General features: G+C 39.9%; 6 protein-coding genes across 7 annotated transcripts; 4 read left to right on the forward strand and 2 right to left on the reverse strand.

Moving 5' to 3' along the window:
* Window positions 1-4,112: 4,112 nt before the first annotated feature.
* Window positions 4,113-60,900, reverse strand: LOC308388897 (VPS10 domain-containing receptor SorCS1-like). Its single transcript, XM_080869869.1, has 27 exons — window positions 60,107-60,900; window positions 41,815-41,882; window positions 39,602-39,701; window positions 39,250-39,408; window positions 37,175-37,248; window positions 30,984-31,048; window positions 30,329-30,447; window positions 29,911-30,000; window positions 28,911-29,090; window positions 21,228-21,374; window positions 19,420-19,522; window positions 19,036-19,112; window positions 18,302-18,393; window positions 18,030-18,137; window positions 17,584-17,701; window positions 17,286-17,419; window positions 16,154-16,267; window positions 15,235-15,406; window positions 14,760-14,946; window positions 13,683-13,816; window positions 13,457-13,580; window positions 11,724-11,836; window positions 10,685-10,819; window positions 7,349-7,448; window positions 6,945-7,053; window positions 5,762-5,916; window positions 4,113-4,479 (listed from the first exon to the last, which is right to left on the reverse strand). Exons 1-27 carry the CDS (start codon window positions 60,794-60,796, stop codon window positions 4,421-4,423), a joined length of 3,726 nt encoding a protein of 1,241 aa, XP_080725995.1. The 5' UTR covers window positions 60,797-60,900; the 3' UTR covers window positions 4,113-4,420.
* LOC308388759 (uncharacterized protein) lies at window positions 22,723-28,405 on the forward strand (the record flags this gene model as incomplete). Its single annotated transcript, XM_080869655.1, has 6 exons — window positions 22,723-22,865; window positions 22,953-25,058; window positions 25,741-25,967; window positions 26,552-26,845; window positions 26,935-27,300; window positions 28,391-28,405. The coding sequence occupies exons 2-6, from the start codon at window positions 23,369-23,371 to the stop codon at window positions 28,403-28,405; spliced, it is 2,592 nt and encodes an 863-aa protein (XP_080725781.1). The 5' UTR covers window positions 22,723-22,865; window positions 22,953-23,368.
* Window positions 53,473-54,912, forward strand: LOC308388760 (uncharacterized protein; the record flags this gene model as incomplete). The annotated part of the gene is made up of 3 exons (XM_080869656.1): window positions 53,473-53,850; window positions 54,551-54,715; window positions 54,793-54,912. Exons 1-3 carry the CDS (start codon window positions 53,794-53,796, stop codon window positions 54,910-54,912), a joined length of 342 nt encoding a protein of 113 aa, XP_080725782.1. The 5' UTR covers window positions 53,473-53,793.
* Window positions 60,901-91,657: 30,757 nt separating the features above from the next.
* LOC308388729 (gamma-adducin-like) lies at window positions 91,658-118,787 on the forward strand. Of its 2 annotated transcripts, none has more exons than XM_080869602.1 (15): window positions 91,658-91,846; window positions 101,987-102,217; window positions 103,369-103,513; window positions 104,173-104,324; window positions 105,576-105,656; window positions 107,589-107,738; window positions 108,075-108,218; window positions 109,405-109,503; window positions 110,127-110,300; window positions 111,934-112,194; window positions 112,406-112,522; window positions 112,681-112,770; window positions 114,568-114,691; window positions 116,823-116,918; window positions 117,040-118,787. In XM_080869602.1, the coding sequence occupies exons 2-15, from the start codon at window positions 102,017-102,019 to the stop codon at window positions 117,285-117,287; spliced, it is 2,082 nt and encodes a 693-aa protein (XP_080725728.1). In that variant the 5' UTR covers window positions 91,658-91,846; window positions 101,987-102,016; the 3' UTR covers window positions 117,288-118,787. The 2 variants fall into 2 exon arrangements, with proteins under 2 accessions (XP_080725728.1, XP_080725727.1); XM_080869601.1 differs by lacking the exon at window positions 91,658-91,846 and adding an exon at window positions 97,005-97,228.
* A 4,690-nt stretch (window positions 118,788-123,477) lies between these two features.
* Window positions 123,478-131,849, forward strand: LOC308387805 (max-interacting protein 1-like). Its single transcript, XM_080868095.1, has 6 exons — window positions 123,478-123,881; window positions 124,896-124,998; window positions 125,102-125,131; window positions 126,361-126,475; window positions 129,052-129,223; window positions 129,319-131,849. The coding sequence occupies exons 1-6, from the start codon at window positions 123,653-123,655 to the stop codon at window positions 129,480-129,482; spliced, it is 813 nt and encodes a 270-aa protein (XP_080724221.1). The 5' UTR covers window positions 123,478-123,652; the 3' UTR covers window positions 129,483-131,849.
* Window positions 130,336-137,609, reverse strand: smndc1 (survival motor neuron domain containing 1). Its single transcript, XM_080868096.1, has 6 exons — window positions 137,474-137,609; window positions 137,001-137,120; window positions 135,766-135,908; window positions 135,142-135,303; window positions 132,321-132,474; window positions 130,336-132,145 (listed from the first exon to the last, which is right to left on the reverse strand). Exons 2-6 carry the CDS (start codon window positions 137,118-137,120, stop codon window positions 132,008-132,010), a joined length of 717 nt encoding a protein of 238 aa, XP_080724222.1. The 5' UTR covers window positions 137,474-137,609; the 3' UTR covers window positions 130,336-132,007.
* Between the last annotated feature and the right edge of the window lie 6,570 nt (window positions 137,610-144,179).

A 144,179-nucleotide genomic window follows, 5' to 3' on the forward strand; every position in this document is an offset into this window, starting at 1 on the left:
GGAGACATGACTCAACTGGTTGCCAACAAGTTGTATTCTGGTTATATCTCTATATGAAAGCAAGGTTGCTGACCATCTCTGTCATTTTGCAGCAATGATGTCATTATTTGTGGAGGAAATTCTGTTTCAGATCTATGAGGTTCTGGCTGAACTCTGTAAATAGTTTGTGTGAATTTCCGTTTGATGTGAATTTCTGTGTATGTAGAGCCAGCTACATTCAAACTGAAAGCAGACTGACCGTTTTATTGCTGTCTTCATCCACCAAAGGCAACTGACTGCGAGTGGTTGCAAACCTGGTCCCTGTCTTTGAAACAATCATTTCAGGTGACAAGATCATCATTGTACACAGTCTCAGTAATTTTGGCTCACGTCACTGTTTTCCTGAGTGTGACTATAATATAAGACAAAAATATAATAGATTGTTTGATTTTTTTTTTTTAAATCATATAATTTATTCTATTAACCTCTTAAACTTTATGCTCAAGCTAAACGTTACCATCCTAAAACTAGAGGTCTTTGAGTTGTAGATATAATGCTTATGCATACATATGTGACTGTTGGTAAAGAGTATAAGACAGGGATGTATGTTTCTGCTCTGTTAGATAACATGGTGCTTTCAATGACTGTTTCTCAGAATATGGTATACAACATCATGAAAGTCTGGCCTTACAAGGGGAAATATCGACAACATGTACATAGAATAAGATGGAATTTAAATCTGTACACTAGCATCGTCATACATTGTCGTTAAGGCAGCCCACTGAGCAGGCAGTTGTGTCTTTCCTTGATTTTAAGTCTCACAGCAAGATGTATGTCCACTTTTTTAATTTCATTGGGGGGTTTTTTTTTCGTTTGTTTTTTTTTTTTTTTACAGTAGCATGCCCTAATTATCTGTGATAAGACTATAAAAGACTTTTATTGGGGTGAGCCAGTACTGTATATATAAATATATATATATAAATATATATCATTGTGATTTTAAACTTTACTTGACACATTAAACAAACTATTAAACACCTTGTCTTATAGTCTAGTTGTGCATTTGCCCAGAGTTGTGCATGAAACATGAAACTTCTATGATATTGTTCCTTTTTGTCGATTATATAAAATCGTCTTGTTTGGAATCACATTTCTTACTGTGAACAAATTGCCATTTTGAAATTGTTCAAAATAAATGTATTTTTATATGGAATTATGTTTTGTATTATGCATACACCCACAGTAAGCCTAACAGTGGAACATGTAAGATTAAGAAATGGCTCGCAGTGCTTACAAAAAATGTTGGGGTTGTCATGACACAAACCTAAAAACCAAAGGGTTCGAGAAGCTTCTCTTTAACAGCACTACCACAGCCTTATCTGAAACACAGGTGCCATGTAGCAGCCAGTGTATCAGGCTCACCACAGCACTTTTAATGATCCCACAGAGGCTCTGAAGTCAGATTTAATGGGCAGAAGTGTGATAACACCCATGTGAAGATTCCCATCTGACATTTAGACTGAGCTTCATTTTACCTCTAACACTCTATCATTCAAGTTGCCAGTTATAGCTGGTTTCTTTTTAATGGGAACAATTACTACGGCTGTGGTCAAGTGATGAAAAGCAGATGTTAGTACGGGGGTATTAGTATGATTTCTTCTCTGAGTTACAAAAGAAATGTGAAAGACAGTGAGATTGGAGCATAAAACACTGTGGTTGATTGGCTGAAATATGTCTTCACACACAAAGCTGCAGCAACCAGGACCTTGTTTCTGTGTTTTGCATTTTGTTTGCCACTTCAACGGCTTCATATCGCACACCAATCTTCATCACTCCAACAGCCATCAACGCCCCGAGAGTCTTATTCTCGCTCCTGCTCTCAGTCTGAATTAACACCAAGGCCTTTCTCTAACTGCCCTGGGATGTTCGGCAGTGCACAATCAAATTGAACGGTGACAATCACTAATGGATGATTCGCTGCAGCCAGACACTGTAATGTAGCACTCAATGAAAGGAAACATGCTCATCAATTTCACACTGTGGCTAACACAATATTGCTGTGGGTTATTGTTGTGGGACATTTTTCATTCAAGGTGCTACCCAGACTGGGAAAATCTTCCTTGTTGATTTTGTGTGTGTGTGTGTGTTGATTTCCTGGAGAGGGGATAATTAATTTGTTGCACAGTGGGAGAGCCAAGGAACTATCCCATTAGAATCACTCCAGGCTACTTGGTGCTTTTCATTGTCCTCTCGCTCTGCCCCATTGTATTATGCAAATGGCTGCACTGAAACTTCAGGCATGCTAAGCAACACTTGTTAAGAGACAAAGAAGAAGAAGCAACTAATTCTACAATGTGAGCGTGCCTATCAATCAAAAGTACCAATTTGTGATAGACTCACAGTCGGCTAGGGTAGAGCCTTACTTTTGCTCCTCATGAGCCTTGCTGATTGACTTTGCATAGCCTGCGAGTTAACTACGTGGTTTAAACAGCAGAAATATAGCAGCCACACTGCAATCCTTTTGTGTTTCTTCTTTATTATTTATGTAATTATGGTTACTTCTGCAAGATCAAATGAAAAACACAGTAACAACCCACTGAATAATCACATCACTTATAATGAATGATTAGTCTAGCCCGTTGAGAAACATAACATTTTCCAGTTCACATTGTTAACATTTCTTTTCTTTTTTTTTTACCTAAGACATATTTAGGTAGCTTGAAATAGAAAAAAAAGGTCATGCAAATATGTTCACAATCGTATTCACAGGTTAATTATTCGGACTTAACAAAAAATAGTTGTTAAATAAATAACAAGCACAAAGAAAAAAAAAATCTTCAGATGACCATGTGGAGAGATGAGAGTTTGTCTGAAGACGAGTTTATTTATGCTTCAGGCTCAATTGGAGGATTGGAGGGAAGAAGTATGGAGAAGCCTCTAGTCAATTTGTCTTACTGACATATGATGCTGACAACACTTAAAAAGAAAAGTTTGATGAAGAAGAACTTTAGTACTTATCCCAAAGAGACAGCAGCTGACCAAAGCAGTGTGCGTAGGCTGAGCCTTGTTGACAGGAGATATGTCTTCTCTATCTCTGTGTCCCTTGCAGCGAACGAGATGAACAAATCTGCAGGCTTTTGTCCGCCGAGTCCTTGGGGGTAAACCTTAAACAGACTGCAGGCTCCCGTGCATTGCAGTAAACCGAGGAAATGCTATGTGTAGATGTCGGTATCATCTTAATATCATAAACAGTCCAGAGTAAATAAAAAGTGAATTACAATAATCCAAAAATCCACAGTTTCACTCTTTTCCTATAAAAAGGCACCACATCCTTCACAGTACCAGCAGTTCAAAGAAAATATGAAAAGTAAGTAATAATTGTGTCAAGGAGGCGACAAACTGAAAATAAACCTTGATCTAATAACTAAAGTGTAAATTTAGCGCTTTTTTACTGCATTACAGTGAGTGTCTGCTGCAGTGTTATTATTCTGAAAATTTACATTTTGTTCTCTGTATAGAAACCCGAATACACCAGAAATGCTTCTGGCAATGAATAAATACAAAGTGTAAAAGTCACTGTTTTGTGCAACAGTTAAAGTTGACCATATGACAATCAAATATAAGACTACCGTTGCAATAATAGCCCAAAACAATGATTTAGAGCACTAATGTGTTGTTCGCGTTAAAGCAGGGTAACATTTATGATGTTAGCATTCATTCCGCTGCCTTCATTGTCACCAAAATGACTTATTTGAGTCTACTAGACAAGAGGGATTGCTCAGATGTTCATCTGCTGTGCATACCCATCTACTGTAATCTTCTGTTCTTATTTTTGTTATGACACATATTATAACATTTTGAGCGGCACAGAGGCAGGTTTGATGGAATACACAGATCTGGGACTAGGAGCTCTCCTTCATCTCCTGGATATTGCAAGCTTTCATTTGATGAGAATCTCCTGATAAGATTTACTGATTGTACAGAGCTTAATGAATCTGCTTCCCTCACTGTCTTACTCAGATAAGCTATTTCCACATAGTTAAATAAAGCAAACTCCACAAACACAAGTCCAAAAACAGAAACGGTAGAATATTTTGAGATATGATTACACATCACTCCCATTTGATATTTTCATATTTGGGCAGGCGCAGCTGTAACCAGCTGAGACTTCTTCCATTATGGATGTACATTATTTACATAAAAAGATCAGTGTCCTTGCAAAAATACAAGTATTTCAGTCAAAAAGTGTTCCTTTTCAAGAAGCAAGTATAAATCTGTACAGTCTCCTCAGAGGGATTAGGCAGCACAGTGTGAACTGGTCCATCCATGCATGGGTAGCAAAACACTCGAGACCATTCATTGTGACCGTGGTTTCATAGCTTGCTGGAAGTAACTGCCAAAGAAGATGTATTGCTTTCGAGTCGGTCATAGACTCTCAACATTAAAACACATGGGGTGCTTCATCAGAGAGCTTGATGTCTGTGTGAGATGGCAGGTAGCCTGGCGAGGGAGAAGAAAGGAAAGCGACACGGGAGGAATTTTATGTATGCTATTTGCATGAGGGTGTATTTTTGCAGGCAAACACATTTATCTTGGATGGGTCGATTGTTTAGCTATGCGTGGAGGTAAATCAACCGGAACTTCATATATATTTCTTGATGAAAATGCTTTCACCACTCTGCTTCTTTGCAGCTGTACTAATTATTTTATTGGGTCAAATAATTCACCGAGACATTCTCATCACTTTAGCTCACACTTGGTTGTGCTTCGCTTACCTGTGCGTGCTAATACCTCACTGTGCCAAAGTCAGGCTGGGAAATACATAAATACATAACACAAAATAATAACTCTGTCTTGGCAACTCGTCTGACAATACACGGGGAGGAAAAATAGAATTGGCACTTAATAGTAAGCGAATATCAAGTCAGCGAGCTTTAACTTGTGGCCAGTGCTCCTGACTGCGACAATTTTCTTTAATGTTTCAAATATTTATTATTTACAAATAAAGACACGATGCCTTTCAGTGAACACAGTTTTAGCATGTCGCGATTAAGATATAGCTTTCTGATTTCCTAGCACGTGGCTAGTCATTTTTTTTGCCAAACATTTGGTTCATCTTTACTGAAGACACTGCTACATACAGTATCAAACAAGACGTCTTCTGGGAATCATACAATAAAAATGTATCAGGTGTAGCATCATGCGTTTGTCAATGTACATGTTCAAAACTATGATTCTTAATGGAAGAGCGTACTAGTCAACAAGAAATACCAGATTTATGTTGCACAGTTTCATTATTTCAGTTTCTCTGTGAATTTCCACTTTAAGTAACTCTCACTTTCGCTCCTGCCATGATTGTCCAGAAGATTCCACCAGGATAATCCTCTTTGAACTCATTATCTACATTTGCTCCCTTCAATTATAGCCCGTAAAGTAAGTGTGCCCTTTTTGGCTTCTTCACAGACACTGCTGTAAACCGTGTTTTATAGTTCATTCTGAATAAAAAAAATTTAAACTGTTGACAGTGCTTTCTGTGGGATCTCCAAATTAATGGCGATAATGTCCCAGAAAAGAAACAAATCTTCTAAATGTCATTTTGTTATTGCTCTTAGCACTACAAATAAAATTCCAGTTACCTCAATTCTATCAGGTAAGTAATTATGCAGTTTTAGTGACAAGTACACCGCCGGCTTGGCTGCCTGGGAAGATGACACCTATTTTGTTGCTTAAAAAACTGATACAAGCTGAATAAAGCCTGTAGCTTTAACAAAGCGCTACACACCTCTGCTTTTTGAGTCCAGCTGTACATCCACGTGATCCAGTGCGGTCAGCTTGTCCCCCTCAGGGTTTGGGACGGCTATGGAGGTCACTGACGGGATGACCTCTTGTTCTTTGTCAGGCTGCTCTGCCGTGTATGTGTTCATGCCTGGGATCTTCCTGCAGGTCGTGCACAAGGTGGGGAAAGGGAAGCAAGTTAATGGAAACCTGCCATCAGGTCTGTTTCACTAATGCCTTCACTAGGCATAATGTGTCACGCACTATTTTTAACTGTTAAGGATGGGAGAGGATTGCTTGAAAGCTGGAAACTAGGGCATTTTGCATTCCACTGGGCATTGCTCTCTCACTTTTCGTATTGTTCACCTCACTTTTCAATCAATTTTTCATCCCCTCAGATGCATCCCCAATTCTGCTTAAAACTGACATCTTGCATTTCTAATTTCAGATTCACCCCCTTGTGTTTTTGTGCTGCAGCTGGTGCTGTGACATTTGGGGGAGCTTAAGAACTCCAAGTTGATTTCTTAATGTAGTAATTACTATCCATAAAGTTCAGCAGTGTTTGCTTTATAATGAGTAAAATTCCACAAACTACTGACGAACAAAACCATCCCCCTGTGATTGGCATGGGATTACCTCCAGCAGAGGATGCTATTTACTGTATGTCCCTCACTGTATAATGTGTGTTGTCTCAGGATTCATCTTCTCAACCTTTCCTGCCATTCTGCAGAGTATGCCTCACCTTGGATAGCTGTGTTTAGCATTTCCGAAAGGTCAACCCTCACATTGTCAGATAGATGAATATTGATAACTGCAGGACTCTGACACCCATTCAGCGCTCTGGGAGAATTGATTAGCCTGTCATTCCCTGTAATATTCTGCAGATTGAGACAGAGGGGAATTGTCTTATTTCTCAAGCTATTATTGTGTCGTGGATGTCCATAACTCAGAGATATATGGAGTCTGAATACTTCTGGAAAGTTTTAGGAGTTCGGCAGTTAGGTGCTTGCTTCTAGATAATGGGAGCAACCCTAAATAGGGCCGTGCGAATACACACAAACAAACAAAGCAATAACGTATTTTATCGCAGACAACTTCATGGATGCGTCTGCAAATCAGAGGGCTTATTTTTATGACTCCGCCTAACTTATCTTTCTCTGACTGTGCTCTGTCACCCAAGTATTTTGTACCTTTTAAATTTATATATAACAAAGGCAGCCAGGCCCATCAGGACAACTGACACCAGCATGATGACCGCCGTGCCGCTGTGGCCACTATCACTGCTGTCCACGAGAGGAGCTTTGAAGCAGAAAGATGGAGAAAATGAGCAATTCTGTTAAATATCAGTCAGCGCAGTATAAACAGAGAGAACATGGAAAACGAATACAACAATATGACAAATTACATAAGCATTTGAAAAGCTGAAAGCTCGTTCACATGTAGATCTCATTTTCAGCCTCAAACTAGAAGAACCGCACACAGTCTGGCCCCAACACGACCCCAGAAATGGGGTCTGGAACACATCTCTAACAAAAATGGATCAGACTGCCTGCCATTTGTTCAGGTAGGTGTGTGACAGACGCAGCAGGCTCACCTGGAGACAGCCGTGTGGCGTACACGTTTACCTGCACCCCCGGTTTGAGTGTGAACTGGATGAGGTCTTGGTTCAGAGCACTTAGCAGAACCTGAGAAAGCTATGACGAGAAGTGGCAGAGCGGAGAAGGCTCAGTTAGCGGCAGCTGTATAGGAATATTTCACAGTCATCAATATTTCAACCACAGCCATTCCATCCAACAGCTTGAATTATGGATCAGAGTTTTTGCTTCCTTCTAAAGAGGAGCAAATGGTGATGTGACACAGGGAAAACCAAACCTGCTGCACTGAAACCTAACAGGCTTTAATGGTGGGGGAAAAACCTTATCAGGTAACCAGGTGTTCTGCTTATGGTGTGGCAGCGACATTAAAAAATAATCTTCTGCCATTTCCATCACAGCGGGGAGTTTTTCAAACTATTTCCTTGTCATGCTTCCTTTTAAAGGGAATGTGATTTGCCCATTTATAGGTTCAGTGAGGCAACATTATTGGAAATCAAAGTGTGTTCTAATATCTTAAAATTGCTGTTTTAATTTTTCTCCCTGAAGAGACTCAAGTTCCCCTGCTTTTCACACCTTGATGAAGCAGTCATTTAGCAAGAGACCAAAATGCCTTCCCAGTGCCCATTTGAGTCCTTAGCCATGCCTCACTAATTCCATCTCGCTCTTTCTAAAATCTTTCCACTGGTTAAAATTAGACCGCTCTACACAGTATGAATAATTACTTTTTGTTCTAGTGGCATATCAGGGTCAGTAAATCTATTACACATTTTAATAAGCTCCTCCACACATGCACTCATCGATGCACATGTGTATGTGTTGGCGCTCACTCAGTGCCTCCACATTGCAAGTCATTCACTGGAGATGAGAACAGTGAACTGAAGATTTATTACCCTATTGTCTGTGAGGTTCTGCCAGGTAATCAGACAGGCTTTAGATAAATACATCTCTTTAATTCCCAATCCCAGCCGCCTGCCCCAGATTGTCTCCTTTCTCGATGGTGCCAATTATATGATGCATCAATGTAATTAAATACCTATTAACGTAGTTCAAGACTGACTGTGAGCCAGCAAAATTATGTTTACTTGTGATACATTGTAGTCTCTTCCGTTATGAATAAATGAGCTTGTCTAGCTTTAAAAAAACATCTCTGTTTTATTGCTTTGTTTACCTATTTGATAGCTTTTCCGAACATGATGCACGATACATTTCCAGGAATATTATTTCACAGCAAGAAAATAACAACCACGAAGCCCGGGCGGCTTAAAATAAAGTTGTTATCGTTACCCAAAGGTTTATGCAAGTCTCAAAACTTCACAGAGGTGACTGTCAGTCCAATTACACATTCTGAGATACTCTGAGTGTTATTTCAGTGCGCTGATGGATGCAGCAGTGCTTTTACACGGGAAGGCATTGCCCTCTAGTGTTGACATAAAGTATTACATTTTAGGAGTGCCTGAAATACAATATGCATCTGTGGAAACACTGAAATAATTAACAGTTTAGTGATACAGATTTAAAATCAGTTTGGAGGTTCTGTGAAATAATATGCGTGATAAGGAAGAGAAATACTGATTAAATAGGGGTATACTCAAAAAACAAGAAAGTACATGAGGACAGACTATTGAGACGCTACTGAAAGATTGGCTCGTGTAAGAAAAGAGCCTATGGGGTCTATATAATAATAACAATGAGCCTATATGGAACACATTCCTCTTATTCACTGAGTTCTCACTTGATGGACTACACCAGAGTTTGTGCATGCTTTAGCCCAATTACCACAAAAAATGTACAGTCCTCATTACGGCTGACCTTTTCCAAGGCATAACATCATATTTTTCCTCACCACCAAGCAGCCAGTGGCATCCATTCATTTCACAATGGTATGAAAATGCATTTTCAGAGACTTTAAACTTGGCTGACTTCGGTAATCCATCACAATGAGCATCACGTCTGCATTTATTTTTGTCAGAGTTAACCTTAATGTTAGGTGGTGATGGAGTGCAGACTTTCCAAGTCAAGCTGCACTTAAAACTGTGTTACTATGCAACTATAATGTAACTCTGACAAAAATAAGAGCAGACATTATGCTCATTTTGATGTATTGTCTTGCCAGAACAAGTTTCAAGTCTCCCCAAGTTGATGATTGGAATGGAAAAAAAAGGGAAACTGTGGCACCAAAGAAGGCAGAAGACATTTTAAGAAGTAATAAAGAAAAGCATAAAATAATTGGATAATAATTAGGTAGTCTCTCGCATAACAGACTCTGTCTGTCAAACACATAAAAGAAAAGAAAAACTGGAAACAGGAAATAATAGTCAGTAGTCAGAGATAAGAGAGGGGGAATTTGTGCAAATACAATTTCATTTCAGCGCACACATACTTCCAGTACTGTGGACAAACAGAGAGAAAGGGAAGTTAAGATGTAACTCTCCTTAAAACACTTCTCCAATACATATAACCAAAGACTCTAAAAACAGCTTGATGCTCCACATCAATCGGAAATTGGAGAAAGAATCTTAGATAATTAGGGATGATTGCAGCAATATATGAGAAACTGAAATTTATGCAAAGAGTTTCTCAGGGGGGGAAAAAATCAATGCAGGAGGCAGTGTGGTGAAAAAAAAAATTGCAGACCACTTTCATTTTTATCCTTTAGCTTAAGACTATGGTATGGTAAATACAATGTTCTGTGTATCTGCAAAGCAAGATGCAACCCTGTGGTGACAGAAACTGTTCTGAGTTTTCGTCTGGGTTTGTATTTTTTGAAAGCAGGAGATAATGATGTCTGGTTTCCGAATGTTATTTTCTAGTTTATCAAGAGTTTTGTGATTCAGCCTCAGTCTGTCTTGTCCCCGGTCCCGGTGTCAAGCCTGTGAGTCTTAGTTTTGTCTCTGTGGTTATCTTACTTCCTGTTTTACTTCAATAGTCTCCTAACACATTCAGTTTTGCTTCCCTTGTCTCATTTGTCTAGATTAGTGTCACCTGTGTTCACACCTGTGGCCTGTCCTCTTGTTACCTCATGTGTATTTATGTCCTCAGTCCAGTCAGTGAGTTTATGTGGTGTTTTTAGAGTGCTACTTTTGGGTCCTCTCCTGCCTGCTAGACAGCTGCAGTGATAGAAAGATATGTTTTTAATACTTAGCTTATACTGATAGCTCAACAATCCTGTATGACACTCTGAAGGAAAGGAGGCATTCTCCTGAGATGTTCTCTCCTGAGATGGTCTCTTAACTCCTCAACTTCTTGTATTTATTTATTTTCTTTTGTGGATTACAGAAAACCAAAGTGTACTGAGTATCTGTCAAGGACCGTTATAGTGATTTATGAGACAGTACCTGATCCAGGTGTGCCCACTTTTCATCCATGGCTCTGTCACTTGGCCTCTTCTCAGGTACAATGAAAATCTCTGCTGTAGTTGGTAGCCCTGGAAGCACTGTGACCAGGAGCTGATCCTCACTGATTCCAGTGACCTTTTATAATAACAACAAAACCTCATTAAAAAAGGTTTTTGAACTGACACACTTTGAGGTGATAGTGTGCACTACGGCCCTGAAATACGATCCTTGGGGGTCATCTGTATTAACGAGTAAATTCTTTCTGCTTTCTGCTTCATATATCATTTGCCTAAGCACCAGTCACTGTCGAGGTATAATGCATGAATCAAGTTAAACATGCAAGTTCAATATGACAGTCTTTGGTAAAGGCCAGAGCTTTTAGTGCATTTGTGCCGTAACCAGAGGTCTGCTGTCAGTTTCTTGGTGCAAACTGTGGTCATATCTGACAAGACAGAAGGTCAAAGTGAATGTTTCATACTGAGGGCTACTGTCGGATATATATAGAGCTCAGTATCCAGGTCTTTTACATAACCCGCTGCTTTGATGACATCCCCACAGTGTCTGAAAGAGAAAACCAGGCACATTTAACCACAGTGTGGCTCTTTTTTACTAGAGGTTGTGGTGTTCTCTCACCGTCATTCTCTTCTTCACAGAGGCAAAAGGCAAGTGTCATAGCAGCACTTTTACTGCCCTTTAGTGTTTTGACATGTTCAGTTGAAAGCTTGCGCTCGTAATAATGATTTCGAGTGATGCGCTATGTCAGCGTTCAGAGCGAAACGACTAATTACACAGCTACTGAGGTTAAAGACACTGCAGCTATTGGAGTGAAACACTTGACAAGATCACATGCATACATTACAAATGTAGCGTAACCAAAATCTTAAGTGTTATCAGCTCACTAGACAGTGACTAGAGTTTTTTTCCCTCCTCCACACTAGTGTAAAGCTGCTAATTGCCAGAATCTAAATGAGATTTCTGAAGTTTAGTTTATTCCTACTCATGTTACAGCCTTTATAACACCAGCAGCTGAAAAACTGACCTGAACCATGCAGTTTTTCACAACTCTGGCGATGTCCTCTCTCCACTCAGACACCCCGGGGTTCAGCTCATCCAAATTAGATGAAAATGCCAACACGTGTGAGCGGAAATAATCTGAAATATAGGCAGAAATCTTCTTACTTCATGAAAAAAAAAACTCTTTAAACAATTATCCACTTCACACACTTCAAATAACCCTTACACTGACTGGCAAAAGTGTCGTTTCTTGCATATATTTTTTGGTCTGGTGACCTTCTTATTTCATTTTAGAATACATTGTTTATTCCTGTGCATGCATCATTAGCTGCAGCTAAATCCTCAACTTTGTTTATTAGCTGCTACAAGAAAAGACAGTCGGAGTGCCAGTGATAAAATGTATTGATTGTACTACTGGCAGAATGTAAAATGAACTGCTTCACACTGGAGATCTGCTATAGCGCTAAGTGTTTCATTAGATTCAAAGAGCAGCCCCAGGACTCCTCAAAAATTGGTATTTTCATTAAAATTTACATCTTTTTAAATGTTAGTAAACAATTTATATCAAAAAAATAAATAGAAATTCTGTGCAGAGTTTCTGCTGTCTTTGTCTGTGTTACATGTATTTTTATTGTTTATGGTGAGGGTGGCACAGAGGTGCAGTGGTTAACACTGCTGTTTAGCAAGAAGGGCCTCGGTTTGAATCCACTGTGTGTCTGTGTGGTGTTTGCATGTTTGCCTTTTGCCTCCATAAGTACACTCCAGGTATAATTTCCCCCCACAGCTCATGACATGCATGTTGATTGGAAATTCTTTGTAAAATTGGCCACAGGTGTGAGTGTGAATGGTTGGTCCTCTCTGTGTTAGCTTTGCGATATTCTGGTGGCCTGTCCAGGTTACACCCTGCCTTTCACCCTGTGATGGCTGGGATAGGCTCGAAACTTTAATTGGATAAGCAGAAGAAAATGCATGCATTTAAAGTTGAGTGATGGGTCCTGTTCATGTGCCAGTTCCATATGTGGTACAATTAACTTTGCAAACTAGCATAAAAAGTGAACGAAATTTAAAGAAATGCTCTGTCATTATTTATAATTACCTTCATTTATACTAGAAAAAAATAGCAGTGTCCTGGCCAAGAAAGACAACAGTGCAATCATAAGTTGCATAATTTAGTAGCACATACACATTCAAAACTATACACACATTGTTAATTGCAAGCAATAAAAATAAAAATAAAACACAGAAACAACCAAAATTCATAAAGTTGATTGTCTGTAAAAAATGAATATCTTTGTAAAAGTAATTGTAATTCCAGAAACAACAGGCAAAACATCTGGAGCCTGAAGTAAATGCCCCCAAGTCATTAAAAATAGAATTAAGTTCATTAAGTAAGAACAGTTCTTACTTAATGAACTGGTCTCACTTGCTTACCCAGGCTTAAACTTGGATCATAGAAACACTGCAGCAATGCTTTTATGTTTTCTGGCACATCTCATAACCCCTACAGAGCTTTCACATGATCAAAACTGTAGTTACTAAACTAAACAATTTCTACTGCAACACAGCCAGCGTCCTTCACTCATGAATGGCACGAGATGTGGCTGAAAGAAGCATCACTGAACCCTTTTTTTTGTGCTGTCAGAAGCCATAAAGTTTTCAAGTTATTCACTCTCAATTTCTAGAGGCAAAACAATTATCGAATGGCTACTTAAGTGCATTAGGTGAAGAAAATGATGGTAACATAAAAAAGATACATACCATAAACTGATACCCTCTTTTGATCTTGATGGACAGTGTTGCCCACTGAAGCCTGAACAGTAACAGTGTGAGTTCCCTCCTTGGAGAAAGTGAAGGGCATTGCGCCACTGAGGGTCACAACAGGCTAAAAAGGCATAGAGGCATGAGATGAGATGAAACTGTCTACTATCTATCATGCTGCTCAGTAAACAGGCGGCATGGTTTAGTAGGAGAAAGTATGGCTTACCTCCGTTTTGTTATCAAACCACCAGTAATAAGTGACTGTTCCCACATCACTGGGCTGTAGCACTGTGGTAAGGTTTACTGCTTTGTTCTTGATGACCACTGACGGAGCAGAAAGCTGGACCTGCTCGAGTTGACCTTTAGAGGGAAAATACAGAAACTCCAAAGTCGTACCTTTTGTTAAAATGCGTAAACGTAAAGCTTTCATGGTGCTCCAAATTTCAAGAGAAACCACGTATTTGATCACACAGTATTCTGGCACAACAATGGCGGCCTGGAACACATTGACAGGCAGGATGGAGCTGAATGCGCTTCAGGAGTGGTTTGACAAGTGTCTGCAGATGTTTTGATGTTTTTGCACCCATGAAAGTGCCACTATTGGAATCTGTTATAATGAGGTAAATTCAAGCTGACCAGTGGCGCTCTTTTCTGTCAACAAGGAGACAACAAACAGCTGTCTTTCACACCCACGCTGGATGAATGACACTCAAAGCTTTTTTTCTTTTTTTTTCGGTGAAGTCTTACTTTAATGAGCCGATCTGAACCCGCAGAAGGAGCGTGAGTGCATTTTCAAACCACTTTTTCACTCTAAAGGTTCAAAAGTCCAAGTGTTTTGATCTATTTGAAGGCTGGTGCAAAGTTAGCTGTATTATATACGTGTATATTCCAGCTCCATATTTTTATTTTTGGACATGGCTTTGCATGATTCAGATTTCAAAATAATCCTCATTTATCTTACACTGGGCCATGGTGTAGACCCTCAAGCTGTTTTAGCTCCCTTTAAGCCAACTTTCGTCTGATGTAAACAATTAACAGAAGGTTTGAACAGCAGGTGGGTGGGGCATCTGTGAGCTAGAGCTGTATTGCCTGAGCTGATTGTATTAAAGATGTCACTGACATCATACAACACCAAGATCAGAAAAAAACTGTGTGAATCATGTGAACTTTTAAGGTTTAATATGAGCATTGCATTATGAATGATGCCTATAAATCTAGCATGGAAGTGGAAGTGTATGCATTATATGATTTTGTATGCTTTAGCAGGAGCTTATCCAGGACAAGTTACTTTTTTTCCACTCACAGGAGACATGGAGGTAGAGCACGATCCTTTCAAAGCCCAGAGCGTTGTTTGCTGTAGCAGAAACTTGGTAGATGCCAACTTTACTGTAGATATGCTTGACCCCGTCGTCGATGGAGCTTATATTCACATAGGATATAGCGGTTCCATCACCAAAGTCCACTGTTATACTTGTCATGGAGCCAAGACCCTTGCAAAAGAAAAGAAAATACTGTCACTCACGCTGTAACCTTGGTTGTTTGTCAGCATTCTCGCTGACACACAACCGTGTGCTTTTTCTCTAATATCTACTGGAATGAGATCATGCTGTAAATCATGTCACAGCATATTTATTTGATGTGCTGCTGCTCGGTCCTCTGTGATATGTTCATGACAGCATCTTGGTATACAGTACACCAATAAAAGAGCATGCACCCTAAAAGCTTCACCCTATAATGTAAAGTACATGGGTTTTTTTTTTCTTAAGTGAACTCAGCACCTCTTCCAGAAACACCAAGAAGGTGACATTCTTTCCCAAAGTTGCTACCAGCGTTCCCTCATTGGTGAAGAGCTGGAGGCCCTTGGGAGCCTGACTGGGACACTTTTGTCGTCTGGGGCTGTACTTTAACAGGTTTCCCTCGGTGCAGTTGTTAGACAAAGCTCTGTGATATCTAGAATTCGTAAAAGAAAAGAGAGGACTTCTAAAATAAAGGACTGTCAGACACGGCATGAGCATAAAAGCAGGCACAACCCATGTAGACAGTGGATACGACTGTTTGTCATATTTAACTGCTGTATTAGGTGAGTTTAATTAGCCTGTTATGAATAGATATTAATGCAAACAGATTTATTACTGGATATTTTTTTAATCATATTTCCCACATATGTTGGCTGGTTTAGTCTTGTTTAATGACTAGTTTTTAAGCAGCATGTGACGTGATGTTCAGTGTGGTGGGAAGCCTGTGCTATACAGCTGGCTTATTTTGGCTGACAGTTAAATAGTGGCAATAAATATAAGCAAGCCTCGCTCTTAATCTGAAGTAAGAAAATCAGAGGTTTGATCTTTTTAATTACCTAAACTCCACACACGTCTCTTTCAAGCATGTTTTCCATCTGTTTTTAACCTTGGAAATTACATTGTATGAAAACTACTATTTTAACACAACAACTGGTGATTCATGAAGGCTGATTTGAAACTAACTAAAAACATTTGTGCATCTGCTGCTTGTTTTTCTGGCATCATTTCAATCTGGTTCTACCAGAAATCTCATCCTGTGAAAACTGCCACCAAGTGCTAGCTCGGTGGGGGATATTTGATCTCTCTACTATTGATGGTCTTTACTGTGCAATGTAAACTGCATTGACAAATAAAACTTGAATTAAATCAAAAACATAATGAACAAGTGACTCAAGCATACCCTGTGGTGTTGAGAAAGCTGTCCCCTGCGATGCAGTCTCTAGATGTTGCTGAATGAACAAACCAGAAAGCTGGAGCACAGGTGCCATCGATCTGCCTCTCGAACCCATAGTCGCTGTTTCAGTAGGGAAAAAGACACTATTATCAAGATTACGGATCGTTTATTTATATATTAAAAAAATACCCAAACCCCACACCAAAAAATAAAAATAAAAAAATCAATAACTACATGCATCCTTCAAACAGAAATGTTCTGGGCTAGAGAAAAGTCCCCACAGCAAAGCAGTATTTGAAGTTTTGATGTTTTTGGGGGGGTTGCATCAAATTTCTGAGGCAGCAAAAGCATTGTCTGTGTTAACACAAACACACAATTATAATACCTCTGCAAAGTATTCATCAGTAAGACTGATCTGTCAGAAATCTTTCATCATGATCAGGGAAACACTCTCTCAGGAGCCAGAAGTCATCTAGTAATAAAGTGGTGTTAAGCTTGTGTTATATTAGTTTGTGCTGCTCAATCAGCACCGGTTAGATGAGAAAGATAAAAGAAAGGATGAGACAGTCTGAAGTGATAAACAAGTATCGAAGCAATACTTGTTAGACATACAGAAGTAGCTAATAATAGAGTCTAGAGTGAACCACTACTGCTATTCATTATGGAAATCTATTCAAGGGCACTTGAATCATGCAGCAATGAACCTGCTTTCATGTGATTGCGAAGGCTGGGCACCCACATTTTTCTTTATCTCGTGATCATGTGGTGTTTAAACTTTTTATAATTGAGATTTTTCATACTTTTGCGATGCATATTATCATAAATATAAGTTTGGGTAACACCGTGTGGTAAAAGTGACATGATAAATGAACTGCACAATATACTAGGAAGCAGAAAAACATCTGTGTTCGTGAAACTTTTTTTTATTATTATTATTACCAAGTTATGTCCTAAATTTACAAAAGAACATGACTGAAATAGGAATAACAAGTAGTGAATTATAAAATAGATCTTTTCAAATACTGTTCTTGTTGTGCCTTAGGTTTACTTCACAGACTCTGCCTCTGGAGATTGATAAAGTGTTGTGCATTGGATTTAATGAAGTGAAAAGAGTGTAGCTGCAGAGAAGAGAACTCACCACTCAAAATCCGCCTCTGTGCACAGGCAGGAATCTGACATCTGGGAAATATACTGATCTCTGGCCTTGACACATCGAACATTTGCTTTCAGTTTTTGGAAGATTCTCTTCATTCCCATGATGCACACTTCACCCTGTGATTAATAATGCATCATAAACATTTCAGAAATTCTTTTTTTTGTTTCTTTTTTACCATCTTGCTTTTATTGTGCAGCTAAATCAAAGTGATTCTCTTGGCTTTAATCAATGGATGAATCTTCGCGTTATCATTAGTCAAATAGCAGAAAGACCGCCTTACCTCATTGTGCAACTGCCACGTCAGATAGTCGTCAGATGTGCACCGCTGTTGGAAAATGGACCGGAAGTCGATCTTGACGAGTTGCCACTCAGATCGATGACTGAAGTGACCGAATATTCTACACAAAAAAGTCAGAAAAGCCAGAAAATTAATCAAATGCGGGGTAGATTTGAGAAGAAATATGTGAAAAACCTGTAACTCCACTGATAATAATAATAATAATAATAATAATAATAATAACAATACACTGACTCTAACCCATGTTCTGCAGGAGCAGAGAAACCCTTCTTCTACATCTTGGCTGACGAAACCCAAAATCCATATCAAATAAAATCAAGAATATTGTGAACTCTTCTAAGTCTTCATCTGGGTAAAATATAATTAGCAAGGACGGTAATTAACTAAAATGAAACACATTGAGTCTTCATGGTTCCTTCAAATCTTACGTCATTATAAGGGTGTCCTCTCCAGGCTCCCCCAGCACCCCATCAACATAGAGCGGAGAGGAGGTGAAGCTATATTTGTCCCAGTTTCTGCCCTCATCAAAACTCAGCCTGAGGGAGAGAACAATGGTTGGATCACAGACAGACCAGCCACAAATAGAGTTGAATTCTGTATGAAAAGCATCAGAGGGGAAGCAACCCCCCCCCAAACTCCCTTGTTTTGAAGATTGAATACAGTCTCTAAAAAGATGTGGTGCGTCCTTGGAGAGCCTTACCATATGTGTCTAATTGGCAGAGGTGTGTGTCGGATGGCCACCAGAGATCCTCCTTGATTCAGGAAAAACACACTGTACTCTTCCTGAAAAACCTGCAGACATAATCAGCGCCACTTCATAACTCCAGAGAAAAATTCAAGTCTGCACAAAGTACAAGAACATGCATGTTCACACCTATACAACGAACAAGCAGGAACACACAAGAGTCTCAGCTGTGTGAATAAAGGAAAGCATCAAGCGAGCGTTGCTCTTATTGTTGATATTTTTTTCAGACTTAAGCCAATGGCAAAAAGTCTAAATGCTCCTTTTGTTTTATTTGTTTTAAAGATCAGATATGCACAAGGCTGGCTGTCAAACTTCACGCCTTTGTTTTTTTTGTTTTGTAGGGGTTTTTTTTGAAAATGTGACTGCAGCAACAGCAGCTGAAAACTGAGGAATGAAAGTTGGCAATGAAAGCTCAGATTCCCTGTTTTGTTCTCTTCTTCTTTGTTCAGATAATAGCTCACTAAAGTCATATGTTTTAAAACTTTTGTTCCGTATTACACTCAGTGAATAGTCATGGGGAAGACATTACTGGTTTCTTGAATGGATAAAAAGACTCAAAAGGAAAACCTGATTATACTCAACAGAGTAATACATTCAGAAAGCACTACCTATCGAGATGAAGACATTGTACAGGTACTAATATCACAAAATGTACCCATAGCCCTAATCTAACAGTTAATGTAATGTACCTCTCTCCAGGTGTTCCCAGCATCAGATGTGATGAAGATGCTGACATTAGCGTTGGTCAGCTCAGGTCCAACCACGCCTGAATACAAAAGATTTTTAATCTCAATTATTTTAAGCATGTCACGTTTTCAGATCCGATCGTTAATTCAGAACCAACAAAAAAGTGCTTTTGTTAGTCGTTCCACTAAAGAACATGCAACAGATGTGCAGGACAAACAGATTTCCTTTTATATTCTAAATTGTTGTCAGCTAAGAAAGACAGAGCTGGAATTGCATCTAAAAAAAACCAGATGTGACTGTGTGCTGAAGGATGTGAGCAAAGACCAGCATTAAGGCAGAGCGTAAACAACAGTATGGATGTGCAAAATAATCAAATATCGTCTCACCTGATGCTATTATGATTCCTGGAGCTGAGTCTTTGCTGACAATGTTTCCCGAGGTGTAAGGATTCTCTGATACGTGAAGGTGCAGGTGCAACGAACAGTATGGCTGCGAAACGCGAAGGACATTAGTTTTCCAAATCAAAATGAAACGTTAATATAGATCAGATCTATGCGCAGGAGATGATGTGAAGATTTGATTGTTATATACATGAGTAACTCAAAGCCCATATTTGGGCTTTTGTCTGTTGTAAAAAGACACAACAAGCATCAAAAATAATTACAACAACTAAAAAAAAACATTTTAGTTGCAGCTGTAGCCCAGTGGAATCAAAGCTTATGAAGCAATATGAGTCCCAACTAATGCTATTTCACATAGTGAGTAATGCTTAGTAAATATTGTCTTATTACAGTTCCCAAAATTAGTGGAAAATGGCTAGAGATAGAGATGCAGCAGTAGAGATAAATCTCTTACGAGTGTACGCTTGGTAGATTAAAAGGCAGTTTGGACGACAGAAAGTGTTTGTGGGACCTTTTTGGATTAAGTGCCTCTTTAGATTTAATTTATGGGCCTAGAATCTCTCTAAATTAAAAAAAGTTTTAATTTTCCTTTAATTTGTCGTTGACTAAGTCTGCCACTTATGCTTGTGCTCCTTATCTTTTATGATTTGACTTTACCTACCCTGGTGGAATAAGAAACAATGTGAAGCTTTGTACTGATTTATTTTTTTTTAAAGAAAAGAAAGAAAAATAAAGCAAAAATGCAATAATGTGCTGCATTTTAGCACACAAACAAAAAGCTATCCAAAAATCTATGGTACAGAGCAATACAGTAAAGTCTGGTTTTCAAAGCATGCTGGGATGCTATGCAAAACGTGAATAAAAATAAAATCCAGTGATTTTTAAATCATTTAATCACCACATGTTTAAAGCTAGAACTTGATGATTAAATCATCTTCATAATATTATAATAACATGTGACTGACATGGAAAAGCAGGAAAATGTCAGGAAACACCAAAGGTTAGGCAGCAAGTAAAATGTCTATGTTGCACATTCAGTACTACAGAAATAATACTAAAACTTATATTGAATTTACAGAATTTACTCATGTCGTAGTTCCATCATCCAGTGTTTTACACCCTATTCGTTGCCACTGCTGCTAACATCTTGTTGCATGAATAATATAAGCCTCTACGGGACACAGACACACTCTAAAATTCAACATCTGAGTGCAAAACTGGAGTTTTTAAAGGGGATTAATGTAAAGAGTGGCCTGAAAGTGCATCACAATTTTTCGTTCGTGATTTACGATGATCAAGTGCTCATGCCTGCAGTCATTCCCCAGTCCCGTATAGATTTGTGCAAATGTTGCACCCCTACTGCGTACGCAGTGCTGTAGTAATACTGTCTAGAGAGAGTGCGTACATACATGTTTGACTTCATCTAAGTTCTGTGCCAGGAACTGAGCAACACATAAGACGAAAATATGAACCTAGTACTCAGAGCAGTCTGGAGCCTGAGCTTTGGCTCATAGGGATTACATTTACACGTTTGAGTATGACTTAAAATAAGGAAAGGTATGGTATGTTCCCTTTACTTGTAGTAATATGTATTGAATATAAATGAATACTGGAAGGTAAACCTAATCATAACAGGTCTCTTCACTTACTGCCACATTCAGAACTGCGTTGCTATGGCACATAGTTATCAGCAGACTTTGACCATGGTCTAGCATGATTCACTGCGGTATTTTTGCAAGCAGATAATGGAAATCCAAATAACCAAATGTACCTCTTGTCAGTGGCCCACTTACTTGTTCACAATAGACCTTGTTTCCTTGGAGATCGGTTGCTGGAGCCTGAAGAAGACGCCAGTCTCTCCCCTTGTTGTATGTGATATAAGTTTTCACTTGGTTCTCGACAACTTTATTTGACAGGAACACCCCTTTAATCCCGGCAACCTGAGAACATGAGAGAAGGAGAGCAGTGGGGGGAAAAGTAACAAAAAAGGGAGGAAAAAAATAACCGTAAATTATTCAAACTTAAGTAAAGCTGAAGACCTAGTTTGGAAAGGAAGAGATGTCTGAAAGTGATAGTTTTTCCTGACATGGAGCACTATTTTGGACCATCTGTAGGACTCTGCAAAATCAAAACAACATATGGCACAGCCCTGAGATATGTCTTCTTCTTTGTATTTATGTGCAGAGAGATGCAGACTCTCACCTGCAGCTATCACTTGAGCTCACATTTCTCTTTCATTTCCACAAATCTTTGTCAAAGTATGAATGACCATTTAATATCTTCTACTGGTCACTGCAGCTAAGTGTTTCTGGGCAGAGAGCAGCATAACTACTGCTGATGGCTATCTTAGCTTTCAACAACATGATGCTTTTACTGCTGGCTAAGGATGAGGATAATCTAGGCTGATGTATACATGTGCAGCTGCTGCAACCTCGTAGTAGATCTGTCAGCACAGATATAATATGTTCAGGGCACTAGTTAAAGCCAGTATTCTGCACTGTGCCAATGCACCATCACTGACTGTGTTTTCGAAATGTGTATATGAATGATACCTTATCTAATGACTAAACCTGTTAAATGATTTCTTGTGAAACTGTAATGTTGCATGAAAAAGATGATAAAGCAGCCATAAAGTAGATATGAGAGAAGCACCCAGATGCTGCAGAATGAATGCAGTGTAACATCTGTTTCATTATAGAAGGGGCATCTAAAACATCTCAGTGCACTTAAGGAAAACACAGCAGAAAATCCACAAGAACTCTTATGAAAGTTTTTGTCCATCTGTTGGTGCTTTACTTGTCAGAGTCTGTTATGTTGCTCAAGAAAGATCCCAAACCAGTGATTTGACTTTTGTATGGTACTCTTAGAGACACATAGTGTCTCCGTTAGCGCTCCCCATGTTGCCATCAGAGTCCTCTTATAGTCAACAGTTTCAGTATATGGGTAAAAAAAAATTCAAGTGTTTTTCTGATTATTCATCTAAAAAAAATTCATTCCTAAGCAGCATCAAGTTAATGTTATTTCATGTAATTTTTTATCATTTTTTAAGGACACAAATACAGTCCCAAATTAGAAAACAAATTAAAGAAATCTAACTCGGTGTCAGGGTCCTGGGACTGGGCGACCCAGGATCCCTGGGCAGTCATGGACCTGTGTATTATTATTATGTATTTTTGGTGTCGTTTCTCCTTCTCTGTGCTGTGTTAGTCTGTGTCCCACTCATATGTTTAGGCGAGGTATGGGTGTGTATGTCTGCGGGTGTGCCTGGAGGATGGAGCTCGACCACCTGCAGGCCTGAGGGGTGTGGCCCTGCGGAGGGACTGGCCACACCCGAAGCCACACACCTGCCGCTGATCAGGGCTCGTCGGGGGAGCTACTTAGGAGAGTCTTGGAGCTCCCACCGACGCGGGATCATTGAGTTATCTTACCAAGTCAGTGTGTGTTAGCGTAGGTCTGTGCTGTGCGTATATGCCCGCCGAGGGTTAGTGTTGACGGCTGCGTCTCTGGTTTCCCTACAGGAGGAGGAGTGGTCCGGAGAGGCAGCACGCACGGGGGTGCGGAAACACAACAGCGGGGAGCACGAGCACAGATATCGGAGGGAAGCACGCACACGGGGTTCGAGGGAGCAACGGGGAGTTATTGTTTTTACAGCCTTTTCACTGTAAATAAAGAGCACTGTTTGCATCGCAGAGTCTGCGTTTTGGGTCCTCCTTTCCCCACATCCCCACGGTCTGCCAGCCAGACCGTGACAGAATGATCCCGCCACTTATGGACCCAGCGGTCTCCGAGGAGAGGCTCAGGAGGGAAATTATGGACAAAGTGTACCGCATGTGTGACTTATGGTGGGAGAAGCCTGCGGAAGGTTTGCGTCACGCCGTGGAGAGGCGGCTGCAGGAGATGCTTTTTAAATTCCCCTGGCTGGTGGACTCCCTTAATGCGGTGGTCCTGGACTTCCTACTTTCCACCCTCCACCTCCACTCTCGGACAGCTGGTGGATTCACTGCCTGAGACGCCGGCCCCGACGCCGACACGGAAACGACATTCGCGCCGCCAGCGTTCCTCACCGCAGCTAAATCCACAGACATCTCAACAGCCGGCTGTGGTGAGTCATATGGACAATTCATCGTCACTCACCTCAACTGTTTACTCTGGGGCTATGTTTATACGGTCAGCTGCCCAGCCGGTAGCCAAAGCGCAGCCCGCGGCCCAGCTGGTCACGGTACCTCAGCCTATCGCCCGGCTAGTGATCCAGCCGTCACCTGCTGAATCATCCCCCGCGACATCTACCTCACCGCTTACCGTTTCATCCTGTTCACCATCCACATCACACGCTCAGCCATCTTCTCCACCAGCAGCAGCCTCCATTCCACTGCCCACTCCAGCGGCCTTGTCCGGAGAGAGCGACCTCACCCGCGTCCAACGCCTGATGGACTGGGTAACTCACACCACCAACACAAGGGCAAGAGTGGTGGGGTTAAACGCCATCGAGGCAATCCTGGAGGGAAACCCCTACCTCGGCCAGCTCAAGGGAGTTTCCGCCTGCCTTTGCACCCTGCGTAAAGCCCGGGGGGTAGTGCAAGCTCGGGAAACCTCAGACTTCGTCCAGCTGCAGCAGGAGCTCAGCATGCCCGAGCAGGAGCTCAGCGAGCCGGAGGAGCCCGCACCGTCAGCTGAGGCGCTCAGCGAGCCGGAGGAGCTCGGCATGCCCGAGCAGGAGCTCAGTGAGCCGGAGGAGCCCGCACCGCCAGCTGAGGAGCTCAGCGAGCAGGAGGAGCTCGGCATGCCCGAGCAGGAGCTCAGTGAGCCGGAGGAGCCCGCACCGCCAGCTGTGGAGCTCAGCATGCCCGAGCAGGAGCTCAGCGAGCCGGAGGAGCCCGCACCGCCAGCTGAGGAGCTCAGCGAGCCGGAGGAGCCCGCACCGCCAGCTGAGGAGCTCAGCGAGCCGGAGGAGCTCGGCATGCCCGAGCAGGAGCTCAGTGAGCCGGAGGAGCCCGCATCGCCAGCTGTGGAGCTCAGCATGCCCGAGCAGGAGCTCGGCGAGCCGGAGGAGCCCGCTCTGCCAGCTGAGGAGCTCAGCGAGCCGGAGGAGCTCGGCATGCCCGAGCAGGAGCTCGGCGAGCCGGAGGAGCCCGCTCTGCCAGCTGAGGAGCTCAGCGAGCCGGAGGAGGAGCTCTCGCTGCCGGCCGAGGAGGAGCTCTCGCTGCCGGCCGAGGAGGAGCTCTCGCTGCCGGCCGAGGAGGAGCTCTCGCTGCCGGCCGAGGAGGAGCTCTCGCTGCCGGCCGAGGAGGAGCTCTCGCTGCCGGCCGAGGAGATCAGCGGACCGGAGGGACCTCCACGTCTAGCGCGGCCTCCTCGCCATCTACGTCCGGTGCGTCCACGTCAGCGATCGGCGCGTCATGGACCTGGTGCCACGCCTCGCTGTTGCTCACCGGAGCAGCGCCGCCGCCACCGGACCCGTGGCAGGCCACCAGAACCGTTCCGCCGCCACCGGACCCGTGGCAGGCCGCCGGAGGAGCAGCGCCGCTGCCACCGGACCCGTGGCAGGCCCCCTGAACTGTTTTGCTGCTGCTGCCGGACCCGGGGCCGTCCGCCGGAGCTGCTACGTCGCCGCCGTTGGGCTCGAGGTAGGCCCCCTGAACTCTTTTGTTATGTTGATGGGCCGCCTGAGACTGTTTTGTGGCGTTTTTTCTTTTTGTTGCTCCGCTGCGGGATGCGCGGTCGGACTCTGGGACTGTGACCTTGGGGGGGTTGTTTTCTTTGGGGGTTTTTGCTTGTTTTGGTTCTGCCCTCCGTCCTGGACCTCCCGCCGCCCGCCCTGGGTTGGTTGTACTGTTTTTGGTTTGTGTTTTTGGGTCGTCGGGAGCCGACCCTTAGAGGGGGGGTACTGTCAGGGTCCTGGGACTGGGCGACCCAGGATCCCTGGGCAGTCATGGACCTGTGTATTATTATTATTATGTATTTTTGGTGTCGTTTCTCCTTCTCTGTGCTGTGTTAGTCTGTGTCCCACTCATATGTTTAGGCGAGGTATGGGTGTGTATGTCTGCGGGTGTGCCTGGAGGATGGAGCTCGGCCACCTGCAGGCCTGAGGGGTGTGGCCCTGCGGAGGGACTGGCCACACCCGAAGCCACACACCTGCCGCTGATCAGGGCTCGTCGGGGGAGCTACTTAGGAGAGTCTTGGAGCTCCCACCGACGCGGGATCATTGAGTTATCTTACCAAGTCAGTGTGTGTTAGCGTAGGTCTGTGCTGTGCGTATATGCCCGCCGAAGATTAGTGTTGACAGCTGCGTCTCTGGTTTCCCTACAGGAGGAGGAGTGGTCCGGAGAGGCAGCACGCACGGGGGTGCGGAAACACAACAGCGGGGAGCACGAGCACAGATATCGGAGGGAAGCACGCACACGGGGTTCGAGGGAGCAACGGGGAGTTATTGTTTTTACAGCCTTTTCACTGTAAATAAAGAGCACTGTTTGCATCGCAGAGTCTGCGTTTTGGGTCCTCCTTTCCCCACATCCCCACGGTCTGCCAGCCAGACCGTGACACTCGGTAAATATCTGACATTTTGACTTGATGAATGTGATGAAAGTTTGTGACTTTTTGATTTTCTGTCAAGCAAACCCTCTGTTGGGGCAAGGAACCACATTTGGTAACTTAAATAGACGTTAAAACTGGCTTCACTGTGAGGTTGTGGAACCATATAAACGTCTCCCAGTCAGTCAGCAAACATCAGGCTAATGTATGTGACACATAGTGATAAAAGTGCATTTGAATGCAATGCTCACTGGGATTGCCAGGCTTTTACCGTTGTACCTTTAAAAGCCGGAGAGCAGTCAAATGCTGGAAGTGGAAGCTAAATTGGCTAGTCATTCATATGTATATTAGGTTGTTACCTAGGAACTCTGGAGGGAGGGGAGTGGGGGTGAGTGATTGAGGGGGTGGGGGAGTGGAGTGTTTCAGTTTGCCATCTTAGGGAGAAATCAACACATGTCCTTTGTATGTCCTTTGTTGCTGACATTTATTGATGAAAACAGTGAGATTGTGTCATATATATACCCAGTACAAAAAACACCCAGTGCTCTGATTGGTGCACAATCATCTCTATGATTGTGCACCAACCAAGTTTTGGGTGGCCTGCGACCTAAAATCCAAGTACATTTGCAATGTCTTCCCATATCTTGGCAAGGACCCCAATCGTCCCACTGGGGAGAGACTTTCTGAAAATGTAGTAATGAGGCTGATGGAACCATTCCTAGACAAGGGCAGAAATGTTACCACGGACAATTTCTTCACATCGCTTTCACTTGCGCAAAAACTTCTTGGACGGAAAACCACCATCCTCGGCACAGTCAACAAGATTCGCAGGGAAATTCCTCAATCCACTAGACAGACAGATCGCAATGAATTCACCACTCAGGTATGTTGCAGGTCTTTTGTGGTTCTATGTTTATGTGTTTCATTGTGTGTAAAAGGGCTATGGAAATAACAATTTATCTTATTTCTTAGGTGTTTTCAACCTCTGCTGCCACGCTGACGGCGTATGCGGCCAAACGGAAGAAGACAGTCTATATTCTTAGCAGCATGCACAGCGTGGTTCAGACTGATAACACTACCAAAAGGAAGCCAAACACTGTCACCCTTTACAACAAAACAAAGTGTGGCGTGGATGTGATGGACCAGATGGTTCGGGAGTACACTGTCCGCAAAGGAACACGGCGCTGGCCAGTTGCCGTGTTTTATAACATGATTGACATGGCAGCACTGAATGCACATGTGCTGTATCAAGCATGCACCGGGACGAAGGAAAGACGGGTGGACTTCCTGGTGGAGCTTGCAAGGGAGTTGGCTTGCTCTCATGTAGCTGCGAAGAAGGCAAGAAAAGAACAGTTGCTTCGGACACAACCCTCCACACCGAGCCCTGGAAAAAGGGCCACGTGTCAGGTCAAACACAGATGCAAAAAAAATCAGGCCACTGTGCGATGTGTTCACTGCTACAGGTACACATGTGGTAAATGCAGACGACAGATACCGTGGCAGTGCCAGGATTGTGAGTGATTGCTGAAAATGTTGAAATGTACTCACTCACTTTTTATCATTATTTGTAAATATGTGTACAAATGGTTGGTTTTTTGTACTGTTTTCATCAATAAATGTCAGCAACAAAGGACATACAAAGGACATGTGTTGATTTCTCCCTAAGATGGCAAACTGAAACACTCCACTCCCCCACCCCCTCAATCACTCACCCCCACTCCCCTCCCTCCAGAATTCCTAGGTAACAACCTAATATACATATGACTCCAGCATTTGACTGACTGCTCTCCGGCTTTTAAAGGTAGAAACGCAAAATGATGACTCCGCGGGGGTCTAAGGTAGAAAACCAAAATAACTGCTCTCCGGGGGTCTAAGTGCATCCAATCAGCAGTGGCTGGGAGTATTTCAGACTTTAGTCTTCTACATTATGTATTTCAATAGTTGTTCTAAATGTTGAGATAGGTGTTGTCTCTAGAAATTAGTGGAATTTATGGCTAAAAGTGGTGGCACTATATTTGATCATATTTCCATAAGTCCACTTTGAGACATACACCAGATGCATCTAGAGAGCCATATTTGTGTTATTAAAAAAAACTCTTATAAATATAGGATAGTAGTAGTGAATAATACACTGAATGTTGCCACAAGTTCCTATAACATCATACAGTGATCCAGTGAGACATTTATCCCACTTTTAGTCATTTTCAAGCTGTGAAATGTGTGATTTTGGTTTTTTGATACCCTTATAGTATTTTTATTATACTTCAGTTACATAGTGTTATTATATTTTATTACTGCTAAAATTGATTTAGTAATTCAATGTTTATGAATTATTTAGTTTTCCTTGATTTTCACATGGTTTCACCATGCTATTTATTTTTTTGTTTGTAGTAGAGATATACTTCACTGCTACTGTTTTTCTTCAAAGTGGGCTCAGTATTGACTCAAAAAAATACTGTTTTTTCACTTGAAGTATTCTGTTCGGGCACAACCTGTATTTGTGTGTATATGCATGCTCAGTTCAGTGTATGAACTCAAATGAACTCAGACCTTTGAAGAAAAGTATATATTTTTAGCCACATTTTGCAAATGTTGCCACCTTACAGCAGCCTGTGCCTGTGACTGGACAAGACTCCAGTCAAGAAAATGTTCAGAAAATAAAACGAGGAACCATATATGATACCTTCATTTACCTTAATTTGGAACATAAAATTAAAACCATATACTCCAATAACACTCTGGGGTTAACATTTTGAAGGAGCTCAATTAGTGCTCCATAAAGCATTCTTAAGTAGTAATGCATTAATGTCAACACACACAGACAGACAGACTATAATAAATATATGAAATATATAAAAGGAGAAACTACAAAAAAAGCCACTGCCCTAATATTACAAAACCATGTAGTCAGATAAAAGCACCACCCCTGCAGCACATTCACTGCCTACCTCATAGAGGTCTATCATTATATTTCCCTCGGGACCTCCACTGCTCACAACGTCCTCCAGCATCAGGGTGAAGAATAGCCCTCTGGACTCAGACATGTACAGGTTGTAGGAATCATTCTGGTGCCAGTCCTGAATCGCTACCACCACCTGGTTATCGTCTGTGCTGATTATCTGTAAGTCCTAAATAAGCAGAATTCATGAGTGGATGCCTCTGTGTGGATTACTTAACTACTCATTTGCCAATATGTTTCTTAGGAAATGGCTTAAAGAACAAGTAAGTGTAAATCCGCTTAGCGATGTGCACAAAGCTGCGAGCTAACAATTTGTCACTTCTTGACATCACTCAGTCTGGGTCTGTAGCAATTAGACCTAAGGCATTTCACGCTGTGCACTAAAAATGAAGCCAAGCTCCTTTTAATTTTACTGAATCTCTTATCCAGCATGGTGCACAAGATGTGCCCTTCCCAGAAAAAATGGTCACAGAATACAAGGCAGGATGGATAGATTTATTGAAACAACACTGCAGGAACTAAATCTCTCCTGTTGTTCTAACACAGTCTCTCAAACTGCTAAGCCACCCTGCTGTGCTTGCAGTAAATGGAAGTCAGTGCATTTTTGTGCAGATGCTAAATTGACATTTTCTGCTTCAGAACATTTTGGGGAGCCCTCGGGAACTCCAGATTTGCTTTAAGTAAATGTAATTTAGGCGAAGTAGATATAGATGAGAAAACTGAAAATCAGTGCAATGCTATTAAATAAACAGAGACATAATTATGCAATCCTATATCATTTTTCAGGAGATTAAAGCACAGAAAACAATTTAATGGATCCGTCAGTAAATAATACTGGAAGCAAACTTGATGAAAGTATTTGGAAATAATCACCCAACTAAAACTTATAATCATAGAACAAAATATCCCAGAGGAATAAATGTTTCATAGTTAAATTAATGTTACTTGTTCTTCTCAATCAAACACTGCATCCTTTCCAGTTACCTTACCTTTGGCAGAGTGTACTTGGGAAGCTTCATCGGGTAGAAAGCATTTCGTTTATAGGACACATAATGGACAGACTGGCCACCTACTGGCACCTACAAAAGCAGAATAGAGTACATTTATCCATAGTAAACATCCATAAACATAAATGAAGACACTAACTGCCCGAAGCCCGGGTCAAATAATTTATGCAGCCATCAAAACTCTGGGTTTGTTGCTAATTAGGTTGTTGTGCATCATGCCAGAGTGGCATTGTAGTAATACACAACGCTGCAATTTAATTTTTACCCCATCCCTTCACAGGATAATGGCCCCTTTTAGTTAATGAAAAACATGACTGTACATTAAGACAAGAGTGAACACATTGGTTTTACAGCATTTAATTGTCTTTTAATGAAACCAGACCTCACAATAAAAACCCACCTGGATAAAAACGTATTCATCCTGAACCACAAGGGAATCAGGGATGATAAACCCAGGAAAAGGTTTGCTCTTGTTTCCATCAGAGCAATTCTGAAGTTTACAAGTTATGTACTGCGATCCTGTGGGTAAGCAAGAAATTAGTGCTAAAAAGACAACATAATACAGGAACAAACAACCTTCTGTAGCCCACAGTAAAAGCTTAGCAGTGCCTATGCTCATAGTATTAAGTGAAGCATAGAAGCAAAAATTTGGAAGCCAATATTCTTACTAATAGATAAAGTAGAGAGAGCTGTCCCAGTTTGTTAACATCAGCCAAATGAAGTACTCTCTACAGAGATAGGGCATTAACACACAAGGCCCTTATGGAAGTGCCCCCCTCTCTGCATTGTGGCCAAGAAAGTCAAGCCGAGTGCGCCAAGTCACAGCCCAGCCCTTCAAAAATGAATAAGCTCGACTGTATGAAGACTTCATGTAGCCAGATGGGAAGAAGAATTTCAGCACTGACTACTTTCTTTGTTTCTCACTATAATAATAATATACTTAAATGAAATTATTCATATATATTTATTATATTAAAAAAAACATTGTTAAACTAAATTGTGATAAATCAATTTTTTTTTCTGTGTTGCCAAGGTAACATGTTGTTATTACTCACGCCCATCAGAGACGCTGATCTCCAGATGAATCATTCCTTGTTCTTTGTCCAAGCCCAGTCTGGACCTGTAACATCATGATAAACATTACTTTTTGTTTTATAATCAGTGTCTGTCCCGTGACCCTTAAGAAAAGTGAACGTTTCACATTGTCTGAAGAATTCCTCATTTATTTCTTACTCTGAAGCACATATAAGAGCTACAGGCTGCCTAAAAGCCCACTTTCGTCTGATGTATGGGCTTTGCTGAAGCCTCCTCATGAAAAAGGTGATATTAGCTCTGGGCTCATTGAGCCCCACCTCTTCTCTATAAGCCTACTGTGCTCTGACTGGCCAGCTTTCCGGTGCCTGTAGTGAGTTACCATCCTTTGCTTGTGAGCACTGCCTCCTCCTGTTCCTGGTGAGGAGATTCCAAGAGCAAAATGTAAAAACAGAGATGAACACAAATGTCTTGTTCTTAACTACAAATGGCAATTTCTCCAATCTACTCTCACATGTTCAAATTCAGTCTGGTATATGAGAAGATCTGCAGCAACAAGGACAGCAGCAGGGCATCTATGCTTCAAAACAGACTGGTTAAGCTAATTACCAGCTGACTGTATGATATAACACTGAAGTTTCAATCACAAGCAATATATGGAGAAATCTATATAAAAGAAATCTGTGATAAGCTTACTTAATCTCTATGAAGATGCAGGAAAAAATGTTCATGTCATGTTTGTAGCAATGGGTTTTTTGATTAATCATATTTGATTCTGGCTCTGACATGAATATTAAAAAGTTGTAAATAACAATGTACATTGTTTAGAAGGTTTACAACCTCCAGGCTAGAAAAATGAATCCAACACAAAAGTGTTTAAAAAACTACCGAGGCCACTTGAAGCGAGTCAGTCCCCACAGACTGCTATAGCAAAATGGCCAACTTAGAAGCAATAAAAACCTTGTTTACAGCCTGGCACAGAAAATACATAATACACTGTTTTTTGTCTTTAGAGGTAGTCTCCTCCATCATAACAAATATATACTGGGTCTTTATAACTCATCCTTCTGGATTCTGGACGTGGCTGCTTTGACTGATGTGTGCTGATGCAGCCTGCGGAACACTATAGTCACAGACTCAAGCCCTCCACTGTCTGTTGCTAGTGTCTTCTGGAGCATTTTCATGAAATAACCTGACTGACATTGTGGCTGTGGTAAAGCTTGTGCAAGAAGGTTTAGAAATTTGCCCTTTAGTGTTAAAGAGTTAAATTCTGGTATTTTACTAGTGTGATACAAAACAAATTAGCAGGTACACATGTCTGTCCAGTAAGTTTGTGGTGGTGGTTTGTTAAACTTTTGCTTTCTTCTCTAAATCTGGTCTCTTCTGGGTCCAAAAACTAACACGGCAGCAGCCAAAATGAGGCTTCAAAACACAGAGCACAGAAAACAATGACATGCTGGGTACATCTATCTTTTATACACACATATGTGTATTTGGAAACTCCACGCTGCCAAACAGATGTGATATTGCTCCAAAGCACCTGGAGCTGCCCAGGCTTCCAGTTGGCCAATCAGAAGACAACAGGCTGTCTGAGATGAAGGACTTAAAGAGTTCAGAAGTAATATCAGCTTTTATATTATTTATATTTTATCAGATTTTTTTGGTGTGATTCCTCCAAAGCTACTACAATACAGACTGACAATAAAATATAAAGCAGCAAGCATTACACTGCATGCGCCTTTAAGTTATGTATTAAACAGTTATTCCCAGTAGTTCCAAAATCAAGAAGTTGTTACATTTAAATTGGAGTATTACTATTTTTTGTCACCACTAGTGCTGATAGTTGCTGCATATGTTTCATGGTTTTTTTTATAAACTGCATGAAAACAACTAATGCTAACTGAGAAATAACTTATTTACATATAAATATAATTGTACTGACTTGCATACATTTGCAAAGGATTAAAAGTTAGTTTAACTTAAAGAACAGAATTTTCTTTCTTTTTTTATTTTTATTTTATCCCCTTAATAAATTATTTTGGGACTCCTGAAGCCCTAAATTAGGCTTTCATTGTAGGTCCCCCAATTTTAACATTCAGTGTTTTGTATCAAGTAGCTTAGTAAAATAGCGAGACAAAAAGCACTGAATATATTTGAATAAAGTGGAGCCTTGTACATAATCAGGCTGTAACAGAAACAAAGAAAACTGAGAAAACTCCTTAGTAAGCGCACTGATGGGTCGTTTGGCCTGTACCACTCGTTATCTGTAAAGTATACTTAGCTATCTTATTCACTTTCACTACAGATTCTTCACGGTAGCGGTTAAGTGAAGAGTGGCTGGAGTGACCACAGCAGCTGTTGTGACAGAAGATGGGTTTTCTTCTCATTTTCCATACTGTGTCTGAACTACAATATAAAAAGCTCCAATCCTGCTTCCCTCAGCACTCTGTAATTGCCTCACAGCTCCATCTCTTTTAATGGACTTTCTGTCAAATACTTCATCCAATTCTATCAGTGAACAGCAGCACTTGGTCTTAAATAACCCCTGCAATGTTACACTATGTTCCCCAATAACTAACGCCTTTTGGTAGCATTTTACAGCAAGGACGCAAGACCTTTAAGGAATTCATAGACCGCTTTGTGGTTGAGTAAACACATTTGATTAAAATATTTGATTAAAACCTTCAGAACTATAAGTAACATACCTGAATTAATAGTATCTAACGCAACAATTTAGGGAATTTTAATGGCAAAGATTTGTGAATTATCAAATCATGTTAATGTCTTCATCATGGTGTAGGATGGGCTAAAGAAATTGAAGTAATGGCATTGAGCGATTTTGGTTGAATTCCAAATGTTATAATTACATATCAGAGCTTTCATTCTTCGTATCTTTAGCCTGGCCTTTCCGATAAAGAGGCAGCCTTGTCCTTCTTTAACACAGCAAAGCAAATGATAAATAGCAGCAGAAAATAAATCATATTCAACTTTTCATATCAGTATGCAAGAGGTCATGAATTCACGATAAGTGTTAACATATGCTTTTGTAAATCATCTTAAACTGAGCAGTGTGGGATGCTTTTTTCTTGCATATTTGGGTTTATGTATTTCCTTAAAGACAAAAGGATGTGCTTACACATTTGAGCACTGTAAATTAGATTTTTGATTAATCCTTTGGCATCACTCACTGTTCCAGATGATGGGGGGGAAAAAATCAAACGTATCTTTAAAACTAGGATTTGTTGCATTGACGCTTCTGTGTTAGTGAGGTGAATTCTTTATTTGGTTTTTGGTTTTTATTTTTTAAAACAAACAACTGTTATGAGTGATTTTCACACCAAACCTTTGGTGATTTGTGAAGAAAGACCATCTGCTGATGTCTTGTACAAACCTAAATTATGAACACATTCTCTGCTGAAGAGTAGCTGCAGTCTCATGTAAGAAAGAATTTGAAAGTCAAACATGTGTACTTATATACTAATCTACTGTGCAAAAATGTTCAGCTGCCCCTCATTTCTTTATATTTTGCTAGGGGATGTGGAACAGGTGCAGTAAACATACATGGATCTACAGTGTATAAGGTAAACTGCCTAAAAACACATTTCTAACAAGCTTGAAAGTCAATATTTGGTAGGATTACATTCACCACAGCCTGAACCCTCTTAGGCAAGCTATCTTGTAATGTTTTTGAATAGTTTTCCATGCTTATTGAAGGACATTTAAAGCTTTTCTTTGAATATTGGCTGTTTTTTGGCTGGATCTGGGGAGGCCACTCATAACTGACCGTGTTTCACTGTGTGTTTGGGATCATTTTAATGCTGAAAAATTAAGCTGTTGTCAGTCAGATGCTTTCTAGATCATAGATTCTGCATTTCATCATTTTTTAATGTCTAATGGGAGAGGGCCCACCCACATCTACAATGAGCCCATTCTGACTGCCCATAAGAATATTGTTTTTAATTTTTAATGATCAGAATAACGTATTAAAATGCACAAAAGGCTAAATGTGAATTCTATGAAAACACTGATAATTGAGTACATACAGTGAGGATAAACTTGCTTTCTTTCTTTTATTATATTATTTATTTAGTTACAATTTGAATGTCAGTATTTAAGAGAGTGAATACTCTATGATGGTCTTCACAATGGTGATAGATCAGGTATTGTTTTCATACATTATGCATGTGCATGTATTCACTCGTAATAAACACAAGTGGTAGAATAGTATCAAACACATGCATTTTATGTGATTACAAGTTCCAGCCCAAATTAGTTTGGCCCATCCTTGCACTACACCTGTACACACTGCACACTACATCGAGATATGGCAACTTTTCAGCTAATTTGGCAATCAACTTGGTGCAAACATACAATTTCATTTGTAAAACTGCTTTATGTTTGACATGTATCACATATTTAGCTCAAGAAATGGGAACTAATGTGTTTGAGAGAGGATTTAGTAACAAAGTGCCTAAAGATACAATATAAAATTGTTTATTTGTCAAGTTGACTGGTTCATCCCTTCAGTTAGTTTTTTGGTATCCTTAGATGATAATTAGGTCAGTGTTACGTAACATTTCTCTAAAAGTACTGGACTGAAAATGAGTGAAAAATAGCCTATAGTCTATAGGAAAATTATGAAAGACCTTGTACAGTACTGGTGTAGTTCATTATGTAGGTTACATGGAAAGATCCAGTCTACTTTATGTTTTACACATCATTATAAAGGGATTATAACCTACTCTTGTAGAAGGCTGGTTAATATAATGCTGTGTTTTAGCCCTGAACATGGGACAGGATTTCTGTGTTGGCAATAAAATGTTTTTGTGTGACAAGCTCCTTCACCACTGCAAATTGTATTTTTAGTGTATTTTAAGTCCTTGTGGGCTGGGAGTTTGACACAATAAATACCGAACTCACACACACACAGTAAATCCTGTGGGCTTACTTCATGCAGCAGTTTTAGCTTATGAAGATTTTCCAACCTAGCTGCAAACTGAAGTACCTTTAACCCAAAGATGTCCATCGTTCTGCATTTAATTGTATTGACTAGAAAAAACAAATTAGAAAGTTAACTATTTCTCCTGAACAACCATAAGCAATGAGGCTTGAGGATAAAAATATATCAGCATCATTAAACAAGGCACTAAAATGCCTTTTTCATGACTTTCCCTGAATTCTACTTAGTCATTACCTCTTCCCTACAGATTTGTATTTACCATAATATTGTCAACATGATTTAAGACTAACAAAAACCTGCAGATCACTCCACTGTACGTCATTTCAAACTTCCTGATTAATATGGCTTTATTTATTTATTTATTTAGAGAAGAGTGTGAAGCCAGCTACTATAAAAACTGTCATAAATTTAACACATATCAGCGACCATAGTCCCTGTATCGGTTCCTAAGAGAAGCTCAAAAGCCCCAGGACACAACCTCAGTCCTGACTCTATGCATCAGGTACATGCATGCAAAAAAAGAAAGAAAGAAAGAAAGAAAGAAAGAAAGAAAGAAAGAAAGAAAGGAAACCAAAAAAAAAGAAAACCTGATGGATAATGTTCGGGTAAGCCCTGATTTGTAACATAATATGGTAATCCAAAAATATGCCAAAAATATTTCATGAGGAGACTGTATTCGGTGGATCAAATATTTATAAGTGTGTGTAAACTAGACACAGCGCATTATGTAAAAAATAAAAAGAACGACAAGCAAATATAAAATATTTATAAATACAAGCCAAGCTCTGCCTTCCTGGAAACCTTGCTTGGCATTTGCTATTTAAAGAAAAAGGCTTTAAGTTTAATTCATTTTTACCATTTCTGAAAGGACAAATGCAAACATGTTGTTTTTTCTATAACCCAAGGCACTTCCTACAAAGAACTTTATTTAAAAAAATGCTTTACATGGCACTTTTGAAAACAAAGCCACAAAGTGCTTTACAAGACAAAATAAAAATGGCAGGCCCGAGCTAAAACTTTAAAAAAAAATGGCACACTTAAGACTCTAGATGTTAGGTTTAAATCTGACTTGATAACATTAATGTTTTGTTTTCTTTGTCATTACTGAAAACAAGCTGCTGACTGATCATTCCCCTCTGTACTACTGTTGTGAGCAGAGTGCTAAAAATGCACACAACTCAATTTACATATTTTGTGTGAAAATAATGCAGCATGTTTCTACCAGAATGACAAATGACTGGATGTTGATCTCACCAGTAGAATCTGTTGGGGACGACATTGTCATGCACAAGCTGCCATCTTCTTCCAAACTCAACGGAGACATAGAGCTGAAAAATGGGAAGGCATTAATCAAATGTCTACGGCATGAGGTACAGTATAAAGATGATTTTTTTTCAGAATCTCCAAAAGGATTATTTCAAGATTTATGTCCAACTTCTTTTCCAAGCAGCTGCCAAATCTTTAAATTTTGTGGCATTAAGATTTTTAGTTGTTTTTTTAAAAAAATACAGCACTACTAAGTGCATGCTTTATGCGGAGATCCACCAGTTCATGTAAAAATGCAGCAACCCTTAGAAGCCAGATTTTAAAAATAAAACAGGGTGATAGAGTTGTATTGTTGATTGTCATTTATGCTTAGAAACATTTACTCATTTATGCTTAGAAATATTTAACCATAGATGCTTAGAAGTGTATAATCAATTGTGTAGTGATAAGTTGTGTGATCTTTAACAGGCTACAGAGGCCTGGTGTGCATTCCACACTGGGAGCATGGGAAAGTTCGTACCTTGTTTAATTGTTATGGTAGGATTAACGTAGTTACATTTGTTTTAGTTTAAGTGCTTTTTGTGTATAAATGAACTGCTAGACTTCCTTACTGTGTTATCTAGGATGAGGGGGGGTCTACCCTCTTCCTGACCAAGGATGTTTGCTTGTGTGCTTTTATGACCCTTTGATCAGCAGTAGCACACACACACACACACACACACACACACACACACACACACACACACACACACACGGTACTCTTTGTGTATGTAGACGTCATATGTTAATGAACCTATGCATATTCATGTAACCTCAATAAAAGGACAGTGATACGGGAGAACGGACGAGAGCAACTGGGCGCTCTGTCCGGTCTCTCCCGTGCACGAGTAACATGAAGAACTTTGCCTATTTGTGTCTTGCTTAGCAGTGTAATTATATTGTCTTCAACGTTCCAGCGGATGGGTTCAAGCTACAAACCTATCACAGGGAATGGTGTATATCTACTGTGATGGCTTAAATAAGAGGGAAGTGATATACAAAGTGGTCTCTGAGTTAAAAACCACAGCGTCTTGTTCTTAAAGTAACACAGCAGGATTCCTACCTGACATCTTAAAATCCGTCTTGTAGCTGTCATTGTAATTTTTCTCCATAAAGCCATTTTACTTGTGTTCAAGCAGTCCGAAAGCCTGTCATCTCTCCTTAATGACTGAGCAGCGTGCATCTTAAGCTCTCAGCCTTACAAGGATCGGCAATATCATTTTTGAGTTATCTAAGTACTTACAACTTTTAAAAGACATGACAGGCAATCAATAAATGTAAAATGAAACCCAGCTATAGCTGCGATAAAAGGAACAAGGAAAACCACTGAAATGTAGCTTTACAAAGACATACAGAATGACCTAAAGGCAAACGTGTCTGGAGCATCTTTATTTTGACCCATCTGTGGCTCTCAACTCAGCTTTCATCTTCCTCCCTGCATCATTTATCTCACTTCTCAGACCTTGACTGTTTTTCTCTCTGAAAATCAAGTCTTCCAATAGCAGGCTGGGAGTCCGAGTTTGATGCCTCTGGTTTTGAGTAAAGCAGACAGCAGGGTTCTCACACAGAGTAATGGAGGGTGTGTGTTTATGCTCGCTATTGTGTGTGACTGAGTTTGTGCATTGTTTGGGCGTGTCTAACTTGTTAACTTTCCCCTGTGCTTTCTGAGGACACATCCATTCAGAGCTGTCTGTAGCTGCACCTTATGACCTGTTAAGGGCTGCAGAAGCGGCAGATATCTGTGCTTGTGAAGACCATGTTATGAGAGTTAACGTTGGCATTAAAATGAATGCATCTGACCATGAAGGCAACCTATGTTCTGTATCATTTTATAGAGAGATTACTTGCAATGTGACCCCACGGTGACTTCAGTCTGGCAGAACATTCAAGTAAAAGTAACAAAAGAATAAAAAGCAGCAAGTAATCTGTATACAACAGCCCACATTCTCATATGGAGATGTTTTTCTGTCACATTTTCAGATTTTATTGCAACTATTTCATGCCATCTGACAGCTACACTCTACCTTTTGGTCATGGCTGTAAGCCAGGATCCAGTCTTCCTGCTCGGGGTGAAAAAGCAAGCTGAGGATATCAAAGGCTAAGCTGTATTTTTGATAGGACGCCCCCTCGTCAAGGCTAATGAGCAAGCTGCTCTCCACTTCTGGGTCGGTCAGTAACATGATCTAAGACAAGACAAGACAAGAGACAGGGGAATCAGCAGCCCACCATGACAGCATCCATTCCACAGGGCTTAAAGAGTGCTTGTGCAACAGACGCAAGGCACAGACTCCTGCAGGGCTGTGTAGGGTAAAGATCATAATAACCCTGCTGACAGACTTATGAATCCACGTACACGACATGCACATTCACACTTACCTTCATCTTGTTGTTTGGACTGACATACAAGTAGCTCAGTATGGTTTTTGTCCCGACTTTCTCATTGAGCTTTTCATACGTGGTCCCATAATCAGTTGACCTAAAATTCAATTACAGGACAAAGTAAATGGGTTTTGCTGGAGAGAAGAGAAGAACAGCGCAACACCTACTAGTTAAGATGCTGATGGTATCATTAAGCATTTCAGGGAAGCAGAAAATTACCACAGCAGAAGTCGTGAAGCAATTTGCTAAATGAATGGAGATTTTTTTAATTATTAAAATAAACAATAAATCCAGTGTTGCATGTGTGGCTGGGGCATGATATTATTATTCCTTTTAATTAGTAGTGGTATTATAAGTGTTATTATTGTGTTATTATTGATGCTTACATTTAATTACCACTCTGTCGTGTTTTAGAAATCAAATGAAGGACATATTTGCCTGAAAGCTTAATAATGGGGTTTTGAAGTCATTTTTTCATCTCAAAACAAAGGCACTATTTCAGATTTCATTTTGAATACCTATTATTTTCACCAAAATAGATATCGGTTTTAGGTGGTTGGTGACATTTCAGTAAAAAATAGCCGTTGCACTGCATAATACAAAAAAAACTTGTGGATTTAGGATGTCTTAGAGGATAAACACCAGTATTTGATATCCTGGCAAGAGAATGCACTGAAATGTTGCACAAAACTTCATGAACTAAGAATAATAATAACTAGGAAATCACTTTGTTTCTTCAGTTCTTGATGACTGTATTAAACACCAACATAACATGCTGTATAGAAATGACATGTAACATGTCTGAATTGTTAAAATTCACTTCATTTGCTGATGATTAATTTATATTTCCCTAGGAACACTTGGAACAATATAGTGGAAAGAAAACTGAAAGAAAATGGCTGAAATTAAAAAAATATATTATCACTAAATTAAAGCAAAATAAAGCAGAGGATGTTTTGTAACAGGCAAATAAAAAAAGTAAATTTATAAGTATAAAGAGGGCAAGAAAAATGTATTTCCGGGCATGATAATTGTATATAAATGATGTTGGAAGGTTCATATGAAAACCACTTTTGGCTGCTCCATTATCCACAAAGGAGTCGCCACAGCGGGTAACTCCACATGTCAGATTTGGCAGATTTGTTACGACAGATGCCGTTCTTGACACAAGCCCAAACAGATCTATGTTCCCAAAGTTGAAAGGGATTGAACTTTCACTTGTTAGGCAAATATAAACAATGTAAAAATATGAAGGTCCAAAACTAAATATACATAAAACTTTACATAAATCAAAATCATTATACATACTGTGCATTACTTACTGTGTGGAGGTGTGGAGAAACACATTCAAAACAAGAGCTAATACAGTGCGTATGGTACAGGGGAAAAATACTACAGGACTTAAAAACCAACCATAAACCAACCATGCAACTATTCATTAAACTACATGCCTTAAAATGTTACTATTCAGTCCATCTCAACACTGCACTGGTAATATACAAAGCACAAAATAATCTACCTCCAAACTGTATTCAAAGGTTAAATCAAATAGGTGTAACCATTGTGGAATAGGTATGACAAGGAATTAAGATTGTGTAGTTCTCTTTTTAAATTCCAAAAACCAGGTGATGAACAAATGTAAAACCTTATTACTATTGTCTGTGAAACATTCGCTTTTGTCCTTGTTTACCATTTGTTTCAAATGTATTATTTTTCATTTGGTTTTTGTTTCAATGAAATCGAGTTAGAAAAGCATTGCCATTTCAAATTTGCTCTGTATAAAGGATAGGCACGATAAGCTAAAGCTTCATCCTTCAACTATTCTGTCAGTAATTTTTGTTCCTCCCATTTAATTAAATTCTTTGTTGTCAACATTTATTTTAATGGGCACTTCTTTTAATAACAACAAAAATTTAAATGCTTGTCATAAATATGTGGAAATGGATAGATTCAGCATTTGATGACAAAGTGTAGACTTTACCAACTTCTATTACACGAAATTAAATCTTTCACCTTTTACTGACAGGAAAGTAACTTGCGTCACTGTGGACACAACAATGACATTAAGTTAATGATTCAGTGTTAATGCTTTTGTGCTGATCTCTCCAAGGGTCCAAACAGTGTGCAACTACATTAACATCAACATAACAGTAACATCAATGTGTCCTGCTGTATAACTACAGAGCGTAATATCAGAGAGGAGATCTTACCTCCATAAAGAACTCTCCGTTACTCTGCCAGAGTTAAAGTCGTAGTATTTTGTCAACATGAGAATCACCTAGAAAACAGATCAAACAGATTACCAGCTGTGAAGGTGTGTATCATCAGTTTTCAATAGCAGCCACAAAGTGTCAGATAGCGAACCAAAAGCCGCCCATGCATGTGTCTTTTAATCTCCCTGACAGACAATGCTTTATTAAAAACACAACAAAACCGTGATGCCTTGTCAACCCACTACCCCCGTACGCCATGAAGCCTTGTGCATATTCTCAAGGGAAAAAATCTGATCACATATGTATGATATACTGCGTTTTATATACCTATATATTGTTAAGACAGAGTAGAGGACCAAGAAATGCAACCACTGGTGAACAATGACTAAATGAATAAATCAGTAAACACTATAATTTATTCTTGGCATAGAAAGGCAGACCTTAAAAATATATAGGACATCCATTCTGTAGAGAGTCATAAAAAATGTCACTTACATGTGTGGTTTACAGTTCACAGGGCTTTACCAAACACATAAAAACTACAGATTTCCTGCTGTCTTTCAAATTAATATTAATAAACGGCTTGCTGTGGAATATCATTTGCCTGCTTTTCTCAGAACGTATCAAACCTTAATCAAAGCCAGTGTGTTTGTATGTGCATGTAATTACTGATGCATGAAGGCGTGTTTACATGCTCTTTACTTGTTTGTTTTTTTACTTTTTTTTTAGTGAAGAAACGGTTTTACATATAATTATATATATTTAGCAGAAACAAATGCAGAAATAAAAATAATGTCTGCTAAACAGTCATTGTGAGCTAATGAAGGGCACCACGTGAACAGCAGTTCACATGGTGCCCTTCATCCTTTACGCAAATTAACTGCTCAAGCAGTGCCCTTTGTGCACTAGGGAATCATAAAACCAGCAGCTCATATAACTCTCTCGGGAAGCCTTTTGAGGCATCTTGTTGAGCTTTTCACCGCTACCTTCTAATTATCAAGTGTTATGAGCATTTGGGGTGACATTCCCTATGATGACTAAGAACTTCATCATATTAACAGGAATTTTTAACTTTTTTTATTAAACTTTTGCATATAAAAAGGCCAAACAGAACTCATTTTCCAGGTTAAAATCAAACAAATCCTTTTCATCTCTATTTGATAAATGTGCACTTTCAGGTGAATCATGTACCATATTTTCTGTAAAAAAAAAAAAAAAAAAGTATTTTTCAAAGCTAAATTATTCAATATGAAGTCAAATCAAGTTTGTTCTCTATATGCTTATAATTCCTAAATATACTGTAGATGCAAAGACGTGTCACAGCAAGCGAGCGAGACCATAATTAGGTTGAAACAACAAAATAAACAGAGAGATAGCAAAAGGTTTGGGAGAAAAGCAACTTCAGAGCATCTAACAAGTCAAGAACACTCGAGGAGGTAAGCATATTATTGCCGAGGTTTACAATCAAGACCTGCCTTCAAAAATGGGCATACAGATGGTTTAGACAATCAAAGTGCAAACCACTGGTTACACTCAGGAACAGGAAGGCCAGATTGGATTTTCTGAGAAAACACCTAAAAGAGCAGGCACAGATCTGAAAAACATATTTGGACAAATGAAACCAAGATGAACTTGTACTAGAATGATGGGGAGAGAAAAGTATAGAGAAGGAGAGAACAGCAGCTCCTGTTCTGAAGCATACCACATTATTTGGTGGATCATGGTAATGTTATGGCATGGGCATATGAAACTGGACTGCTCGTGTTTGTTGATGTGACTGCTGATAGAAGCACCAAGATGAATCATGAAAAATAGTGCAAAACTGATCAGGTAGTGCTTCACAGTGCAAACGGATAATGACTTGTAGCATACTACAAAGCAACCCAAGAGTTTCTCAAGGCCATTTTTCAATAGCCGAGTCAGTCACCTGATCTCAACCCAGTAGAGAATGCTTTCAGTTATTATGTACAAAACAGACAGAGCCACAAACAAGCATTAACTGAAGGTGGCTGCAGTATAGGCCTGGCAGAGCATCTCAGAGGAGGAAACATAGCATTAGACAGGCAGTCATCCAGTCCCTGTGACTTGAGTCTGTGCAAATGGAAGACTAAGTATTCAAATGGCTGCGATTCGTTAACAAAAATTAAACAAATAAATCAAGCTAAAAATCTGCATTTTGGTTACATATCAATTGTTTTAATTAAAATCCACTGTGGTTTACATATTTTTAAAAAACTACAAAATTAATGTACAGTAGTTATGTTTTCAACAAATTCTGGACTTTTTTTCAAGTACATATTGTTATTGTTATTATTGTGTTATTATGCGATTGCAGTTTACTTTGGACATTATATGACTGGGGTTGAAATCAGTGATCATTTGCTTTGATTAGCTGTCTACAGATCAGTTAATATTTTATCACAATTACTCTGAGCTGAATGAAAGATCCTCTCAGAGATATCATATTTGCAATTACTGTATATAACCTCTAAACAGCAAATTTATGTTTCTCCAAGAGAAAACCCCATTATCTGATATATTATGAATATTACCAATAGCCCACTGCTTCTACCTAACACCACACCGTTAATGCAGTAAATTGTAAATTCACGGTTTTACTTTCTTTCCAGACTGTATTCCCCCTATGCATAGGCTGAGACAGAAAACTCTGACTCTGCTCTTACCTTGTGCTGAATGTATAAAAATTCTCTTTATGGGAGGTAGTTCTAAGATAATCCTCACAGCTTGTTATAACTTTGTGTCCAGACTGGCTTGCAGAGATTTATGGTCTTCCAATAAAATGGCCTTTATGCCTTCCAAAAGTCATAGCCTCATGGACACTGTCATACACAATAAAACAACCTGCAGCAGTCTGAAAATTAGGACAAATTACACTCCCACCCCCTCTTCTGTATGGCAATTAGCTTTATGCATTTCCTTGGAAAGACTCCAGGATTACAGCAAAATGTCATGTGTATCTACCTTCCTGCTGGCTGGAAAAGAGTCCTGTATTCTGAGTGATGCTGAAAGTAAGGTGAAACTTGATGGCTGCAGTTAACACGTCAATAAAGTGATACAATATTCACTTTGTTGGCATGTCTGTGTCAGAAAGGTGCTTAACATGTCACAGAAGCTATTAAATTGCTTTTTCAAACCACCAGATGAAGGCTCTTCTTTTAATGAATACACCACATGGTAATTTATCCTCTGAAAATGGTAAAAGAATCTGTTTTAGCACATTTTTACCTTTCAATTTGAACAAAGGTGTCAGCTACCTGGGGGTAAAACAACTCTCTAACTCACTGTTTGGCTCATATTGTACTCTGGCTTTGGTTCAGTCCTTTCCCTTGTTTTAAAGGGGAGAGGGGGTGAATAAGAAACAAATGGTGAAGAATATTTTTTCCCATGGATATAATAGAAATGCACCTATAGATTAACAGATGGATAAATGAAAGAAAAATAAACTGAAATGCTAGATCCTGAACGCAGCAGATCTTGATGTACTCAAGCCCTCACATTATAATAACTATTATTAAGTAACAGCAAATTGATCATAAATAAACCTAACAAACAACAAAATAAAAATGGTGAATAGCTGAATAGTAAACCAGCTTCAGCTTTACAATAACCATATAGATAATGTTACTGGACTCTATTTAGGTTTATGACTTATGCAGGTTGGTAGGTGGAATGGTTCATTTTGGTTTTTACCAGCTTTAAAAAACAACAACAACTGTATACAACTGTATATAAGCACAACATCAGTGGCCTTGAGGTGACTGTTGTTGGTACAAATAAAACTGAATTGAATTGAATTATTTTTGAGTAACAGATAGACCACATAACCTCCTTGGAGGAGATAAAGAAGTATCAGCTCTATAGTCAATATTCAAACCATTCATGGTCATAAAACTGAATCTGTTGTTATAAATACTTTTACAACAGTGGCTGGATGCTGGAATCAGTTTTTAGGCCCACGTGGACCAAGACAGCCAAAATCAAAAATTGGATTTTTGCAGATAAACAAATCTTGCTTCTCATTCAGCAGTCGTAAAATCATTAAGCAATCTGTCTGCACTTGACTATGGGGATATTGTTTACATGCAAGCTTCTTCATCTACCTTAAGTCCTCTTGATTGTGTGTATCACAGTGGGGATTGTTTTTTATATATTTTACATGAACAAGCTTAGAAAAGATAGCATCATTCTATGATTGTATTTACTGTCCTACTGTAAAAACGCCTTGCTTGCATATGCTCTTTAATTAAATTTAAACACTGTAATTACGATGTCCAATCCCAGGACTGCTAATAATTTTAACATTAGCTGGACTTCTTGTTCACATACTGCACTGGAAAAACTGAATTTAAATACTTTGCTGTCAATAAATGGAAAGAGCTGCAAAAAGCTAGGAAACTACATTCCCCGATTTAATAGAAACATTTTAAAAGGTTATATTTATTTATCTTGAACTAACCTTGCATTTGCTTTTCTTTATTTGTGAATGAATCACGCGTGATGTGTAAGGTGAGTGTCTAAATAACAGATTTAATAATAATAATCAAAACCTTTTGCAGAGTGCTTATCGAGATCGTGTACCACCAGACAAACCACGCATGTTTACACTGCAAATCAACCTCAACCTACTCCTGCAGCTAAGGTGTGGCACATAGGCTGCAGTAACTCCAGCATGTTTCCAAAGTGGATTACTTGACATCCAAGTGCAAGCAAATTGATTTTTCAACTCTTAATCCTTTGTAAATCTTAAACCTTGAAGGTAAATGGCCTGGGATGAATTTGATCATTATATAAGAATGAATGGAGGCTTAATGGTGACTTAAAGAGCTTAGGGTGAAGAGATTACTGGTGGGAAATGAAGGCGTTGTATGCGGAGGGGTAGGGGCGGTGTGGTGGTAGAAAGCAGTGTGAGGATTCGGTTACTGAAGGATGAACACTTGAGACAAATGAAATGAGCAACAGAGTGCAGACTGCAATTCATTCCTACTCTAACCAACCCGCTGATCAGGCCTTATCAGCTGTTGGAATTAAGACGCCTCATCAATAAAACTGTCATCACATTTCGCCACAGCAATTAAACAGATGGATGATTCCATAAAAGCAGTTGTTACAGGAGTTACTCACTGGAATATTAATAATAAAGACAAATATTACACATCAAAAAGTGGTCACTGTCGAAGCCTTTTTCCCTGCTGCATGCTCAAATGTAACACATCCGCATCACAAGTAAGCATACGATCCGCCGTTAACACAAATACACAATTTAAGCAAATTTAATTACTGCATGTTGTCATAGGGCATCAAGATTTTGCGTAATGATGACGCTTAAAGGTGTGACAACTGGTGGCACTGATTTTCACAAATAAGGCAAACTAATTGGGAGAAGAAATGTGAGAACACCTAGATATCCACACCACAGAGGTGATAACAATGTTAGAGTGCACGCTGTTTAAGGAATGGGAAAAAAAAACAAAGCTTAGCAAGCAAATTCAATGCTCCCAGAGGAAGCACAGCAGAAATTATGAAACTTCACTTTATGAAATTACCACATTAAACAGCATCATTTAACACCTTCAAAAAAGAAAGCATTGTCTAATTTTATTAGGGTGTTTATTGCCCTACGACACACTGCGTGGCAACAAAAGCCTGCAGGAGGGCATGCCGTCATACACTTCAATACCACCTGAGTGAGACACACAATGTACAGAGCCTTTTGTCTGCCACATCAATTTATATCATTTCATTAACAAAGGCAACATTTCCTCGTAGAGCAGATGTTGCGCTGGAGCTAGGTTGTTTGAAGTCAGGGCTGTTGGCTTTCCCATGGATTGCAGGTCACTGCAATCATAAATTATGAAGTAACTGCTCAACAGCACTTTGCACAACATAAACTATCCGTGTCCTGATGAGAATGATGTATAAATACAAGAAGGTGTTAATCGGAGTAAATGTGCTGCTTGGGAATTTAAGTAAAGGCTTTCTGACCGCTGCTTTAACAAGGATGCACATTTTACTTTCATTCTTGCAGAAATAAAGTTCATCTACGATGTGCCTGATGGCAGTACTCTGTTCCTCTGGCAGACAGAAAACATCAAATAATCAGCATTTTAAGTGCAGCTTCACATTACAGCTTCGGCTTTTGAGCAGAGCAGCAAGTATGTGACTTTATTGGACTTCTCTTGCCGAGACAACGGAACTGTGTCGAAGTAGAAGCTCGGTTGGCAAGTCATCTGAAACGGCTTCCTTACTCTTTCAGCTTACGCTCTCGCATCATTTGCTTCTTCACCATAAATGAACGCCCAGGCTAGTCCAGCAGCTGGGTTGCAGCAGCATGCTAAGCTTGTGAGTCAGTGTGCACGAGGAGGGGGTCTGATCAATGCAAGCAAGATTAGACAGCAAGTGGGTAGGTTTCCAACTCAGCCAAAAAGTTACGCCCGCTGTGCGAGGAGGATTTGTCTTTTTCTTTTTTCAAAACTCTCTTTAAATCTTCAGCACTCACTTTGAAATTTGGAAGTGCTGAGTGAAAAGGTAAAAAAATTGACAGTGTGTTGACAAACCTAAAAGCTCCCTGGACTCTTCAATATGTTTCCTCTGACGTAAATAAAGTAAAACAGCTGATCCTTCTGTTTGCCAAAATGCTTTTCTTGAAGCAGCCAGATGGTATATGAACAAGTAATGCAGGTGGCCACTGTAAAATGAAAGTGTTCTGAACCACAAAATGAGGTGCAAACTGAGCAATGGTCGACAAAAGAATATTGACAGCAGCAACCAACTGGCAGAGTGTTTGAGCTGGAGCACTGAGGCGCTGAGGCACACCAAGCAGCCGACAACTCAAATAGCACTTCAACAATATAGCGGTAATTTTAACATTAATTGTGAAGATATCTGTGCAAATGAATAGGCCAACTCTTTGCTTACCAACTGGTACTCCAATTATTCTGAAGCTTTAGCAGCTGCTCATGAAACAACACTGAGTCACAGTGGAAACAGCCAGAGCACACATAACAATAGCATGGACCTGCACAGCATAAGTTGTATTTAAGCAAACAAAAAGAAGTGCAAACAAAAAGATGTGTCTGTGACAAGAAAAAAAAGGAAAAAAATAACAAAGAAAGAGTTGACATCTCATTATGCATTGTTCCCGGCAAATTAACTTTATCCTTGTCTAGAATAAGATCGTTACCTGATTTGAATTTGGAATTTCTGCTCTGTTAGACCACACTCGGTGCAGAAGAAAGGAAACCCAGGAGGGGAACGCAGCTTGCCAATAAAAAAAAAACACACTCAGCAGGATTTCAAGGCGTAAGAGAACCTCACCACAGGAAGGCTTGGTGGCTCGGCAGAGCTGAACTCATCCTGCCAGTAGTTTCTGTGCAGTGCTGAGCTTTAAAAAATCAGTCTCTCTGTTTATCCATGCAGTACAGGCAGTACTACAGCCATAAATTGTCAGGAAAAATGAATTTGTTGTCTTCGGTTGTCTTATGCTAAGTCATGGTGTTGCGATTCCTATCATTATGTATTTCATTAATTTATTTATGTGTGTGATGTTTCCCTTCCCGAAATGTTACACCAAGCCCCTCGGGCTCCACATCCCAGCCAGGAGTGAGCAGAGCTGGTGGAGGTCCGTTCTGGCTGCGTCGGTCAGTGGGCTGTCTGAGGATGTCTGAGCATGTCAACAGGCTGTTTGCTGTTTGTGATGCTTTGCTGAAGAGACAGAATTTACATGAGATAAAATAGTGGAAAGGTGTTAATGACCGGACTAGTTTTTGAACCCAGCACAAATAAAAATGGCAGAACAGCAGCAATATGATCCAGATTAGAGTTTGCTGCAGAGAAAGCTGCACTTTTTTTGTAATTACTTCAATATGGCATTTGATAGAAGTGGGACAGGAAATTGTGTCAAACTAATCAACAGGGAGATGTGAAGTCATAAATCCCTTTCATGTCACTGTTTATTCATTAAGATTTAATTTAGCATTGACTTATATGAGTATAGATTTAAAGAAAGAAAGAATGACAGCATTATTTTTGCTTTATTACATTTATTAATAATGAGCTAATTTTGGGTAAGGTCCAAAGACCTCTGAATTTTTTCTGACCCGTGTGCTCATTTTCTTAAAAACATGGCATATTGTATGTTTGCTGTGCCTTTCCTGTCCTTTACATCAAACCAAAAATGCAACATCTTGGTAAATATGATTATTTACTTTCCTTCCAACACTTTGCACGTCTCACTTATTTTTGACTGTTTTTTCAGGTCCACACAGCAGTTTTTTTAACCATATACTGCTTATTTCATCCAATTTTATCCTGCATATTCCTGGTGCTGATACATTAGCATTTTCTTTGAGTAAGGCCAGCTTTGTACTGAAAATATCGCACTTTGGGCAAACACAGTATTCTCGCTGTGGCTCCGAGATGATGGTATATATGGGAAAACAGAGAAGAAGAGGCCTGGAAGTTAGAAAGGAAAGAGATATGATTTTCACGTTTTTCAGCACCCTCAAGATTTATTTGTTTGTTTTATTAGCATGAAGTTTCCAGCCTTAATTTTGATGTATTAATTTACATACCTCCATAGTGCTCTAACATCAACATTTTGCTTTTGATTCCTTAATTATCTTGGGAAATCACATCATTTTGTTCACACTGGTAGTATGACTGAAACCACATAACCTCATCTTTAACGGGGGCGATTGTGGCTCAAGAGTTGGGAGTTCGCCTTGTAATCGGAAGGTTGCCGGTTCGAGCCCCGGCTCGGACAGTCTCGGTCGTTGTGTCCTTGGGCGAGACACTTCACCCGTTGCCTACTGGTGGTGGTCAGAGGGCCCGGTGGCGCCAGTGTCCGGCAGCCTCGCCTCTGTCAGTGCGCCCCAGGGTGGCTGTGGCTACAATGTAGCTTGCCATCACCAGTGTGTGAATGTGTGTGTGAATGGGTGGATGACTGGATATGTAAAGCGCTTTGGGGTCCTTAGGGACTAGTAAAGCGCTATATAAATACAGGCCATTTACCATTTAACTGATAATTTATCCTCAAAAAAACAGGTGCTGGCAAACTTAAATATATCTGTAACCCTAAATCTTATCTTCCGTTTTCAGGTTTATGTAGTTGGGGTGCGGTAGACTCACGCTGTTCATGTAACAGCAGAGATTTATATACATATAAAAGTGAATTATAGGACAGATGTTTGTATTGACTGTGAATACACAAATGGCTTGCTCATCTCATCATTCTTATAGCCCAAACCTAACATACACAAAGACTCAGCTCAGGAACATTACAGTTAAAAAGATACTGTAGTGATGCTTACCCATATTGACTTTCAAGGGCACAGAAGACAGTCATAAAGTGGAACTGGAGAATGACAAAATTTTATCTGTGATTCAGTCAGTGAGTCATAGAAACGACTAAAAACTCGGATGAAACTGGTGACTGACTGCATACCTGGCCAGCCTCCAGTTTCGCAGTAGCGGATGAGACAATTCACCAAAAACTCAATGAGGCAGATGAGGAGAAGCTGCGCACCAAGCTATCAAGAACGTGATCTATGAAGAGGAGGATGCCCTCTACAAAAATGGGAAAGCTGAAAATATGGATTGTCATGAACTGCGAAGCTTCTCCTCGAGGTTGCTCAAAGCAGAGAAGCACAGAGAAATTCAACACTACATGCACAGAAGGCTTCAAGCTTGACCATGATAAAATAGTTATGAACCACGTTAAATGTCTTAACCCCTGAAAAGCTCAAGGACTGGGAGATTTATTAGGAGCCTCTCTATCTATCTACTAGTAATTTAAGCATTCTTTTGGACAAAAATGTTTGAGAATTTTCCTGGACGTCGTAGCACTCTTCCCTATCCTGACCTTGAAAATATGGAAGGGTGGGGGGGAAATGTGTTTTCTACTAACAATACTATCAATAATTTTCTGCTTTTAACTTTTTCCTTCACAAAACAAATAACACAATGTGCATCCTGCATTCTTCTTCTTCTGTGTAACAGCTGGATAAAGTGAAAATAAAACGGAACAGATGTTTTCAAGGTCATGTGATGCTGGATCGTATCCCACACTCAGAAAAATTATGGTTCTTAAATGGTTCTTCAGATGTCTTCATGGTTCTTTAAAGAACCATCATACGTCAAAGAACCTTTTTATTTTGTGGATGGTTCTTCAGCTATTACAAATGGTTCTTTAAAGAACAAAAGGTTCTTCATCCTTAGCAATCTAAGTTTGATGGTGTAAATAGCATAAATATTTATTCACTATAATGAGGCTGTGAATTATACTGTGTGTTTTCTTTGTGTGCATGTGTGTGCAAAGGGGGAGGGCGGGATACCTGGCAATTACCCTTTAAGAGAAGATGGTAGGAAACTGAATATTCAAATAAAAGTTAGAAATATTTGTAAACAGTAGACACAATACACACATTCAAGTACTGTACTTTAGTTTTAAATTTTAATAAAGCATTACTATTTTCTACTCCAAGGCATTACTTTTGAGATTATTATATATTTTTGAAAATATAGTATAATGATAATACTAGTTATTGTAAACTTTACAAACCACCCAGCAGTATGTAAAGTCAAATTATAAAATACAAGTAAATAACAATTGCAGAACAGAATGTCAGTGTAATGAACACACTTCGTTTTGACAAAGCACACTGCTTAGGTAAATGATCTGAGTAGTTGTTCATCACTGAGCAATTTGTTGATATGTGTTTCGAGCCAAATAAATGACAGGGAGAGAGAGAGTGACGTCAGAACACGTCATACTATAACCTCCCGGGAGCGGACGGAGGGGGTCAGTCGTTGGGATGCGCATGCGCAGACAGAGTGTGCGAGCGGCGGGCCTTGACCTTTCGGGAAAAAAACTCACGGACGGTGACAGCGAAACGGATAACAGTCTTCAGTACCTGCTGGACTTTGAAGCTGTGGATTCTGGGACTGTTGGAAGAGGTAAAACATTTTCATTAAAACCTTATTACTGTTTTGTTTTTGTTACTCGTCATTGTAGCTTGCTGTTAATGTTGTGCTAACAGTAGCGATTAGCTAGATACGTTAGCCGTTGAGGTCAGCGCAATTTAGTATCCAACTGTTTTCCTAACAAAACCACTGTTATAATTAAGTGAAGCTGCTCCCAGCTAATTTGAACCTTTGGCTTCTAAAATATGTGGTTCAATTGCGTGCTGCGTACATAACCTAATGTCAGCTAGACCGAAATTATTAAAATGTAATATATTGTTAAAGTCACTAAAATGGCGCCTGAAGCCTGTTGTGAGCTCTGTGTCTGCTCTAGAAACTCTGAAATTCTGTAGATCTGAGCCGTACATTAAATACTCACATGAACCTGTACTTTGAATTCTGTATGAGCTGTATAAAATACAGCTATGCATAAGAGTTTTGAATGAATAATTAGATTAGATAACTCTTTATTGTCTAATCTAATTATATAGAAATGTGACATGAGAAGGTGTGTCTTTGACTGTTCCTGCATAACTTAGTTTCGGACTAGTTGACAAGTTATGCTCCGGTCATTTGATGTTTCCAAGATAGATGTTCTTTTGTAATATAGTTCATTTTTTTTGTATATTTCATTTATCCACCATCATAAATCATACATACAAGCTAAGAAGAGGTCGTTATACTAACAAGAGGTATCAACGCTGGGCCAAAGTTCAGCACATGGTTAAAGTTTGTAATCCAGCCAGGGTGTAAATATCACTCAGCAGCCAGAGCTGAAGCAGGTAGCATCAACACATAAATCTACTCTACCCGGCTTAAATCACAAGAGCACCTCTGACCAAAAAGCTGTAGATTTTTCTTGTTTGCACAAATTAATCCAGATTCACATTAATTGTGTTCACAGCTCCAACAAAATGAGGAAGAGGAGGGGGAGAAACACAATTAGGTTGAATTACAATTGGATGGAAGGCGAGGACAAGGAGAAGGAAGCTTAGGATGAGGAGGAAGAGAAGCAGCAGGAGCATCTTTAGGGATCCCTATGATGTCATTGAGGTTTGTTTCATTAATATGGTCCTCTCACAAAGAAAGATGACTTGTTTTAGTTCACGTACTTCCTGTATTAAATAGTGATGTGCAAAATGTTGTGAAAAACCACAGAGCAGGTACGTATAGTGCATCTGCAGGTAAATGAACATCAAATCTCTAAGACAGACTGAAATCTGTATATTTATCACCCTTATGATAAAACCCACGTCAGCCATTGGTTTATGGACTTTGTATTTTTTTAGCCTCAGCATCTGCTTTATTGCTGTTGCTATGTTGGGACCATATTAGGATGAGGGATCAGAATCTGGAGTCATGCACACTATTGTTTCATTTAGTGTGTATCCATAAGATTCGTACAGCAGATCCAAGTTGTGCCTTGAAAACAGGAAAGTCGTCTGCATAGAGGAGAACTGTAATAGCAGGCTTGTACAAAGTGAGGCTTTGTGCACTCGTTTTACTTCTGTCACCCTGTTTTGATGCAGAATTCATTTGAAATCAGGCAAGAACTGGACTTATTTTTTATAATGTGTTCTTGTGAATTGATTGTGTATCGCATATGTTTGATTTGACTTTCTGCAAGACAACAGTCGTCCACTGGCCAAAAAAGTTTTCCAAATACCTCCACGTGATCTAGCCTGGATTTAGAAAAGAATAGCAAAAAATCTGCACCTCCTGCTTCAGATGCAATTTGTGTTTCTGTGTTCAGAGGCAGCGGCGAGAGGGGAGACCTCGGCTCATCCAGCTGGAGAGCCTGACCAGGAGGAGTCGAACATTAACTCAGCTCTTCCAGGGCACCCTGCAGACTCGGCTGCTGGCATCGGCGAGGGATGACGTGAACGCCAAACTGGAGTCCATCACAGGTCAACTGCAGGTATGCGAGTCAGACCTTCTGAGGAGGGTTTCACTTTTCTCTCTTCTTTATAATTGACTCTTTTCTCTCTCTTTCAGCTCCTTGTCTCAGAGTGGGAGGGATTTGAAGCACAAAGGGAGGAGCTTGTCGTTTGGTTGGCTGATATGGATGTCCGCCTGAGTGACTGGAAACACCAGGAAACACCAGTGAAAAACTGAAACAACTGCAGGTGTGGGCTTGTTTTGATATGACATATGTTTGATATGAAACATACGTCAGAGACATTGTCCTAAACTGGACTAACAAAGGACCATGAGTACAACATGAAACGTACATTACATGGTGTAATGCTAAAGTTCATTGATCATTTTAATCATAAACTTGTTGAAATATTTTTACTGAACATGCAAACATCTGCTGATGAAAATGTGTTGATTTATTGGTCTGTTATGAAGCTATTGCTATTTCTAATGTGTTTTATCACTTTCTGATGTTTTATTAATTAAACAATACATGTATTATTTGTTGTGTTATCTGTAGCTATAGTATTTATATATATTTATTTATAGTATAGCAAATATATTTAATTATTACTGTTTAAAACACTAATATGTGACATGTATTAGTAGTGATGTTGTGCTGAGGGCTAAAATGCCTTTTTGTCTTTTGGTAACTACAAAATGACAATAAACCATTAATATATGTCTATGCTGTGCTCGTATTTATTTTACCCTACTCAAATTCAATTTATGATGCATTTTATTTTGAAAGATTTAAAATGGTTTTTTAAAGAACCACTCAAAAAAGGTTCTTTAAAATGGTTCTTTTAAAGAACCATTTGAAGGACCTTTTTAAAAATGGTTCTTTAAAGAACCATTTTTAAAAAGGTTCTTTGAAAAACCATTAAAGGTGCCCCAAAGAACCATTTCTTGATGGTTCTTTGGGGCACCTTTAAAGGTTCTTCAATGAACCACTGAAAGAAATGGTTCTTCAAAGAACCATTGTTTGAAAGGTTCTTTGTGGCACCAAAAAAGGTTCTTCTATGGCATCAGTCTAAAGAACCACTTTTGGTTCCAGTTGGCACCTTTATTTTTCTGAGTGCAGTGTAACCTGGGTAAGACCTGGGACAGGTTTGACAGCCTCACAGGGGAAACAGAATGACAAGCACTTTCACACCTGCAGGCAATTTAGACTTTCCGATTCACCTTGCTAGTCTTTGGACTGTGGGAGGAAACTAGAGCACCTGAATGAAGCCATTCGAACACAAGGACAACACGCAACCTGAACATCATACCCTCTAAAATTACAACGTTCAACATTAAACTAACACATCGTTTGTTCAGATAAATTGGGTGCGACCCACACAGCCCAATCCTGCAATATTCTGCAGAAGTAATTTGCAGTGCTGCCTCTGTCGCACAGTTTTTGTGATTTTTCCACATCATTTGAAGTTAAATGTTTAGTTGATGGGGACTCACGATGCCCGATTATTTACCTGATTAACTTCTGGTCACCTGTCTTGCACTTTTAGCAACACTGCTCACCAAAATTCCAGTCTGATTTTCCACATGGCTGCCATGAAAAGATCCATTATAAATTACAGCAAGCATGTTTTTAAAATAAGTATTTTATATAGTGTGACTAAAACTGCAAGTTTTCATTGATTTACCTTATATATCGCTGGTTTACCTGTGCTCTCTGGATGTATACGTTTTGTCCAATTTATACATGTTCTATAAGCCAGTGACCTGAAATATTTGCTGTAAGCCTTACCCACAATTTTTCCATCCATATTGTAGATTCCAAAATTCAGTCTAAGCTCTCAGCTAAGATGCTTTTTCTATTTTACTGAACAGAGGAGAAGAGACAGTCCTCCCCTGGAAAACAGCTGTTAAATGAGAGAGTCACTACCTTTAGGCACCCTTATAACCTACAAAATGAAACTTTGAAATATGTGTTTAATGTTTTAAAAGGCTCTATTTTAAAGCAAATTCTGAAAATTAGATAACAGTCTTACTCCAGCGTCCCTGTCTCAAGCCAGGAATGGTGATGACTTGTGCTATGACGGCTGAAACAACAGATTGATCACAATCGTTTATCCGGAGGACGTGTTGGAAGAGACCCAGTGCACTGAAAAAGATGCAAGCAGACTATAAGAAGCAGCCTGTTGGAGATACACACACCTCGTTTGTTCAAATAAAGAGCGACAAAGTCTAACGCAAATATGGTTTATCAAACACTATTCACCTGTGGATATTTAAGCTGTTATAATTCCTCCTGCAAAACACGTTGTGCCCTTGGCTCCACTCAAAAACCCAGTGCTGAAGAGTTTATTGAAATACTCTAATGCAGGTAAACCATTGAAAGTTATTTAATGCTACACTACAATTCACCGTGAAGCAAACATTCAAATATATCTCAATTTATTGCAGTTTCTTCTTAATAGAGTCCTTGAAGCTTGCTAATTAACCGCTACAGTTAAATTGTTCAACTCTAATGAAGGCAGCCTTGGTATTGAAATGCTAAATGTGACAGACAACAACCACATGAATTAGCAGCGTGGACTGAGCACTACTTTTGATTTTGTCTGTTTTTTTGTGTTGATTGAAAAGCTGAAATGATGTTGCAGCTTCGTTTGTGAACCGTGATAATTGGACAAATGATAAATGAATGGCACCATCCATCAACTAGGCTTCAGCAAATAAGTACCAAAGCATCTGCCTGAGCTGGACAGAAAAACTAGATATCAAGGCATGTCGACATCAAGCTCGGACAATGTGTGTAACAAACCGTACAAACTGACTGAATTTCTTTAGATGTAATGCTTCATCAGTTATTATATGTCAGAGTTTTCAAGCAAGCACAACAAACAAATATCTACATTTTTGAGCACTACTAAAAATATAATGTCATGGACGACAAATATAATGTGATAACTGTGTAAATTCTCAAAGCAGGTTCCCATACAAACTGAGTTACACGGGTCCCTAAACGGTTCTTCTTTCTTTGTATGACAGTCAATAATACAAAATGTGTTATTCAGCCTGTAAGACAAGGTTGCTTAGGCCTGTGATGTGTGATACTAAATGTCTTCTTGTTTCCAGGGAATCTGATTAAAGCCCTTATGACTAAACTGTAAGTGTTAATAGATTAAGCAAAGATGTTTAATTAGGACAAGGCTTCATTTTGAAATAGATTACTGCTTTAAATAGATTTATTTTAAAAAGTAGACCAGCTGGAAAATGTACACGTTTTCTTACTGACCACCTGGCCTCCACTTACACACATGGAGAAAGAGAGAAAGAAGGGGAGAGGGTGTGGCAAGTAACACACACACACACACAAACACATTAGACTGTGAGTAGGCGAGATGAGATTCTGCATAAGGGGGAAATTTGTTGAAGCAGAAAGTTCGCCATGCAACTGTGAAGACGATAGTGCCAAATCCTGCTGAAAATGACTTAATACAATAATAGGTTTTGGAGTATAACTAATACTATTAATTAAAAGCAGACAAAAATACACAAAAAAGCACTTTAATCACTTTTTATTACTGTGTGACTTTTGGATCTTTGGTACCCCAAGATACTCCCCATCTTATACTGTAACTATACTGCATTATGGATGATAAGCTTATTTACTTTCCTGGCAAGAGGTAGAAAACTGTGTGCTGTGAGGCTTATAGCTTAGCATAATGAATACAAACTGGGGGGAAACTGTTCAGAAATCACTCTAGTCACCCCACAAAGCAAAAATATTCTGCTGTTGTTGTAGACAAGATGTATCATACCAGTTACTTTTTGGATAAGCTGGGGAAACAGTTTCCCCCGTTTCCAGGCTTACTGCTAAACTCGGCTAACCACCAGTTGGCTCTGGCATCCTAACTAGTGTTTATGTGCAGAGGAGAGAGGATCCTTATCAGAACTATGAGCAAAAAAGCCAATAGGTGTAACTGCCCTAAAGTCAAAGCAGAGCAATACTGAGGTAATGTATTCAAATAGGAACTTTCCACAGCTATGCTGATGACACAGAATTATGCACATCCGTGCAGCCAAATGATACAATAAGTCTGATGAGTAATAACTTTGTGAGACTCATGAAAGACAAGCAAGGTAAAAATACTTCTGCTTTGCCTCAGGGCCACAAGAGATGTACTGTCCAAAAATCTTAGCTCTCTGCTTCCACAGTTCAAGCCTAAGCAAAAGACATTAGTGAGAGTGTGTTGGACTTTGATCATAGCATTATATTACACCATAAAATTGTAATTCTCTCAGCTGAGTAATATTGCCATATCAAAAACCCAGTTTGTGCTTAATTCTCAGTAGACTAGACAAGCCTACTGTGTATTTCAGTGGTCTTGCTGAGAATTTGATTTGTCAATTATAAATCATTCAAATCCGGGTTCTTGTGATATTGACCAGAACAAGAAGAAGAGAACACTGAGTGATTCTGGTTTTAGCTGAACTCGGTATAGCTCCATATATATTTTACAGATATTAAATAACTTGTTTGTCTATAAAGCACGACAGTGTTTCACCAGCTTCCATCCTCAAGGCTCCCTGTTGTTTTAAGTGTCTTTACATTTACTCACATCCTCCATGTAGGTTGTTTGAAGTTCAGAACCACAATCAGACCCAAGAAAATTGGATCTGTCCAAACTGTAGAAAGTATGTCCCTCTGGATATCAGGGAATAACCCCCACTGAGCATTCTGTTATCTTTCAACCTGTAAATCCATTTGTCTCCAAGTCCTTATTTTAGCATGTCATTGTATTATGATGTTATTTCATGCTTCATTTATCCTTAATTTGTCTTTTAGTCTAAAGGACTCCAGGTTTAGGTTCTTTGCATGATTGTAATTATATTGATTCTTAATTATTACGCTATTATAACTTTCGTCCTATACTTTATCTGAGCCATTCTTATATAATGGGTGGTAGGAGAATTATAGTTTAATTGATTTAAGCTTGCAAATAATATGTATGCAGAGAACTTACAAATGAGTGACTGACCAAAACGGGGAAAAGCAAAATGAGCTTCTGTGAGTGACTAAATGGGAGAAACACGCACAAAAGAGCAAATGGGGCATAATCCCCTTAACATTATTTTCTTTTTCTTTACCATATCTGCCAAGTCAGCCGATCAATAAACAACAGCATAAATAGGGTGTGCGTGCCCGTGTATGTGCGCGTGCGCGAGACAGACAGAAAAAGAGAGAGGGAGAGCAAGGGAGAGGTTGAAAGGCAGAGACTGATTCCTTTAAAGTCTGCAAGCTCTCAGTTTTAATCTTTCATCGCGTTTTTCAGACGCATCTGAATGAGTCTTACTGCCACGTAAGACCTGTGGATGAATGATGACCACACTGCGTCAAAAAGAGGTCCGTGCGTAAATCTGGAGCACATTAACTACTTACGCTACTGTTTTGTCCGGACCAGTGCACCATCGCCTGGTTATGAGCCGTGTCCTCGGTGAGCGCAAATGTCGAACTTGTGAGGTGAAACTCCTCCTGGTCCGAAACCGAGGCATCCTCCCCGCCCTCGGGTCTGAATCCGGACCAAGTCTCTGTGCTCCTCGCACTACGTCTCCAACTGGTCACATTCCTGTCCTCGTTTTCCGTCACATCACCAATTTTATTTCCCCCATCGTCTGTGTTATTCTCGGTTACATTGCTGAGAAAGGGGGAGGACACGCTTGAAGACACTTCAGATTGGGAAAGTTTCTGGTTACTGCTTGGGGCGCCTTTATGCAGAGAACTTGAGATATTTCCCCCAAACCGTGGCTGTACTTTGGACGAACTTTCTTCGCTCGCGGTCAGTTCTGCATCGTAGTGCCTTTCGTTTCGGGGGGTGACCGACCCCTCGGTAAATCTAAGAAACTCTTCAGCTGTTGCCTCTCCAAAATTTGTCAAATCCAGCGCCGAGAGTTCCCGGGGAAATGCTGCGGAAATGAGCGGCAGCTGGCAAGACGGAATGCACCTTACCTCCGCTTTTGTTCCGCCCAGGATGGAAGTTAGGGTAAAGATCCAAATCCACTCAGAGAAAATGATAAAAAGGCAGTGACCGAGGCGCGTCTCCATTCTACGTTGATTCCTACTTAAAAACATATCATTTTTTTAGTCTTGAGCGAGTGTCTGTCATCACCTGGTAAAGTGGTTGAATGTACTGTGAGGAGGTGCAGCAGCGCGCGGACAAGTGCTCCCAAGTACTGATGCAAACGATGCATCAGAGGAGGAGCTGGAGGCTGAATCCTGCACAAGAGGGGAGCGGGGCCAATACCCCGCATCATCATCTCAACCTGGATTAAAACAAAAAAAAAGAAGAAGAAGAAGGAAGGAACAACAAAATAATAAAAACAAGCATGGGGGTTGGGTGTAACTTAAGTTTATTCCTGATCAACAGTGTGACAGATAGTATGTCATTATAAAACATTTGATTTAATAATCATCTTATATCTTGGTAATTATGCACAGAATCAAAACAGCCTGAAAGGTGATGTATGGGGTCCCTGGGGGGGAAGTCTGGAAACATTAGTGGGTCTGCCACTGGCAGTCTTTGTGAGGAAATGTTACTGACAGGAGCTTTATGGAAGATAATGAGGCTTTGCATTTTCCATTAGCAGGTCTGAGTAATCAATTAACAAGATTGCCTGTGTTCACTGTCAATTATGTCATGCAGGTAAAGTCCCGGCTGTGGCCTGCCTGCAAAATGGGCTGGAAATAGTTTCACTTAGGCTTTGCTCCTGTATTATCCATTCAATACACCCGAATGGAGAAAATGCATATTCCCCAAATTTTACCTGCTGTTTTCTGTGGCCCTTTCTTGGGGTTAATGGAGGCTTGAATAACAGAAAATAATGAGAAGAATTCAAAGCAGAGGTGAGTGAGTAATCAGTCTTGCTACATCTCTGATCTCTGCTGTTGAGTATAAGTACAGAAGAGTGCGCAGGTGTCACGGCAATAATAACGATCCCATTATTGCCATGCAGTGCATACAGCAAAAATATATTGTTATATTTCTCTATACTTTGGGCTTTGTTCCAGTCAGCTAATGGTGGACCATTAGGAGAACTAGAGCCTGTCCAAACTCTGTGATTAGATTCTATTTCTGGGCAACATTTAGTCAATAGGATGAGGATGCTGTTGACTGGTGAGTGATGCCGAAGAGACTCCCTATATTGAGCTGCGTTCTCCCCATCGCTCTGAGCTGCGACGTGATCCTGTTCCACATACGGGTCAACTGCACAGAGACGTCTTTCATTGCCAGCCATTAGTGATGCAGTGAGCAAGAGCTGTCTCAATCTGTTTCAGTTAGCCCCCACCAGACAAGGGGAAACCAGTCTATAATGCAGATTGATGGCTGACTGAGAATTTCAATCACAGAGAACACTGGCTAAAAACCTCAACTTTCGACTGTAATGAAAACCTCAAGCAAAGTCCAACTGTTTCAATACAGAACACCTTTTTTAAAAATGGAAAAAACTGGTCTCTTTTTTCTCTAGGTACGAGTGTGTGTGTGAGTGACACTTCCACAAGTTTACACATGTGTGTTTCTGTGCTTGTTCTGCCTTTGTCGAGTTCACAGTAATAATGCAGTGATCATAATGCCTGACCTATCTGCATAGTTCAGATGTGGATAAGCAGTTCCTGCCTTTGTTTTGCTTGTAACGTCTCTGTGATAGATGATGCTAAAAAGTCATCCTCAGCATCACCACTTTAGCAGATTTATTACGTTTACTGATTACTTTGTCATATTATTCAAAAATGTTTTAATCAGAAAATAGTGAAAAGAGGCCATGACAATATCTTAGTCTAAGGTGACATTCTGAAATTACTTGCTTGATCTCAAAAAAATCTCCCAAACCCAGGGGTCATTTGATTTTAGCTCATATAAATGAAACAAGCAGTTGTGTCACAGGGAGAAAGTCATTTTCTGTGGATAAACCAGTAGCCAACTAATCATTAAACCCTGAGCTGCAAGTCTTGTTTTCTTTACGCATTGTTGAAGCCATGGTAGGAGGCTGAAGTGTAAAAAAAAAAACTTGTAGATGTCTCAGAAAAAGAAAAACTGTGGTAAGTACAAGCCAACTTTGTGTGAAAGAGAGCAAAAATAAATTGTGCATTAAAAAAACAATATCCGAGTTTCCGGTGAATATGGTAGGCTAGAAGACGTGCTTTCACTGTGCTCCCGCTCCCACCTGTACTTATCACGGTGTAATGCGCACTACTGTCTATATTTTTACCTAAACTAGTGACTGAGAGCTTTGGGAATACTCAGCAGTCCTAAATACGCTTTTTGGAAGTTAAATAATGTCGAAGCAGACGAAGATACAATCTCGAAAGACCACGGCCGTCGTGATGAACAATGCTAGCCAAACTGACATGCTAGTAGCAATGGGCGACCAGCCCTCGCCCCCGGTGGACACCGCAACTCTCGTCCGTGAGGTGACCGATAGCATCAGTGAGGTAATTGACCAAAAACTGTCTGCACTGTCGGGGACACTGGAGAAAATTTCGTCCTCGCTGGAAAACGTCTCCAAACGCGTCACGGAGGCAGAGCAGAGAATCTCAGATATGGAAGATGGGGTGACTGACCTCGCGGGGAGGCTGGCTGAAGCGGAGGGGAGGATTAAGGTTATGGCAAAAGGTTTGGACGACTTAGAGAACCGCAGCAGGCGCGACAATATTCGCATCATTAACCTGAAAGAAGGTGCGGAGGGTGAGAGCCCTACTCAGTTTTTTGAGGCTTGGCTGCCTGCCACACTCGGGCTGAGACACAGCTCCGCGGGTAAAGCCCGCATTAAAGTTGACCGCGCACACCGGGGCCTCGGCCCGCGGGGTGCTCACCCCAGGCCGGTGATCATCAAGCTCCACAACTCCGGAGATAAACAGCGGATTATGGCTGCAGTGAAAGCGGCCCCCGAACTCCACCACGACGGGCAGCGGATCTTCATACATCAGGATTTCTCCTACGCGATCCGTGAGAAACGTCGGGGATTTAATGCTTCTTGCCGCGCCTTAATCGACAAGGGCATCCGCTTTAGGATGCGCTATCCAGCGACGCTTGTGCTGACTTACAATGGCAATGAGCACAAGTTTGAATCGCCTAAAGATGCACAAAGTTTCATCAATGCGCTGGATTAATAGATGCTTGCCCCGTACAAACTGTGGCACTGCCGGACTTAACTGGGACCGTGTCATTGGACGCCTGAGTCCGCAGCGTTTAACGCAGTTTGAGGAGGCAGAGACGGTTTAACGGGGAAAATAGCCTAATTGTTTACTCAGTCTCTAATTTGGATTCACAACTGACAGTAACCCGATTCCATTCAGGTTTGGGGAGCGGGGGCGGGGTTTTGCTTTGTTTTTTTTTTCTTTTTCTTGTCTTCTCTCTCCTTCTCTCCCGTGGAGTGAAACTTCTTTTGGCTGCACTGGGCTTGTAACACCACCCGGTGGGTGGCATTTTCATTTTTGTTTGTTTCTTGTTTGTCTGTTTTTAGTCCGTGATACCTTGACGTTTATCTTAATTCTGTTATTGTATGCAATTTGTTGTGTGGGTGAAGGTTCCTTTGCCATCTTTTTGTGATGGTTTTGTTCATGTCAGCACGGCCGGTTCAGGCCATGGGTTAAGTCTTTCACATGTCTTTTATTATGATGGCTCTTTCTGTTTGCCTTGGGTTGACGATTCTTGTCCAATGACAGATTACTTTTGCAATGAGTAACACTAAAATTATTACTCTTAATGTCAAGGGAATTAACCACGTCATTAAGAGGCGCAAGATAATTTCCTTACTCAAAAAAGATAGAGTGCAGATTGCATTACTGCAAGAGACTCACCTCACAGATTCCGAACACCTAAAACTCAAACGTGATTGGGTGGGACAAATTTATTATTCCTCCTTTAACTCTAAAAGTAGAGGTGTCGCAATATTGGTCCATAAAAATCTACCATTCACGCTACATACTGTTGTAAGGGATACGGACGGACGATTTATTTTGATTACTGGGCTTCTATATGGGGAATTAATTCTATTGGGAAGTGTTTATGCACCAAATACTTTTGATAGATCGTTCTATTCAAATTTTCTGGCAAAAACCTCCCCTGTGTGTCCGAACCATGTAATAATTGGTGGGGATTTTAACTGTGGCTTGAATCCTGAAACTGATTATAATCCACCAAAATCTCAACCATCTTCAAAAATGGCAAAGGCTACAACGGACCTCTGTTCAGATCTTGGTCTCTTTGATGCTTGGAGAGTTTGTAATCCACATGTGAAGGACTTCACATTTTTCTCACGCCCCCATTTTTCCTTTTCCAGGATTGACTACATGTTTGTTTCTGGATCTGTCCTTGACAGAACTCGGGGCTGTTTGATCCGCACATGTGCGCTTTCGGACCACTCATCAGTTTCAATGGAGCTATCACCACCTTATTATGACCCTTCGTCTAGACATTGGCGGCTAAACCCAGCTCTCCTTAGTGACCCTAAATTTGTAAAGTATTTAGAAGATCAGTGGGAACTCTATCTTTCTACAAATGACTTACCGGGGGTTAGTGCTTCTACTCTATGGGAGGCGGGTAAGGCATTTCTCAGGGGCTCCGTTATCTCTTTTACCTCGGCAAAAAAGAAGAGCAACTTAGCCAAACAATTAGTGCTTGAACGCGATATCACTGACTTGGAGAGGGAGTTTAAGAAATCCTCGTCTATTTCTGTGCTTCGGAAGTTGGATGCAGCTAGATCGGCCCTGGACCAACTGTTAACTCAGAAAGCGGAAACTGCAATATTCTATGCGAAGCATAGATTATTTGAATCAGGCAACAAACCTGGACGCTTGCTCGCCCGACTTGCCCAAGGGAAACGGGGCTCTTATGCAATACCCTCTCTAAAAGATAAGGCAGGTGTCTTACAGTTTGAGGCTAAACTTATCAGCAAAATAATGAAAGAGTTCTATCAAGACTTATATTCCCCTGAGTGTCAAAATACTGTAGACGCCAGGAAACTGTTTCTTGACACTGTTAACCTCCCTATACTGTCAGAGGAAAGTCGATTGGATCTTTGCAGCCCTATCAGGGTGCAGGAGGTCTTGGATGCAATTAAATCCTTACAGAGTGGGAAGGCTCCGGGCCCTGATGGGTTTGGGCCAGAGTTTTATAAAAAAATGGCCAAACATGTGGCGGGTCCTTTGTTGGGAATGTATACAGAATCTCTTGAGAGGGGCGTGCTTCCACCCACCCTAAACCTTGCCCATATATCCCTGATCTTAAAGAAGGATAAACCCGCGGATCTGTGTACATCCTACAGACCTATAAGTCTACTTAGTGTGGATTGTAAGATTCTGTCCAAAATTTTGTCCAGACGTTTGGAGGAGGTTCTGCCGGTTCTGATAAAGCCTGACCAGACGGGATTCGTCAAGAATAGATACTCCCGCTCCAATGTCCACCGACTCATAAATGTTGCACAGTTCTCTCAGAACACCAATTATAGGGCTCTTGCGATCTCTTTGGATGCTGAGAAAGCATTTGATCGGGTGGAGTGGGAATATCTATTTGATGTTTTGGACGGGTTTGGTTTGGGATCTGAATTTGTCAAGTGGGTCAAACTGCTGTATGGGGCCCCAGCTGCAAGGGTCTTGGTTAATGGCTCGGTCTCGGATGTCTTCCCACTGGGTGGGGGAACGCGGCAAGGATGCCCCCTCTCTCCCCTGTTGTTTGCACTTGCTTTGGAGCCACTGGCAGAGGCTATAAGAACTGATCCTGAGATCTGTGGGGTGACCTTGTCGAATACTGAATACAGGATTTCCCTTTATGCAGATGACGTGTTGCTCTTTCTCACTAAGCCAGAAACTTCTATTCCTGCACTGACACATATCATCAACCAATTTGGCCTCTTCTCAGGGTATAAGATAAATTATGATAAATCTGAAGCTTTGCCACTGGGTGACGGGGGGAGGTGGGACGCTCCTCCTAATTTCCCTTTCAGGTGGTCGACCACGGGTTTCACATATTTAGGTATCAGGGTGTCCGCAGACACAGCGGAGTTGTACAAGTTGAACTTCAAGCCGATTGTGGCCTCAATCAAGGATGACCTCAATAGGTGGTTTGACCTCCCCCTGTCTTGGACGGGTAGAATAAGTTTAATCAAGATGAATGTGCTACCCAGAATATTATACCCCATTCAAATGTTGCCTCTCAGGATCAACAGAAAAACATTCATAGAGATTGAGGGATGTCTTTCTAAATTCATATGGCGTGGGAAGAAATCTAGACTAAAGATACAGATTTTACAACTGCCCACGGATGAGGGGGGTCAGGCACTGCCTAACTTTTTATATTACTACTGGGCTTGCCATGCACAAATAATCTCAGGGTGGTTACATTCCTTCCTTCACCGGGGCGAACCATTGGTAGATGCCTGGTGCTGTGACCCTCTCTCACCTCTTAGTCTCTTATCCACTGACCTGGCGGACCTCCCTCTTGGTGTCAGAACTAATTCCGTCTTGATGCCCACTTTAAAGGTTTGGCGTGATATTACTGCCCACGTCGGAAGAAGAGGTTTCTCTAGTGCACTGCAGCCTCTAACTAGGAATAAAGCTTTCCCCCCGGGTATTGGCATTAATATATTTGATGATTGGTATTCCAAAGGTATAAGATTTATTTGTGATCTGTTCGAAAGGGGTAGTTTTATGGCCTTTAATCAAGTTCAAGTTAAGTATAATTTACCACAGAAACACTTCTTTGGATTCCTGCAAGTAAGGCATTATGTGAACTCCCTTAAATTTCCAGCCAATCAACGAGTTTTGAACCCTGTTGAAAGCTTTCTTCTCAAAGTTAACGAGGAAATGACTACAAAAAAGAAATTTATTTCTCTTTGTTATGGGAAATTGTTGTCTTTGAACTTTATAACCACTGATAAGGCCAGGGTTCGGTGGGAAACCGACCTCGAAGCTCAGGTTGGTGCGGAAGCATGGTCCAAAACTTTCAGATCTGCCATGAAATTGTTTCCCTGTAACAGACTAAAGGAAAGCCAGTACAGAATCTTACATAGACTACAGCGTACACCGGAGTTCCTAAATAAAATTCACCCTCAGATTTCTGCTCTTTGTGTGAAGTGCAATACGGCTGTAGGGACCTATTACCACTGCATATGGCAATGTCCTTTAATTACTAGATTTTGGAAGAATATTGCTATAGAGCTCTGCTCTATTTTCCACCGAACGATCCCACTGAACCCTATGCTGTTCGTTCTGGGTCTATCTATAGAAGGGCTCTCTCTGTCTTCTGTACAGATGCTTTTGTTAAGTAAACTTTTACATTTGGCGAGGCGATGTGTACTGTTTCAATGGATTCAGAGACGGCCTCCTACTGTTACACAGTGGTACAGAGAACTGCTCAGGGTGCTGCCGATGGAGCGCCTCAGTGCCATCATAAAGGGCAATTGTAATGCATTCTGTAGCATATGGCAGCCTCTGCTTGATCACCTACCTCATGACCTTACTGTGCTATTACATAAAGGGGACTCGCAGTTTGTTTTTAAACACACTGATTAATGTCTGTGTTTCCCCCCCCCCCCCCCTTTTTTTTTTTTTTTTATTTATTTATTTTTTTTTATTTATTGTTTCCCTTGACTTCGAATGTGAAACGCTTTACATATTTTGTCCCAGGCGTGTGTACTGGTAACTCATATACCTGCATTTGCTTTGTTTTTTTTGTTTTTTGTTTTTTTGTGCTTGGCTGTGCTGACTTGTTGCTGTTCGTGTTGTTTTGACAAAATCAATAAATCATCGTTTCAAAAAAAAAAAAAAACAATATCCGCGGAGGATCTTTTAGACTTGTTCGCAGACTTTAAATTTCACTGCAAGGTGACAGATTTCGGGACTGATGTCGTATAGCACATTTGTGTGCACAACATGGCAGCTGAGTGGAATAATTGTCTTTCGACAGACAAGATTGCTGCTTTGCTGCCTGTCACACTGACTGAATACAAACTGCGTATGCTTCCTGAGCTCCTGCCTTTATGATGGGAACTTGTGAGCCGGCAGTGTGAGAAGCACACAAAGGAAAGAGGTGACAGCTATCTATGTTGCTGGATTAGTCTGTGTTTTTAATTAAATAGAATTCAGCAGAAGAAGAAGAGAGCACTGTATAGGGCATCTCTGAAATTAGTCTTTTCCATGTTGACGTCTGGTTTACTTTCACAACTGTCCTTATTACTCCAGTCCTCATAATAGCTTTAAAAAGGGAGCAAAGACAGTCAGGACATTACTCATGCACAGAACATTGTCTAAAACCTTCTGCTCAAACTAAAAGGTTACATCTGCCTTCAGTGCTGCAAAGTGTGCTACAGGCTATGTACAATTGATAGCTCAAACCTTTCAGTGGATCGTTCAAATATATGATTTGATGTGTCTGCTTTGCTGTGAGTGAAGTGAAGCAGTGTGTAAAATGCTGTGAACGTGTAAGTAACAGAAACCTACCACATGCATACTTTGTGTACTGAAGTCTAGTTTCTGCTTATTTCAGGTAAGGTGGGTGCAGCTTTAATTAACTGACCTTCGGTTCTTGCATATGAGGTCTAATTTAAAACCATTAGTTATTCAGCACAAATTTAGTAATCAGTGAGCTGGATTTCCCTATTATCATACTTCTTCACCATTATGTTAATCTTCATTCTTCCTAATGTTTTGCTTAACCTTCAGTGGGCAGAATCTGCCTTATTGGAGCTCAGGACAACAACAGCAGCCTAATATTATCACAAAAGCATCATTAATCCACATCTGAAAGAGTTCATTCTTTTCACAGTTTGAGGAAATGCTAAGAAATAAAGGTTTTGAGCTACAGGGCATAGAGTTTTCCTCATTTTACTCCCGCCAGAGAGCCAGATGCATTGATGTTATTGCTTAACTACAGTGTGTTTGATCTGACCCCATTATTGGTCTCAGGAAATTTAGCTGAAAGCTACAGTTAGGACTAGGAGCAGAATAATTTAAATTACAAAAAGAATAACATCAACAATTATGTAGCTTGGACTACTTTTTCATAAGTGGTTTGGGTAGTAAAGGTATTTTTACAGTGTGAGACAAATGTACTGAGTAAATGTTTACCTGCTTTATCATTGCATTCATTTTTTGTTGGAGAATCATGCATTAATTTGAATATTTTAACATTACAGGTCCAAACTTGAAGTACTTAGAAGGACTTGAATAACCACAAAATTTAAAAAGACAACAGAGCTGCTTCCAGCTGCTCCCTTATTCACAAGGGGTCACCGCAGCAGGTAGCTCCACATGTTTTTGATTTGACAGATTTTCACATCCGAAGGGATTTATGTTTCCTCCCATAGGAAACATGGGAGAATCTTTTGCTTGTTAGACGAATGTTAGGCGAATGTGTAAACCACTACACTATGGAGGCACTAAATATTAAAAGATAATGCAAGTGCTAATTAGCATTCAGAAACTGATCGAGGAGGATAGCAACTGTGCAATATTGAAGGCGTTCATTATTGACTGCATCATTTCTTGTACAGTGAAAATGTGTTTACATTCAGGTCTGCTAGTAAAAAAAACAATGTAATCAACAACACCTAGAGTTATTTCTGGATAAGATGTGCTTTAGACACGGACTCAGTAATTTGCTTCTGTGCTGACTGTCAGTGTAGTCTTTGAAATGTAAAGAATTTTTTACCGTAAGTGATCCATAGTGCACGTTTACTATTGCAGCCATGATGACAAAGGTGTCCTCCCCAGGTTATTTTGGAACAAAACCCAGCCAAAGATCACATTATGTACAAGCCTAATATCCCGTTTCAATAGAATATGCATCCATTTTCAGAAATGAAATATCTTTTAAATTATGTTTTTGCGGACCTGCCTGTTGGAGTTAAAGGAAATGTTAGCAATGAATGAGAGTTCTCTCTGCGTGAGTGTATAGCCTTTAACAAATGTCATCTTTATGTGGTACACTTCATAAAAAGGCAGGAAAAAGAGAGTTCGTTTTATGAAAAAGTTCATTTTACGATAGCAAATTCATGCATGTTTGCAGACAATGGCCCCATGGTTTTTTTCCTTCTGTCTTTTTTTTTGTCTTTTATAAAAATGGATTCCTTGGAAACTGCTGTCTAGGTGATTCAACCCATTCAAAGTTATTCCAATCCATAAAAACGGAGAGAGATGTCAGTTTACCAATTATAGGCCAATATCACTACTCCCACAGTTCTCAAAAATTTTAGAAAAGTTATTTGTTAATAGACTTGATAAATATATTGAGAAGCATAATCTCCTAAGTGATAACCAATATGGCTTTAGAGTGAAAAGGTCCACTTCAATGGCAGTGATGGAACTTGTTGAAGGGATATCTAATGCAATAGATAATAAGGAATATACTGTTGGTGTTTTTATAGACTTAAAAAAGGCGTTTGATACAATTGATCATTCTATATTAATGAATAAACTAGAGAGATATGGCATAAGAGGGATAGCATACAAGTGGATGAAAAGTTACCTGGATGAAAGATATCAATATGTCGAATTCAATAATGTAAAATCTAAGCAGTTGAAGGTAACTTGTGGTGTTCCTCAGGGCTCTGTGCTGGGCCCTAAATTATTTATATTATATATAAATGACATATGTAGTGTTTCCAAACTGTTAAAATGTGTATTGTTTGCTGATGATACGACTCTGTACTGCTCAGGTAAAAACTTAGAACAGCTTCTGACTACAGCGGAAAAGGAGTTAAATATATTAAAAAACTGGTTTGATGTAAATAAGTTATCATTAAATATAAAGAAAACAAAATTGATTATTTTTGGCACTAGACAAGTGAAAAATGTATCTAAAATAAGGGTTAATGGAATTGAAATTGAAAGAGTGTACGAAAATAAATTTCTTGGAGTGATAATTGATGATAAGCTGAGTTGGAAGTCTCATATAAACCACGTGAAAACAAAAATGTCAAAAACCATTGCTATTCTCTATAAAACAAAGCATGTCCTGAACAAAAAATCATTATACACACTTTATTGTTCTCTGTTGCTTCCATATATGACTTACTGTCTGGAGATATGGGGTAATGCATATAAAACGAACACTCTTCATATTTTCAAGTTACAAAAAAGAGCTATAAGAATTATAAACCAATCAAACTATATAGAACCAACTAACATTTTGTTTATTAATCTGAATACCCTGAAATTTTATGATTTAGTTGAATATAAAATGGCACAGATAATGTATAAAGCACAAAATAACTTGCTTTGCCCCAGTACTCAGAAGCTGTTCAAAGTCAGAGAGAGTCAATATGACTTAAGGGGAACAGATTTCTTTAAGAAAAACAAGATGAGGACAAATATAAAACAGAGATGTGTTTCTGTTAGAGGAGTTAACCTGTGGAATAGTTATGACAGTGATTTAAAAAGGTGTAGTTCATTTTCCTTGTTTAAAAACATGTTTAAAAATAGAGTATTAGAAAAATATATATATCAAGAATGAAAAGAACAAAAAGGAGAAAAAAAACAACAACCTCTTGATTCTTTACTTTGATGTAGTTACTTATCTAAGGTGGAAAGTTTTTTTTTTCTTTGTTTTGTTTGTTTGTTTGTTTGTTTTGTTTGGTTTTTGCTTTGTTTTATTATTTTCTTCAAGCCCTGTGTACAGGAGCTGCATACAAAAAGATATTTTGTGAAAAGGGTTGGCGTAATAAGCAAATGCTTCAGCCAATACCTTTTGATTAGCCTTGTCTCATGCTTTCTTTCTTTATGGTAGATTTTTGTTCTGTTTTCACTGTTTTTTGTTTTTTTTTTCTCACTGTTTTCACTGAGATTTGAATTTGAATGCTAATCAATAAAATCAAATCAAATCAAAATCAATCAGATGTCCAGGCGTCCTGGTGAGCATCCCCTCCTTAAAGCGATGTGTCTTTTTCTTTTTTTGTTGCTTAATTTAGACATCATCATGGTAATTTACAACTGGACAGAAGCTCTCAAGTAAGAGAATACCACATGATTTTTATACACCAACTAGATAAACATTTGAAACTGTTCTCAGAGAATGTTTAAGCTAAGCTTGATCGCTATTCTTTAGCTGGGTGAAGCAAACAATTTCAACACAGTGGGAGTCACGGTTTTGATCAGCTTTTCATCAGCCTCCAGCTGCAGAACCACAAACTGTGACACACACTTGTAATTATCAATTATATATGCTCGCATTCAAACTGTTTCCTAGGATTTGAATAGTCTATCTATCTATCTATCTATCTATCTATCTATCTATCTATCTATCTATCTATCTATCTATCTATCTATCTATCTATCTATCTATCTATCTATCTATCTATCTATCTATCTGCTTCTTGTATTATATATTTAATATACAAATGAATACACGCAGAAAAGATACGCTCTATTTTTGGAAATTGGCTCATGACAACAGGCCCTCTAAATCAATGAAATACATCCACGGTTTGTCTATGACCTCTAGAATGGCACGTAAGCAGTTTGTTTCATCTGATACCTCTTTTGGCAAGACAATGTCATTTCACTTGACTTTCTTAGGAGGAGACAGCATGTCTCTCACTCTCTTTTTGCTTTTATACAAATAAACACATTAGCTATAACATGTTCAAGTATGGGATTCCTTAGGGGAAATTCCTCATCAGGGACATTTCCAGATTGTTTTAATAGGGTTATAATGAGAGGGACAAGAACAGGATGACATCAGTGTTTTATCAGAGAATTTAATAGGAAATAAGTGTAAAAAAAATGTAAATGATCTAAAATGATGTCAGGCTCATGTGTTGTGTTTTGTCCTATCAAAGATAGGATTAATACATGAAAAGAAATGCCGCACATGAGTTGCACATAACTAACACTGTTTTGGTTATTTGTTTTACAAAGTCGAATTTCTTTTCTTAAAAAAGCTTGTTTACTTGAGTTATAAATCTACTAGCAGTGCACAACTTGTATAACCCTATCTATCTAAAGTTAATATATTCACTATGTAGAATGGCACTTGATGTTGATGGCTTTTTAATGACTTCCTGGGTAGCTTGATCTATAATAATGTAATTTGTCTCATTTGTTAAAGTACAAAGTACAATATTTCCATTCATGCCTTGAGAAAACCTAAATATACTACATTACATCTATACTCTAGTAAACTACTCGAGTAAATCTATAGTTACATTCATTCTGCTCTGTGCTGTCAATGAGTGGTGTTGGGCACAGCAAAATTAACAGTACAGGGTGGGCCATTTATATGGATACACCGTAGTAACATGGGAATGGTTGGTGATATTAAAGTCCTGTTTGTGGCACATTAGTATATGTGAGGGGGAAACTCCTCAAGATGGGTGGTGACCATGGTGGCCATTTAGAAGTCGGCCATCTTGGATACAACTTTTGTTTTTTCAATAGGAAGAGGGCCATGTGACACATCAAACTTATAGGTAATGTCACAAGGAAAACAATGGTGTGCTTGGTTTCAACGTAACTTTATTCTTTCATGAGTTATTTACAAGTTTCTGACCACTTATAAAATGTGTTCAATGTGCTGCCCATTGTGTTGAATTGTCAATGCAACTCTCTTCCCCCACTCTTCACACACTGATAGCAACACCGCAGGAGAAATGCCAGCACAGGCATCCAGTATCCGTAGTTTCAGGTGCTGCACATCTCGTATCTTCACACCATAGACAATTGCCTTCAGATGACCCAAAGATAAAAGTCTAAGGGGGTCAGATCGGGAGACCTTGGGGGCCATTCAACTGGCCCACGATGACCAATCCACTTTCCAGGAAACTGTTCATCTAGGAATGCTCGGACCTGGCACCCATAATATGCTGGTGCACCATCTTGCTGGAAAAGCTCAGGGAACGTGCCAGCTTCAGTGCATAAACAGGGAAACACATCATCATGTAGCAATTTCAAATATCCAGTGGCCTTGAGGTTTCCATTGAAGAATGGACCCACTATCGTTGTACCCCATATACCACACCAAACCATCACTTTTGTTCCACCAGTCTTGGAGGGATCCATCCAATGTGGGTCAGTGTCAGACCAATAGCACTGGTTTTGTTTGTTAACTTCACCATTCACATAAAAGTTTGCCTCATCACTGAACAAAATCTTCTGCGTGAACTGAGGTTCCTGTTTCAATTTTTGTTTTGCCCATTCTGCAAATTCTGTGCGCCAATCTGGGTCATCCTCGTTGAGATGCTGCAGTAGCTGGAGTTTGTAAGGGTGCCATTTGTGAGTAGCTAATATCCGCCAAAGGGATGTTCGACTAATGCCACTCTCCAGTGACATGAGTCCTACGCTGTGGGCTCTTGCTGAATGAAGCTAGGACAGCCACTGATGTTTCTTCATTAGTGACAGTTTTCTTGCATCCACATTTTGGCAAATCCAACACTGAACCAGTTTCACGAAACTTAGCAAGCAGTTTGCTAACTGTAGCATGGGAGATGGGTGGTCTCGTAGGGTGTCTTGCATTGAAATCTGCTGCAATGACCCGGTTACTGTATTCACCAGATATCAACACAATTTTGATCCGCTCCTCACGTGTTAACCTCTTCGACATGTCAATGGCTCTGAACAAAGAGAAACTTATGAAAGAATAAGGTTATGTTGAAACGAAGCACACCATTGTTTTTCTTGTGACATTACCTATAAGTTTGATGTGTCACATGGCCCTCTTCCTATTGAAAAAACAAAAGTTGTATCCAAGATGGCCGACTTCTAAATGGCCACCATGGTCACCACCCATCTTGAGGAGTTTGCCCCCTCACATATACTAATGTGCCACAAACAGGACTTTAATATCACCAACCATTCCCATGTTATTACGGTGTATCCATATAAATGGCCCACCCTGTACTTTAGTCCAGTGGAATTGGTGGGGCGCAATCAAATACTAGCTAGCAAGCTGGTTAACATGCTAAGCTACACAGCAGCAGGAACAGGCCTTCAGTAATTTCATGTCATCTCAAATTAGAACGTCTCTTGGCCCCAAGATAACATATCTGGGCGTAATTGTCATAAATGATCTGTATTTGTGTATAATATTAGGATTTTAGCTGTTTATATTGCTGACCTCTCGGCTACCCGTAGGCTCTTAGGTATCCTGAGACTCCACTTCAAGAATCCTTTTTTAGATGCATTGTTTGGTGCAGAGAGACACATAGCTGTTTAGTGCTGCTTCCAGTCTGTATGCTAAATTAAACTAACAGACTGCTGGCTGTTTCTCTTCAGTGGGGATTACACCACGTTTGGTAGCAGCTTAGCTTTGGAAGCAACATGCTGTTCTCATGTTTCACCTTGCAGAGCAGGTGTCTTCTGGTACCACCTTCTCCTGACATTAATTAACCATGGTGAGACACATAAGAGAAAATGAGAAGGTCATTTTTGATGTTTAGCATACAGATATAAACTTCAGGGCACACATTACTAGCTCCAGGTGCTAGCCAGTAACCACTAATGAGGTCATCTCAACCTTTTCTTACTAGTCTAAAGGCCATGGCAAACTTAAAAACACTGAACTTTGCACAATAATAAGGTAGCAAGGAGGGCGTAGGAACTCCCACACAGTGCATCAGTGATTCATAAAGTGAACATTTTCATCCTGCAAAAGACCCCTTCTTATTTTCAGGAACGTCATTTTTGAGTCATACGAAGTAGCTGGAGAGAGACATTCTTCCAGACATCAATTATTAACCAAAGCTTATATCACAACCTCATAGATCAAAACGGAAAGCTTGTACAATACTAGAGGGCATCTCATATATTTAGTGCTGCCACAGAAACACAAACCTAAAACAAAAAGGTTAGGCGTTTGAAAATTTGACATGAGCTCACGAGTCTTTGTAATTTCCCTGACAGGTACATGATATGGCAGAGGAAGACTGTAGGGTATGTGAGTCTATCTTTGTACTTCTCTCTCAGAAGCTGAGGATTTTGCACCACCATAGAATAGGATTCCTGTAAAAAAAAAAAAAATGAATATTTTATGACATTGCTACCAGGCTATGATTTCTAGCATAAGAGAAGATTTGCATTCTAAACTGCCTGTTGTGCAAAAAAAAAATCCTACCTTGGATATGTCTTAATGTACCTGGAAGTCCAAAAAACATGTGATGTGGTGTTTTCTGCTGTTTCCCCTGAGGTTAAAAACTACAAGGCAGGTAAAAAACATTTACTCAAGGTTAAAAGCCCACAATTCCCGGTCTCATTAGAGTCATGCTTATTACTGGGAAGGCTAGATTTCAGCTCATGTCCTGTTTTATTATGCTGCTAGTAGTGATGATAAAGCTTTTTCCCTGCTTGCTTCTAATCATGACAAGACACCGTTAGCACAGCACTTTTTATTGCATATTTCCAGCATACAAAAAAATCCTTTTCTAGCTGTTTTTTTTTTTTTTTCAAAGCACCAAGTGAGCTTATCAGATATTTCTAGAAGCTTCCCATTGGAAGTCTCAGAGTCAAGGTAGTGGTACTGCTCTGCTTCAGGCACTGTTGCGAAACAAAGACATTAGAGGTGAAATGAATAATGTAGAGTCATTTCTCCGTAAGAAGTCTGGACACTTGCCCCAAGGAGCGCTGCGTCATTCTCTGCCCCTGTAACCTATATTAGTTGGAGTCGGTTTTAAAAGCCCATCGGGGAGCAGAACTTTCCTATACAACAGGCTTGCAATGTTGAAACATATTATTCGTTTTTGTCCTTGCGCTCTGATTTATAAATGTGACACAGTGTTGTTTCAATGAATCATTTAAACTTTATTGTTAGAAATTTGTTATTTGAATTGTTTTAATAGATTTTGGTTGCTGTCCCAGTTATACAAAGTGCTCTGCAACAAAATCTGGGGAAGCAAGGCTCTGTGTATTCCTATGTGTTAGAAAGTCTAGACAAAAATAGCCTTGCTGTTTCTGCATTCCTTAGCCTACTCCATCCTGATCCAAAGAACCTGTCACTCTCCACCTTGTGACACAAACTAAATGGAACCACCTCAGGTACTGGATGCTGATTTGCATTTTGTATCAGGTTCCTTGGTCCAGTGCCAGCACAAGCAGAAAAAGCTCAGCTCGCCAGATATGGAGGCCCTGATTGAAACTGTAGGCAGAGTTGAGCCTCTCTCTGTATGCTCTCTATATAGAGAGCTCATTAGTTGGAGAGACCTGTGTGCATTGTTCCAAGTCTGCAGAGTCAGCTAGAGAGCCACTCATCACTCCACACAGTCCAGACTCCTGCACATCTGGTCTGGCAGCTTCAGGGTGACCTGCACGCACTCACGAAAATACACACATGCACACGTAAATGTTGGCATAAAAATAAGCACAAACATACAGCAGCGCACAAAGTACCCTGATACCCGAAAGCACATAATCTCCTGGCTGATCATGCATTCATTGTGGAGACGGGACTCTCAGGATGAAGCGCATTGAAATGCGAAAGATTACACACATTCTCCGCTCAGTCACACACACACACACACACACACACACACACACACACACACACACACACACACACACACACACACACACACACACACACACACACAGGACTCACACAAAAGCACTGTCCTGTTTTGCCTGTGATTTACTGGCCATTTTACACCTAGTTGAGGTGGCCACCTCCAGCGCTGACCCTGCACTGCAGCTCAGGGACACAGGTATAGCATTTTGCAGCACTTCCTCAAGAATTCCCCAAGCACAGAAGGCAGCTGAGCTGTCAATCTCCACTTATTTATCAGCTTGAAGGTCTAAAATGCACAGCTCCTTTCATATAACTCAGTCCCTTTACTCCAATTCCCAGTTCTCCAAGGTATAATGGAGTGGTCTGCACTGCAGCATAGTTTACCACGCTCCAACTGCATCGCTGTGTACTTACATCTAAAATCTTTTGGCATCAAAAATCTGTAGGAGGATGACAGTATGATAAAGGTGATGCTCATAAATGGCATCAGAAGAAAGAGTAAGTGAAATAAATTGATTCTATTGTGAACATGCCAGTGTGCATTCTGTTGACAGACTTTTTTTTATCTGACTACATCATTTCCAAGACTCAATGAAATCTGAGTGGAGGAAGAAGTTGACTGAAGGAAAAAAAAAACCAGTACAATATTACAAAGGGCCATATATCGATTCTCTGTATCAGCACAAAAGAAGTATACTTACTGGACTCAAGACCACTATTTCAAAAGACAAAATTAATCAATGGAGTTCATTGTAGCTTCTTTGAGATAATGGCACTCACAGAGACCTGTCATTTAAGATTAAAGGCACCAATAGAAATCGATACTTTTGAGTCTTTTTGTTTCCGATGCCACTGGTAAGATGCGATAGCGGATAGTGGCGCGCAGAGTAGCCAAGAGAGAACAATGAGTTCAGTTTCATGAGTCAGCCTCTGTAGGATACTGTCACGTTTCCCTCTATTTTCTTGGAAATTTGGGAAACATAAATGATGGGATACAGCAAAACGACAGGATATTGTGATCACAGCTTCATCTGCACAATGTGAGAACAACAAGTGTCTTTAGATAGCCAACAATATGTTAGCGTACGTATAGCCATCTCCACTTTACAACAATAAACAATAAAAAGTCATAAAATCTGCAAAGCTTATAAGTAATGCATTATAGAACAAACTAATGACAACTTATTAAAGGAGTTACAGTAGAATCTTGTCTCTTTCTCAATGCAGACATGGAGCCAAATCTTAATATCCCTCACTGCTACTTTACACAGGGAGGCCTAAGCCTTCTGTCTTAATGCTATCTGAGGTCACATATTTAAAGTTTTAAGTTTAATGCCAGTGATATAAAATGTTTGACATTTAAAAATAAGCCTCTTTGCTGAGAATCAGACGAGACTATTTCCATCTTTATATCTCTGTGTTAGCTAAAATTGAACTTCCAGCAATGATGTACCCATCTGCACCTCTAATGTTATAGCTTGAGTTTTAAATCCATGAAAAACCATCTTGTTTTTCAAGATTTTGCTTGTCTGCGTTTTCTGATAGGATTAGCCAAACCGTTGGCTTTACTGTACAGACAGATTCACACACTCTGAGACCAGCTAGTAACCCTGTTGTCAACTACAGATGTTTAGTGCAACGCGAGATTTTCTGAACAGTTGGCGAGTAGTTACCAGAGGTGAAATGGGTCACAAAGTTGGTACTGCACTGAAAACCTCCTGACTGCTTTGGTCACAAGCAGGTTGCAGGAGTCATCCGTTGTTTGCATGTAAGATGTCAACTTGCCTGCAAACACCCACTGAAACGTAAAAAGTGGAACTCAAACAAGAAACTGATACCGTTGGCCTTCAAAATAAAAGTTGCACATTTGCATTTGCCTGCTTTTTTTGACCACATACACTTATTCACAGAGACAATGTACATTACAATGTACCACATGTGAATGCGCCCCTGACTTCAAGCAGACTTCAAATAAGTGTAATAGGATGACTGCTCGGCCATGCGTCTCCAGCTGTCCGTGTCCATAATGGAGAAATATCTCTGTTTCTGGTTTGTCAGGTTTCCAGTCAATACTTGCTCAGCCAGTGATTGCAGCTTGCGAGTGATTGCAGATAACTTGGCATCTACCACGTAAACTACAGGCAAATGCAGCAATCTGCTAGAGAGCAGAGCAGTCTAAAAGAGGTTTTTTTGTGCAGCACCCTCTTCGTAGCAGCCATCAATCACTCATGAAGTGATGGGGGAATACACATATTTACCTACAACCACATGTTGCCAGTGGTTTGCAAACTGATTTATATTTACTTGCCTTTTAAGGTGTTCCAGTCATAGAAGGTATGTAAACAAAGGACATTGCCTCTGAGTCTGAAAGAGTGAAGTTTCTCAATAATTCTGCTAATAGCCAGCAGGGGGCAGCTGCTCTGGTTGCTTAAAAACTGACTGAACTGACACCTATGCCCAAACAAGCTTGCTGCTCACTTAGTCTAACCTTAGTAAACACTTTCCTGTTGGTTTTATATTTGAAATTGAAGGTTTCGGGATTGTTTAATAAAGCAAACTGTTCTTTTTATTAGGGTATAGTTTCATGTAGTGTGACTGTGATTCACAACTTGCTCTTTTGTGTTTTTAGGGCAGAACAAGAAAAATCTGTAAAAGAAGAAACAAAAACAGGGTGGTAATAGCTAAAGGCTTCAGAAAGGCATATATAAGCCAATGCATAACATCACAATGGCTACATCCATCTTTCCTATATAGTCTACAGCAGTAGCATCATTTATTTCCCAAGAATCTCGATGGAAATGAAGACATACAGCTACTTTTCACAGACGCTCTCTCAGTGTGAAAAAAATTAGTTATGAGGTGAGGAAAAATGAGGTGGCTAGAGCTTCTGTTTTGCTTGAGAGATAACTATGAGGAGCATAGTGAAGAGACTCCATAATGCAAGTTTGCAAGCTTTGTAAAAACAAATTTATTCCGTTTTTCACCCACACGTTGCTCATTGTATCCTGCCAGATAAAAAATAGAGCCTTCCAGGAAACATCAGCGCATATCTCACATTTCTTTTCTGAGTTTTCACATTGCAAACTTCCTTCCTGCTTTTCGCTAAGCTGTTCAGGTCTCCCACAAGCTTACAATAGGCAGGTGTGACTCGCGACTGGTCTACATTATCTGGCAGCAGACAGCAATTTCAGGAGGGATGCTTAAGCAGCTTGGACAGATGTGCTGTATGGATTAGACCACCTTTGATCCGAGCGTGTCCAATCAATCATCATGATACTTTGCTTTATATAGTCTTCTGAATTATTATCAAGCTTAATATTATCTTTGTTAGACACTCACAGTGACTTCAGTTAAGCTGTAACAACTGTAAATTGTATTCCCTGGCTGTCACAACACCTCTTCAGAAACGTGCTAATTGGGAAGACTCAGCTTATTCTCAGTACTCAAAGAAAAAGAAAAGAGAAAGATAAAGAAACGGAAAGTGTGAGACTCTTGACGTCCCATGCTCGGCTGTCATAGCGCAGCGTACCGCTGCTCCTCTGAGATTTGCTTCTGTGAAAAGCACACACAAAGGCTTGCAAACTCCTCAGTCGAGTTTTATCGTAGGTGTGAGGGAAGAGACAGTAATCAGGGCCATCAGAAGTGCATTCGCGAACCTCGTGTAGGTTCACATTAATTTGTTTGAGCAGTTTTAGGGTGACGTCAATGGAGTATTTTTGGAAGTCTCAGTTTTGGCTGTTAGGGTGATAACACCGATGCTTTATTTAACTCCATGACTTCATCATTATTTGTTGTGAAAAGACTGAAATAAGAAACATGTCACAAATGAGGTACAAGCGTCTCACATGGGAGACTATCAGAGTTCAGTGGCTGCTCAGAACATTTTTGATGTGACAGCATTGGAAATATTGCTGGCATCAAAGCTCCAAATTTTGGGGCAAACTCTTCCTAACGATGAATTCCAGCATTATGTTTTCATAATTCTCTTCAGCTTCATACAGCATTTGCAGACAGTGGGGGGACAAAAAGCACATGTGATTTTAAAAAAAAGTGCATCTCCTCATAACAAATTCATAAGCATGCATCTGTTTCAATTTACTCCCTAATTCCAGGAGCTCTAATCTGATCTTTAATCCAGTTGCATGTCCTCAGAGATCTGTTAGCAGCGGGTTTTTATAAAAGAAAGTACTGCAGAGTGTGACTTTGAAGAAGCCATTTGCCCCTGCAGTGAAAACACTACTATTTTTTTCCCCTTTTGCAGGAAATGTACTTTGTTGGAGGGGAGGAAAAGTTAGCATTTCATAACTTAGCTTGTATCTAATAAAGCAAGAATGAAAACCAAAAGAAAAGCCAGACTGATATAGTTGCTGGAGAACTGCCAGTCTTTCTCATATGTTTTATGAATGGGGTTAGAAGGTCTGGAAGGGGACATACCCTCAGAATGCACCAAGAAATATCCCCATTTTTGGACACGGAGCGAATGTTTTAAAACTTTTAATGTGAAATGAAATAATTGAAGACAACATGTCTGAACTCTCCACGCTGAAAGGAGCTGAAACTTTTATGAGCGCCATCCAGTTTTTTTGAAGCCTGACGTAGCAAGCTGAGCCTTCTCTGTGGCACACTTTTCAGACTTTATGAATAAAATATGACATTCACATGGGTGTGCTTAAGCAACAAAAAGAAATACTCTCTGGGTTGTTCTACAGTGATTTCAAGAAGATCTTTTGTGAGGGGGGTGGGGGGCGGTGAGAGGCACAAACAAACCCACTGTCACTTTCAAAGTATGTAGCCTTTTGATGATCAAAGCATCTGCAGGCATATTACCCTCATGTAAAGAAATGAATAAAAAGTGAAGATTTATATGGTTCTTGTGCTTTTGCATATTAGAGCCAGAGCAGTGGTTTAGGAAGACTTGATTCACTTGTTAGATTCGAGGCATGTGGTGATTTATAGGACATGAATTATGCTCATAGATATTTCGATCATAGCGGCCTTCAGACATTATAATAATTGCATGACTAGCATGAGGCTAACTGAGTGCTGCTTAAGGACCAGTTTTTGTTAACTATGATTAAGATTAAATCCTGCTATCACAATCAAAGCTGACATGGTAAAACACTAAATGATAAACATCAGCACTACTGTGCCTAACAACAGCCTCACAGATCCATTAGCTCTAACGCATTATTCAAATGAAGGGACAATAGGTACACCCTGCTGAAACTGCTTGTCAGATAGTACCTCCCCTTTCCCTCCCTCTCTTTTTGAGACTTGTGGCGACCCAACATTCAGACCCGCTTCACACAGTGATTAGTCAGCTGTGCAGAGGTGGAAAAAGAGCCAGGTTTTGATCGCTATTCTCATCCGGAGACACAATTACTTCTGTCACTTTTTATGTGAACAACGGAGTCTGATGCGATCAATCGGACCAGGAGAGAGTGTGTATGAGAGGATCTATTTAACCAATATCACATCTGCACTGCATCAGCTGGGTTTTTTTCACTCCTTCTTTTAAACAGGCACCAGTTAAACATCATCTCACAGAAGCTACTACTGCACCAGGCCTTAGTCTTGTTATGGACACATGACTGTTAAACACGATTGATTGAAAACCATCATTTTCGCTAACCTCAACTGAAGTACTTTTGTTGCGTAAACCCACATGCAAGCCATGTGCTGTGTTTGTGCCGCACAGCCACCACCCTGAGAGGAAGCTTTAACTGTGTTGGAAAATCTGTTGTGTGTAAACATGACTCAAATGCAGCGTGAACCGTTCTTAAAAACATGTTTAACCAAACAAAGTGGCTATAGGTATAAATTTAATTCTAGGAACCCTGCTTTTACAGACTTTTAGACTATGCTGAGTCCATGTAACATACGATTTACTCCACATAAGTTCATTGTTGAGGGCATTATCGTACATACCTCCACTGACCTTTTCCCCCCCACCTTTTCACCCAGTAGAGCTGTGTGGTGTTTGAGTACCACTGGGGATCCTGCAGAATATCTGTCAAGTTTTGATTGCCTCTGAGGAGCAGGGAGGAGACGTGCCTCGTTAAAAATGAATGTATCAGAGGAGAAAAATCGATGGTTACAACAACGGAATATATTTAGTGGAGACCCCACCATGACATCAGGGACATCTCAGTCTGCAATGATATGATGAACTCATTAAAATGATTGAAGCTGGTCTTCAAAGAGCCACCTTTCAAATCCCTGATCAGCAGGCTAACATGAATCAGAGCCAAGATACTGAAATCATGACCTTAATTCTTTCATTTAACAGTGTTCTTCTTTGATAACGGCAATGCTGAGCAGCAGCACCTGATATGGCTCCCAACCCTTGGTTATATTTCATGAACCTAAAGGACTTTAATTTAACCTGTTACATTAATTATGGTGAATTATAGGTTAACAAATATATCGTCTGGTTCTTGTAGGGTCTTTTTTCTTTTTCACTTTTCCTTTTTCTGGAGAGCTCCAAGCACAGAATGGCAAGGTGGAAGGCAAGCAGAGAGGCGAGGTAAATATAAAGTTTAATTCATTTCTGCAGCACCTTTCTAAGGATAGTCAATAAAAAAACAAGAGACACACTGCACACAGTGATGCAGACAATGTCAATGAAAGTCCAGCTGGTACAAGCAGGGTTTCAAATGTCGATTAAAAAGTATTTACCCCGTTGACCAGCCCAATATCAATCGGAAAACTTGCTCAAGGTCTGAAACTTTCCCTTCTTTAAACCTGAACTTTAACCGCCTGTAGTATTTCTCATATCACAAATGAGGAAAAGAATCCAAGCAAGTGTTAAGTGGTTTGAAGGTATGGAAATTAGCAAATGTAAGAAAAGTTCATTTGTGTGGCACCTTTTGCTACAACCCAAGTGACATTTTGTTTTTAAAAAGAGGAAAACAGGGCTGAAAGCAGCGGCAAAAGAAAAGTAATTTAAAAATGGAGAGTTGGAGTGAGGCTCAGGCTTTCTGGAAGTTTATCCCAGTCTGTGATTCACAGAAACTAAACTCAGCTTCATGTTTTCTTTTCACTTTGGGAACTGTCAGCAGGCCTGGATGGTGCATAAAATATCAGCAGACCCGAAACTTATTTTGGCCCTAAACCATTTAGTGCTTTACAAAACCAGTAGCACTGTTTGAAAAATCAATTCACAGGAAGTCAGTACAAAGGAGCGAGAAGTGGAGTTAGAGTAAGTATTGCACTTGTCTTTTAAGACTCCAGCAGCAGCGTTTTGAACAAGCTGCAGCTGTGTGATCGACTTGTTTTTGAAAGACCTGTGGCAAAGCTATCCGACTTACAGCTTGTAGTTTTTGTTGAATGCGCTTGTACACCGAGCATCCCTAATTTAATAGTAGAATAAGCAGCAGATTTGTAGACATTCTCTTAAGTATAACAGTATAGCTGACAAATATTCACGACACACAGCAGTGCATACAGCCGGGACAGAATTTCATTACAAGTTGAAATGATGGAAAACAATTTTAAAAGTGTATTTTCTTCAAATACAATATCTGAAACACCGACATGCACAAAAAGACTGGTAATGTGCCGCAAGGCAGATAGGTGTTGTTAAAAGATGATTGAGCTTTGTGTGATAATGCACCTCAAACATCTATTCACAGTTGATTTAAATAGATTCTCTGTGTTTGGGGGGGAAAAAGTACCTCACGATATATTTTGCCACAGTAAAAATAACCTCATGTCCACTTCTTTATATTGTTTGAAAAGGCAGTTCTTTCACCTCAGCAGCTGCTTTGTGAATAATGAAAATCTCCCGAATATTGATATTGAATGGTTTCGCACTAGGTTTAACAAACCTTTCAAAAGTTGGGGGGGGAAAAAATCAAATTAAGCATGTTCTATATTTTCCACTCGAGTGTGAATACTGCGCAGCTAGAGATGAATTGTATCTGCAAATCTGAACTGTCAGTTAAGCCCGAGACTCTGGCTTTTGCTGCATTCTGCAATGATGGGCCTATTCTCTGCTCGAAAAAGTATACGACTCTCTCTTCCTCCTTTCATCATTAAAGTTTCATAAGCAATAACAGCACACTAGACAGTCAGTCAGCGGATCAAAAATTTCACTTTCCTACTGAAATATCTTTATTCAGTGAACATGATGGATTGGCACGCACTATTTTCTTAATTTAATTTAGTCTGGTAACTTTTCCTCTAAAGGCACAATTTGATTCACGTTTTAGTTTTTAATTAAATGTCAAATGTTGAATGGATCGGCCCTGAAATTTGGCAGATATTCATGCATCCTGCTGAGTAAATTCTAACTGTTAGTGCTAATTAAATGTTTGCACAAGCGCACGTGAAATTCAAATGAGAAACTTGGTGTAACTGCGTTGTGACCTAACGTGTTGGTTGCATTTACCTCAAAGAACCTCATAGAAAACTCTCACTAAATGCCAGAACAAGGGGTGGCGAAGCTAAAATTTAGATAAGCTTTATGTGCCTATGCTCCCTCACGAAATCCAAACCAGATGCTCTTCCAGTAATATTATTTCCTCTAGCACTGTTAAAAGCTTGAAGTATTCAATAACAATTAGATCGAGGGCCACGCTGGGATCAAGTTTAGGCGCAAATCACACGCACTATGATTAGCTGGATGGTCTGAACTCCATCTTCAAGGACTTTGGAGAGAAAATAAGCAATTGCAGAGAGAAATGCGCTCGTGTCATTGCTTCTGCAAGAACTTTAATCTAATCTAAGAAGAACGGATGTGTTTATTTGAATCTTAGGAGAACTTTGTGCTCCAAAGAAGTCTAAAATATTCTTTTTTTTTCTCCCTGTCAGTCGAAACTCATCAAAAAGGATTTTTTTGATCTCTTAGATCTAAATCCAGATGACCGGGTTTGTTATATGAATAACACAGCATGGAATTTAAGATCACAAATACTTTTGTTCCTTTGAAAAAGCCCATGAAGATCAAACAAATAATCGAGCTCTCTGGGGATAGCGAAAAGGTAACAAATGATGCTGTCTGTGAGGGGGAAACCGGCTTTTCGCGTCCTAACATTAAATTTCTTTTTGACATTGTTTTACATTAGAAAGTTCTTGTACCACTCTTACGGCAAACTTATATAACATATAAGCTCTCACTCATTACAGCTCTCAGTGGACTCATCATCCACATCATCATCGCAGTCATTAAAAGTCAGTGAAAGTAACTTTTAATGACATGTTCCCCTGTTATTCTACAAGAAATAACCAGAAATAATTATGTTTTAAAAGCAAATGGTAGAAACTGACCTAGAAAATAGGCAAAGTTTTTCAGCAAGTGCTCTCAAATCAACTCTCCCATCACCTGCGCTAACAAGGTTATGTCTTTGCCTCTTCTTATTACCATTATCATGTTCTGTCTGATATCTTAAAAGATATGAATGGATATATGTGATATTAGTTGGGGAGGTGAGCATTGAGCCAAAGAACAATTGATTACATCTTGGGAGTGCTCCAGGTCTGGGATTTCCATCATTAGACAGTTATTATTTTTAATCCATAACTATGCGTTTAAGGTAGATAGAGGATTGATTCCAAATTCAGAGGGTGTCAGGGTCAAAGAACCAATTTATAAACAATGTGATAGTACTGATGTCTTTAGCAGGCAGGTTTTGGCTTAGCTTCAGTCTTAAGTTTTATTGTGCTAAATCTGATGTTTCTGCAAACCTGGGCTTCAGCCAGGTTTAGAGAACCGCAGGACAAGAAAATGATGATCACAGGAGGGGATATGCCTTTAATGCTTTTCATTTTAATGAAGTTTGCTTTCCTTTCTTTACTTCTGTCTCCTTATTCTTTGCAGAAGTAGTAATTGCCTTACAGGGATTCTGAGGCAGCGCGGTACTCAGTAAGACGTTGTCTTAGATATCCATCTATGCCTCTGTTCCTGGGGTAATTAAGGTTTGGAGTCACCTAAGGAGATATTGTGGCTCCTCAAACTAGCTAGCACGGGCAATCTGTGTCACAGCGTGGGGAGTAATATATGCATGAGAATGTGTGTGTGTGTGTGTGTGTGTGTGTGTGTGTGTGTGTGTGTGTGTGTGTGTGTGTGTGTGTGTGTGTGTGTGTGTGTGTGTGTTGTGAAGGTAAGGCCTTCTATTAAATGAGGGGAGTTTGAGGGCAGCTCCTGATGTGAAGTGGGTGATAAAATGAAGAGCCATTTTTACAAAGTTCAACGACAGGCTAAACCTGGAAGGCTAGACTGAGGTAAAGCGCCTCATTTCCCTTTGAGTGAGTCTGTTTGTGTCCTTTGCTATTGTTTGGCATGACTGAGACATAATTGTTTAACGAATGGAAACAGCACTGTCTTTATTATGGTGCTGTGGAAGGAAACAACTCTATATACTGAACGGCTTATAGCCTACTTTGGGTCACTTTAGTGGATCCCCCACTATTATATACATATTGATGTAATAAGCCTACCCATTGTCAAGCAAATTACCTGAATACAAACGTAATGAATCCCATTACACAAGTGACTGAAAGAGATTTTTGTTTTCCCAAATATTTCAGGATAATCATGAAAGAAGCAGCAAAAAAGAAAAAGAGGCTGAGCATTGTGCCACCAGTTATGATTATATCAATAAAGAATAAAATCCATCTATAATTAAGGAAGCAGCGCATCCCCAGTTGGCTCCATCACAACCACAGCAACAGTTAATTGCTTTGTGCCTGAGACAGCTTCTTCAAGTACTTGGGAATCTGGTCTGACAGCACCCTGTCCTTCTTCCAACATAAAGTGAAGCCCCAGCTGGGGCTTTGCCTTTAAGATCAGAGCTATTCTTCTTTGCCTCCGCGGTGAGCCAGGCAGGCACTGAGCTCTGGTTAGGAGGTGCAGAGAGCCAAGATCGGTCCACCCAATCGATACGGGGGAGTGTGCTTAACATTTTTATCCCGTCTGCATTTCCTTCGAAGGAGCTGTTGATGTAAATTACCAAAGCAAACTTTGTGGCGAGCGCTCAACTCGACTAGAGCGTAGAATGGCACGCTGCAAAGATTCTTGAATACAAAGACCCACAACTCCGTAGCCCCAAGAGAGAAGCTTTGATTTATTTCCAAACTGTTGGGCTCTGTGATAAGTAACAGCAGCTGAGTCAAAAACTGGTGGTGCACGCTCATGTTGGTGCCAAACTGAAAGCTCAGGAAACAACCAGAACTCTCATCTTTGATGTTTTATTTTTCTCTTGACACCAAACAGCTCATTTGTCCCAGACTTTTCCTGCCACTGCCATCAGATGATCATCCACTCACTGCTAGATCAAGGCTTTTCAAAGTGTGTGTGTGATTGGGTACATATTTTGAGGTGATGCCAAGGTTTCTGATGCCAGTGTTTCTGAAAAGTCAGAGTTACAAGTACAAATGTTTTCCTCTGTAAAGAATTTCCTAAAAAATACTGTCTTGCACTCGTCTGTTAACTCCTCCTTCCTTTCTTTTGTTTTAGTAATGCAGCACTGTGCATTTTGCCAGTAATAATACCTCAGTGCAGCATTATTCAGAAAAATCTCCTTTCCATTTAAAGCTTTGGGATTCAGCTTTATAACAGTCTGTTAACTAGAAACTGATTTAAACTTAAGCCACTTTTAACATTTCTTTCAGGCACGTCAGTGTCTGTGGGAGATGAAAACTATCTGGTTTTGTTTTTGCCATTCAGTCAGCGTACCTGACATGTGCAAGTATATCTCCATAATTTTCTGTTCTAGTTCATTTTTGTGATCATGTCACCACTTTTTTCTATGACCTGAAGACGATCCTTCAAATACTGAAGTCATGTTTACGCTGAAATACTCATGAATGTGATATTGAGTGAAAGGTTGCTGCAGAAAAAGCTTCCAGCTTCCTTTTTTATCAGCTAAATCAACCACCGTAATCACCTTTTTATATATACACACACACACATACAAATATATATACATATATATCCTTTTTAAATTGGTCGCAATTTCTCGAGCAACCTCACAACACAAACACTGTTCTACAAACATCAAGGTGTTTCACCCAAATCTGAAGCACAAATCTCAGAGCCCAGAGCTACCAGCTACAGAGTGATGTTTTATTTTCTTCCACCGCTTTCAGTTTCTTGTTTTCTTGATTTTCCAGATAGCTGGTTTAACATGCACCAAAAAAAGAGCACGAGAGAGAGAGAGAAATACACCGTGTGTCACTAGAAAACAGGGGAGGAGAGGAGACGTATATTACTGTCATTATGTTTGCCAAGTCTTCACTAGATGGCAGTGTAGTGTAGCGATATTGCTTGACAAGTTTTATCACACATGGAATCATTTTAGAAACTTTCTAGGGCCTCCTTTCTCCCTTTTCCTTAGTCACTCTGTTTCAGTGTCTCCATGAGTGTGTCTGTGCAGGTAGGATAGAAAATCAATGACTCCTCTGAAGGAACTTTCTGAGCCGCACAATATAGATGTTTATTTTAATAACTTGCTTACTTCATCCGACTGCGACCTTTGACTGGGGCCGTCCTGTGGGTGTGGCTCTGCGATTGCAGAAAGCTCAGGAAATTAATGTTTTATCAGCCTGCGCAAAGACAACAACAGCAGCGTAGTGGGTGGGAAAGAGAAACGTCTAAATTTAACTCATCAGCTGATGCCAAGCCAAATAAAATAAAAAGCGGACAGTTTCCTCTTGGTTTCTCTTCCAAAACATCTGGAATTTCATTGGGGCAGATCATATCAATGTTTGGTGGGAGTGTAAAAGTTATAAATGCCATGTTATTGCTATCACAGCAGAGGCTTGTTGACATTCTAGAAAATGGATTTTTGCACATGAAGTTAACATATTTCACGCTCCTTGTGTTTCGTGATGTGTTCCTAGTGTTCTTATCATTTTGATAAGATAAACTGTACCCAGACCCACAGATCACAGGCATGCATAGTTCGCTGTCTACCACATACGCTGTTTGATCGTCTGCCATCACGGTGCATTTGTTGCTCAGTCAAAACGGTTATTCGCAGTCTAAAGCTTGTAATTACCTTGCATTTCTACCTTCTTCACAGCGATAGAATGCACTCTTCAAATGCCTGATGTATTCAGGTGGTGGTGCAGTACAGAGGGAGAGCAACACATCCTACTCACTCACTGTGAGAGAGTATGTGGGAGGAGGTGAAAGCATGCAGGCAAGAATTCACTGTGTGCAATGCCCTCCTCGAAAGCAAAATTTAGAACATGAGGCACACTCAATATGCAGAGGAAAAATATGCCTGGCAGGAGATTGCTGCAGTTTTTCTCCATTTATGGTTAGATACAAATGCAACATGTAATTCCTGCATGATAAAAAAGCCTTTAAAAATAATGAAGAAAATCATACGTACTTTAGAGAAACTAGTTGGTGTAATATACAGATATAGATATATATATATATCTATATATGTATGCCGGGGTGGAAGCTTGTCCCTCCCATTTTTTTTTCAGTGCAGTCCAGTCCATTCAAAATGCTTGGTCAAGTTTTCTTCCATTCCTTTTGAGAATAGACAGCCGCTGTGACAAGAGGAGCCGAGGGAGTTCAGGAGATCAGAGGCAAAGCAGCAGTTTCCTCTCTTCTGGGAAACCAGATGACCTTCTTCAAAGTGATAATGTAAACAGCTATCCAACAACGGCTGGAATCGTGGGAGTTTGAAATAAAACGTGAAGAATTCTGCTGCAGGATAAGTGTAGAGACAGCAATCAATGTAAGTTGTGTTCATTTACTTTTTCCTTTTTTTTTTTTTTTTTACCTTTTTATCCATGAGAGCAGGCATTTACTAGAGCTAAGATCAAAGCAAATAAGTTACATGGCAGGATGATTTTTTTTAATTATTTTTTTTCTATGCAAGCTTTGAAGCTTTTGGAAAGGAAAGTGTATGTTTTTAGTACACTAATAACAGATAAAGGACACCTTATGGCCCAGGAGAATGGGATTTCTTACAGCAACAGATTGTGATACATCCTTTGTGGAGTGATTTTTTTGTAAACACCATATGAAATTTCAGTTACAGCAAACCTGTAAATAGTTTCTGAGTTGCTGCTTTTTACAGAGAGACTGTGTTGCATCTCTATTTACTGCTTTTTCTAGATTTAACATGGTAGTCGTCTGTCACTGCCTAACTGGCCTGTTTGCTGCGGCAGGGTTACCTCCAACTGCAGAGGCTTCAAACAGATGTTTTCAATTAGCATCACTCTCCAGAAACATTACTCCGAACAAGCATTTGTTGACTTTAGATGTGGAGCTAGGGCAGCACGGGATTTCATAATGTGTGTGCCTGGTGATGCGAGTTATAGACGGCCATAAAACCCAAAAGCAGGTCATGACCCAAACCCTATCAACCATGCAATCAATTGTTCCTGTTGCCGTTTACACTTAGACACAGTTTTCATTTTATGACGTTTTCACGTTAGATTAAGTTTTACGCTGTCATCATCTCCTTGCTAAATTAATTTGATAATAAATGGCTTTTACTGCACTGCATGTAGGTACTTTGTCAGTTTATAGTAAATGTCAGGTTTTTGCACAAATGTGAGAGGTTTATGGAAAATTTACCACATTACCACCTCATTTTTTCGTAGTTGTGATTTGAATGTGACAACATGCAAGGATCTGTTAGCCAGGCCACCACCTCAGCCTCAATTAAAGTGAACCACACAAAACCGCTAGATCTCCAACATGGAGGCCATCCAAAGACAACCGCAGTAGGGACTACAGCCAGCTCTTCCCCTTAGGTAAACAAAGTCTGTCTCTTTCCATAGTGCTGCGACGTGTGTGTGTTTGAATATGTCTCCGGCAGTGTGTGATCATGCGTGTGCCGACGCAGTTCTACACGTAAATGCAGCGAAGGCACCGATCCAACTATAACAATGTAAATAGTTTCAGGTTCAAAGTGCGCTCTGTTGTTGCCACCCACCCTGCTGAGTGGGAGTAGCACGACCATTTTTAGCAAGACGTGGAGTGATATATATTTATGTGAAGTTACCAAAACAATGGCATTGTTTTGTAGTAGAAATTTTAAAGAAAATTTAAAAGGTTTCCTCTCCAAAACGTCTGTGTCTGAGTTTTTCTACAAACTAAGGTGTATTTTATTTATCAGAAAGATGTCAGTAGGAATGTTCTTGTTTCTATTTGGGACCTTTCATTTGATCAAAGTTTAAAGGACCTTGTTTAAAGGAATATGTTTTAGAAACTGACCATTTAAAGAAGTCACTGACATAAAGAAGGCTCTGATGAGTCTCTCAGCTTAAAAAATGGGAATTAAATAGAGTGCAGGACACTGGCTATCTTTCTGGCAACCAGTGCAGGTAGTACTCAACCTTTTGCCCTATGACAGCTGGGATAGGCTCCAGCATCCTTGCAACATTGAATTAGATAAGTGAAAGAAAATGAATTAAAGGATGGAGAGAGGGATGGATGGAGTTAATTCAGACAGGCCGTGAAGTCAAGTAGTAGCAGAACTCATTAATCCCTATTTACTGATCTCAGTGACAGCCCATATCAATGCATCTAGTTGGCAAATCTCAAAGAGCACCTGCTTTACTTTGCCTGTAGATGTTTCCCATCTGTAAGCCACTTTGCAACCCACTTTCATCCCATCTCCTCCTCTTCATGTTGTATCTGATTTAATGCCATGTGCAGTGGTCATAAAACAGAGCCATACCATGCAAATAGACAAAACTGAAAGAAATTAGACACAAATAAATTCAAAAAAAAATTCTTATTCATAATGTCTGCAAAACAGAATCACAAAATAGAAAGGGGGAAATAAGCAAAACTCTCTATAGTGTGTGCCTCTGTGTTCAGAGGCTAAATGTCTGGCTGAGTGAGTGCAACGTAATGGTTACGACTAATATTTCAAACATGTCTGAAAGTCAGAGCTATGATTTAAGTCTTCAAGGTAATCAGCACAGAATGCTTTTGGTTAAAAGAGAAATACAACAGGTCTTTACCCTGTGGCTTAATTATAAAGAAGATCCATCAGTCATGCAGACGGGGTAATCAGGGTTATATTTATGAGATGATTAGTTCGACTCTGTGTATTTCTGTGAAACGGTACAGTTTGTGTCGATTTCTAATCTTTCTTCTTGATGCCATGTTATCTGGCACCCATTCTCTCTTTCCCTTACTAATTTTGCCTCACACAGCATAAGCATTGGTTACCAAGGCAACCATGCTTGCAAGGACCTGAAATAAAGTTGACATCTCTCTCTCTCTCGATCGAAATTAGTCATCATGATAATGTTCAGTGCTAAATACTAGCAGTTTCTGACTGCTAAGGAAAAAGAAAACACTGATGATGACTTGAAAAAATAAGGAAGGAATGCTCTAAAAAAATAGCACAGCAGTTGCATTATGGGAAATGTATTATCTCATATTTTTGGCATTTGATATACAGAAACTCGAGATATTTTTACCTCATGTTGATCTAACTGTTTGGAAGAATTTTACAGGCATTAATTATTAAATTTTTAATCAACATATTAGTCATTTATTAATCATAAATCAGACTTCATTGATGAATTTGGTTTGAATAATTGCTTGCACACTTAAACACTCAGCATTCAAACTATATATATATATATATATATATATATAAATAATTTCACAATAGCAGAAATTGTTCTTTGTTGTGTAATAAGTAGTTTCTTACCTTTTCTGTCATCTATAGGAAACTATTTAAACTACAACTCTACGTGATGCCTATACTGAACAATCTCCATGCTGTGTTACGTACCTGTTAAAGAACAGAGATCCCTCTGTCAGCTTTTCCCTACAGAGAAAAGAGATAAAGCACTAGCACTGGTGTGATCATAACCCCCCAAGAAACCCATCAAGGGCAGAGATAAAAGATAAATCCACAGGTCAAAAGGTGGCTACACACATCCCAACACGCTGTGCCTTCCACAGGGCCAGATATCTTTCTTAAGTTCAACCATGACATGACACTGATCACCATTCCCTGTGCCTATGTCTCCCGGGTTTTACTTTGGGTTTACTCCAGTTCACACGCTGGTCCCTCATCTAGCATGACACCCTGAAAGCTTTCGCCTACTCTTCTCTAAGCCTTTAGAAAAGAAAGTCAGCTGTGACTTTTTGGTGTCATGCTTTGCAGTTTTTCTTGAGTTTATTGTTCACTCTGAAATGGAGTTTGCTGTGTTTGCTTTACTTTCTGAGTTTTATTTTATTTTTCACTTTTCACCACACAGTTAGTGGTTATAACTTAACTCTAACTATACCAAATCTCACCAATATGTTCTGCAGGAATGGTTTTACTTAGAGCAACAATTCTGCATCGGTATTTATATTGCATCTCTTTGATTAATCTTATAAGGAATTATACGATTATTTCCCAGAGTTTTACTCTACTGTAGGCTACATGCTTTCATTTGATCTATCCAGGCAGTATTTGTGTGTCTGATTTCAATGTCACATCCAGCAGAGCAGTAGTAGGTTTTTGACAAGAAAAAGGTGGGATTCCAGTAGCGGACATCAGTATCCTCAACAGTAATCTGTATGAATGAGTCGTCAAGTAATAACACCTGACATTTGGTGAGTTGCTTTCAGGATAGGCTGGCCTCACTGAAAAGTTTAAATAGCCAGCAAGAATGTGGTGCTTGGAAGGTGGGAGGATGTTGTGCGCAGACATTTAAGCTTGCTTGTGGTTTCTGGTGGGAACCCTGCCAGTAACAGGGAGGCAGGGTTCCGAGCGGAGGGGGGAGTTTAGGGGGTCACGCTGCTCCAGAGTGAGAAAGTTCTGCTTTTCATTACATCAACCCATATGTCCACATATCTGCCCCGCCTCCAAGACTCCACTGTGTTTCCTGCAATTGTTGTGTCAGTCAGTGATCTAATCCTTCTCTCTCTTACATCTCAAAATCAAGATTTTGGTACGAGTGTGCCCGATTGTGCGTGAATAAAAGCGGTAATACATCTGTGGGCTGACGGAAGCCGTACTGAGAAAATTGGAAATTCCAGACTTGCATTCATTTAACAAGGAGTGCATTTGAATATTGCTACACTACAGCTCGTAGAGGGTGACCAGCAAAGCAGAAAAGAGTAGAGAGGTGGCTGCTCTTTTTAACACAAATCTGCACAGCCTTGCATTCAGTTGTACTTTGATCTTATTCCTTATTTCTGTTGAGAGAACCATCTTATTTCACTTAAAGAAAAGCAGCGTGTCTAAAAGAACCTTGCACAACAATGTGGCCGTTCAAAAAATATGATTTGTGCAGCCAGCACATTAAGTGGTGGTCTTTTTTTACTTTACAAGTGAAGTGGGCATGCTGTGCTTGTGAATTCGGGAAAAGTAAGTGTGATGTGAATAAAATAATGAGAATTGTTATAGTTTCTCGTCTTTGAGACACTTTATGAATTGCTTTCTGTAAGCAAATATGCTATATTGTGGAAAACTTTTTTTTTGGGGGGGGGGGGGCACTTATTCTGGCTTTGAAATATTCTGTTTTTGTATGATTGAGGCATACAGCTTTGATGTAAACCTCCTCGGAGCTGCAGTTGGATCACAGGCGTCTCAGTTATTTATGATATGAAGTGGCAGGAGTTAATGAATCACACACTGAGAGACAGAGAGCAGGAGAGAAGAGTAATTTAAAAAACACACACAGACACACAAACTTTACTTCAAATCCTCACCAAAAATTATTGCAAGCCTGTAAGATATTCCCTGGGGGGGATTTTAAGAATAAGGTTTATTAAGTAATATTACAGGAAAGCTACAGTGTGGTTCTGAAAAACTAAGCTCTGAGTGGCCATGCTTTTGTCCCGCTCAATACAAACGCTCTAGTGGGTGGATAAGTGAAGTCACATGGTCACTTTTCCTCTTTCCCACACCAACACACCCACACCCTCCTCCATGCAGCCAATCTTCACTCTTCAGCTCACTACTTACCCGCAGCGGGCAGCCTGCTGCTTCGTCTGGATACTGTAGCAGCACAAGTTGCAAGCCTGTTTTCCCCCAAAACCATGCATCCGAACTGGGAATAATATCCGCGTGGCTCACCTTTATCCACGTTTCAGGAGATATTCGACGTCACGTCGCCCGGAGGTAGTTAGGAGAACTTTGCTTCAGGTAATTTTCAACTTGCAGTAACAGTTTTACTTTTGGGTTCATGTGCTCGCTTTGATTTTTTTTCTTCCGCTCGTACCTCTAGCTTTGGCTAATACATCCCCCTCTGCGTTACTTTTCGTTGCAGTAACGGTTAAAAGTTGTAATCTGATGCCACGCATCGAGTGGTTGATTACAGGCTGCCATGAAAACAGCTGTGAGAGTGTTATTTCTGCTTTAGTGGAGTGAAATTGTTGCGTTTCCCGGCCTAATGTGAAGTAGACCTAGCTGTATCTCCCTCCACCCCCACATCAGGTAACACTGCAGCATCAAAGGCGCACGCTGCTTTTCAAAATATCTCATTTGCATGAGGCGACCAGGGCCGGCTGTAGCCTTTGGATTCGGTGCCCCTCGCCCCCCCCCCCCCCTTTTTTTTTTAACAAAAAAAATGTTTTGGTTGAACGGCCTGCTCTTTTCTCCCAAAACAGCTAAGATTATTATAATTAATTATAAACTCAAATCTACTGCCTGTCTTTACAAAAATGTTTAATTAGTAGATTCATTATTTTAGACTTAACTACGTCTGTGTGCATTTCCAATGCTTCTGGGCTATTTGCTGTCATATTTCAAGTTAGTTACTTTATCAATAGTAAAGTTGCATCCTATGTAGTTATTGGAACTGTCAATAATGATGACTTAAATGTAGGCGGGTACATGACAAGAATGTTTAAATAAAGCTGTTTGACTGTTTTTGATTTGAATAAACCAGTCACATTTGTATTAACAGTAAAATAAAAATGTCTGGAAGGCAGATGTCAACAGTTGATTGAACAGTAAAGCCGGGGCTCTCTGTGTGACACCTCATTTGTTTGAGGTTAGGAAAAACAGATTTATTTAGTTATTTACGTGTCTTTTAAACAAACAAAGATACCACTGTGGTGTAAATGCCTGCAACTTTCTGCCTGTGGGGACACAAGTAGATGCTGTAGGTAACCCTGTGAAAGTTAATAAACTCAGAGGAAAGACAAACACAACTTTAGCTCCTGTTTGTTTTGTTAAATCGAGATTATTGGCAAACCTCTGTAACATCTTACGAACAAGTGCGTGTGCATAACTTTGGAAATTTGTAAGTAGGGCTGGGCGATATGACCCAAAATTCATATCTCGATATTTTTTAGCTGGATGGAGATATAAGATATATATCTCGATATATTTTTTTAAAGCCATAAAGTAAGAACAAAAAGAGAGTTCTTAGTCAAAGCTGTGTCCCAGATGTCACACAGGCACTTTTATTAACATAGAGCAGATGTACATAAAATTTACTCAAAAATAAATTATGAGCATTTATTAAATAATAATGCTCCATAAATAAAAGAAAACAATGTTGTTTTTGTGCATAACAAAAAGCTCACAATTGTGCAGTCAAAATGTAAACTAAAAGACGGTGAGCACAATAACAAAGACAGATTTCACAGCTGCTCTGTTCCCGACTTGCACTGCGTGACTGACAGCCTGGAGTTTGAAATCCGCTTCGCAACCACGTCTCTTAACAGCTGCCATTTATGGTCCTTATACACAGTAGGGTAATATTACGTTGAAGCACAGTACGTATCACTCCGCGAGGCTCAGCCGTAATGCTCCGACAATCCATCAAGCGGTGCAGCTCCGTAGCTTACTAAAGTCGTACTAAAACATTTTTTGACAGATTGCTGAGCGCTGTGTTCCACATAAAATCGGTTCGCGGCCATCAAGCACAACCAGAATTCATACATAAGGCGCGCTGTCAACTTTTGAGAAAATGAAAGGATTTTAGTCCGTGCAGCCCCTCTGGGCTGCATGGCGTTAGCGTGGTTAGCTCATTAGCGTGGTTAGCTAGCTAACACGTTGAAGCCGTCCAGCCCCACGCACGGGGCGATGCGCAGTAACTCGTTAACGGAGATTTGCCGTGTCCATCTTGTCGCTTCCTGCAGGTGAAGCGATGGGGGAGGAGGGGGAGTTGTGTTCAGTGAAGGAGAGGCGAGGCCGAGTAACGTTGCGTAAAGACGAAAGTGGACGAAAGAGAGGCAAACTTGCGGCTCCACAAGTATAATTATAACGTAACATAGACTATATCGATATAAAGGATATTGTCACATCTTATATCTCGTATAAAAATATATCGATATTTTTTAAAAACTCGATATATCGCCCAGCTCTATTTGTAAGTATGTAGATTGGTTCTGTTGCTGAAATCTTATCATCTTATCATAAAGTCTTATTATTTAGATTTCGTCCTGTCGACGAAAAAGGCTGTTCACCGATATCATTCTTTTCATAAACAAGTAGCTTTAAGGCTTCCTCTAATTTGGCTTGAGATTAGTTTGGGCAGTTTGGATTGTAGGGATGCTATCATGCACTGGTTACATGGATGGTTACCTCATGATGTCAGCCGCTGTTTATTCCATCATCTTGTCAACAGTTCAGGGGATGGAGTTTGTGTTATTGTAGTTAAAAGACTGTTTTTGTTAATAAACTTGTTGCTGTAATCATGATTTAACCCAAAAAAAAAGAAAAAGAAAAGAAAGCCTGGCGTGCCAGTTCCCCCCTGATATTATGCACCCTAGGCAACCACCTAAGCCCTTCATGCCTGGCTCTGCTGCTGGCCATGCTTTATAGCTTCTTGATGAACAGAAGAGTTGAAGCTGTTGCTACTTTCCTCTCACAGTGTATAAATTGGCCTCAGTCTGTGTGGAGAGGAAGGAGATGTTGAAGTTTGGTGCTGAAACCCACTAAGTAACAGAAAACTGGAAATACTGCCTTTCAGTTGTATTTGTCTGCCAACCCGTAAGGCTGCAGTTTATATCCATGTCTGTCCGGACTTATACAACATTCGTTGTGAAGAATCTGAAAGAATCCACAATGGTGTCACCAATTTAATATCAACCAAATGTGAAATAGTCACAATGTTGTCTGTTCTTTAGACATGGTGTTGAATAATTGTCTCTGTTAAAAATGCTAATGACACAGTGAAGATGACCTAACTTAACCAAAAACTCCTTTTATCCCTGCACCGCAGCATTTCGCGCCTTTCAGGTTGTTGCGTGCTGTGTCAACCTGACGTGTAGTTACATTTCTCGGGCTGTGCACGTCAGGTTACGTAGAAGGTTACGGCGAACAGTTAAAAGGAGATCCCGGTAACAACACAAGTTACCGAGTGATTTCCTGCTGAAATGAAATTCATGCCTAAGGCTTAGAATAACTTGATGGTTAGATAAACTGTCGTTTCTGTCAGCAAACAATAAAACAGTGTTTACCTAAGTGTGAATCAATGGATTGTAAACAATCTGTAAGTATTATTTAGCTGTTTAACAGTAAAGTTGCAACAAATATTTCTAAAACTTTGGTAAGTACTGTTTTGTTATGCAAACGAATGACCAGTTGACATAAACATTATTACCGTAATTGTCGGGCTGTAAGCCGCTACTTTTTGCACAAGCTTTGAACCCTGCGGCTTTTAGTCAGGTGCGGCTTTTCTATGGATTGTCCATGATTTTTGTGATATCGTAAGACGATTTGTTTTGTTTGTTCCGCTGTTGTACGGCACTACGTTGCCTGGCGGAAGGATCGGGGTTCAAGAGTGGTATGTTAGTCACATGTCCGTCCGCCAGGCAACGTAGTGCCGTACGAAGTAGCGCGAAAAACAAACTTCAAAGTAGCGCTACGCATTCAGCGGGAGGCGTGGATGACGAGCGGCGATAAACTTGCGAAAAGCAAGTTATGCCCAACTCCACCGGTGGATTCTGACAGCGTGGAAAAGTGCGAAAGCATCCACGATCACCAACGGATTTTGAAGGGCTGGACTGCTGCATGATGGAGAGGAGGACACCGCCACGGCCCTTCTGAGGGTGTTCGACTCTGACACTGACAATGAGGATTTCTTTGGTTTTGAAAGTGACAACGAAGGAGAGAAGCGGAGAGTGGATGACGAAGCCATCATGAGCCTGTTTGTATCCGACACTGGAGAAGAGGACTTTGGTGGTTTTAGAGCGCAGGAAGAAGAGAAAGATGGTGAATGACTGACTTTTCTTCTTGTTAAAGCCGTGTCACTGCACCTGAGCCTAAAAGGTAGTCCGAATCTATTTTTCTGGTGTGCTGTAGGTTATTGTTATGTACTACATGTGCAAATATAACTTGTTTTTCAAAATATTAATAAAAGGGGTGTGTCTCCAAACAGCCATCTCTTTCCTGACAATTCCCTTTGTGCATATTCTCTTACATATGATAAGTCAACATTGAAACACCTGCGGCTTTTAGTCAGGTGCGGCTAATGTATGTACAAAACAGGATTTTCCCCTGATTTTAGCTTGTGCGGCTAATATTTAGGTGCGCTTTGTAGTCCGGGAAATACGGTAATCATTTACTGTTGGCAGTGATTATTACAAAGTGTTGCCAGTGTTCTCTGATAAAACATAATATACCGCTGAGGAATGATAGAGACAGAAATGTGTTGGTTCTGTGCGTGTTTGTGGGGAAAAGTAAGTAAAATGTACTGATCGCAATAAAACAAAAATGCTATTATATTCACAGTAGCTGTGACTAACTTGTCATTTTTTCAAAGCACCAGCTTTTGTCCTTTCCAAGCAGCACCAGTCACATAACAATAATCACCTCTCTTTTATCTCCTTCTCTGTAATTACATTAGTCACTATTGAACCCATCCAGCATCTTTTCTGTTAAAGCAACATCAGTTGCCTTGACAGCCTGAATGCGAAATGAGCTGTGATGTTTTCTCCTTTCTTCCAGAGGAAGAGTGGGAGGCCTTGCGGTGAGGATATGAGTTTGGTGGATGTGAGGCAGACGGTGGGGTCTCTGACCCTGGCCTTGTCCAGCAACGACTCCAAGGAGCGCTACTTTGACCGCGTGGATGAGAGCGACCCTGAGTATCTCCGGAGCAAGAATATGTCACCGGACCTGAGGCAGGACTTTAACATGATGGAGCAGAAGAAGAGGGTCACCCAGATCCTGCAGAGTCCAGTATGTAGCAAGAGGCTTCATACAAATAGCCTCCTACACACAAGCTTTCACTGTGTATGAGTAATAAACAGAGCTTTAAACCCCAGAGAGATACACTCTACCCTTTACTCAATGCTGATTGTAGTGCATGTATTTTTTACTTGTTTATGTGCACATCGTTTAATATACTGCATTCTATTTTAATATGGGTTAGCTTTAGCTTACAGAATTAAGTGTAAATGGTTCTACCATTGTTACTGTCCAGATTATTAATGTTATTATTATTATACACTAACCCATTACTTTACAAAGGGGGTTAGTGTTAGTCTCCTTGTTTTTCTGTTTATCAGTGACTCATTTTTAAAGTTAAACTACACTTGGAGGCATTTTTCACTATTTTCCTTAAAATCCTAATTGTAGCACTTCTTGTTGTCCTTAAGCCTATGTCAGTTTATTAGGTACATTTCAGTTAAGTTAATAAAAAGACAGCACAGCAAAAACTCAGCCTAAATAATGTAGAGATTCACCCTAGGATATAATTTGCATCATTTAGAGATCTGTTCTATTATGTGATCTGCTCTCGTTGACAAAAGACAGAATAATATAAACACCAGTGCATATAATACACAGTACTGCTCCAGTAACAAATTGATAAAATGGAGAGCAAATGGAGGAGACAGCACACAGTCAGTGTAAGTACAGGGATGTGAAATAAGTACACACCAATGAAGTGCATGGAAATAAGACGAGCCCACACTCATCTGTGATTGCATAACCCACCAAACAAGTGGAGCTCATCACATCACCATGGGAACCGTGGTCGGATGAAGCAGAATGCCTGAGCTTAGTTGCAGCTCAGGAGAAAATGATGTCGTTTCAAGATTCACAGGCTACTCTTGACGCAGAAATTGATGGTCAAGTTTAATGCCAGCTCCTTCTTCTAGTGAACCCCCTTTTCACAGATGTACACAAAGAGCTTTTTTTTAGTGGTCTGGTGATTTGTGTATAGTTGTTATAAGGAGCATCTGAAAGCTCGCTGTGCTTCCCCACACATCCTGTGAAGGTGTTGGAAGTAGGACAAAGATAGGCTGCGTGTACATGAGTTGCTAGGTTTTAGCTTCTTTGTACCACATCTCCTACTATAAAAAAGTTTTATTTGGTTTTGTTTGCAGGTGTTTAAAGATGAATTAGAAGGTCTGATTCAGGACCAGCTGACTAAGGGCAACAACCCTACAGGTCTCATGGCACTGAGGCAGATTGCTGACCTGGTCATGGCCAGCACCACGGGAGGGGCAGGCCCCTTGACTGCTCCCATCAGTGAGTGGCCTCATGTGCTCGTGTGTGCGTCTGAATGTATCCATTTATGTCCCTTTCGGCCTGTTTGTCATTCAACGTGTATCCTGCGTCAGTGTGCATCAGCCAGACTGAATATCTTCATTGTTGGAGGCTGAATTCCCCAACTCCTGTGACACTCAACAACCCTGAAACAGCATAAAATGCTCAATAGTGCTTTTATTAAGTAACTCTCATGACCAGTCTGAGTAATCAAGTATAGCAGTTTGCAGTGTTCATTATACTGGCCTGACCTTTTACCCCTGTGTTTCAGTGGGAGGTCACAGAGCTGACACTGGGAAGTTATAGTTTTAGACAGTTTAATGATCAAAACTGTAAATGTTTGGAAAATGTAAGAACATGCTTTGAAGAGTTGAGGCAGACCTGCGCCTTTAAAAAGCCAAAGTGGCTATAAAAGTTAATGCCCTGTATCATTAATGGCCTTATATGGTATTACATCCCCAAAATACCCTCAGATACACTTTGGGAATTCTGAGTAGGGCCCTTTTTTCAATCTTCAGCTGAGGAGACTCATGTTCCCCGGGATGTTTGACTTTACATACTGTGGAAACAAATCATGTAAACATGCTTGTACATTTTTCGGATGCACTGCAATGTACAGATGATGTTATGTGCTGTGGCAGGCATCGGGATGGTGACCCCAGTCAATGACTTGTATGGCGTAGAGTCTCCCTCCTTTGCCAAAGGGGAGAAACAGAGTCGCTGCAAGCTGGCCAGCCTCTACAGGCTCGTTGACCTCTTCAGCTGGGCTCGCTTTGCAAGCTCCTACATTACTGTGAGTACAACTTCACAATCATGCTCCAGTGCACACCTGCTTATGTATGCAGCACGAGGTTTGTGTTTCTTTATGTGTGCTCCTTGTTCTCTGGCACCTGGAAGGCTTAAAGGGGAATACCACTTTATTTTCAGAAACTATATATTATTTATGGCATAGAAAAGTAAGGTTTGTGAATATGAAGCAAGAATTCACAACCATACATCTGATGTACACCTTGGAGAACATCAGAATGTTAGGTTCTGATATTCCCCAAAGACAAAGCAAAGACAGACACATTTTTGAGTTTTTCTAAGTAAAAAAAAAAGCTTTTGTCTGTGGTTCAGAGTTTCTTTACCCTTGACTTGGGAAAATGTGTCTTCCTTCTCTTAGACAGTGTTAACCCCTCTTGAAAAGAAAAAAAAAAAAACATTGTAAATGTAGAGATTTCATTCCTCATGGCAGCAGCAGTGGTGGTTGTTTTTTTTTTTTTACTTAGACAAATGTTTAAAAATGCTGCCTCAAAGCTTTTACATCAGTTAATTTATATTAAAGGATAGTCACAGGATATGCAGTGTATAAAGCCTCCGTCACATGGGCCTGGTCACCAGTGGACAATGCTTTTCCAACCATCAGTTGCTAGGAAAAAATGTGTATTCCCCAACGGTTTGGAAAAGGCTGCTGAGGTTTGCTGGCAGTAGGTAGGTGAGACTGGTTGCAAAGAGTCGTATGGTGCTACATAAAAAAACCATTGTCACCTATAGTTTGTATGGAAGATGATGATTTGACTGCCCCGCCACTCAGTGAGCAGTGGCGAAACCGAAAAGTGTGATAAATACAAAGGTGAAGCACCCTCTGTGTGACTGATTTCACCCAGTAACAGCCAGCAAGCACTTACCAACCAGCTGGGGAATACACATTCTTACCTGGCAACTTGAGGTTGCCAAGCGGTCAATGATTTGTATCACCTGGGTCTGTGTGAGTGAGGCTTTATCTCTCACTGCTAACATTTATCTGCAAAACAAAACCAAAGCAATTTTTAAGCATTTTCTGCCAGTGAGTTTGAAATATTCCAAAGAGTAATGAAACCAGAAAGGGCAGCCACATTGATGCTACATGAAGATACATGTAGACTATATAAAAACAGACATAGCTCTTTTTGGGACTCTTGTTCTGAAGCCCCTGTTTTGCATTTAAGCCACTGTCCTCTTGATTTTTGTACATCAAACTTGAGCTTTTCGCCACTTTACTCATGTGTTCATTTTGTCATAGGTACGTGTCAGTAAAGAGCAGGACCACATTCTCATCAGTCCACGAGGTCTTTCTTTTGCTGAAGTGACGGCAGCAAATTTGGTAAGGAAAGTAGTTGAGTGTGTTATTTTTAGTTGGGAATATAGTTTTAGTACTACAGATGGCAGTTTATTTGGCCAATTCTGATTCCCATTTATTTGTAATACCAGTTTCTGTTGATTTCGATTTTCTTTCTGAGAACTAACTAAAAGCATATACAGACAAAAAAGTAACTTTTCATTAACGCCAAATATTATTTTCATGATTAAAAGAAATGATTAAACTTTACAATTTTCCTCAAACTATAAGTTTCAGGATCTTATTTAGAACAAGTGAAAATAAAGTGCTTTGCTACTGGAAAGCGGGACAAATAGTTAACTGAAAATTAGTTGCTGCTCACTCACCTTTACCATATACATATTTTGCCTTCCAAACAAAAGCAGTTGCATCAGCTTCATATAACAAAACAAACATCCGGTACTTAAATCGTTTCTAGTATTCCAGTATTTTATTGTAGGATCTCTACCTTAAAATATAAAACGTCTTGAGGCAACTGCAGTAAAACTGTACTGAATTAGCAGGATATTGACTATTTTCTTTTGTTCACTTATCTCCATTTTCCTCACGAATGCTTTGATCTGTTGCTCACGCCAGGCTGAGATCTGATTAGCTTTAGCTTTAGCCACTTGGCCTTTGTTAGCTTCTTTAAAATGTCCATGTTCAGCTGGGTGAAAATGATTTAAGTGCCTCATTAGGACCAACCGTGGTTTATTTTGGTGAACCTTGTGTCTTCACTCACAGTGATGTGTTTCCACACTAACATCATTTTAGTGTGTGGCTGTGAGTGTGCTGCATGTTGTATATGCATGAAACGGACCAGTTTGTAATTGAACATATGGTAGGCTGACCGGCTTTTCACTGGTCAATACGTACATCTCTATTTACGACATGTACCTGGCAACAGATGTGAATTAATAATGATTGGACTGAATGTAAAGTACACAAAATCATTCTGCAGTCACAAGAAAGGGCATTCACACACTCCTCCTGCAGCTGACAGGTGAACAGGTACCACCCCAATAATGTGACCAGCCGTAAAGTTTTACAAAATGATTTTAAGCAGATACACAGACGCTTTAAACATCAGAAATCACACAGTTAACAACAGCATAAAATCTGTGTTTGTGTTCTGTTATGACCGGAAGGGTCAGTCAGCTGTAAATTTACATTATTGCCAGTTGGCTCGTTCTCTTTCATGCAGTGGTCTTACACTTCCTGACAGCTGACGCACTCTAAAAGCATACGTTTTTCCTTAATGTTAGCTTTTGGTTTTTGCAGTTGTCATTCTAAAAATGAAAAATCGTCAAGAGCTCAGATCCTAATAGGATTTTTATTTGATTTACTTAAAGTAAACCAGTGTTAAATGAAGTCAAGTTCATTAAAAATGAATCCGAAACCAGTCGTAGTCTTGGGGAAATTTGTTAATTTAATTAACTGTTTGATTTTGAGACAATGGCATATCAAAGAAAGGATATGAAAAGTATCCGACACACAAGTGTGGTTCTGTGCTGTTTGCTGTCATCCACCTCACACTGTTTCACTGCTCGACAGGTTATAGAAGTAGTCATATTGCCCCCGCAAAAATAAAGGAAAGAAAAACAACACTGCATATTCTAAACTATTAAAAGAAATGCACTTCTAAGGAGAAGAAAACATTCTGCTAGACCTTAAGCATGCACATAATGTGTACTTGTAATTAACAATTGTAAACATGACCTTGTTTAGACACAAACTCCACAGGGTACCTTTAATGGTTCAGTCACGCTGCAGGCAATTATTACCTTAAGGTTTATAGTGTTATAAAAAAAAAGCAAACCAGAGTTGGGTATTCTTTTAAAGTACTACGCCTACAACTACTGCTGACAATACTAAACAGCCAGCTCCCATTTCTCACAAATCTCTGCTTGTTGTTTGTTTGTTTTCTCCAATATTTAGGTGAAGGTCAACATAATTGGTGAGGTTGTAGACCAGGGTTCTACTGATCTGGGCATCGACCAGTTTGGATTTGCTCCCCATTCTGCCATTTATTCAATGCGCCCTGATGTGAGATGCATCATCCATGCACACACCGCAGTTACAGCCGCTGTAAGTACGCTCGGGGCAAATATTAAATGAGCTTCATTTTAATCAAAGCTGCTGCTAAATACTACTTTGGTATCACATGAAGAAGGCTGAGTTAAAGGCAGCCCCCTGCATGTCTAGTTATTTTAGATGCTGGCAGTCTGTAATGCAGTTTCTGTTCTCTCTCTCTCTTTTTTCTTTTTTTTTCTTTTTTTTTTTTAACCATTTTCTTTGAAGCTTTGCTATAAAATGCACAGCACATGATGTGTGCACCATTTTATTTGTGCCCGACAGCGAAAAAGGCGCCTCTGTTTATGCTGGTGTGTCACACGCTTAGTTGTTTTTATCCCATGCTAACAGGTGTCCTCGATGAAATGTGGAATCTTGCCCATTTCCCAAGAGGCTTTGCTTCTGGGAGACGTGAGGTGCTTTGGTTACCATGGCAGCCTGGATGATAAAGAGACAAAGGTGGAGTTTCAGAAAGCTTTGGGCCCGACTGCCAAGGTACTGTCAAAGCAAGGCACTCCATTAGTGGCAAGCTCACGTTCACGTGGGACAGAGTGGGCTTATTATGTTGTACTGTATGCACATGTGCTGGGGGTATTTGTACCACTGGTTGGTAACTGTAAATAGCTGAGTACACTAGAATATTTAGTTTGTTTAGATATGGAGTGTAGGTACAACAAATAGTCTTAAGCAGTTTGTTTAGCGTGTTTACCCATTTTAATAATAAATAAATAAAATAATAAAAATTAATAAATATTAGAACCACCTATTTAGGGACTACTCTGACATTTAAAGTAAAGTTAGATGAGACGATACCGCTCTCATGTCTGCCACGCAATCATTGCAAGCAGATGAGCAAATTTAAAGAGGTAGAGGCTGCTTAAACCAGCCGATCTAAGATTGTTCTAGGGCTCCCAGCCCAGAAATAGTCTGGTCTACCAAAGTGTTTTTCCTTGAAGCCTGCTTATTTATTCTTTTTTTCACCCCCAGTGGTAGTCCCATATATTTAGACTATGCTGAAAACTACAGCTCTGTGACTCATTTTTATTTATTTCTTTATTTTGGATCTCTGATAGCTGAAGAATGCTGCATATCACTGCCATTTTTTTCACCCACCATCTAGAGTTAGGCAGTTTTATAAATATATCACCAAATGTTAAATCATTACTCAAAAACAACACAAACTGAATCGTCACCACCAGCTTCTTAATGTGCTGAACAATGACTACAAAGAGAGAAAGTTAGAAATGCTTTAATATCCTTGTCTGTACCAGATGGCATCCCTGGATTGCCACAATATTAGTGTGAAATGTAATGCTGAGAGCAATATTTGACTTGGGTCGACCAGCTAAGCAGCAGTCACAACATATTAATACTGCAGATATCTCATATATTAGTAACAAAAGATCCATAATGTGCATGAACGTAAACTCTAAAAGTGCAAAAAGAAGCTTTAATAGGCAGATTTGTTACTGTTGGACAGAACGAGGCTACTGTACTGCAGTCGTTATTTTATTTTAGCTGTAGCCTTGTATGGAACAGATAAATGTGAGAATGTCATTGAGCTTCTGGTCTAATAAATGCGTTCTTAAAAGAAATGTCTAATTAAACTTTTAATCATAGCCATATATTTTTCATTAATGCACATTCAGGATGTACTAATGTGGCAGTTTGTGTTTTTCAGCTGATGATCCTGAGGAATCACGGGCTTCTGGCTTTGGGAGAAACAGTAGAAGAAGCTTTCCACTATATGTACCACTCACAGCTCGCCTGTGAGATCCAGGTATAAAAATCGTTATTCTTGATCCTACCTGCCCTTGGTAATGGAGTGTAATTGCGCCATTCCGGTCAAAGCAATTGGTTAACTTCGATGTGGCCTTTCTTCACACTTCATAAGTCAGTTTTATGCGTGTGAGTCACTGATATTATTTTCCAGCTTTTATTTGTTGAAATGTTTTTCCCCTCTGTCTACAAATGAGTCAGACACATAAAACAGAGCAGTGCCTGAAATGGAGGCAAAGCTAATATCAAGCGTGCTGCTTGCTTGAGTAAAGCTGATTCAAATATGTGTCAGTGATCTCTGTTTACAGACAGGTGGAACCCTGCAGTGTTCCTGAAACACTCCTGTTGCTTTGTGCAAGAGATCCTTTTGCAGCGATTTTTTTGTTTTCTCGACTGTGTTGGTTTTTCCGTCGTTTTTGACGTGTTCAGAGTTCACCTCACTTGCAATTGTTTAATTATATAATTCTATGATGGATTGTTTTGAAATTAAAATGATGTGTCTCAGAAAAGAAAGTTTTAGAATTAATCTCCAATTTTTATGAGTGAAATCCTCAGTAACTGCACCAAATGCCAAGTGAAAATTGTATTAACACAATCTTCGATGGTACAAATGGCTTTGTTTAGGTGAACGCTATGAGATGTTCAGGCGGCGCGGACAACCTCGTTCTCCTGGACAGGGATAAGTTTAAGCCCCTGACCCAGGGAGTGGCCGCTGCCGGTGTTGTCATAGACAACGAGGTCAAGTGGAAAATAGGCGAGGCAGAGTTCGAGTCTCTTATGAGGATGCTAGACAACCTGGTGAGTGAACCCTGACCTGTGCCTTTTACCCACAATGCTTTGAGTTTCCTGTCTCACATGCTTCCTCGGGAAGTTGCTGACTAGAGGACACAATGAAACTTCATGTGTTTTTTTGTTTATCTAATCTTAAATTGATTTTTTTGTAATTGGCTCATATTGTTTTATGATATTTGCAGATTTCATTTCCTAATATTCAGGATACTGTTGTTCTAGCTGTGAGAACAGAACTCCTTCTGCTGGGCTTTGTAAAAGCATACACCCTGATTTTTTTTTTTTTTTTTAAGCCTCGCTGATAATGCCCAGGCCCTGACATGTTTTGTGGACACAGAAGATGTCAGACTGTCTGCTCGAGTCGCCTTCCTGCTAACAGCTCCGGCTGGAACAGACTGCAGCTGTGTTAGCTCTGTGTGATCAGAGATCGCCCACCCTCTCAAACATAGCTTCCAGATGGTGAGCCGTGCTGCGGGCAGTTACAGCCACACGGACCACACAGCCACTTAGTGCAATAACTCCCGTGTACTCAATTTGGAAATAGGATTTGGCATTTTCTTCCAGACTGTTGAGTATACCACAGGGCGAAAATGCCAGCGCAGTCGTTGCAACTGGACGCCTGACCTTCCCTGACAGAGGGTGGAGTTTGATTGTTGCCGTGTCAGAGATGATTCCCAAACAAAGACAACAAAAAAGCTGAGCTGCGCTAAAGGTCACAGCTAATGATGAAGGAATGGTATCTGACAGAAGGTGATTTAGAAATTCCATTGCATGGTTTTAAAAACGATTTAAAAAGAAAAATGCTCAAAGGAAAGACTTCTCTAAACCAAGCAATGAGATGGAAAGGTGAAACAGATTAGGGGTGTGGATGAGGAGTTGGCCTTTTAAAGTACCTGCTTAATTAAAAATATCCTCCTATCTGTCCGTTCACCTTTTCATTATATTAGATTCTGTCACACATGTTGGCAATAGTTACTGTAGCTCTTGCACTCCTTTGTACAGTTTGTGGAGAAATTTATGATGATGAATGCTACGACTGATACGCCCTGAATTGTATTTGTTTACTGTGTTTCAGTCACACTTAAAGCATTTTGAAACTGAGCTTTAGTTTCCACTGAACGGCTCTGTGAAAAATGGCTTGCTGGCACTGCGACGATCAAAGCTCAATGCAGAGGGGATTTTTATTTTTTTTGTGGCAAACTTGTCAAATTGCCTGTGCAGAAATGCCAGTTTTGATTGTTTTTAATGTAGCGTTACACTGCTTTTCTTCAGACCACACTTTTCTACATACTGCAAGGACCCATCACTAGTTTTCTAGTTGTCTCTCTCCGTCTTTGATGTATTGTTAACAACACACTCCTTCAAACCAAAGTTGTGTCTTCTCCCTTTCAAACTGGAGGCGTCTGCAAAAATGCTGTTTGTATATATTGCGTTTAAATATTTAAAAGTATTGTGTAAGTGGATTCTGGGTGGCCTGTGAATCATTTGAATTGTGGGGGGTTTGGAGTTTTGGGTTAATATTTCTTATTTATCCCATGAGCAGAGAAGAATAGTGCAAAATATTTCAAAGACTAACTTCTGGCAAAGGGAAACTCTCGGTGCGTGTGCCGCAATAATATTTTCTCCTTGTGTAACGTGCTAGGGATACAGAACGGGCCATTCTTACCGGAACCCCATTGTCCGTGAAAAACCCCGGTCTAAGAACGACGTCGAAATCCCCGCCACAGTGTCGGCTATGCCGCCAGAAGACTGTGAGCTTGGCCTGCGGAGCCCCTTCAAGTTTATGGCGCAGAAACAACAGAGAGAAAGGACCCGGTGGCTTAATTCACCCAACAGCTACTTGAAGGTCAATGTTCCTGAACAGTCACCCAGCGGGGACGTGAGCCCGAGGACAAAAACCATGGTGTGTTGATTTTATTGTCAAAGTGTAAGAGGAAATGAAACGATTTGATCCTATCGGCTTTGGTGTCCTGAGCAAGCTCGTCTTTTGAGGTGCCCATTTTTATCTGTGTTAGCCTGCCCTCTTGTGGCAAGTTTTTTAAATGCACTTTTTTATATTCTGAATTCTTGCTATTAATCTATGTGTGTGTTTTGCTTCATTTAAATTCTCTCAGTGGATGAAGTCCTCGCAGCCAGGCTACAGCGTTGGCACCCCAATAAAGATTGAAGACCCTAACCAGTTTGTCCCACTCAACACTGACCCCACTGAGGTTTTGGATAAGAGGAACCGGGTCAGTTGAAAAATGATCACATTTTCCACAAGATTGGTCCCAGATGTTACAAACCTGGGCGGTAGAAATGCACAAAGATTGGAACAGCTACACTGTCATTTGAATGTCAGTCATAGCATCTAATAACTGAGATTCCTTTGTTGAATATGTTTGTTCAGATAAAAGAGCAACACAGAGGTGACCAGATGACCCCGGGACCTAAATCTCAGTTACTGGCAGGCATTGTTGTGGACACCATACCAGGACCAGTAAGTTTATGTATCATTTGTAAAAAAAAAAAAAAATTGCAACATTAGCAGCCGGATTTCATGATGCAGTGTGTGTTATGGTATTTTAGTGTGTTTTGCATTTGCCTAAGCACGTCTGAAAATAACGCACAACTCAACCCACATACTAAATTGCTGCTCAACTCATGAAGACATTTTTCTTACAAATGTGTCTTTCCAACGGACGGGATTTATTGCTAACAATCATTGTTAAAACAAAGATAATTAACTAAACACAAATTTGTGGCCTTGGAGTGAAGTCCATATACAAGGTCTAACATTAGATTATAGCTTGTTGTTTACACACCTATGTTTCTTAAACCGTTCAGTTACGAGTTGGTGATCCAGGAATTTTGAATCAGTCATCTCTCCACAAATTAGTATCAGGTGTAGTTCCCCTGGTCTTACTTAGTTTAAACAGTGTTTCAGACTGCAACACACACAGCAGCATTGTTCATCAGGATCATGTGACACGACTAAAACAAGAGTTGTTCAGGAATGGTTTGAGGAATTTGAGTCCATTGATCTACAGATCTTTCAGCTTTGGAGGCTGATAAATGTCAAGATTACAAAAAAATATGTAGCCAAAAAGCCCGAACACACAGAAGTAAAAGCATAGCACACTAAAATATTCTGTCTGTCGTGTTTATTGAAATTTGAAAAAGGTCACACATTCTTGTAGATTTTGATTGCGGAGGTTAACGCAGTGTTTACATTTATTTCCTTATGAAAGCAACCAAAAATGCAAATATAAAGAGGAACTAGATTTTTAATTATGTAGATTGTGCCAATTAAACACATGTAGCAACAGTCATGATCCTTCCATAAATCCTAATTGGAACACCTTCACAAAAAGACTGTGATTATTTGTTATTTTATTTTGTAAGTAAATAAAATATAATGCAAAGAAAGTTTCTAGCTATAAACATGCAAAGAATTTGAAGATTTTACCATCTATGGTACGCGATAGGATTAAAAGATTCAGGAAATCCACAGAAATCTCTGCATGCTAGCAGCAGTGCTGAAAGCCAGTAATAAATCATCTTGATCTTTACATCCTCAGGCAGTAGTTGTGTAGTGGAAACGAGTGCACGGGCTTAGGAGCACATCAGAAAACCACTCCGTTGCATTCAGAAATGGAAGCTGAATGGAGTTGGTGCAACTTGCTCATGTGAAGGCACCATTAATAATGAATGATATTTGGGTTTTAGAGCAACATGTACTGCTATCCAGATGCTGCATTTGTTTTTTTTGTTTCATAAGGGACGCCTTTCCTTATTTAAGCAAGAGATTTCTGTGCGTGTGATATCAGCGTGGCTCCATCATGAAAGGGTCTGGGTGCTAAACAGCCATGTCTGCAGTTCAGTCGGTTACCAGTTGAACATTTGTCACTTAACGAAAAAACAAAGTAGAAAAAAGAAGTCCTTCTATATTGGAGCAGCTGAAATCCTTCACCATGTAAGAAGGGGGGTGGGGGGAGGTGTTGTGCTTTGATAACTGTACAACAATTTATGTCAGAGCTCAAATGTTTACAGACGGTTTTAAAAGAAGAGGTGATGCAACACTGTGGTAAACATTCCCCTGACCCATTTTTGCTTTTAAGAAAAGGAGTTACCATTATTACATTTATAAAGCCCCAATATATTAAAATAAATAAATAAAACAAACAAAAGTTTTTACTTTCAACATTTGACATTCAACAAACTGTTTCAACCTTTTGGAAATAATATTGTGCATCAGCTGACTGCAACGGCATCTTATGTTTTCCCGTGTCTTTAGGCTTTCATCATTGAGGATGAAGAACAGACCCGCTCTCTTCCTCCCAATCCTTTCAATGATCTCACAGAGAAGGCGCTGGAAGAATACAAGAGCATGGTAGAAAGAAAGCAGCAAGGCCAAGAAGGTACTGTTCCCTATCCTTTATACATTAGTCAGACGCTTTACTGAGTTTGCTGTGGTTATTGTTGCCACACAAGAATTGTGCCATTAGGTTACGCTCAAGGCAGTTAATTAGCGCCAGCTTGTCCTGGGTGGAGGAAAGTTTGTACAGGAGGAAAGTTTCCTACTACTTCCTACTGGTGAGAGATGAGCTGTAGAGACACTCGCCGTGTCAAACTCCTTTTGTCTCATTGTGACTGTAAACAAAGGGAAATCTGTGTATAGGAAGGAAACATCTGTGCATCAAAGTAACTCCTTTGTTATTCTCCATCACAGAAATGCTTTACTATTGGAACATGTGAGCTAAGAAACCTATGGAATAAAGTTGTTAAAATGTGCTTGTGTTCAATACTTTTAGTTTGCATTTTGCATGCTGGCAGCATGAGTGTAGTGAGGTTTTTGGTAGAGTTGGGGATGTAAGTATTTGGTATACATGGTTAAGCAATGCTATGGCATAAACATGTATGGTTGCCAGTGGAACTGGGCCACTAGTGTTTAATGATGATGTAACTGCTGATAGAAGCGGTAGGATGACTTCTGAAGTGTACAGGGCTGAACTCTCTGCTTAGATTCAGCCAAATGCTGTAAAACTAATCGAAGCGTGCTTCACAGTGCAAATGGATAACGACCCATAGCATACTGCAAAAGCAACCCGAGAGTTTATAAAGGTAAAGAAATGAGATGTTCTTCAATGGCCGAGTCAGCCAGCTGATATAAACTAAATAGGGCGTGCTTTTCAGTTACTGAAGACCAAGCTGAATGCAGAAAGACCCACAAACAAGGAGCAACTGAACGTGGTTGCAGTGAGGCCCTGGCAGAGCATCTCAAGGGAGAAAACACAGGATTTAGTGATGTCCACGAGATCTAGACTTCGGGCAGTCATTGACTGCACACGAGTTTCATCATTGGTTTGTCCAATTATGTTTGTGTTGTGTATAAAAATGATGGCAATTTTCAAACAGTTAATGCAATACTTTAGTTAAACCCCTTGCCTTAAAGATCAAAGTCTGCAATTAAATCACATACTGAATGTTTGAGTTAAAATCCACTCGGGTAGTATACGGAAACAAAATTACAAAGGTTTTGTCAGTGCCTAAATAATTATGGGAATGCTGGGATGCTATCTGGTCAATCTTAACATTGACCAGACAGAAAAAGGACATCTCCTAACCTTTAAGCTTGTGCTACCATAAGATTTTACAAACACTTTTCATGGTAGATATTAGTGGCGTCCCTGCTAATTCCTAACACAGTTGAAAATGATGACCAATCAGGTGCACTGTTCATACCTTTGTATGTGGAAAGAGGGGTAGAGCTAGTTGCTTTTAAAAATACTACAGAGGAAGGATACAAATATTATCTGGGCTAGTAATATGGCGTAATTGTCGTTGAAGGTAAAACCAGTATAACCAGTCATGGTGGTAGAAAACAAAACAAATATTGCAAGATATTTGAGCGGTCCCCAGGGCGTTATCCATCACTAGAAACAGCTGTGGTGATGAGGAAGGAGAGCCCAAACAGAAAAGATAAAGTCATAACAGGTATAATAGCTTACTTTTATAACTGATACGGTCTGATCAAGAAGTCAGTGTGGTTTTCTGCCTCATTGATTCCACAGCCTCAACATCCACACAGTACAATAAAGCCTGGTATTAGATATTTCAAGTTTTCAAACTAAAACTGGGTCGGCAGCATTTCCAAAAGTCTCTCTTTTTGGTTTCCTAAAACGTGGGAATGTTGTGGACATCGAGATGTTGCTAAAGTAAAAGATATTAGTGTAGATGTGCTTTTGATCTTGGCTCTGGATGCATAAAGGGAAGTCTGAAGAGTGCAGTGCTGTTGTCAGTTATACATCCATACCTTCTTTGCTGTAAGATTGCAAAATGTGTGCTGCCGGGGAAAATTTCTACTGATTGATTCCTGGGACATTTGTTCCAACATTCCCGTTCTCCCTCTGAATGAATTGTGTAACCCTGTTAGCTGTTTGTAGAGTGCCGACATCAGCTTGGGATTTTATTTGTTCATATAATAGCCTAAGCTGACTCATACCTGCTTTGTTAGATGACTGACCCCTATGAGCTTCAATCCTTTTACAGAAGATGATGATGCCACTGATGCAGATGAGATGACCACATTTGATGGCTCGACTATCTCCCTCTCCCTCTCTCCCATAATGACGCCAGCTAAACAAGGTAATTAGCAAGTGAATGGGTGTTTCAGTTAGTGAAAAAGGACAAGAAATGCCTCAAATGAAATGGATAATTTAACGTGTTTTTATTCGCATCCCTCTCCGTTGGCTTCATCTCATGACAGACACAATACCCAATGGGAAAGACCACTTGGCAGAGATGGAGGAGGATCTGAGCATCGAGGTATCCAAGCTGAGCGTGAGCACTTCAGAAACGGTGGAAATCTCCATAACAACGAAGGAAAAGACGGGGGAGCCTCAGACCCCGGAGAGCCAAACCAAGTCTCCCAAGAAAAAGAAAAAGAAGTTCCGCACACCTTCATTCTTGAAGAAGAGCAAGAAAAAGGAGGAGAAAGAGAAACTAGAAGCATGAGCGAATGAACCCGAAAAGCAATGAAAACGTCTGAATTGCCTTCCTAATTTTCAGTTTGTTGAAGGGAAGTGAAATAAGCCCCCCAGGACATTGTTGTATTTGAACACCCAGTTCCCCACATTCACAGCTATTATTCAATGTGAAAGTTTTTCAGAGATGTGCCAGTAGATGGTAATGTGGAAGGTTTAATTTCCTGTGAGATTTCATTTGACCACTGAGGGCTCAGCGGAGTTTCATCAAATCAAAATGCAATGCAGGACTGTTTTTGTTTTGGTTCTTTGTTCTCACCCATATTTTTTAACGGGTTTTAGAAATGGGTATCAAAGGAGACGGGGGTGACTCAGAGCCCTGGAGAGCCAAACGCAGGCCAAAGCTTTGAAGTTAATGCATCCGATCGGACGTGTTACATATTTGTGAATTTTTTTTTTCCCCCCTTTTTGCACAAGTTCATTGTTGAATGTATACTGACAGCTAAGAAAATTGTTTAGCAATTTAAAAAAAATGTAACTTCCATACCAGTAGTGTAACAGCGGCTGAAGATATTCAAATTATATGACGGTTAGACTTATAAGAAGTACGAGTTGTAACTGAACATAGTCATAGTTCTACTACCTTGTAATAATATATGTCGGTTTATATTATAGGTATTAACATTATAGTGTTTGAGAGATGATTTCTTTGTCTATTTACATACTAACTCTTATACTTAACACGCAGTGATTGATAATTCAGTAATAATTCATGTAGTTTTTAACACGTGATATTGTTCCCATGGTTGCTGCTTTATTGTAATTGTGACAAGGAATTGACTGTGACTATCAGAAAGAGCTCAGCAAAGCGAGGATTGCCGCACGTTGTTTAGGAGTGACAAAGAGTGACTTTTTACAGAACTGACGGGGAAATCGCTTCATTGGATGAAAGTGGCACGTCTGCGCTGCAGAAAGTGAAATGAATGTGACGGATGCTGATGGCAGATTTTGGCTAAGTAGTTGGCTGATGGAAAGCTTTTCTTTGTAGCCACTGTTAGTTTGATATAAAGTATATTAGAGGGCCATATATTTACATCCCAGTCAATAATGTGAATGATTTGTTTAAACCCAAAGGGAGTGAATTCTTTGCCTTTGTAAATAGTTTTCTTTTTTCTTTTTTTTGTGAAGTTCTTTTGTTACGCTAAACCAAATGTTAAACAATGAAATATAGAGATGTGACAGTACAATCAAATAACAATATTTTAACACTTCCTCTGTTGTTTTTGGGGGTTTTTACCCACCTTAATTAAGCTCCTTATTTACTGAACATGCAGAGCGCTTTGTGTTTACAAACTGTATTACTTGTGTAATTAGTGTGCTTAATGCTGTTCTTCCTCTGTTGTTTACATTGCTGTTTGTATCACCTTTTTTTTTTTTTTTTTTCTTCAGTCGCCTTGCTTCAAAGTCAGCCTTTTAACAATGCCTTGATTTAATGACCTGATTTAATAAAAGCTGGGATATGTTTCCATAACTGTTCTGTTTCTGTCTCGGTTATTAGCTGAAGGATGCTCGATCATTTAAAGCAGTGGTTTCCGATCTTTTTGCACGCAGAATTGTTATACAGTCAAAATTTTACATGAACTGTTTTCGTCATTAAATCGCTTTATTTGAACTCATCTTAAACTAGATCTGTTTGATGTTTAAACTGAGATATCTACAACTTTAAACTATTCACCAACTGCATTTAGCTATGACTCTGTTTAACAGTCATTTATTTCATGACTTGGTGACAAATTTAAACGGTTAATCCGCTTTGTAACATTTTACACACACTTGTGGTAAAAGGTGCACCATTTGCCACTTCTAAAGTATTACATATCAGGACATTATCTAGTCCTTATTAGACCTTAAAATTAAGTAAATGCAACTTCAAATGAGCAACAACATGAGATTTATTATACTGCATCACTATTTTATTTTTTTTTAACTGAGCAAAATGCAGAAGCAGTGTGTGCAAAAGTAAGTACTTCCTATGATTCAACGCCTTCAGCAGCAAAACTTGTAATTGTTTCCTGCATGACTTTAGTCTCTGAAATTGCTGAGGAATTTAAGCGTACTCTTCTTTGGGTCTGCAGCCATTCTGTTGTAGATTTGCTGCAGTGGGATCATTGTCCTGTTGTACGACTCTGAGTTTTAGCAGTTGAACAGATGGCCTCACATTTGACTCTAGAATATTTTGGTATACAAAGGAGTCCATGGCTGACACAATGACTGTAAGGTGCCCAGATCATCTGACTTCAAAACAAGCCCCGATCATCACCCCTCCACCACCTTGCTGTTTTGGTTCTCTCCAAGTGTCGAGCTGCGCAATAACCACATAACTCCACCTTGTTGTTGTGTATCCAAAAGCCATTGTTCCAGACATCTTATGAGTTGCTGACATGCAACTTTTTTAAAGGGTAGAGGCGTTCTCCTGGGAACTCCATAGCTTTTCATACAAACCACACTTTCATTTGTTTTCTTTTTGTACTTTCATGATCTTTAACATTTAACATGCTAACTGAAGCCTGCAGTGTAACTGAGTCCGAAATACACCTCTTGGGTTTTTGTTAGTTGTCTTGAAATTGTCTTATAACCCATCGGAGATTGTTCAGCGGCAACAATTGCTTCTCTAAGATCGTTAGCAACACAACCGACTGCTCCAGACCGTCAAACTGCCAAAAACGACTGTTTTTAGTGGAGGTGTTCATACTTACTAATTAGCAGCAGATAGCTCCTACTTTTAATTCCTATGGAAGAAGTAGGGGTGTGTTTAGTTTTTCATCAGTGCTAAATTTCAGCTCAGTTTTTTATAAATAAATAATTACAAGCCATAATATCTAATGTGTTGTTGTTCATGTGAGACTACATTGGTCACATTATAAGATCTGTTAAAAGCCAAGATATTTTCATGTCTCATTTAAAAGAGGTTGTACTTTCTTAATATGATTACTGCAGTTTATACTGTTAGCCAATTCTTCAAAAGTTAATCCATGTCTTTATACATCTGTTATCCATACTGTTGGCTAACAATTTTAACTGTTTATCAATACTCTTATTCAAACTGTGACTCTATAGCATTTAGCTAGCACTATAGAGTTTTGTTTTTATTATTTTATTTAGCCACATATGATTTTTATGTATTTATATTTTTGTTTATTAATTGCTCTAATAAAAGTATTTTCTAAATTTTGGATAAAGCATTTCTTTCTTTTAACTTTACTTTCACAGTTTCAACAGTTTATCCATGCTAATATTTTGCTATTTTAACTGGTTAGCCAAGATTTTTAGCAAACCATTTTAAATGCCTGGTTTACTTTTGGGAAACAATGTCAGGAACTTATTTATACTAGTGAACAATCTTAGCTAGTTATCCATAGTTTTAGCTTGCCATTTCATTTTAAAAAAATGTATTACTTATTTGTTTTTATGATTTCAGTCTTACTTTTAGCTGTTTCCTGGTTGCTTTTGTTAATTATGACCTTGATGCACAAACTTGTCTAGATCTACTTAATTCTATGATTAAATTGTAATTTTATGTTGTCTTTTAGTTAGCTGATCGCCTCTTCACAAACCTACTGGCTACTGCAGAAGTATGCACAAATACCCTGTGGAGTACTTACATGGGAATCAGTTAAACATGAGGAGATTTTTGATGTTGTTGGACAGTGATGCATCACAAAACTTGAACCATTTTCACCAGATGGAGTAACACCTCTTATATTAAATACATCTTGGGAACTGTTTACACAGCCTCTGCATCTAATTTCAAAAAACAAAAAGCGAGCTCCCCTAAAACAATATATTCTATTCAGAGATAATTGTGTGAAGCTGTATAATCAGCATTCAGCCATGATATGAATGGGCGTTGTCATAGTAATCCACTGAGAGGGGGGAGATGCAGAGACAAAGAGAGGATTTGGTGTCTCCAACAGGTGTTCATGTTGGGGGGGAGTGACAGGATCTGAACCTCCACCAAACCCCAAACCACACACACACACATCTCACCTTCTATGAGATGTAATAGGGAGAAAAGTTTTAAGGCAGTGCATTTAACTGTGTAAAACCACCACCAACAACAATAAAATTAGATAATTAAGAAAACATAAACATGATTTTAAGTTTAATGTAAAAACAAAGACTGATGGTTATTAAGAATAAATAAGGGGGGGGAAAGCTTGCCGCTGACCTCATCCACATCCTGACAGTGCTAAGGAGAGGACGGAGCAGGTGACACACGTCTGGTCTGCTTTATTGTCCTACTGTGACCTCGGGGCAAAGTGCAGCTATTGTTTTGAAACAACGGGAGACTGCTGTGGTACAATGGATAGTCTGAAAACATCATCTTAGCAGGGTAACATCAAATAGAGTCCCCTGCATTTAAAAAAATAAATAAATATATTTGCCTTTTTGACAACACCCAGAATGGATTATTCTCCCTTATGTGTGATTTTTGTCATGTTCTTTTTCATAAAAGCAAGCCTATACACACTCCAGCACTGTGTGACTTTGCCTCCTCTGTGACAACTGAGCCACTGGTGTAATCCTCAGGCTTTTCAGATTACTCCAGTTGGGGTCACATTCTACACCAACCTACAGCGGGTCAGCTTTCCACAGTCGCTATCAGTGTGCAGCACGCAGAATCAGTCTGCACGCAAGCTTCACAGCACAGATGAGTCTTTTCCTGGTAAAATGCTGTCAGTTTCCATCCCCCACTGAACTCTCTGTCCATGTCTCACTCTATTTGTGTGTCCTTTTGAGCATGTGCGTAGCAGTAGATGATGTCTGAGTGCACACTGGCGTTGTTGTTTTATATGCTAAACATGCTCCAGTAACAAAAGCCTTATTGCATATTAGGAGAGAAATATGCAGTGCCTATGAGTCAAAACAGACCTGTATTTGCAAGAATATGTGTCCCTGAAGTGTGCGTCACTGTTTCAGTGTCTATGTGAGAGGCCTCGCCAGGCTTATTAAAGCCTCTATGGGATGGTGTACTCTCTCACAGGCGTCCGTTACAGGCCAGACCACATCTGCAGCGGGCCAGCCATCTGCACCCATTGTCTCAGAGGCACAACACAGCCCTGCACGCATGGCTGGCCTTGTAAAGGCAGTCCCTTTCCCCCCTCTGTTCTCTTCCATTCCTCCCAGTGTGGGGCAAAATGACTTCTTAATCTCTCAAAAGGGACAACAGAAGTGGAGCATCAAGCTCGAAAAAGGTTCAATTTCAAGGTTAATTTTTGAAAATGGCAGATAACTTTAAAGTTTAGTAAAGTAAAGACATTTCTACACAAGGATTGGCTGTGCCTGTTCCTAAAAATCCTTTCACTTGTTTGCAACTTTCCTTTTAATCTCGATGTGAGTTTAGACTGCTTTGGAACCAGGAAAAGACACACAGAGGGGCTGAGGGGGGCAAACAATGAGATTATTAAATGCAAATAATGGCAAACAAACTGCACCTGAACTAATATGAGTTCATTTGATTTACGCCAAGAATCCCCCTCCCCACCTGCACTCCCCTGACAAAACTCAATTTTCCAATCCAGCAGGAAGTAAACGAATCACCTAAAATTATCACATCAAACACCTGAGTTGTACTGCATTCAATCGGCTTTCAAATGTCGCACAGGTATCTGTTTTTTGTGAGGATGGGATGACAACGCGGTGCAACATGAAAGCGACACAAGTAGCTCTCTAAACTGCTATCCCAGTGTACAAATGTGTAAAGATGTTAATTACAGAGCACATTTAAAAGCATGTGGGAATAGAGTGCGGTTCCAGCATTGAAGCAGGACCATGTGGGGCCCTTTAACAACACAAAAGCCCCAAGTGATTACATATTTATAACCAAGACCAACCCTGGCAGTTGTCCCCGGTATCCAGGTTGAACTATTGATTAGATCTGCCGTTTGATCTTAATGCTTTTTCACTTTTAAACTCTGTTCACATACATATTTAGAGATAACTGAATGCACATGGGAAAAGGAGCATTCGTCATAATTATCCAGTTTATGGCAGCTAAAATAATGCAGCTTTATTACAAATGAAAGCAGTCATTATTGCAGAATGTCACTGGACACAAGTGTGCTATTTGTTACTCTCTTGCAGTATTGATAATGAGGATTTATTATGGCACGGTTGACAATGAATGCAATGTGCATGCGTTAGTGGGAGGGATTATCCACCAAGTAGGGCAAGTGGCTGAGGCTAAGGACTGCAATTCCATCCAGCCTAGTTCATTTCAGTCATCCGCTCAGCGCACAGACGGAACAAGGAGAGCAATTTCAGCATTGCGTATTTGTCAAAGCCCCCCCCAAAAGCCTAAAGTTTAAAAAAAGAAACAAAGAAAGAACAGAAAAAATGGTAAAGTACATGAGACATCACAGCGAGCTGAAACCCGAAGAGGTCATGTCGGAGTCTGATGCGTCCATGGACCAGCAGGATTTCGGAGAGATGTCCGACTATTCTTTCAGCGACGTTATATACTCCAAATGTTCCGCAATGGACCAAATCGGCACTTTTATGAAGAACGTGCAAGTGCTGCTCGATGCAGCCAATTACATTGAAAACATTGAGAAGAACAACGGAAGTAAGTAAACACGGGCTGCAGGGGATATTAACACGTAATGCGCCGAGCAGACAACAATAGAGGCGAAGGCGACAAAAGACGCGCAGCCCGACAGCAGCCCGTCATGTTTTACCTGCTACTGGGAAACCGTGCCGTCTCAATCGGCCTCACTCTTATCCTGCGTAATATGACCACTCGAAGAACTCCAGAAATCACCGAAATTTGGAAGTCGGGAAACAATCGCATAGCGGAGACAGCCTCGCAACAATAGCCTTGCAGCGATCCGCTCCCATTAAAACCGGTGTTTTTGCAGACCGTGGGAGACGCAGCCCGGCTCATAACGCACGGTTCAGTGTATTCATTATATGAACTAGCACAGCCATGCATGTGTGCGCATTTACGTTCATACATGTAGACGTTTATGACACGAGACATCCAGTTTATACTTTTTTTTTTCTATCATTCCCTCACAGCTAATTTTAAGATTGCGCTCCTAAAATATCATATCCACTCGGAAATCTCGCATTTACGCCCTCTCTGATCTAGACTGCAATGTGGGTTTTTTAATTTCCAATGAAAATTCCTAATTCGAAATCCAACTGCGGGTTTGCTCGGCCAGCATCTGCTTCCTTGTATGTGTTGTTCACATGGTTTCCACATGGAACAAATTGCAAAGTTCTCATTGGTCAGGATCCATGTTTCCAACGCGAGTGTCACTGCAGTTGACCAATCGCGTGCAGGATTGTGTCTGGCGAGGTTTCTGGGAACAGTAGTTCTTGTGTGATTTGTTAAATTCTTCTCGCTTGAGAGCTGTTTCCAAGCGTTTGCTCTTCAGTCTGGACTGTTCTTGATAAGTTTAAATTGACTTGCTCTAAATGAAACTATATGTATATATGCATGGACATTTTTTAAGGTGTGCTTGTGCATTGCACCGAATTTTAGTCATTCCAAGGATGTGTTGCCATTGCTCAAATCCAACCATCTTCTTCCTTGTAGCATATTTAATCCTCTTTATCTTTTTTCTTCTATCACCAGAATGTGAGCACGGGTATGCTTCAACATACCCCGCAACCCAGATTTCACTTCAACAGAAACAACGCAAATTAAAGAACAGGAAACTGGACAATATTCACAATAGGTAGGTTAAAGTGTGGAAATATATTTATATGCATATGCTGTATTTTGCATATTTAAGCCATGTGACCGTTCTGGTTATATATTTATATACCTATTTCCAACAGGTCGGCACACAATGAACTGGAAAAGAACAGGTGAGTGAAAAATCACAGAGGAGGTCACTTATATGCATGTTTAGGTTATAAACACATAATGCAGACAGGTGAAGACTGCACTAAAGAGGGTAAAATAAAGACAATGAAATATTGCGAGTCATACTTCCTTCGTTGCTACCTATGCATAACAAGTTGACTGTGAGGATGAAGGATGGAAAAAAACCCAACAACACGCCCATAGTTGTTAATCGTCTGTGGCAGTTTATCTCAACAGTCGGTTGTTTCGAAATGGAGCTTCAAACTGTTTGCATATCTAAGTCATATGCTAAATATGTTGGCCATGCATTTTCAACATGACTCGCACCAGAGTCAGCATGGTATCATCATGGGATTATAAAAAAAGACCTTTTTATCAACAACTCTGATATTTCATGAGTTGTGTGTGATAGGAGAGTGCGTTTTGCGAGGCAAATATAAGGGAGATGTAAGCAGCACTGTTCCTAGAGGACGTGCAGACATTTCCCCAGTCAGCAAATGGGAACCATCTGTTTCCAGACAACAGGGCTCCTTCGTGAGAGATTCTCAGCTGCAGGTCTAACTGCAGCTTGCGTCTGTAGCTCCAGGATGAGGCAGCCTCTGCTCTGAAACAAATGTCAGGACACATTTATCCTAAAATTAAATGCCCAGCCATGTGTGACATATTCTCACTTTAAATGATAAATGAAAAGAGGAAGAGAGCATCTTCAAGAAGGCTCATAAAGGACTGTTTTCTATTACAAAATGGTGGCCAATGCAGAAGAAAAGAGATGACATCATGACTTGACCTACATTTTACACCATTTTTTTGAAAGGATAGTGAGTGTCCTTTGCCAGTTTCTGCATTCATTCAGACCACAGGCTCAGAGGCTTTGGTGGATCAGAAATAGAATATCAGGCTGACCTCGGCAGTTTTTAAATCTGGGACCAGACAGATCCATATTTAATTGTAAGGGAGTCAGATGGCATAGCTTATGAGCAAAAGGGATAAACAGATAAAGTGCCAGGATCCATTAACACTTACATCACTCATCATCCTGAATAGAATTGATGAGGAACAATCAAGTAGTTTTTGCTTTTTCTAATAAGATACAAATCAAATTGGATGAGGAGGTAATAATCTGACCGGATGAGGATCAGTGCAAATGAATAGATTACTGTGCAAATTCATCAGTCAGTTTTCTGTTCATGTATTATGTTGAATAATGCAGATTGCTCTATGTCATTTACAGGCGAGCACATCTTCGTCTGTGCTTGGAGAGGTTGAAGTCCCTCATTCCTCTGGGACCAGACTGTAGTCGGCATACCACTCTGGGACTGCTCAACAAGGCCAAAGCACATATCAAGGTGTGGTAGTCTAAGGGAGGAGTGTGGCGCTGTAATGGGACTAAGAGCTGATTTCCTCTCAAAAGTAGTAATGCAACCATACTGACATCGAGCTTTTTCTGCCTGACTGCCGACGTGTTAATAGTTTGGTTAATATCGTTTTGGGAAAGCAGCAGCAACAAGATAACCGTTTAGTCAACATGCCGAAAAAGGCCTTATTCACAGCAGGGGCTTTGACTTGTCGTAGCACGAAAAACACAGGTGATACTAATAACATAATGTGTCCCAGCAAGCCATAGCGGTGTGACAGCGAGCCAGCATGAACTGGCCTGAAATCAAACAGAACTGTCTGCTGTGTTTCTGCATAGTGGTGAGATTCAAAGGCCTGGATACAGGCAAAGTGTGACTAAGAGCAGGACCCTGAAACCAAAGCAACTAAATTCAGTCATGGGTAATTATCAGTAAAAAAAAAAGAATAATAAAAGAAAAAGAAAAGGCCTGTTGCTGTCAACAGCAGTGCCGGCATTCTGTTTACAGCAAATTGCTTTGTATATTGGCTCAAACAGGGGGAGAGAGCTGTGTTATTTCCAGCAGCCGCTGCAGGATGAAAAGGTTTGATTTTAATTGTAACTGACTCAGTTCAAACACTAGGAAAGGAGAAGATACGACTAGATAAACACAACATTTATCATAAACTGGCAATAAAGCAACGCTAAATGCTTGCGCGCTTATGGTTTACATGTAAAGTAGGGATTTTTCAAGCAGAGTCACTTTTCCCAGAACCCCGAGATGATTGGACCTTAAGGCAGCTGCTGTGTGGTTGTTTGAGTTTTTCTTCCCCTTTGAAAAAATCTCCCTGGGGATGTTTGCAGGGCTCACTTTTGCAAGGTTTTGAGCCTTGGTAAGTCTTTGATTAGAACTTGTGTCTTTAACACTGCAGGATAACATCAGAATGGGACACTTAACCTTGGACTTAGGAGCACTGCAGCTATCCTGCTATTAAAACTAGTTGACTGACTGAACTAAAAGAGACTTAAAGATTTCAAACATTCAATGCAATGGCTCCCCTGAGTACAGCAAGCAAACTCAGATCAAACTTTGGTGGAAAGATTGGTGCTGTTTTTTTGCCCCGTCTGTACAGTTTCCAGCTGTGAGCAACAGCTAAAGAATGACTAAAGGCTACAATATGAAAGCAATCCTGGCTTGGCAACAGACTCTGAGAGTTTATCACAGTCGGGGTTAGTGAGTAAAGTACCTAAGATGTCAGCTGTTGACTTTGGACTTGCCTGTTTCACATCCAGGAAATGAGGCTTTTGAATGCTGCTGCTTTGTATTTTTGGAACCAGGGGTTGTGCAGTACAATAAAAGGTGGAGCAGGTGCAGCCAATAATAAGCTCTGTTGAGCTGCAGAGAGAAAGGCTAGCACTACTGTCACTTATGTGGAGGCTCCATTATACCAAATTCAATTATACAAACACACAAGTCTATTTAAACGTTACTCAGAACTAGCAGGTCAAAAGTCTTACCCTTCATAATATAATACCACAAATACATTTTTGTCATATTTATGTAAAATGAAGCAGGTGTCACAGCCAAATAAATCTTTATTTATATTTCAAGCTAATATGTCCCAAATGCTTATTATCTTAACAATATAATAGGGGACATTACATGAAATGTAATACACAGCTTTTGCCAATAGGAAAAGCTGTCCTTTTTCAATGAATTACTTTCCCCCAAAATCACTGTTCATTTTACACATTCTGCCACTTGGAACTATAAATGTGCAGCTGTGGAGAAATTACATTAGTTTCAATGTACACATAAGCAGCAAATCTTGTTCAACTGCTGGTTTGTGTGCAAATTATCCAGACTGTGCTGCTATAGTTCCATACATGAGCTTTGATTCATGGGACAACTGGGCGTAATGACCGGGATTATGTGATCTTATATCCGTATAATTACAGAGGTTCATAATTGAATTTCAGGACTTTGGTTATTTCTTAGCTTAACAGCTACAATTGCAGTAAACAACTTAAAGTACACCCATCCAACAAAAACTACTGGAAATCATAAGTGGACCTAAACTGGACTGGAGTCCAAGTTGGCGAAGGTTAAATGCATAAATTAAAACTAAGAGGGCCAAAAGCAAAACGCTCTTGTCCAAAGCAGGACGGGGTGACCTTTAGATTCATTTGTATAGCGAAGCTCATAAAATGAATTCTCTTCCTTCTCCATCCAGCCATATTTCACTTTTATCCACCACACACAGGCACCATCTATTCCCTTAGATCCCATCCAGCAACTTGCTGTCACTGTGTTAAATAATTTATTGGAAATATCGCATTTTACAGCAGCCATATATATGTACATATTACCACATTATCAACTCGCTGCATACATGAGAATTCTGCCATGCTTTCCATATTATGTTAAACATGAGGAACATTTACAGAGGTGTAGTGATAACGATATCTTTGAAAATGCTTTTTGAAAACACTGACTGGGATGGTTAAGAACCTCACAGATCGCCTGACATTGTTGTTAGGTTTCTGCATAATGCAGTGCTTTTAATTCTTACTCGTGCCACTTTTTAGAAACTTGAAGAGATAGACCGGAGGAGTCAGCACCAGCTGGAGACCTTAGAGAGGGAGCAAAGGCACCTGCAGAGGCAGCTAGCTCTGCTGCAGACCCACGGAGAGTGGGAGCGCGTTCGTACGGACAGCCTGGGTTCCCGCATGGACTCTGATCGCTCAGAGTCTGACAGAGGTTAGTACTTGCACTAAAGGCTTCATTTCATTTCAAATGCAGAGACTGATTTGTATTCATTGGCTTTTTTTATGTGTCTGTGTGTGTTTGAGCAGAGGAAATTGAAGTTGATGTGGAAAGCACTGAGTTCTCCCATGGAGAAATGGACAGTGTAAGCACCAGTGGTGCAAGCGACCTGGATGACCATAGCAGCCGGCAGAGCTCCGCCAGTGATGAGGGCTACTCCACTTGCAGCCTGAAACTGGCCTTTTCTGCTTAAAGCACCAGCCTATACTTTCATTAAGCTGCAGTCTTTTATGGCTTTTACCTGTCAAAGTACCAGCCTACAGCTCCAGTCTCCCTTACCGTTTAGCTAATCTGTCATCAGAAGAACCAGCCCCTATCCTATCTTTACCTGACAAATGAAACATCTCCACCCAAGAACCAGCCTTAAGTTCAGCTCAAGTCTGAAAGTCTAAAACAGTCTCCTTCCAAAAACCAAGCGGCTCCAATTTACACAACCACAAATCTCCAGCAATATACGGTTTCCTTACTTTAAAAGATGACTTAATCAATCACCCGAATGTCCCTTTACCCATTACCAGCTTGAAGCCGCCATACCTGCACTTGATAGTGATCCTTTAGAGGACCCATGAATGCACCTGTGTCAAACACTAAAGGCTAAACTGTACCTTTAGTGAAGTTGATCCTCAGAAACCAGCAAAACAGACAAAAAATCCCAAATACCAGCTAGAAACTCACCATTGGGAACGTTCGCTCCATTGCCTTGTAAAAACAAAAAAAACATGGCCCTTTTTCTTTGGATAATGTATCCAGATAGCACTTCTTGTCAGTGTCCAAGTCAGAGGAAAGGGCTAAAATGTCTGCATTCCAAAATGTTTATCATACTTCTATAACCTCTGCTTTAGGACCCACCAACATCATCGATCCATGTGGCGTCCCTCTTCTTAAGTGACATACAGTCAGATACAGAGAGGTGGTGCAGTCCACCCTTGTTATTCTAATTTATTTTGCATATAATATTTATTTTTGGTATATTTAATTGTACTGTAGCTAGGTCTTGGTCATGCTTGAATGGGAAAAAAAACCCTTGCTGTTAAATTCTTTTATTATTTTGTTTCTAAATGTTTACCAAACTTACATGATGTAAAATCCCCACTGAAGCAGTGCTAGTTTAATGCATTACTCGAAATGCTTTCACACTGTGCGTGAATTAAATTTTTTTTAGACAGTAATAAGCTATCCCGCACTTGTCCAAGCACAAAGCTCAAGCAATAATGCCTCTAGTTTTAATAGATCTTCAGTGTTGGCTGGGTTTAGCACATTATTCTGTCCGTCCAACTCCAAATTATAGTTTTCCACTTGCTCCAGCGGTAGTACCAGCTATTCATAATCAACAGTGAAATGATTGTAATGGACTCGAAACGCTATGGTGCATGTGTATTTGAATGTAGCCTTTCTAATCATGTTGTAATGTGCTTTGGATTGAGTCTTACAACCATGTGTGTAGCATGAACCACATAAACACCACAGATTTTGGTTTGTACTTCATTGTTTAACTTTTTTGTTTGTATCGTAGCAGAAAAAGCTAAAATCCTTGAAATCTGGAGACTTGATAATTTGATGTGTATTTGACGCAAAGAATTGCACTGCTGAGCTATTCAAATCCATGAAACCAAATGAGACCATTTATCTGCATTCTTCTGATCCAGTTTCTAAGTAGATCACCACCAAATTGTGTCTTAAAGTGGGTATATGACTCTTGCACCTGTAACCCCCAACATGTTTGGGAAACTATAAAATGCACTATGAAAATGACTTTTGTTAAGGAAGTACGTTGAAGCACACCCCCAGAATGTTTTTCTTGTGCTTAATCAGCCATCCAAGGTGACTTTTTTGCAAAACATGTGCTGCTGGTCCCCTGCTTTGTTACAGTTCCTGATAACTACCCTTGAAATCTTAATAAACCTCTACACAGAAAAACCCCAATCCTGTCTATTTTAATCCCTACTTTTAACGTTCAATAAAGTCATAAGAGTTGTATTAAAACAGAGCAAGTTTCACATGCAAGTCAGGTCTGTGGTGTAGCCAGTTTGCCAATGTTGAGCATCTAACATGAGAAAAGAGAAAAAAATAAAAAAAATCATGTTACTCAAATGAGAAAATTGGTTGTATTCACAGCTGCAACCTGATGTTGACGACATCGCTTTGCCACCACCTACAGGACCTGACGGGGCCACGACTAAAATACACTGCTGAGATGGTGAAATGATGTAAAGGATCAAATCTTTAAAAACTGAAAACAATGTTTATTTCACTGTTATATGTACATGAGGGAAAACTTAAATTCAGCCAACTCAAAATCAACACCATTATTAATTCAGACTTTCCTAGAACACGTTAATGTTTAAAATCCAGCCTCAAATGCAAAAACCACATCTACAGGCGCATGTTTATAAATAAAACAGATGGTATTTGGCCTCAGTGGACAAACCACAAACTCTATGGCTTTTCTAAAACACCATTTCCTTTTCTTACATAATAGATGACCTTGCTCCAATGGAGGGCAAGTCCCTCATATGGATTGTATTTGTTGTGCCTAACAATAATAATAATAATAATAATATATATATATGAAACTACAACAATATTTCAAAACATTGGTGTGCAAGCACTTACTTTCAAAGCTTACTTTACTCGAGAAACTTAAATCATGTATAAACACAATGGAAAGCACTGATACAGCTAGTATACAGTGGACTATTATGTACAGGTCATATCAGGTCATTGTGGCATTAGATGTCTGACATTGTATTTGGACGTGTCATGGTACTGGGTCATAGGCTTGTCTGCAATACCACACGTTCCCACTCCCACCTTGCCGTTGACGCTTTCTGGAGATGCAAATATGCTCCTCTTCACCTAGAATAAACAAAAGCACATGGAAATCAACATTAGTAGCTGTTGCAACAATGTAGTACTGGAAAATTTGTATTAATTATGCATTACAAAGAACTTAACAGTAACCTATGGACACATGTCACTAGTTTCAAGCCGATATCTTGGTTTTCTAACACTAGCCTTAAAAATAACTTACCTGGCCTTTCTTGTTCTTTGAGTAGGCTTTGTTGTTGAACTGCTGCCACTTTGACTTTTGCTCCTCTCGTTCTTGCTCCAGCTCCTTCATCCTCTGTACCTTCTTCTGAGCTTTCTTCTTTTTATACTCCCTCTGCTCTGCTATCTGCTCTTTCCTAGAGAGAGAGAGAGAGAGAGAGAGAGAGAGAGAGAGAGAGAGAGAGAGAGAGAGAGAGAGAGAGAGAGAGAGAGAGAGAGAGAGAGAGAGTCAATACAGATTCCCCCGATTCTAATTTTCTTTCTCAGAATTGTAACTGACAGCATTTACACAGAAAAAATAAAATTTTCTCCAACACAAAACATATTTCATAATAAAGAGCTTATTAGATGGGGAGAATTTTCCTTTAACTGCTGTAAATTAAGGGTTGTTTTCTCACTTTATTGAAAATAAAGTGCTCTGCTACTGGAAAGCGGTACAAAAAGAATTAACTGTGTGTTGCTGTACACCCAACTGAATCTGACAGATTTTACCTTACCAGCCAAAAGCAGGTGCAGCAGATCTATTCAGCAAAAGACTTTCAGATACTTGCATCATTTTACAATGTGCCTATAAATTTGCCTGGTAGCAGGACACTGTCCCTTTTCTTGTTTATATTCATCTCCACCATTTTCCTTTTAACAGCTTAAATCCCTTGCTCTTGCTGAGACTGCTGTCTTGTGGCTGGCTTTGAGTCCTTGATACTTTGAGCTACTTTCCCTCTGTTAATTTCTTTAGTGTCCACATTTAGCTGTCTGATTAGGTTTGTTGTTACAAAGGTTTTCACAGCGGTCTTTGGCAAACTTACTTCCAAGCTTTGTTAGCATATGGCTGTGACTGCAGAAGTGACTATTTGTCTGCGCTGCTGTGCGCAAGTTGTGTATGATTGAAGCAGACCAGTTCTTAATCAGCCATATGACCAATTAATGACGACTCCAGAACAAGAATACTGGAAATTTGCCAGTTCCGGTCCCTCGAATTTTAGCCCTCGTTTATAGAAACAATCTTATTTTTCTACTTTCTTCTTTATTAGTAGAGATTGATGTGTTTCTACTAATAAAGCTAATTGCTACAGATATATGCACTGTTTTAAACTGATGGTTAAATAAGAAACTTTTTTTCATGGATAATAGTAGAATTTCCTATTGTCTTCTTATAATAATAATAATAATAATAATAATAATGGTTTGCATTTATATAGCGCTTCTCTAGACACTCAAAGTGCTTTACAATTCCACTATTCATTCACTCTCACATTCACACACTGATGGAGGCAAACCACAGTTGTAGCCACAGCTGCCCTGGGGCAGACTGACAGAAGTGAGGCTGCTATATCGCGTCATCGGCCCCTCTGGCCAACACCAGTAGGCGGTAGGGTGAAGTGTCTTGCCCAAGGACACAACAACCAGCTACAGACAGAGTTTGGGATCGAACCGGCAACCTTCCGGTTACAAGATGAGCTTCCAGACCCAACCCCCTGAACCACGGTCATTATCAGGGAATGATAATTCCCTGAACCACGGTCACCCCCGTCATCATCATCATCATCATCATCATCATCATTATTATTATTATTATTATTATTATTATTATCATCATCATCATCATCAATAATTAATTTTATCTGAAAAGGTAACATGTACAATATTAACAAAATGTTGCCATTCCAGGCATTGTACCAGAGTTAGCTTAAGCTAATTTGCATATGTAGTCCCACTTTACCCATTTTATAGACTAATTAGTGTGCGCAGGCCTCTGCTACCGATTTGTACTTGCACCTGTTTCTCATCCTGCCTTCAAAAACAACTGACTGGACCGCTTCAGTCCCACGGTCCAGTCAAGCGTCAACACTAATTGCCGCAGCTGCTTTAGGGCTGCTAAGCTATCATTTTAGGTTCCTATAATTTACTGTTAGCAGTTTGCTGCCCTTTTTCATTGCTCTGTACGGTTGATGCAAAAGTTACCCATAGCTTGATAGTAAAATTCTATATTGTTTTTTCCTAACAAACTTTTTTTCTAATGGCGCTACATCCTTTTGTGTTAAGTAGCATGCAGTTAAGTTTAATTTTGTTATTTTCTTTTAATAAGATTAGCTAAACCAGACCTTCCCAAAGTGTGGGGCCCGGCGTGGTATGAAAAGGAAAAAAAAAACAAAACAACGCTTGGACACTGCTAGTACGGGGCGCCCACAGAAACGCAAAGCAGGAGATGAAGCATCGCTGAATATGTTTCCAAACCAACTTCATTCTTAGCCAAAGACTAGAAAATATGGTGAAGCATATCTACCCTTTCGTTTCACCTGCACAAGTGCTAAGGTAGGTCTCAACGGCAGAATTGGTTTCCCTTGCGTCGGGAGCACGCGCTGGGCTCTTCAAATCACAGACAAACAGTATCCCACATTCTTGATTTTTAGTTCACAAACACTTGTTGTAATGACTAACTACTCTGGACATTTTGGAGATGTTAGCTCTTTATACAGTAAAGTTACAGCGGGATACAAATAATATCAGGCTCATCCTGCCACGATTTGTTCCCCCTGTCTATTCTTGTAAAACAAAGGGGGGCCCAGCAAAAAAAAGTTTGGGAACCACTGAGCTAAGCTAAGTTCGGCTTCAATCACTTTGAGTTATGCAGCACCAATTCTTCAAAGTTCTTGTGTTGTTAGTTCTAAAGCTTTAAATCATTTAATTGTGTCTCAATTGTCCGTATGGTTGATTACAGTTGTTCCCATTCCTGTCCTTGATTTAAGTTCAGTTTTATATGCACAGAGTTTCATTGAGTGAGTTAGAGAAGAGTTTGTTCATACCTCGACTTTGGCTTCATACTCCCATCCTCCTCCAAAAGCTTTCCTTCCTCTACTGCCTTGAGGTTCTGTAGAGGAATCACTTCAGCATTCCCATATCCAGTGAAGGTAACGGCTGCAGTGCCGTTGTCTCGGTCTATCTCCTCAATCTCCGCTTCATAAATCCTGCAAAAAAATCCCGTCTGTAAGCAGGTGAGTATGAGCCAAATACGCCAGGTCTACTTTATAAGTAAAGCCTAAAACTAACATATAATCTGTCTGTTAAATACAACTACACATCTTACACCATTTTCCATTTTTACAATATATATTTATAAAAAAAAAACTGTACACTTGTTTCCTTGAACATGGCTAAATGTGTGGATTTAAATCTAAAATTGTTGCTTATAATATTGTTTTTACAATGCTGTCCCATATCAGTATAAATAATCTCATTTCCTTGACTCACTGAACAAGTACAGTTGGAAATGTAGGTATTTGACATGTGCGACTAACATGCATCTACAAAAATAATAAAGTAAATAATAAAACAGCTACTACAAATCAGATGAGGGTTTAAATTGCAGCGCTATAAAAAGTATGTGGACACACATAATGTTTTCATTTAAAGAGGCTGCTGACACTCACTGTCCGTCCTGACTCCACATAGCCAGACACTTGTCTCCCACTTTCCAGCCATGCTTCACAGGAACTGTGTCCGAGCCACTTGTTTTGGCAACAGTCTCTGCCGGCTGTGAGGTCAGGAGGTCTTTTGTCAAATCAATGACTTCCTGCAAAATACATAAAAGGAAATCAGATTTTCATTCTCCATCAGAAAATATAGTTAACAGTAACAAGTCGCTGCAGTTGTAACAATAAAAAGAGAGTGACAGAAAGTGCAAAAGTATCATAATATAAATCACTGTGGCACGCCCCACAATTAAGGTTTAAAACATTAATCAGTTAAGGAAATCAAGCTCAACTGTAAAGACAGTCAGACAGAACTTTAAAACATTAAAATAGGAATAACACAAAATATTGTCTTTTGAAACATTTCAGTTTCCTACAAGTTGGAATGCATGCTATTGGTGTAATTTGTTAAATGGGATATTCTCCACATAGGATAAAACCTTATCAGGAGATCATCGGTTCTTTTCCACAACACAACATCAGTCCACACACTAGGGAGCGTCAAATTATTTTTTTTATATATATATATCCGATGTTATTCCCGGGATCTGCTGGAGCCACTCGCCTAGCTTGTGAGTGAGTGAGTGAGTGAGTGAGTGAGTGAGTATGTATGTGAGTATGTATGTGAGTATGTATGTATGTATATATATATATATATATATATATATATATATATATATATATATATATACACACACACATACTCCCAAGCTAGGCGAGTGGCTCCAGCAGATCCCGGGAATAACATCGGAGATCTCTGTCCAGAAGAGCGCAGTCCTGGGAACAGCTAAGATACTGCGCAGGACCCTCAAGCTCCCAGGCCTCTGGTAGAGGACCCGAGCTTGAAGGATAAACCGCCCGCAGGGGCGTGCTGGGTGTTTTTGTTTGTGTTTGTGTGTGTGTGTGTGTGTGTGTATATAGTAAGTATTATTGTAAGTATTTAAACTGTTGTAAATGACTTGAACTATAATCTGTGAAACATCTCTCCTGAATGATAGCAAATAATTTTGAGTCAGAAACAACATTATATAAATTATTTTTTTTTACACAGTGTTTTTTTTTTTCATTTATTCAAAACTTATAAATAATTCATTTATGTTTTCGTTGTGTTACTTTAAAAGTAACAGCAACACATCACTTGCTCACCTTGCTTTAAAAGAAGCAATTGTCTACTATGAGTAAATTAAACAAACCTGTAAGTCTTTTTGGAGTTTAAGAAGGTCTTCATTGTCTGGATCAGTAGATAGAGCGACTTCAACTTGCTGCAGCTGGGCTTTGTAGTTGCTCAACTGTTTAACCAAGTCCTCCGACATCTGTGTTGACAAAACAGGGAAAATGGCTACTTGCGTTAGCACAAATCCTATAATTCAGTGACAAACGGAATAAATATGCGTGCTAGCCTGGATTAGGCATATGCCGAATGTACAAACTTCTAACGTAGGCTGTGTAAAACCCGTAACGAGTGAAAGCTGTGTCACAAAAATACTAAAGACCATGATTTACGTTTTGTCTCATATAGCATCCGCGCTAACATGGCGCTAAACGATTAGCAAGCAGGGTTCCCTTGGCCCTAAAATTGCGTAAATTTAACGTACGTCGGCTAATGCTAACTATAAGCGGCACACTGGTTGAGAGACAAAAATAACAGATTACTGTGTAATCTTACCTCAATATCAATACTCTTTGCCGATAAATATAGTAAGCATTCAACTCTAAACCTGATATCTTTGTTCAAAATGCCTGCTTAAAAAGAAAGAACAGTCCACTCTCTGTACTTCCGTCGCGGACAACCAGCCGGAAACACATTGAACACGCTCTCGCGATAACAGATGGGCTCTGATGTCGCCAGCGCCCCTGACGGTGGTAATAATATTGTCTCTTTGCATATTACAAGTGAACCATACCCTTATCCTATAGGATGAAGATTATAAAATAAAAGCTTAAATATTTTGGAGACTCCAAGGGTAAAACGATAAATCAAAAGATTGTTTAATTCAAATACGAATCAGGTCCACAACAGAAAAACTGAACTTCCTACAACTCACATACTATGTATTATGTAGGGATGCATTTTTGTAAAAAGTTTATATATGCTCATAATGGGCATGAATGTCACGATAATTTGTGGCTTTAAATCTTTGATATCTTTGATCAGTCCTTTTTCCAGAGTGGAATGATTCTGTTGATCCTAAAGACTTTAAAAAACAAAAACAATAATTGGCTGCACAAGTTTGAATTTCTCACATTCTTACAGCATTTCTCTAAACCAAATGGGGTCAAGATTATACACCCAGATTCAAAAATACAAGCAAACTCATTTAAATCCTTTAATAAGTGGTGCTCTGTTCTACAATATATTTTAACTTGACAAGGCCAAGCCCTATTAACCTTTTATTAGTGATCATGATTGACTAAAACTTGGTAGTTTCTGTTTGCCAGCATAAAAAGGATTTGTTTGACAGCATTCATTGGACAGAGCAATACTCAGAACAATGGTAAAGTCCAAGAAACTCAGTAAAGATCTAAGAAGGAGAATTGTAGATTTTTGCAAGTTGGGAAAGTCTCTTGGAGCCATTTGTAAATAACTGCAGATTTCAAGATCATCAATTCAGACAATTTTACAATTTTAAGTACAAGTTATTCAGCTCATGACCACTTTGCCAAGGTGTGGAAAATGGTTCAAATTGTCACCTCAGATGAGAGGAAATTGGTTAGACTGTTCAGGAATGACCCAGGAATCACCAAAGTTCAAGCCATGAGGTCAAACCTAAGAAAACTGTACCAGCTGTCAAGCATGGTGGTGTTACCATCATGCTCTGGGATAGTTTTGCTGCCAGTGGTAATGGTATATTGTGACTGGAATAATAAAAATGGGGACTACTTCCAAATTCTACAACTTTACCTCAAACCAACAGCTAGAGCGTTGAAACTTGGGCACAATTTGAGGGTTCCAAAAGGACAATGATCCCAAATACACATCAAAACTGGTTTAGATTGAGAATAGAATAGAATAGAATAGAATAGAATAGAATAGAATAGAATAGAATAGAATAGTCATTGAAGATGTACAACAAAATTGTGGGTGCTTTACACCAACTCTGATGAAACAAAATAAAGCTGGCTTCATTATTCTGACCTTCCCAAAGCCTATGGCTTTGGCTACTAAAAGCATCTGGTCGAGGTGCAACATCCTAAGAGACATTTAACCAGATATTAGACCATCATAGACGTTATGACGATGCAGATGTTAAATATTAATATTAACAATAATTCAGTGTCCAACAACCCTGTTAACAACCCTCAGGTCAGTGGATCAGAGTTTAATGGCCCATGTACATATTTATTGGCTTTTGAAAAAAAAGCTTGTATTTCTATATTTTTAAATATGAATGCAGTTTAGTTAACACAATATTTGATACTATTTCACTTTCATTGTGAGAAATGTTATGAACGCCTTGAGATTAATATGGTCTAATACAGTGGTTCTCAAACTGGTGGTGCTTGGGCTCTCTCTAATGGTATGCGGAAAAATCTCCAAAAAGAATTTTAAGATTAATTAATATACCATTGTGGAGGCATTGCACAACACACAAGAGTTCCTGAGGCTCTTCTGGGAGTCGACCAGAAAAACGTCTCCCCTCCCGGAGCGTGAGTCCTCTGTGAAGAGCACCCTTTCCTTATTGCCAGTGATCGTCTCTGCTACAGAGCGCTGGCAGGCTCATTTCCCTGTTTTAACCATCATTTTTAAATGGACAAAACTTCAGTCAAGAGAACTACTGATATAATCCATCCACAACACGAGGTTAATCATTAATATACTGCTGCATGGGCTGTAGTTACATTACAGGTTTTAAAAACTGAGCTTTAAAATGAATAGTGGTAATAAAAACCGAGAGAGGCCGACAGTGATCACTGATTGTTCAGATTAAATAGAAAAAGATACAAAGCATTAAAACATGTTAAAAACACAACAGCCTTAATAAACACAGAGCAGCTCGGACCCGCAAGCAGGTTTCATCACGTCATTGCTTAAAGATTGGATATCCCACCTGCTGTGAATGTTTTAATATTGTTGTTATTATTATCACTTGTCACGTCCTGTTTATGAAGGTTAAAATAATAACATTCATATAAGAAATATAACTGTCTCGTGTAAACTGTATATGGTGATAAATAAATAGGTCTATACTACTATACTACATATATTTTATGAGGTGGTACTCATTGTGAAAAGTTTGAGAACCACTGGTCTAATACACCCCATGCCCCCCTTTAGACTTACCCCTGTTTGCTGCAGGTATTGCTTCCATGGAAAATAGGAAGGCTACTGTATCATTTAAGCACCAGCCTGTTATCAGACTAAGTTAACAGTTCATGTGCATATTTTAATAACTGGAGGCTGCAGATTTTTCTCAGTGTAAAACAAAAGGAGCAGCTTTAAGTTTGTTGCTTTAAGTTTGTGCTTTGATGAAAGACTCCCGCTAGCTTTTTCCCAGTAAACGTTTTTATTGGTGATTACAGGAACTGCGTCGCTGTTTTGCAACTTTACAAACACGTTTTCTTTCACTCGACCTGAGCTCACCGTCTTGGTACCGGCCCCGCCCCTTTGCTCTTCGCGGTGTGTAAACAGACGCCAGCTCCACGTTCAACACGTTAAACTGTGCCAACGTCATCGTCACTGCTGCCGTTGTGTTATGAGTGTTTCGGTTAAAAACTGGCGGTTGTGTGGGCTTAATGCAGTCAGACCTTTTATTCACACGCTGCTCTTAACTACGTTTCTATTACAGCTCTGTTTTTAGTTACAAATGTCCCTGAAACGTTCGCGGTCGAGTTCCCATGGTAACAGTGGCGCGCTACCGAGCCGTGCATTAAACGAAGCAAAGAATTTGTGTGGACATTTCTTTACAATCGAATTATTCGAATTACTCGATGAACCGTTGCAGCCATAGTTCTTTTGTTTGCCATTTAACCGTCATTGAGTGGATTTTGTTTTTGTTGCACAATTCAGATCAGCTATGGTTGCAGACCATCTCCCTACAGTTGTATTTTTCAAAATCAAATCAAAATCAAATCACTTTTATTGTCACAGCACATGTGGAGGTACACTGGTACAGTACATGTGAGTGAAATTCTTGTGTGCGAGCTTCACCAGCAACAGAGGTGTGCAAAAACACAATAACATAAGAACAATCGAAATATAAGAATGGCCAAATCTGAGAGTAATATGAATAAATATATGTAGCCCTGGCTATATAAGTAGCTCATTATTTAAATTTGTTCATTAATATTGATAGTTAATTGCAAATGTTTAATGTGTTCAAGAATGTATACAAATGCCTGCAAAGTATGTGATGTGTGTTAGTTAAATGCACAACCTTTTTATTTGTATTTTGAGGTTTATGTCATTATTTTTGATATGGTATTGATATGTACTACAGCTCCAGTGAACCCTGAAGTAGTCTCAGATAGAGGGGTGGAAGTAAGTGGGGAGCCTTGTGCACTCTGCAGGAAGCGAGAGAGACGAGAGCTGAACAGTGTCGAGTGAACGCGGAGTTTAACAAAACACCATATTTCTGTCATTAATTTAAGGATGTGGAAATGTACATACATTCAATATCAGACTCCACCAAAAAAAAGGCTCTCAAAACAATTTATGTATGTGAATTTTTGCGTGTATTCTTATAATTGTTACCTTTTTCTTTTACCCCTGGTTTTGTGTGTTCATGTTCTGTTGTTTTGTATACTTCATCTGTTCGTATGTTGTATACTCATTGTTTGTTAAATAAAGTTTATAAAAAAACAAAACAAAACTGAACGCAGAGTTCATAGAAGGGCGACCGACGTATTTTCGGGTTGACGGATAGTTAACCGGAGTCGAGAACTGTTGTACCCTACTGTGAGGTAAATGTGAATTTTGTCTGACACTTGAACCCAATGTTATTGTGTAAAACGGGCTAACTGCTAACCGCGACTAGCCGCTAACACAGCCACTAGCACAACTGCTAACATAGCCGCTAGCGTAGCCTAGCATATTCGCTAAGCTCTTGTTCTGCTCATCTAGGGTTTGAGAGTAACGAAATTTCTATTCTCTGTATGTCCTGTACATGTGGCAGAATTGACAAATAAAGTTGACTTGACTTGCTCTGTTTTTATTTATTAAGCTATTGCTAAGATTGAATGTTATCGCATGTGAACTGGCATTTAGCGGGGTTGTGTGATTCAGTAGGAGGAGACGGTCCCTTCTGCTGGTGTGCTGAAGTTATGTGTTCACGTGGGAGCACGTGGAAAGGACGACTGTGAGTGCTGCTGCCGCGGCCTGCTGGTAGCCGTGACCCAGTTTCCCCGCTATCCCCTTGAACTGCCTGGAGGTGTGAGTACTGTTGTTTGCACGTGCTTTTTATTTTTACTGCTTGGCAACAAGTGAAGCGACCGGGGAGAGAAAGATGGCGGAATAAGCGGTTGTACAATCTGCGGGTCTGATTAAGAAACGTGATTTTGATGTCCTGTAAAATACTTTACTGACAAACTGTTACTCCAAAGGAAGTAGAACGCAAGCGAAACCCCCTGGAAGTTACTTTGACAGACCTTCAGGCAGACACAAAGATAAACTTAGAGCGATAAAAATGGCTAACCCCAAGCTAACAGGTAGCCTCTCCGACCATGATTACAACCTTGCTGCTATGCGGGAAGCATGTGAGGATGAAGATATAGAAGAGATGGAACTTCAGAAAGAGATCGGAAGACCCATAGGTGACCACACTCCGTTACCAAGTCCCAATCCCAAAAAAATGAAAAGCAAAATAACTGAGAAGCAGGTGAGCATCGAGAATGTATATGAAGTTTTACTTGGCTTCACAAAGAGATGCGAGGAAAGGTTTGATTCGCTTGAAAAGAAGTTGGAAGCCTTCGAACAACGCATTGAAGTAAATACACAGGCGACCCACAAAAACAGAGAGGAAATTGACAAGCTGACGACGAAGGTGGAGTCGCTGATGAAGGAAAACAAAGAATTAAAGGAGAGCTGTCGGGAGAGTGCACGTTACCGCAGAAGATGGGACCTCAGAATTTTGGGTCTGACAGAGAAGGACAACGAGAATACACGTGAAACAGTGATCGGCATTCTAACAAGAGTGGTTCCTGTATCAGTGGAAAAACTACAGCTCATGGTTGATACAGTACACCGACTGGGGAAGAAAGACAATGCAGTGAGCAACAAGGTGCCAAGACCAATCACCATACAGTTCAGCTTGAGGACGGCAAGGGATGAAGTATGGAGGAAATCCAAAGAGGCCAGGGTCTGCAAAGAACTGAACATAAAATTTAAAGAAGACTTCTCCAAAGAAGACCGTGAAGCTCGGATCAAGCTGTGGCCCAAGGTGCAGGAAGCTCGAAACAACGGCAAAAGAGCATTCCTAAAGGAGGGTTATGCAATAATAGACGGTAAAAGGATCGATCTGTGAGATGCACTTGAAGAAGTCACTACAAGTTAACCATAAAATGTGGGTATGTATGTGTGTATATATATGTTTATATATACATATCTGTTAAAAATACACAAATAAAAAATAGGAGAGGGTCAAAAAGCAAAGTCGTAGTTAAATGTGAGCTATACAGAGCTAAATTGCCGCATATAGAAAGGGGTAGTACTGTGATAGGGTCGGAGTACTGTTATGATTACATAGGTAGGACACTAGGCTTATTCCCGCTTCAAGCACTTTTTTTTCTTCTAGTAAGTGCCAAGGAAGCCGTTACTGTTCTTGTTTTGTATTTTGTTCTTGCGTTTTTTGTTTTTGTTTATCTTATAGATGGCTGTTCTATTAAGTTCCTTAAATGTTCGAGGCTTAAAAAACAATGTCAAACGTAAGGCCATGTTTTTATTCTGCAAGGAAATTAAGGCAAACATTTTGTTTTTACAAGAAACACATTCTGGTAAGGAAGAGGAAACATTTTGGAAACATCAATGGGGAGATAGTATTCTTTATTCACATGGTACTACTCACTCAGCAGGAGTAATGATCTTATTCAACAAATTTGCAGGGAGAGTTATTGATCATAAAAGCGACGGAATGGGGCATTGGATCATGGTGTTGGTAGAAGTCTGTGAACAGAAAATTATTCTTATTAACGTGTATGGATACAATAACAGGTCGCTAAATAGAAATATGATGTCTAACTTAAGTAAATTAATTGCAAAGTGGAGTACTACATATGGTTCTACCCAGGTGATAATTGGAGGTGATTTTAACCTGGCTCCTAACTCATGGCTTGACAGACAACCACAAAGAGGAAATCAACCAGAACACGAAAGCATTATTTGTGACTTATGTACGACAACCAATATGATCGATTATTGGAGGATGACAAACCCAAAT

Source organism: Rhamphochromis sp. 'chilingali' (assembly GCF_963969265.1).
Source record: "Rhamphochromis sp. 'chilingali' genome assembly, chromosome: 20".
Taxonomy (NCBI): domain Eukaryota; kingdom Metazoa; phylum Chordata; class Actinopteri; order Cichliformes; family Cichlidae; genus Rhamphochromis; species Rhamphochromis sp. 'chilingali'.

What these genes read in the sequence shown, in the direction of transcription:
- smndc1 (XM_080868096.1), bottom strand. Translation starts at nt 137,120, where the DNA reads ATGTCGGAGGACTTGGTTAAACAGTTGAGCAACTACAAAGCCCAGCTG. An exon ending in ATGTGGAGTCAGGACGGACA is followed by an intron (nt 135,304 to 135,765) that starts GTGAGTGTCAGC and finishes ATTTTTTTGCAG; the next exon opens with GATTTATGAAGCGGAGATTG. An exon ending in AGTATGAAGCCAAAGTCGAG is followed by an intron (nt 132,475 to 135,141) that starts GTATGAACAAAC and finishes CTCTCTCTCTAG; the next exon opens with GAAAGAGCAGATAGCAGAGC.
- LOC308388729 (XM_080869602.1), top strand. Translation starts at nt 102,017, where the DNA reads ATGAGTTTGGTGGATGTGAGGCAGACGGTGGGGTCTCTGACCCTGGCC. An exon ending in CCCCTTGACTGCTCCCATCA is followed by an intron (nt 103,514 to 104,172) that starts GTGAGTGGCCTC and finishes GTGCTGTGGCAG; the next exon opens with GCATCGGGATGGTGACCCCA. An exon ending in CTTTGGGCCCGACTGCCAAG is followed by an intron (nt 108,219 to 109,404) that starts GTACTGTCAAAG and finishes TGTGTTTTTCAG; the next exon opens with CTGATGATCCTGAGGAATCA.
- LOC308387805 (XM_080868095.1), top strand. Translation starts at nt 123,653, where the DNA reads ATGGTAAAGTACATGAGACATCACAGCGAGCTGAAACCCGAAGAGGTC. An exon ending in CTGGACAATATTCACAATAG is followed by an intron (nt 124,999 to 125,101) that starts GTAGGTTAAAGT and finishes TATTTCCAACAG; the next exon opens with GTCGGCACACAATGAACTGG. An exon ending in TCGCTCAGAGTCTGACAGAG is followed by an intron (nt 129,224 to 129,318) that starts GTTAGTACTTGC and finishes GTGTTTGAGCAG; the next exon opens with AGGAAATTGAAGTTGATGTG.
- LOC308388897 (XM_080869869.1), bottom strand. Translation starts at nt 60,796, where the DNA reads ATGTTTTTAAGTAGGAATCAACGTAGAATGGAGACGCGCCTCGGTCAC. An exon ending in AGGAATCATAATAGCATCAG is followed by an intron (nt 19,113 to 19,419) that starts GTGAGACGATAT and finishes TTTTGTATTCAG; the next exon opens with GCGTGGTTGGACCTGAGCTG. An exon ending in GTTATATATAAATTTAAAAG is followed by an intron (nt 5,917 to 6,944) that starts GTACAAAATACT and finishes CACGACCTGCAG; the next exon opens with GAAGATCCCAGGCATGAACA.